Raw genomic sequence first — 144179 nt, forward strand, 5'->3', positions numbered from 1 at the left:
TCCATTGGGAACCTTCCCACCTGGTTTCAGGGACTGTAGCCTCACTGACAAGAGGGCCCCAAGGCTGGAGCTGAGCGAGGAGGCCTTGGGAAAGCAGGCCACTGAGAAGATAAAACCTGTCCCCCTCCCTCACATCACCCTGCTTGGCCCTGGAGGATGGATGGCTGTTTAGTCAATGACAGGTAAAATCCCTCAATGTCAGGGGCAGCCCAAGACCGGTACAGTCACATAGGGGCCATTAGGAAAGGATTTGGGGGACATGGAGAAAGGGCAAAAGGCCCTCACCCCTCGGCTTTCTTATGGCCAGAGTCCTCATTCCATCTGAAAGAAGTTCCCTCATCTCTTGGCTGTTCTGCTTCCCCTGCCTGACTCAGGCTTAAGACAATGCTAGAGGTAGGTACAGACCTAAACTGGATCAGATGGTTTGGGGTTGGGGCGGGGGGCAATTAGGCCTGGAAAAGGAATGCATTTAATTCTATGAAACCTGCTTTACTAAGAATGCCCTTGAATTAATGAGTAGCGATGTTTGGGGTCCAAGCATAGGATAAGACTATTTTCCCAGGCTTCAGGGCCAGATGAGCATCACTCTGTTTACCTGACCCTGACTCAGTAAGACTCTTATAATCCCTTTACTGTTATCTTTTACTGTTAAAACGTATCTCCTTCCTTTAATTGTTACTGTTTAACATTGACTGATGAGCTTTATGTGCCTACTATGTATCCCTGTATGAGCTAAATTCAATAAAAGCCACTTCAAGAGAATGGTTCGGGGCATTTTCCACTGGAGGGAATCACCACCCCCTCTCCTGACAGGCAAATCGTGTTTGGTACAATTTATTTCTTCATCCACAGCGGCTGGGGGCACTCTGCGCAACAGAGCCTCCCCTCAACTCTGCCTGCTTCCAGTCACTTCACACATTTCCCATATGCTAATGGTGCGCCTCTAGCTATTGCCCTGGTGATAATTCCCAGAGTGGGTGGGTTTGCCTACCTTCAAGGACCATGCAGACCTTTTAAATGGACTCTCCTGAGAGACAGGTAGTTTATTCTGCTGCCCCAGCACCCACTTGTTTTTACAGCAAGAAGTTATGAGGCTTTATTTTCCCAGCATTGGATCCCGGGGCTGCGTGGTCTGCCCTCAGGCTGGGATTGCTTGCTCCTAAGTTTTATCCACGACATGTTTATCCACCCATTTCACCAGCTGCCACTTCCAACACCTCTCCAGTGCTACATTGCATCCTCCCTGCCCCAGTTCCTTGTCTCCACCCCAGCTCCTTGTCTCTACCTCTTCTACCCATCTGGATTAATGTGTCTTCTTTAAACCTTTAGTTGTCAGACTGCCAGATTTTCTGGCAGTTCTGGGTGTTTCTTGTTTTGAGGTTAGTTGTGAACCTTCTTGTGGTTGTGTAAGGGGGCAAAGTGTGTCTACCTATGCCTCTACCTTGACCAGAAGTCAGTATCCAGTTGTTTGAATTTGAATTTCCATGAATTAACAGAATGCACATCTTTTCACACTTATAACAGATTTGTAAAATGATTTTTTAATAAAATGTGTCCATTTTTCTGTTCCATATTTTTCCTTTTCTCATTGACTTACAATAGTTCTTCATATATTCTGGAAACGAATCTTTTGTCTTCACTATACTAAAGCTTCCATCTATAAACATGTAATATCTTTATTAGGTTTTTTATATCCCCTAATAACATTGTTATAGCTTTTATGCACACTTGATTTTTGGTTCATTATCAAGCACTCCTGAAGTCTCTTAATAGTTCTCATAACTTGTCAGTTGATTCTCTTGCAATCATGTTTTCAGCAAATAAATGTTTGTCTCCTCCTGTCCAATATGTGTGGTTTTTCTGACTTTCTTTTCTTATTGTGTCCACTACAATCAGACCTGCAGGAAAATTCAGAAAAGTCCTGGTGATAGTAGTCATCCTTGTCTTAGTCATATCTAATAGGTTTGCTTAAATGTCTTTTTATTAAGTAGTTTTCTGCAGGTAACATTTGTCAAATTGAGGGCATTCTGTTCTGTTTTTACTCATTTATAGGGTTGCATATCACCAAATGCATCTATTCAGATAAGCATAATTTCTTCTTTAATCTATATATTTTGTGAATTATATCAATAGGTTTTATATAGTTTTGTACCAATCTTTCATTCCTGGTAAAAACCCTTTATAGTTATATTTCAATTACTGATGTTTACATCTGTGTTTATAAGTGAAAAAAGCTTATATGTAACTTTCTAATAAGGAAAATAAATACACCAAAATAAAATATTATATGTACATACTTTTTCATTGTTCATTACAAAGAAAGTGTACTGGTAAAAATATGCTTAATTTTTCTTTAAAAATTTGTGCGTAAATTGTATATTTACACATAATTGATCTGCATACCAAAGGGTTGGTGGTTCAATTCGCAGTAAGGGCACATGCCCAGGTTGCTGACAAGTCCCCCAGTTGGGGGCATGTGAGAGACATGAATAGATGTATCTCTCACATATTGATGATTCTCTCCCTCTCTTTCTCCCTCCCTTCCCCTCTCTCTAAAAGTAAATAAATACAATCTTTAAAAAAATAAAAATCGCCACCCATAATTTTTTAAAAAATGAACAAATGAATTTGCTTTATCTTGTTCTGCTACCTTGTCTTCCAAATTGCTGATTTGATCTTCTGCTTCATCTAACCTACTGTTTATTCCTTCCACTGTATTCTTTTATTGAATCCTCACTCAAGGACATGCTTACTGATTTTAGAGAGAGGGGAAGGGAGGAAGAGAGGAAACATTAATTTCCTGCATTTTGTTGACTGGGGACTGAGCCCACAACACAGGCTTATGCCCTGACCAGGAAATGAACCCATGACCTTTTGGTTTGCGGGACGAAGCCCAACCAAGTAAGCCACACTGGCCAGGGCTGTGGCATATTTGTCTCCCCATTTTGGCTGCCTCTGTTTGTTTTTATGTATTAGATTTGCTATGATTCCAGTCTTCATGGGGTAGCCTTATGTAGTAAGTGTCCTGTGGAACCCCATGGCACTGTCTCCTTGACCTTCTGTAATGGGTACTCCAGGGATGTCTCTGGTGTAGGTTATATGGACGATCCTGTTATAACTGAGATTTGATTGCTATTGGCCCATTTGTGTGTGGTGTCAACCTTCAGGCTGGCTAACTGTGAAAATCAACTCTGACCAAAGTGTACGAGCTGCTGTGCAGATGCTGACCACTCAGTAGGGAATTTGCTTCAGCAGGGTCTAGTGTCCACCAAGATCTCTTTGGATATGCTCCTTGTGAAGCTAATTGGACCCTGCTCTGATGTTGTCTGGAGCTGACCATTGGGTGTACTCGTTCTGGGGCCTCTAGAATGGAACTCTTGTTCAGATCAGTATCAGACACTGCATTTTACTGGCCCTGGGCAATGTTTGGAGCTACAGAGTGAACCACATTTTGTGGGTGCCTCTCCTGGCCCTGGGTGTGTGCGGGAATGACCAAGCTGAGCACCAAGGCTCACTTTTACCAGTACTGGACCCAGGGGCAGGTCTGCAAAAGTCCCTAGAAACCCTGCGGTCTACCTCCACCTGCCTGCTGCCTGTTAGGCTCAGTCACTGAAAGGGCCTCCGGTAATGCTCTAAGTTGCATAAGGTAGGTTCTCAGCAAGAGAGGTATTCTCCAGATCTGCATGGGTTCAATGTGCCAGTGCTGGGTCTGAGGACACTAAGCAAATGTCCCAGGGTATACAAAGTTTAGCTGCCACCTCCTGCGTGCTTGCACACCTTTGTGGTGGGGTGGAGTCTCAGGTATTCGTCAGGGTGAGACCAGCAGTTTATCAAGCCTAGTTATCGAGCAAGACTTGGCTGTGTGAAGGGAAGGCTCTGCATTGGTCAGGTGTATAAGGGAAAAATTTCCTATTCTAGGGCCATGCAATTCAGTCTGTCCCAGATTCTGCCAGAAGCCCGATCTCAGTAGGGAGGGGCCAGTGGGAGTCAAGAAGGGAGGCAGTGATGGTCAGGTTTGGGGAAAGTGGCCCCTGCCCAAGAGCCACACAACTCAGACTATCCCAGATTCTGCCCAGGCCACTGCAGGGTGGAGCCACCAAGAGTCAAGGGGGTGGGGCTGCTGGGAGCTTAGAGTGGAGTTAGCGAATGAGGGGGAGGTGTCAGTCAGGATCACAAGAAAGGGAGGGGAGTTGCCCTGGTTCCTAAGCCACTAACTCAGTCACTAATAACCCTTGAGTCTGCTCAGAATGCTACACCCTGGCACAGGACTTTGAGGACTTTGACTCCTTAGCAGGGCAGAAGCTCCGCAAGATGGGTCGACAGGAAGACTAGAGGGTTGGGCAATTGTTTTCCCCTAGGCTGAGGTTGCACAAAGGGGCATGCTCTCCCCAAGAAAGATGGCATCTGTGGCGCATTAGAGCGACTCAGCACAGGGGATTCCAGGGGTTTTCCCCTCAGCTCTCTCCCCACAGCCACAAAACCCAGTCCCTCCTCACAGGACTCTAGTCTGCCCTACCCTCCCTCCACCAGAGCCCAGGGTGAATGGCTGGAAAAGAAATTCTGTGTGTTGGCCCTTTAAGAGGGTGCCTGGGTCTCTAGCAGATGCCTGTCTCTCCCTGGTGGACAGAAACCCCACTGCTTTTCACAGCCAGACCTTATGTGGGTGCTTCTTCCAGGTTCTGGCGCTCTGTGCTAGGGAGGCTGGCTTGGGCTTGAAACCCCACACTTCTCAAGGGGAATCTCCCTCAGCTGAGATACCCCTCTGGAACCTCAGCCACTGCCTGTGGGAGCGAGGCCAGACCTTTTCACATCTCCTCACTTCCTACCAGTCTTGATGTGGCTTCTTCTGTAAGTCCTTCATTATAAGACATCTCTTCAGCTAATCTTCAGTTGGTTATTCAGGTTGATTGTTCTATATTTTAGTTCTAATTCCAGTTTGGTTCTGGGAAGCATGAATGTTGCTGACATCTTGTATCTCTCTTTCTTTATTCTATATTAGCTCCCTAGAAGCCTAGATCATTTGTGCATTCAGTAGTCTGTTTAATGAATGAAACAAATAAAGAAAATTTCTTTTAAAAATAGGCTGTATTAAATTTTTCAACAAAGAAAGCATCTTCTGATTATGTTAACCAGATTTTCAAAATTGAGTTTTTAAAAAAAATGGTTTTTTTCAAGGTAACCTCTACCACCATGAAACCAGTTTACCCTAATGACAATTTTAAGGGTTCATGAGTAATTCTGGAGCCAACTAACCTCTCTAGGAGTTCTGATTAGATACATGCTGCTTAGAGGCCTCTTTTAGATTACTACTCTTCAGGTGCTGGTAGTCAGTCATTATTAAAAACTGAAAGTATTATTTTGTAAGAATGTGTCTTCCATGACAGACTTGTTCTCAATAAAGTCCAAATATCCTGTTGCTTTCTTTCTCCAAACAAATTAGTTTGGGTCTATTATAGTTTGCTTCTCAAGTCAGAAAACAGAGCTCAGAGTAAAAAAAAAAAAAATTTAGCAATGTTATTTGTGTAGGCTGAAATACTAAAAGAAGAGACCCTCTTGCATCAGAAAACCTTCCTAACACATACACAGTTCAATTTCATGTACGGTGGTGTGTATGATCGTGAGGGTAAAGATGGCATTGATAAGCATAAGAGACTTATAATCTCTCTTAGCCCAAGACAGTAACAGTAGTTCTAATTAGAAACTATGGAAAAAATACAAAATAAACAGAATCATTTTAGTCTTATAATATTTTAAAAAGAATCTAACATGCAAGTCACCAAAATAACCCCTAATTTCAGAGAAACAAATTATGACTAAAGAACTAATGTTTCATGATGATTTTTTGAAAAACTATTTCATTACTATAAAAATAATATATAAATATATTATTTTACAACAAAGAAAGAAAGAAAAATGAAACCTGCAGAGAGAAAAAACAGCCCAGATTTTTTTACCAAAAAGGCAGAGCCTGGGATTAATTTTTAAAGTTTATTTGTCAATTTCAAAACTCACTAGTGGAATAAAGAGCTTAATATAGGTATGCAAAAAGGAAGCCCCCATGAGGTTTTCACCAGGATGAAAGGGGATTAGCTTTGTAGTTCTTATAATCTTCTTCACAGAAGAATGCAATTTCAGTTTCATTGGCTGAAAAAAAGAAAAACAGAAAATGGAAAATAACTGTAACAAAAAATTGGATTTTAAACAAGTATGGAAACACACATTACTTTGACTTAGTACTTTAGATGTATAAAGTGAGAAAGATGAGTTATTTCTTTGGTTTTACATTTCACCAAATCAACAAGAAATATAAATTGGAGTTGTAAGAATCTAGAATTCAAATAATTTAACATAAAAAGAAAAATACACAAAAAATTAAAAACAAGAATTAACACAAGAATCTGGCTTTCAGGAAACCATAAATTTGTTCATTTATAGTCCTCTTAAAAGTCCTAGAAAATAACAAACCTTTATTTTTTTTTCAAATTTGCTCCTCAATTACTGAAGGAGGAGGAAAACTCTTTTTTCCTCTGAAATTAGCCTGTAGGTATAATAATTTAATACTCAGAGGATCAGTAGAATATTTTACAGATCACTTTACATTCTCCCTCATGACCCATCAAAATATGTGTCTGAAGAAGTTAATTTTTTGCCTGCTTATGATTAATTCATGAGGCTTCAACAATATGCAAAGTGAAAGACACAAATTGGCTTCTACCGCAATACCTTCAAATACCTCTAATTATTCACAGGGGATATGGCACAGCTAAAGGACCCACAAAGGTTCAGAGCAGTCACAATTCTTTCAACCTAGCGGGTCAAGGACTCTGTCTTCTAAAACAATAAGTCAGCAACATTATTAATTCAGACTGGAGACAAATCTGATGGAAAGCCTTCCAATTATTAAACATGCAATTCTTTAAGGTGTTGCGCCAACAAGTTCCACATTCGTTTTTTAAATTAAATCAGAAGTTAATACAGTCTGCTTAGCTTTTACAAAAAGAGCAAAAGGGCCTTCAGAATGTATAAAACAGACAAGATTATCTGTAATGAATACTGATCACTCAATTAACATACCCTCTAAAATCAGACAAGTAAAACTCTTCAAGACAAATAAATAAGATAATAAGAAGGGACGCCAAGGATTAACACTTCGTTTACAACTCTCATTTCATTATTAGAATTTGCCACAAGAGAAGGAAATGAAAGACTTAGCATGACATTTCATTAAAAATGTTTTTGCTGGTTTTAAGAATATCAAATTTAATGTCTCTCAATTGTAAGTTACTCATGCTCATTACAGAAATGTTGAAAGAAGAAAATAAAGTCACCCAGAGTCTCAGATCCTTATTCCAGTCCACTACATGAAGATTAATCTTGATGAAAATCAGATCTCAAACTCTCATCACAATAAGCCTTGGGGAGCATGGGAGAGGGTACAGCAGAGAGATACTGGAAATCAATAGGGAGGGGTACATTTAGTTAAACTGTACCTCCTCTAAAAAGTATTTTAAAAGAATGAGTAAGAAGCTCCACAGCTTGAATTAGTAAAATGCTGAAAACAGGCTTCAAAAAATCCAATATTCAAAGAGAAAATTTTGAGATCTATCCTTTATATACAAAGATCCCGAGGTTTCCTTTTTGAAGGGGAGCAAACCCAAAAATAGATTTATATAATTTGCAAGTGATTCTAATCATACTTTTAATGGAGAATGAGCAAAAGCACCCAGTTCTTAATAATCACAATGCAAGGTTTTATCTACAACATGCTATTTACATTCAGAACTTTACAGAGTGCTTTGCTCACACAGCACTTCACTCAACACATAACTGTAATTACAGCATTCACTTACTGCAGTTCACATTTATCTGTACCCCTTTTAAGAAACTAATACATTATACAGCTCTTCAGTACAGTTCTAATAGGTTCAGAATAAGCTATGTAAAGAAGGGCAGACAAAGCATTTTTGTTTTGACAGTAGGTTCTCTTGGGTCTAATTACCTTATAGATCAATCCATTATTCATATAAAGTATTTATGCCACCTCTCATAATACAAGCTCAAAATAAGATATCTAAGATAAAGATTTTATTTTCAGACGAATGCATTTTTTTCAGGAAAGCCAGATTGACAAGTGAATTAAATTCCAATACTTCAGGCTGATAAAAAATTGTATCCTTAATAAGTTGGAAAACAACACAAATTAAAAGTTACTCTTAACATTCAAAAGTAGACAGAAAAAGGATTTTAAACTTTAAAAAATGTGGTCCTCAAACAGATATATAATGTTTTTAAAAAATCTGTAAAACTCAGTTGAAAATGTTTGAGAGAATAATTTCATGTACTTATACTGCAAATTTAGTTGCCCATTAAAGTAAAAATGAATTATGAGAGACTTTGAAGATTCTACATAATCACCCTTTCCACCATTTTCCCTTAAATTCTTGCTTCCCAAATTCTATTTAAAATGGCTGGGAAAGAACCCTGGGAAGTCTGCTGTGTGCTGGTCCCCCAGGGCACCTGACTTTAAATTAAAAGTGCTGCAGGCGGCAGCACGCTTGGGTGCATGGTGCCTCAGCCTGTGAATCTGAAATGAACATACAATCTAAAATCCAATAAATACACTGCCAGTTCGTCCCTTTGTCTTACTATCAAATGAAATGAAGAGCCCTCCAAATACATTTGTGGGTCATTTTAACTCTGACTTTCAAGTTTAATGACATGAACACAAGGCAGAACATTCAAACATCGGCTATGAAATCAATAATTTTATGTTTCCAAACAGGTCAGACACAAACACATACACCTTTACCAAGAAATGATAATGGCTTTAAAAAAAGTAATATATAAAAAAAAATATTAAATATAAAATCTCAAGAAAAATTACATGCAATATACTTAAAACTCAAATAGCACCTCAATAAACTGGCCGGCTGATGAGGGTTCACTGCCTAATTTCTAAGACTGAGCCTCATATTAGTCAGACCAAGAGTAGCGTGAGGCACAGCCACTGTTGTCTGAGAAGAGATGGACACATGGCTACTGACTTTTTGGCATTGATAATTAATGATCAGGGCAGGCTGTAATGCGATAATAATTGCAGATTATTGGCAAAAAACAAAAAAAATACAGGAAGAGCGAGGCGTGGTTTTTGCAGCAATTTGAGACCCAAAGGACAAAGTTCACTGTCTCTCCTGCTCCAGGAATATATCCTATCCTTCTACGGTTCATAAAATCCTAATCTACAAATCATTCAAGACTGTGCTGGCAGCTGAGTTAACGTTTGTAAATTGTCACCAAATGAGGTCAACAATCCAGCAATGAGGTTCCCAACTACCTAGGCTTTTGTTTCATATTTGCTTCAAGTGCCCATTTCAGATTAGCTGACAGAAAGGACTTCAAACTCAAGTTTGCAGCAAACAAGTAGTGAAATAAATCTGACCTTTGACAGACAAAAACCCATGCCTGTGGTTTCCAAGGCGAGGGTTAAAAAAAGGCGAGGTGAGGCGAGGGTTAAAAAAAAAAGAATAATCTATGGGAGGCTCACAAAGGCCTCTGCTCTGCAAATCCCCAAATCCCGGAGTCCACTGTCTCCTTTAAGAGTACCAGACAATGGCTGTTATGATGTGAACGTGCAGAACAGCCACCTTAAACGCTGGAAACACAAATCAAACACAGTATTGTAGGGGGGCAAGGTACCCTACAATATTAGCTGTATGCAGGTGCCAGGCACAAAGCGGGCCTCTGGCTGTGGGCAGACGACAGAAGTGACAGACAAAAGGAAACCAAAGCACAAAGGAGTTTTGGATGTATTACAGGATCTGGCTTGACGTGAACTCTCCCCCCAGATCAGCACTGCGGTATGGCCCACTGTATCTTGTTTCAAAATTTTTCCAATAAAACACAACTGTCTTTAGAAGAGTTTTCCCAACACAATTTTTCTAAACTAGAGAGAATTCAAAAGGTATAATAGTTGTAGAATGTAGCAAAATGAAAGGTAAAATGTCACCAGAAAAACCTTACAGGCAAATTTATTGCTTAGGGGAACTAGTCCATAAAATTACAATTGTTAAAAAACAAGGTAAAATTCTTTAAATTCTAAGTAACAATTCTAGGTAAAGCCTTCTTCTTCCTTCCACAGAGCAAATCTTTTTACTCATGTATTTTAGCACTAAGTCCACAAACAAAAACTTCCTCTGTTGTCAGCCAGAATATACAATTGGGATCTGCAATGCAGATAAAAAGGCCAGAGTAGGAACTGGAGAATTTCTCTGTGAGAAAAGAAATCTTCAAACAAGTTTGTTCCCCTAATTTCCCCCCCTCACAGTCTTTCTTTTTCCTTTCATGAATTCTGCAGAAAAGTCATAATGATAAATTTGTTACATTGGCATTATTCCCATGGCAACTGACTATGATAGCAGACTGACAGCTCCACAGCAAGATCAACTGGTAGAAAGGGAGGGAGTGATGACTTGGAATTTTTCTCTCAAACCTCTTAAAAACCTAACCAGACACGGCACCAAGGGAGGTCCCTAGAAAAATCACACACTTCAAGGATCATCTTTATCACTCTACTCCCACTTAGAATTTCTTGTAGCTCTCCAGGGACCATTACCTCCTTTCCCTGCTTAAATGTGGCTTGTTCTCCAGAGTACACCAACCCTGCTCTGTGCAACAGCGACAAACGTGCAGAAGAGAGAAATGTACGGGCACTGAAGTTACCCCCGACCAGGGCTGTGGGCTTGGCAGGGCAGGAGGGCAGCAGAAGCTCTTGTACCACCCTGAAACTAGCAGAGAACTCATGAAAAGGATCTGTTTCTGATCAAAGGCCTATGGCCTGAAAACAAGAAAGACAAAAAAGATGGATTTGATTCTGACCTTTATAGATGATCAAGTATGTAAATCTGAAACTAACGACAATTAAAACAGTAACTCAATATTCTAATATATTCAAAACATTTGTCACTTTTTTTCTCCAAAATAGTTTTTAAATAAAGTATTTTTGAGGGCTTTTACATGCATTCCTCCAGATGCTTTCATTCTTCTACTCATCCTTTATGGACCCCCTCAAGTGGGTTTAATTATTTCTGTTTTGTCTCACAGAAGTTTAAATAGAAGTTCAGAGAGGCAGAATGGCTCACATAGAAGGTCACAAAGCAAGTAAAATGCAGAGCCTTCATTCAAATCAATTTTATCCAATTTTAGAACTTTATTCTTTACCAGTAATATATCTAACTTATATGTAAACTATAGACAAATGTTAAGTTACAAGAACAATTATATAGTATGGAGAAGAAAGAAAAAATTCATTTTTAGCAATGCCACCTCCCAGAGAAACCATTTCATAATGTTGGCAAAAGATCTTTTTTCCAGATACACATTCAGACCTGTAAATATATACATTTTTAAACAGTAAAGGTATCACACAATATATTCTATTTCCAGTCAATAAATAAAGTTCTACATCAGTGATGCACACATAGGGAAGGTGAGAGAGGACACTGCCACCTCTCTGAAGATATATCTCCACCTTGCAGGAGTCACAGAGCTTGAGGAAGAAGCATGCTTCTGTTGGCTTGGTAATAGACATGACAGCACATTAAGTTTGAGACAGTTTTATTGGTCAAACTGACCAACAGAAAATTATAGGTAATGCACACTCCCAACAGTAGTTTGGAAGAGTATCCATTTCCCAACATTATCACATTTTTCATGTCTGTGAGTCTTATAATTACTGCTGGTCCAAGGTCACCCAGACAGTAAGTGGCAAATCAGGTGGTGAACACAAACACTCTGGCTCCAGGCTCTAATTCTAAACCACTAAACCAGTATACTACACTATACTACATACAACAGAATCATTATGGTGCAAAAGCTTTTTCATAGTTTATTGCTTCTCCTTTGACTCTGTTTATATTGTTTTTAAATGTGGTCAGATCTTTTACTCCTCACTTCATGGCTCTGACTTCACGGTCGTAGAGAGCTTTTCTCCACCCCAAGATTATAAAATTATTGAGCTACATTTTTTTAAACTTTACATTATAACACTTAATCCATCTAAAGTTTATTTTGGAATAAAGACTGATATAAACATTTTTTATATTATTTTCCCAAATGCTTTGGCAATAAGCCCAACATGATATTCTGGCTAATTTATTCTTTCCCCACTTATGTGAGTTGCCAAAAATTGATCAAACTGTAAAATCTTACTTTTTTTAGTTTATTTTTGGATTTTCTGGTCTCCTCCATAGATCTGTCAATTCCTACATCAATACTAGTCTGCTATATTCTTTATAGCTTTATGCAGGTCTAGCTCTTAGGGGCCATGTGCCTCAATACACAGGTGCCACCTGCTATAACATAATAGCATTTGAAGAAATAAATGCTAAAATAAAAATTGTTTTTTCAAATAATAGCAATCAATCTTATGTATAATAATATGGTCATTCTCATGTATTCATAACATGGAAAGACACTAATATAACAAATAGTGTAAACACAGAAAACAAGTCTAAGATTTCATAACATGCTATTTAAAAATACTGTTTAAGTTGGAAGATGTATCAGGAACTCACTTTGGCCTCATGAACCACTCAAAAGTGAATTCCTGACATCTGTGACTAAAATAACTGAACATCTGTCAAAAAAATGTAAGCCTTCCTCACATGGACCTCACTTAGAGTGTTCCTTAACCAGTACATGTAAATAACTATGAAGTGTGACTCTTGCTGTTTCCTTAAAGTAACTGACCACAAAGCTCTGTCAGAGGCACAGTGCCTTCACTGGCTCACACCTCTCTTAAAATCTTCACTCCTATGGCTGATGATCTTTAGGTGAATATATCAGTAGAATTAGAGTGACCTCTAATGGCCACAAACTATGTAACAGAGCATTTCTTTAAACTAGAACTACATGCCTTTTCCAGGTTGAAATGCTAAATTGGGCAATTTTTCAACCACCCACGCTAGGCTCCTATTTGAAATTCCATGACTTGGTCAGCCCTGAGTGGCTTGGACAACTATCAGAAACCATGCTGCATGTTCTACAAACATCTCACTTCATTATTCCACATCAGTTCTACCGGGTCCATTTCTCTCAAACCATCAGTTCAAATGATGCTGATAAAGAGTAAGCAGGTTATTGAGTAATAACCTGTCAGTCACTTAAAATAACCCTCAGCATAATTCTGAGCATAGCTTCTGAAAAGAACTATTTGCATTTGGAACACTTAGAGAGCAGATAACCACTGCCCTTAGTCAAATGATCTGAATGTACATCATCCTCAACCTCCTCCTCTGAATAATTATCAGCAAGTGTAAAGAGCACCAAGGGTAGCATTTGTATTGTCGTGAGTTATTCAAATCTAATCAGCCAGCCTTCCTCACGCAGCCCAGCACCTTGCAGGCATTGCACATCAGGTTCTCACCAATTCCAGCTGCTTTCAGAGTGCTGTCTTCTTCCAACAGGAGTCTGTCGTCATCTTCCAAACTCATCACAAGTTCATTTGTCTAGAAAGAAAGAAAATCTACATTTTATCAGCACTTATATGTGTTTCATATTTGGTAAGATTTGTCAAAGACATGGAATTGTTCCTTTAGGTCATAGCAATATCCAAGCCATATTCTACTCCCATCATTGTAAGGAGAGAAGTGAACGGATAGTGAGTACCTACTAAGTACACACATTATGGAAAGCATTAGGAAGACAATGCTATAGCACAGAACTTTGGAGCTCAATCGGGGTTAAAATTCAGGCTTCAGCAATATCCAGCTGTATGTTCTCAGCAAACTACAAAGCCTCTCTTAAGACTCAGTTTCCCCATCTCTACAAAAGGGGTGAAAAGAATACATCTTCTCTATTGCTTTGTGCTGAGGATGAAATGAGATGAAGTGTCAGTCACATAACAAGAACTCTGTTAGCTGTTAAGTGTTCTCTTGTTGCCGCCCCACTGCACCACCACCACCACCACCAGCAGCAGCAGCAGCATCTCGTTCTCACAATATTCCAGAACAAATCAGATAGGTTAAGAAACAGACCCAGAGTATATGGCTCATCAGCCATGGAACCAAAGTCTGAGCTCAGACAAGTCTCACTTCTGAGAGAAACAAGTTTACTTTGATGGCCAAAGTCCATATATCTAAAAACCTTGCCCTAGCTAATAAACACTTGATCCCATGTCATATTAACTGTCACATTTCTCTGTGTGATTTGGGGTGGAAGTGGATGAGTGTGTTCTCCAATAGTTACAAATCCAGTTTACAATTATAAATATAGGAGAAAAATTTCAGTTGCTATCTGCCCCTAAAAAGCATACAGAGCTGACCACTGGTTGCACACACAGTACCACCTGTCAGCCAGAATGCATCTGTGTAGCAACGTATTCTACTTCTAGAATGTGGCTGAGAGGCAGCATCGACAGAAAGGCCTCTCAGCAGCCAAAAGAGAAAGCCCAGGAGCTACGCTCCATGGGTCACATCCTTACTCATGAGAGAACATAGAGGCCTGACCTCCAGAACACACAGAGGGAAAAACACTTTAATATTAAAAAATCATTTTAGAATAGGTGATATATATTCATGATACAAAATTCTCTAAGTACTTATGGACCAAGAGTGAAAGGAAGTCTCCTCTCAACCCCTATCCGCCAGCTCCGTAGTTCTCCACAGAACTAGTACTAATTCCTATGTGCCTCGCAGAAACTGTCTGTACATAGACAGGCAGGCAGAGATGTGCATGTAAACTTTCTTATGCAAACACTAGCATACCACATGCTGTGTTCTCACACTTTACTTTTTTCTCCTAAAATACAGCTTAAAACCTTTCAAAATCAGTATAAGAGTTGCCTCATAACTTATCAAGACTGCAGCACATTCCATTGAAGGGACACACAGACACGCACACACCAAGTCCCTATTGATGGCATTTAGGTTGTTTCCAATCTCTTGTTACCATAAACAAACCTGCAACAAATACCCCTGTACATGTATCAATTTGCATATGTACAAATTTTATCTGTAAAATAAACCCTGGAAGTAGAATTGTTGGGTCAGAGAGTAATGGCAACTTTACTTTGAAAAATTTTATTTTGACAATCTTTATTAAGTTTCTCTCCAGAGAACTGGTACCAATTTACATTAACATTACCATACCCTTGCTGACACAATACATTATCAAAACCTTTCTGATCTTTGCCAACTTAATAGATATAGATTAAGTGTAGTCTTAATTTGTATTTATTTTATTATAGAATTATAATTTATTATAGGTAAAGTTTAAATATTTTCTGCTTTTAAATTAACTTGTAGGGTAATATTTAGGATAGAATTGTAGAGTATCATTATATATTAGCACAATTATATACTAAAAAAATTATGCTTTTTCTATAATTTATAAAATTTCCCCCCCAGTTTTCATTTGTTCTTTGATTTTTCTAATAGTAGTTTTAAATAGAAGTACTGTTTTTTGAATAAATAATTAATGAAGTAAAATTACTCTTTTATTGTTTTTGGGTTTCCTATCATACTTAGAAAGACCTTCACTCAAAGACTAGTTTTAAAATGTCATGTTTTCTTAAAGTATTTTAATTAATTTCATTATTTAACTTTTCAATTGTAAGGAATTTCGAACATACAACATAGAGCCTGAACATGCACAATGAACCCTCCACGTACCCATCACCCAGCCTGAATAAATTAGCTACTCATGCTCAGTCTTTTTCACCTCTATTCCCATGTATGGGTTTCATTTTCAATTTAAGTCATTAATCCAATGGGTATTTATTTTCGTATAAAGAAAAGCGTTTGGATTAAACTTAACTGTTTTCTAGATGTCTACACAGTTGTCCCAATAACATTTACTAAATGTTAATAAAATAACAGTTATTAAATTCATATTTATTTTAGAATAAATATGAAGAGCCATATTTATTCTAAACTAAATTCCGATATATATTTGGGTCCATTTTTGGACTTTCAATTCTACGCTATTGAACTAACAGTTCATGTGACAATACCACATTGTTTTAATTACTATAGTTTTATAATATGTCTAATTTATGCTATAGCCAGTCACTCATTTCTCTCATTTTCTTGACTATTCTTCATTATTTATGTTTTGCATATTAGTTTTATAATCAGCTTCATATTATATGAACATACACACACACACACCCCCACACGAAACTTTTGTTAGGATTTTGTTGGGGTGGCATTAAATTGGTGAATTAATAAAGAAAGACCTAGTATCTTCATGTTGCATCTTCTCCTCCAAAATATCCTAAGCATTTCTATTTAAGTCTTACTTTGGATCCCTCTTCACATGTTGTACTTTTTTTAAAAAATTAAATTGAGGTAGAATTTCACATAAATAAAATGTACATATCTTCAGGAGTTCAGTTCAATGAGTCTGGACAACTGAATACCCTCATTTCTAACTTTCTTCTTAAAGATCTCATGCATTTCACATAAAGTTTATTCCAAGGTGTGACTTCCTTTCATAAATTTTTAACACATATAGCTATCTGGTTTTCAAACTCACAGAATATAAGATAGAAATTAGAGTTTTTATTTTAAATCTTTTTACAAGGAATTATTCTGACTTTACAAATAGCCTACTGATTACAATCCATAATACACATACAAATACATTTTCCTGAAAACCATAAATGATATTATGATAGTTATTTGTACTGTATTGATTTATTCATTCAATGAACATTGAGCTCATATTCCAAATAGGAGGTTCTGGTAGGACAGTATCCAAACAACCTTTTTTATTATGGTGATGGGAAGAAATTTCTGTAGACTCCTGCTAATTGTAATTAAGAAAGTTACTCTAAAACTAGAAAGTTCGGAGAATGGGGAAAATCATCTTTGTAAACAAATTCATTAAGATATAGGAGTTATTTGGAAGCCCCTTCCTTTGGCTGAGGAAGGAGACTAAAATTACAGCTGGGTTGGAAAACTGACAGGCTGGATTCAGAGATGGTTACAGGCCCTGCAGGTGAGGAATAAAAGCTGGGTAATGGGAAAAAGGTCTGGGAACTGGATAAGGCACAAATGAGGACACATGGGAGAATTTATTCTAAAGTTTTAAAATTGTTTCTGTAAAAATATATTCCTCTTTCTTCATGGAATCTGAAGAGAAAACTTGAAGAATCATCCCCAGGTGCCTACTGAACTAAATTTGTTATAGTTTAGATAAAATTTATAAATTCTGATTCCAGAAACAATTAAGTAACTTAGTTTGTTTTGGGAATCCCTCTGTAAATAAGTACATTGTTCAACTGGAAAAACAAACCCTAAATGTGCAACTCTAACCTGCTAGCATAAAATATGTTTAAATATAAGAAACAACTCTTAATATATTTCCAACTATAGGAAGAAAATTTCCTGGTTTTTAAAAAATGTCATAATATCAATTATTTGAATATATTGAAGTAGGTCTTCATTAGGATAAAGGAATTAATTTTATTAATGATCATTTTTAAGAAACATGAGCAAATGAACAAGCTTAACAAAGTAACAATGGAGAATGGCGTGACACACTCTACAACCACTTCTTTGTTTTCTCTTCTTTCTTTTCTTCCCTTCTTTCCTTCTTTCTTCTTTCTTTCCTTTCTTTCTTTTAATGATACTTAACTGGGTTTTGTTAGCTTATGTTGGTATGTTTGTTATGGTATAGTTAACATCTTCTTTTATTTTTCAAAACTCTAGATTACTTGCAGGGCACATTTTAGATGAGATCATGGTCATGAGGTACCCTGCTTTAACCTAGACATCCTTAAGTGACTTTTCAAATAGCATATTGTTTAATTTTACTTTTCTTTTATATTTACATATATATACAACCCTGTACAATAAAAGCAAGCTTCCTATTCTCCACAGTTTAGAGACAAGGCTGTAAACATCCCAGGCCTGGAGAAGAGAAATTGTATGGAGTCTGTGGTCAGGTACAATGCAAAGTTCTAGCACCCATACAAAGTGCAGAAACACAGCTCCAGACAAACATGAGCACTACATTTTAAAGCATCTGATAATGGACGCTGTTAAAACATGCAATCCCAGGGCAGGGCGGGGGGCGGGGGCAGGGTGTGTGTGTGTGTAAACATAAAGTTATTGGAAAGGACCAACCCTGCCAATACCTTGATTTTAGCTCACTGAAACTGATTTCAGACTTCTGGCCTCCATAACTATAAGAAAATAAATATGTTATTTTAAACTACAGGGAAAAAATTTTTTTAAGTTACTAATTCATAGTCAAGATACATACCCTCATGCTATTTTCTTTACAATCTCTGGTATACATTTATTTGAAAGTTGATTGACCTTACGGAAGGCATCTATGTCCAGAAAAGGGAAAGACATTAAGTGAATTCATAAATAAATACTTCTTTCAAAAGTTGTTATAGAAACATTCCTGTGAATGAGGCACAGTGCTAGGTGTTGGCGCTGTGAAGAAAAAGATCTCCTCCCTCGTCATTGAGTAGTGTATAATAGTAAAATTACTACTATAATTAGGAGTCAATGTAAGGGTCATTGAGATTCAAGAAAAAAAAGATCACTTTAGCCTATGTAAGACATAAATCTTTTATTGTGACTTCATAAAAAAATCACTCTGAAACAGTAATGAAACAGAAATGTAAACATACAATATACACATAAATAAACAGTTCTCTTTGGGGCAGGTAAGAAAACGTTAGGATTGCAGGCCATGAGCTCTGCAGAACTAGAAGGTATGCTCCCCAGAGCCACAGCCTTCTCTTACAAAATGGGAAAGTCCAGTCAGAAAAATCAGATTATTTTTATTTGTTTTTGACTCCTTTCTTTCTGTATAGGATTAAGAAAATGAAAGAGACTGGTTTGTGAGAAAAGTGGCTTGCTTTAGATGTCACCTGAATTTTAGGCTCACTTATGTTACAAAGTTTTAGGCTCATTTTATGTTAATATTTGCTTGATATTTAGGATAATATGTATCCTTTTTTAAAAAATTAACACTTTTTAAAGAATCTACTAAACAAGGATATGACTTAGAATTTTTTTCTTTAATGAAAAGGTAAAGCTGCAAAAGGGGTATTTACGAAATAAAAAACTGTTATGAAAATGAAGATATTTTAGAACTACATGTATGCATTCATTTATTCACTAAGTTAACCAATATTTTCTATGTGCCAGATACTATACATATAAAACATACCTTTGATTTATGTGCTTGATGAATAATCTTTAATTTATCTGAAAGAAAAAAAACAAGTCATCTTTTTATAAAGACTATTCTAAAACTTCATTTCAAATTATTAAAGTGAGATGAGAGAAAAGTGTCTATGGTATTGAGAAATGAAGTCCTTACCTTATGACCAGGTTCTTTTAAAAATCAAGTATATAGTAAAAGAAAAGTTAATTGCATACCATTAAAATTAAAAATCACTGTATAAAAATATTTTAAAGCCTTGTTTTTGGACACACACAACTCTGTCAAACTATGTACATGCCATAACCTGAAGTCAACTCAGTACATTTCCCTTAAAATAGAAGACAACCAAATCACATTATTCTAGCCTGGTTTTTGAAGTAGCTAAATGCTAAGAAAAGCAAACTATGTAAAAATATTGTCTTAAATTAAAACAGACATTAACAAAAACACTTCCAAAGTATCTGCTAATCTCTCAGAATAGATACAGTGACAGGGGGTCAAATGATCACTCTGACAAGTCATTACCATTCCAAGAATTCAAACACTATCAAAGATCACTGGTAAACTGAAAAGAATAAAAATGGCAGAGGAGTGAGTGGAAGTCACAATGACCTCCTCCCAGGAGGCTCCCAATTTGAAATTACAACTAAATTGTGGAGAAATCACCTGGAATAAAAAACTGAACAACAGCAAGAGAGGAGCCTTATAACCTCGGACAGAGTAATCAACTTTAGTACAACCTAACTGGTAAGGAATGCGATAGAGACTCGAGAAGGTGGGCAGGAGACACACAGGTGGCTACACAAGGATATTGAAACAACCGGTTGGATCCCCCTGAGAATAGCAGGATCTAACCATAAGCGGGGATCTCCAGCCTACAGCACCAGAGCCCAAAAAGTACACAGAAGAGCCAGCTGCAAAAGCAGCAGGGTTGCTCTCTGTCAGAGACAGGCGGCTGGAGATGCAAAGAGCCATTTAAATGGTCAATGCATACATTTTTATTTGCAGCCACTTACCCTGGGCTTCAGCAAAGCTGGGGGTACAGTGGGCTAGAGATGCCTGAGGACAGACTGGGAAAAAGGCTTTGGGGAGAGAACTAAGGCAACAGAGGGAAGGATCCCAGTGCTGACTCATCCCCCACGCAGCAGCAGCCATCTTGCTCAGGCAACCACTGCCCTGAGCAGCAACAGTGTGAGAGGACACAACAGTCCCATCCCCATAAGAGATTAGACCCTGCCCCGGTAGTACTAAAGCCTGACTGCTGAGTGGCAACCACAGATAGTAGATCTGTGGCTAACGGGGGCGCAGAATGGTCCAGAGACACTTGAGGAAAGACTGGACATGGAGGCATTGGGGAGAGAGCGGAGAAGGCAGCTGGTGGGATCCCAGTGCTGACTCATCCCACATATGGCAGCAGCCATCTGACTCAGGCAGACTATTCCTCTGAGTAGCAGCAGCATGAAAGGACACAACAGTACTGCCCACTTGAGGGACTCTACCCCACCCTGTGCTGTCTGAGCCAGCCTGCTGAGTGCAGAGTAACTAGATTAACAGCTGGAGGAGACAGCCACGGACAGTAGATTCCTGGAACTCTCAAACAGACTGCCTAAGGTCAGACAGGGTCAAATCTGACATCATCAGAGGCAGATCCAGAAAGAAAAAACAGCTGTCTCCTACCACAGAAGTTCACACCGCAAAGTCAGGAAATCAAGCAGATCAATTTAAGAAACAGAAGCAAAAAAGAAGAGTCTCACAAATAATGGGAAGACAAAGAAATACGCCCCACTCGAAGGGAAAGGAGGAATCCCCAGAAAGAGAACTAAATGAAACACAAGCAAATAAACTACTAGATATTGAGTTCAAAACAACTGTTCTAAGGAGGCTCAATGAACTCAATGAGCTCAGAGAGAATTACAAAAACTACAGGGAAACTACAAGGAACTTACTGCAAAATATATCAGCATGAAAAAGGACATAGAAACTATAAGAGGAAATGAAGAATACAATTTCTGAACTGAAGAACACAGTAGAATAAATAAAAAACAGGTTAGATGAAGCAGAGGAAAGAATCAGCAAGCTGCAGAATAAGGTAGAAAAAAGCTCCCAGAAAGAGCAAGAAAATCAAAAAAGACTAAAAAAGAATGAAGAGGCATTTAGGGAAATGCAGGACAACCTGAAACATAATAATATCCGTATAATAGGGATATCAGACAGAGAAGAGGAGCAAGAGATAGAGAACATGTTTGAACAAGTAATGATGGAAAACTTCCCTAATTGGAGGAGAGGAAAAGTCACACAAGTCCAGGAAGCACAGAGGGTCCCATTTAAGAGGAACTCAAGGAGGCCCACTCCAAGACATATCATCATTAAAATGGCAAATGTCAAACACAAACCAAATCTTAAAGGCAGCAACAGAGAAAGAGGTAGTAACACACAAGGGAGCCCCAATATGGCTAGCATCTGACTTCTCAACAGAAACACTACAAGCCAGAAAGGAATGGCAAGAAAAAATCCAAGTCATGAAAGGCAAAGTCCTGCAACTAAGACTGCTCTACCCAGCAAGGCTCTCAATTAAAATGGAAGGAGAAATAAGGAGTTTCCCAGACAAAAGAAGGCTAAAAAAATACATCTCCACCAAACCAGCATTGCAACATATGCTAAAGGGACTGCTTAAAGATGAAGAAAAAGAGTCCATGAATACCCAGTTTCTTTCATAGTCACCAATACTTGATATTACCAACATTTTTAATATGTATTAATCTGATTGTGACGATGATATCTTATTTTAATTGTTCCTTCATTATTTGTTGAAACTAAACCTGTTTTTGTATATTTCTTGCCTACTTCTATTATTTTTAAAAAGCTTTAAATGACTTTTAGGTATTCTTCGTCCATTTTTTGACTAAATGTTTGCAAAATTTTTCCTCTAAAAAAAAACAAATCATAACTACTAACACCCTTTTACAGATGTGCTGCAAATACTTTTCTATTCTGTTCCTTGTCCTTTAACTTTTTTTATATGTATATTACTATATAGACTTAAATGTTTAATATAGTCATATTGTCAATATTTTACTTTATAGCTTCTGGGCTTGAATATTTTACTTCAGGGTGAGAAAAATATTAGTTTGTATTTTCTTCAAAAACTCCTTAGATTCTACATACTGATTTTTAACTCACCTGAATATTTTTTGTAGAATGTGTGAAATAGGGTTCTATATTTGTTTTATTTCAAGTAATAGTGGCCCATGCATCTTATCTGTTGATTAAGCCTTATTTTCCCCACTGATTTTAAATATCAATTTAATCATATATTAAATTGTTAGACAGATATATCCATGTGTTTCTAGAATGTTCATTTTATTGCAATGATCTGCTTCATTATTTCTGTGCTGGTATCATGTTGTTTGAATTGCTGAGACTTCATAATGGATTTAAATGTTTTAATATTTTATAATGGATTTTGACATTATAAATAAATAAATAAATAAAATCTGCATTAAAACAAAAAAGAAAGAAGGAAATCCCACCTTTTGCGACAACATGAATGGAACTGGAGAATATTATGCTAAGTGAAATAAACCAGCTGATGAAAGACAAATACCATATGACCTCACCAATAAGTGAAATCTATTCAACAAAATAAACTAACAAACAAAATAAACCACAGGCAAAGAAACATGGAGCAGGCTGAAAGTGACCAGAGGGGATGGGGAAGGAGGACAATGGTGGAAAGGAGAAGGGACTAGACAAAGAGCATGTATGAATGACCCATGGACATGGAGAAGAGAGTGGGAATTGACTGTGGGAGCGGGGATTGGGGGTGGGACGGGTGAAGGAAGGCAAAGGGGGAAAAATGGAGACAACTATAACAGAATAAACATGATTTTAAAAATATTTTTAAAAAAGATCACTGATAATCTAAAAATCTACTAATGCACAAAAAATACCAATATCAGCTTCCTGGTTTTCTACTATTTCACAGGCTTACACCATCTAACCTGCTGTATTCAATCTTTCCATCTCTCCTTAATCTTTGTCTTTTTTAAAAAATGAATATATCGGGGTGACATTTGTTGACAAATCTTATAGGTTTCAAGTGTACAATGCAACAAAAAATATCATCTGCAAACTGTCTCATGTGTCCCCCCGCCCCAAAGGAACTCTCCTTTTATCCCCACCCTTTATCTACCTCCTCCTACTCCTCCATCCTTTTCTTCTGGCTATCACCACATTGTTGTCTGTGCCTATGTTATATCTCTATGTGTAAATGTACCACTGCTTTTTTTACCAAATGTACCACTTATGTACTGACGGACACTTGGGCTCTTCATAGACCTTGGCTATTGTGAATAACGCTACTAAGAACATAGGGGTGCACATATTCTTTTGAATTCATGTTTCAGGTCTCTTCAAATATATTCCCAGAAGTGTGATTGCTGGGTCAAAAGGCAGTTCCATTTTTAATTTTCTGAGGAAATTCCATAGTGTTTTGATTACTATGGCCTTGTAGTATAGTTTGATATCAGGTATTTATTGTGGTACCTCCAACTTTTTTGTTCTTTCTCAAGATTTCTGAGGCTATCCAGGGTCTTTTGTGGCTCCACCTAAATTTTTGGAATAGTTGTTCTAGATCTCTGGGATATGCCATTGGTATTTTAATAGGAATTGTGTTGAATCTGTAGATTGTTTTGGATAGTATGGATATTTTAATGATGCTAATTTTTCCTCTCCATAAACACGGTATATGCTTCCACTTATTTGTATCTTCAATTTTTTTCTTCAGTGTCTTATAATTTTCCTAGTACAGGATTTTAACTCCTTGGTTAAATGTATTCCTGGGTACCATATTTGTTTTTTGTTACAATAATAAATGGGATTATTTTCTTAGTTCTCTTTCCATTCATTATTGGCCTATGGAAATAGCACTGATTTCTGAATATTAATTTTGTATCCTGAAACTTTAGGGTTTCTGTATACAGTATATCATCTGCAAGTAATAAGAGTTTTACTTCCTCCTTTCCAATTTGGATGCCTTTTATTTCCTCTTGTTTCAATGCCAAGGCTAGAATTTCCAGTACTATGTTAAATAAGAGTGGTAAAAGCAGACATCTCTGTCTTGTTCCTGTTCTTAAGGAGAATGTTTAGTTATTGCCTATCGAGTATGATGTTGACTGTGGGTTTGTCATATATGGCCTTTATTATGATGAGGAATGATCCTTCTATTCCCATGTTACTGAGAGTTTTCATTATAAATGAGCATTGGATTTTATCAATGTCAAATGCTTTTTGTGCATATGATCATGTGATTTTTATCCTTCATTTGGTTTATGCAGTGCTTCACACATATTGATTTCTAATATTGTACTAACCTTGAATCCCATGAATAAATCCCACTTGATCATGGTGTATGATCATTTTAATGTACTGCTGGATCCAGTTTGCTAATATTTTGTTGAAGATTTTAGCATCTAGGTTCACCAGGGATATTGGTCTATAATTTTCCTTCTTTGTAGTGTCTTTATCTGGTTATGAAATGAGGATAATGCTGGCCTTGTAAAATCAGTTTGGAGTTTTTTTCTCCTCTTCAATTTTTTGGAATAGTTTGAGATGGTTGGGGGTTAGTTTTTCCTCGAATGTTTGACAGCCATTCACTCAGGGACTTTTGTTTGTTGGGAGTTCCAATTACTGCTTCAATTTCATTATTTGTAATTTGTCTATTCAAGTTTTCTGATTCTTCCTGATTTGGTTTTGGAAGATTGCATGTTTCTAGGAATTTACCCATTTCACCCAGGTTGCCCAATTTATTGGCATATAATTGTTCATAGTATTTTCTTACAACCCTTTATATTTCCGTAATGCCAGCTTTTAGTTCTTTCTTTTTAAAAAATATTTTATTGATGGTGCTATTAGTTATCCCAATTTTCCCCCTTTGCAACCTCCACCCAGCAGCCCCCACTCCCTCAAGCAATCCCTGCACCATTGTTTATGTCCATGGGTCATGAGTATATGTTCTTTGGCCACTCCATTTCCTATACCGTACTTGACATCCCTATGTTTTGTCTCCGTTCTTGTTTAATTTGTTTTATAGATTCAATTGTTGACAAGTGTGTTTTTATTGGTCATAGTTTTGATATTCTTTTTCTTAAATAAGTCTCTTTAACATTTCATATAATAATGGTTTGGTGATGAAGAACTCCTTTAGCTTTTTTTTGTCTGGGAAGCTCTTTATTTGCCCTTCGATTCCAAATGGTATCTTTGCTGGGTGGGGCAATCTTGGCTGTAGGTCCCTGCTTTTTATGACATTGAATACTTCTTGCCAATCCCTTCTAGACCACAAAGTTTCTTTTGGGAAATCAGCTGAGTCTTGTAACTAACTTCTTTTCTCTTGCTGCTTTTAAGATTCTCTCTTTATCTTTAACCTTTAGCATTTTAATTATGATGTGTCTTGGAGTGGGCCTCTCTACATCCATCCTGTTTGGGATTCTCTCTGCTTCCTGGATGTGTTGCGACCTTGCAAGACCAGACAGATTCATGGAATTCGTACATACTGAAGAATATTCACAGAGCCATTGGGATGTCTGACATGCCTTTATTCAAGGATGGACAATCCATGCATGCTGCAAGTTACATGTCACAATGCATGTCACCTGTCTCCCTGGGTGGAGTCCAGTGTGGCCCTTGCATTTCCTTTGTGTTGTCTATATCTGCGCACACACTGAGAAGCCCCTACCTTCTTCAGTATTAGAACAAACAAAGCCAGCAACAGGCCAAACTGTTAGGCAACATAGCATGATTCTGTGCACACGAGCCCACTTCATCTTATGGGAACCATTTATCAGACCCAATCTCAAGGTTATGAGACTCAGACTCAAGGCTATGAGAACACTGCTTTATCAGACCCCTTCAAGGTTGTGAGAAACAACCTTGGTTACTCAAACTGGGTGAGGAAGCCAGACCGCCCCCATTTATCCTACACTGGACTTGCATGTCTATTTCCTTCACCAAATTAGGGAAGTTTTCTTTCATTATTTTTTTAAAAAATAGATTTCCAGTTTCTTGCTCTTTCTCTTCTGCTTCTGGCACCCCAATGATGTGAATGTGGATGGTTTGAAGTTGTTCTACAGGCTGCTTATACTATCCTTGATTTTTTTGGATTTTTTCTTCTTGTTGTTCTGATTGGTTATTTTCTGCTTACTTATGTTCCAAATCCTTGATCTGATTCTCGGCTTCATCCACTCTACTGTTGTTTCCCTGTAAATTGTTCTTTATTTCAATCTGTGTATCCTTTATTTCTCACTTGATCTTTTTCATGCTATTAAGGACCTCACTAAGTTCCTTGAGCATCTTTATACCCAGCGTTTTAACTCTGCAACTTATACATTGCTTATCTCCATTTTGTTTAGTTCCTTATCTGGAGTTTTGATCTGTTCTTTCATTTGGGCCATGTTTCTTTCCTCATTTTAGCAGCATCCTTGTGTTTGTTTCTATGTATTAGGTAGAGCTGCTATGACTCCCTGTCTTGGTAGCATGGCCTCATATAGTAGGTGTCCTATAGTGTTCGGTAACACAACCTCCCCTATCTCCCAAGCTGGGTGCACAAAGTGCAGCCTTTGTGTGGGTTGAGTATATCCTCCTCTTGTAGTTGAGCCTTGATTGCTATTGGCAGGCCAATGGGAGGGATTTACCAAGCCCAGTCAGGGAAGGGCTGGCTGTGACCACTGACACCAACCTCTGCCCTCTGTAGAGGATCAGCTGTGCAGGGGCAGAGTCGTATTGCTCTGATGTGATCTGTAGCTGTCCACTGTGTGTGCAAGCTCTGGGGATTCCCAGGTGGTGCAGGCCAAGGTCAACCTCTCCTGTGTTTTGCCCAGGGTAACCCTGCCTGAGCTATGAAGCAATGGGAGATTGCTGTTAACTGTGCTAGGCTTGGCGATTCCCAGGTGAAGCCAAGCTGTGAATCCCAGCAGATGCTGACAGTTCTGGACCTGAGTTCAATAAGCAAGAGGTACCAGGGCTAGGGGCTCACTGGTGCTGGCTGTTGCTTGTTTGAAAATATTTAGGAAATTGTGAAGCATGAGCCAAAACCAGACATTAATATGGAAAAGCAGCTTGGGTTGGACTGTAAGTTGAGTGGTACAGAGTCTCTGGGGATGTCCAGGGTGGGGCAAACAGTGTTAGACAGTTTGATGGGAGTCTCAAATATGGCACTCACCTCCCAGCTCTGTGGTTCTGTGGGGTGAGGGTTCAGAAAAGGGACAATGGCCTTTGTCCACCTTTCTGTCTTGGAGAAAGCTGCCCCCCAGGTCTTGCCTTGATGCCAGACACTCCGGTTTCTCCCTGAATGCCACTGGTGCCTTTCAAAGGCTACCTCAGTGCTGGAGCTCAGAGGGAGTGAGTCTCAGTAAGTCCATCTGTGGGTTCTTGAAGAAGAACTGCTTGGGACTCCAGAAGTTTCGTTCACTGATTCAATCCCTGATGGTTTTTGCAGCCAAAAATTATGGGGACTTATCTTCCTGTCACTGGAACCATGGGCTGGGGAATTTGATGTGGAGCTGTAACTCCTCACTCTCAAATATCCCTCCTGAATTTTTATCCATCAAATGTGGATGTGAGACCAGCCTGTTTCACATCTCCATCCCTCCTACCAGTCTGGACAGAGGTGGTTTCTGTAATTCCACAGTTGTCAGACTTCTATTCATCTCGATTTCTGATGGTTCTGAGTGATAGCTATTCTATGTTTTAGTTATAATTTTGATGTGGTTGCACAAAAAGGAGAGAGCCATGTTTACCTATGCCCCATCTTGACCAGAAGTTCAGTTCAACTCTTTCATTTCTGATTTTATTTATTTGGGTCTTCTCTCTTTTTTTCTTGATGAGTCTGCTTAAAGGCTCATCAGTCTTGTTTATCTTTTCAAAGAACCAGCTCTTGGTTTCACTGATCTTTTGTATTGTCTTTTTAGCCTCTGTGTCATTTATTTCCACTCTAATCTTTATTATTTTTTTCCTTCTACTCACCCTGGGCTTTTTTTGTTGTCCTTTTTCTGGTTCTTTATTTTTTTTAAGTATGTTTTATTGATTATTCTATTACAGCTGTCTCATTTTTTTCTCCCGTTTATTCTCCTATGCCCTGCACCCCCCCTCCCACCAACATTCCCCCTCTTAGTTCATGCCCATGAGTCATACATATAAGTTCTTTGGTTTCTCCATTTCCTATACTATTCTTAACCAACCTCGCACCGTCTATTTTGTATGCTTCTTGTTCTCTGTATCTTTTCCCCCATTCTCCCCCTCCCCCTCCCCACTGATAACCCTCCATGTGATCTCCATTTCTGTGATTCTGTTCCTGTTCTACTTGTTTGCTTAGTTTTGTTTTAGGTTCAGTTGTTGATAGTTGTGAGTTTGTTGTCATTTATTGTTCACAGTTTTGATCTTCTTTTTCTTAAATAAGTCCCTTTAACATTTCATATAATAAGGGCTTGGTGATGATTAACTCCTTAAACTTCACCTCATCTGGGAAGCACTTTATCTGCCCTTCCATTCTAAATGATAGCTTTGCTGGATAGAGTAATCTTGGATGTAGGTCCTTGACTTTCATGACTTTGAAAACTTCTTTCCAGCCCCTTCTTGCTTGTAAAGTTTCTTCTGAGAAATCAGCTGATTGCTTATGGGAACTCCTTTGTAGGTAACTGTCTCTTTTTCTCTTACTGCTTTTAAGATTCTCTCCTTATCTTTAATCGTGGGTAATGTAATTATGATGTGCCTTGGTGTGTGCTTCCTTGGGTCCAATTTCTTTATGTAGTTGGACTCAGCACTGTATGTAGGGGAGGGGTCAGAGAGGGAACAACGCTGCTTGCTCAGCTGTTGGTTGGCTTTCAGTCATATCCCTGGCTCTGATATGCAAGCAAGTTGGGCCCTTCTGGTTCTGATCCCAGGTGGGTGGGTTTCTGTACATTCTTGGGCCCTGTGGGTCTCTCCAACGCACACGCCTGTGAGGTTTTGAGTTTCTCCTGCCACCTCAACCCCCACGGATTTTTACAGCCAGAAGTTTTGAGGCTTTCTTCTCCGACACTGGAACCCTGGGCTACGTGGTCTGTCTCACTCCCCAGTTGTTCCTCTCACTGCACACAATGTGGGACTACTTGCTGCCCACCCAGTCCTCCAGCCACCACCTTGCTGCATCCTCTCCCTGCCCCCCACCCCAGCTGCTTGTCTCTGCCCCTCCTACCAGTCTGGATGAATGTTTCTTCTTTAGTTCCTTGGTTGTCATACTTCCATACAGTTTGATTTTCTGGCAGTCCTCATTTTTTGTTTTAAAATTTGTTGTTGTCCTTCTTTTGGTTGTGCGAGGAGGCAAAGTGTATACACCTACACTTCCATCTTGGCAGAAAGTCCCTTTTTCTAGTTTTTTTAGGTATAGGATTAGATTATTTATTTGAGATTGTTCTGTCTCCTTGAGGTATGGCTGTAATGCATAAACGTTGCTCTCAGGACTGCTTCTGCTCTATCTCATAGAATCTGGGTTGTGTGTTCACTTTAATTTGTTTCCAGGTAACTTTTGATTTCTTCCTTGTTCTCACTGTTAACCAATTCATTGTTTAATAACATGTTATTTAGCGTCCATGTGTTTGAGTGTTTTTCAGTATTTTTTGTAGTTGATTTCTAGTTTCATATCATTGTGATCAGAGGAGATGTCTGATATAATTTCAATCTTCTTGAATTTATTAAGACTTACTTTGTGTCCTAACATGTGGTCTATCTTTGAGAATGTTCCACGTACATTTGAGAAGAATGTATATTTTGCTGTTTTGGGATGAAATGTGCTGTAAACATCAATTAAATCCATCCAATCCAGTACTTGTTGATTTTTTTGTCTGGAAGATCTCTCCACTGATATCAATGGGGTGTTAAAATCCTGAACTATGACTATACTCCTGTGAATCTCTCCTCTAATGTCCACCAAGATTTTCTTTATATATTTAGGAGCTCCTCGTTCAGTGCATATGTGTTTACCAGAATTACATCCTCTTGGATTGATCCCATTAATATGTTGTGACCTTCTTGGTCTCCTGTTGCAGTCTTTGTTTTGAAATCTATTTTGTCTGATACAAGTATTGTTACTCTAACTTTGTTTTTGTTTTCATTTGCATGGAATCTTTTTTTTCCATCCCTTCACTATCAGTCTGTGTGTAGCTTTTGTTGTGAGGTTGTCTCTTGTACACAATATAAATATGGGCCATGTTTTCTTATCCATTCAGCTATCCTATGTCTTTTGATTGGAGCATTTACTCCACTTACATTTAAATTTATCAGTGATAGGTACTTATTTGTTCCTCTCTCTTTTTGTTCTCTCTTCTTCTTCAAGAAGGCCTTTTAATATTTGTTGCATTACCAGTTTGGTGGTAATAAATTACTTTAACTTTTTTTGTCTGGAAAGTTCTTTATTTCTCCTTCAAATTTAAATGTGATAGCATTGCTGGGTAAAGTAAGTCTTAGTTGTAGATCCTTGCTTTTCATCACTTTGAATATTCTATGCCCATTCCCTCTGCCTTGAAGTATTTATGTTGAGAAATCAGCTGACAGCCTTATGGGAGCTCCATTGTAGGTAACTAACCAGCCTAGAGCTGGGGGTAGATCTATAAAAGGTCTGAGGCTCCCTGAGGTCCGCCTACACTTGTCGGCTACACTGCCTCCCCCAGGAACTGTCTGGTCTTCCTCCAGAACCTTCTGAAGAAAGACCTTCCCCAGGTCATGAGCTTGGCAGAACAAGGTAAATGGGGTCAGGAGGATGGGTCTAGTGGGTTCCCTACTTGTAGACTACATGGTCAGGCACTCAATGAGGGGAAAGTGACCCTGCACTCCAGAGCCACAAGACTCAGTTTCTGCCAGAGTCCAACTATAGCTCCCCAGGAGGAGCATACTGCAGGTTCAAGTTGGGTGCAGCCAGCTGTTGCCTCTGCAGGAGCCAGCTGAACAAGGCAGAGTCACCAGGTCTCAGGAGGATAGATCAAGAATCTCCCATTTGTGGTGGTGCCAGCCGAGTCTGCAGGAGGGAGCCAACCACTTTGTTCTGGATTCAAACAGTAGCCACCAAGAGAGGCACATTCCAAATGTTCCAGCTCAGAGTAGCACAGCCTTCCCCCTGAAGAACTGAGCTCAGTTGGGCGGGGCACCAAGACTTGAGAGGGCTGATCCAAACAATCTCCCACCGGAGATGCTTGCAGCAAGCCTGTAGGAGGAGGTCAGGCACTTCTCTTCCTTCCTGAGAAAGTGTAAACTGAGCTTGTGGAGGAAATAAGAGTGCTACCCGCCATGATGTAGCCACAAAACCCAGCACCCGTCTGTCTAACTTCCAGACAAAATTCACCCTAGGAGATGCTCTGAAAGTACCAGCTTTGTGCACCACTCTGATTCCCCTGCACAACTGAACTCAGCAGGTGGGGCCATGGAGTGGCACGGCAGGCCCAATGATTCCACAGGTTGTGGGGTGGGGGGGCACTGGCTGTGCACACGAGGTGGGAAAGATTGGTCCCTTTCCAAAGCTATACAGTTCAATCAGGAATACCAGTCTCTGCCAAAAGCTTCTCCAGAAAAAGAGCACCCCAAAAGTCTCTGCTGGGTTCAGACAGCAGATCTCTCTGGAGGACCTCAGCACAGCACAGTCAAGTCACCAGTAGCTGGAGGACCAAGCAGTGCACTCCCCAGGCTGGTGCCTTAACAACAGGAGTGCTTGACCCTGAGGAGGTCATGTCTGGGTCTCTAGCTGGACACCCTTCTCTCCCAGTCAGACTGAGTCCCCACTGATTTTTACCACCAGATGCTATGAGGACTCCTCTTCCTGTCCCTGTTGCTCTAGTCTGGGGATTCCTGAATAGCACTGAGACCACTTGCTCCAGGGAAGAAGAGTTTTATAGCCAAAATATCCCTCCAGCTTCTCAACCACTGCACATGGGTATGGGGACCAGCTTTTTCCATGTCTCCGCCCTTCTTACCAGTCTCTATGTGGCATCTTCTGTAAATCCTTAGTTATAATATTTCAGTTCAGCTAGCCTAAAGTTGATGGTCTATAAGTTAGCTATAAGTCCAGTTGGGGACCAGGAGCAGCTTAATGTAACTTCTACCTATTCTGCAGCCATCTTAGAAACTTCCGTCTGTTTATCTTAAAGCCAGGCTACTCAGTGCTTTTCCAATAAGTAATTTCTCCACATTGGGTAAAATTCTAACTCCATCAACAATCAACTCTTAATTATATAACAGACATGGCATTCCACAGGTTTAAACTGAAAAATTTTCCAATTTTTCACTGTTTTATTTAACCATTTAATTAATGCATTATGATTACATATGTGTATTACTATGCCTGAATAAACTTTTAACCTTAAACTGGAATTCATTTCTATCCATCATGTTATTTGATTCAATGAGGAATTCCAACAGTGAAATGAAAGGATCTATTTAAAACACAGACTTTGATTTAACTATGTTCTAATACTACAATAGAATAGGAGTATATATCCAGTTAAGAACTAGCACTCTGAAGTATCCGTTATTTTAAATAGTCAAAGTTCAATGATCTATTGCAATACTTAATGCAAGGTCAGCCTAATCCTATGTATTGTTAAGATATAAAGAAAAATCTAAGTAAAATATGCACATTAGTAATGTAAATATGCCACAGGTGCTAAAAATTAGCTTACAATGTATACAAGAAAATCAACACATGTGGCTTTTGGATTATCTATTATTCTGAGTTACCTATTATACTCTTTTTCTCAATAGAGATAGATAACAGATTATTACTGGAGACAAGTTAGAGGACTGAATAGTAGTTTGTTGTTGTTGCTATTTAAAAAAAGGATCTTGCTTAAAGTCTGTCACAATCAACCTTCAAAACTGAAGTCAGACCTTACCAAGTATTTATCATGTTCTATATATTTTGCTAATAAGCCTTTAAATCAGAAATATTTTTTGCTCTAATAAGTTCTGCAACCCCAATAAGAAGACCACATTTTTTAGCAGAAAGTAAGTGCTTTTAACATAAATTTTCACCAGGTTTTTCTCTCCAACAGAAATTGGTAAGACTTGGGATGAGAGTAAGAAAGGAGAAATGACAAGCTGGCAAAAGGTGTTGCATTAATGTCCCTTTCTTTGTTAAATATTCTTTCATTTGTTTTTACTTCTTTAAAAAAATCTTCATTATTAACAGAAACAATTATCTGAGGGTATTGTTTCCTTAATGCAAATTCCTTAAGGAAAGTAACTTCATGAAAATAAAAATAGTACTTTATATTTGTGGAGTATTTAACATGTTTGCATGTGCATTGTTTAATCTAATACAGCCTTATAAAACAGGGTTATCAGCCCCATATGCACAACTAATATGTCTAGGCAATAAGGATTTAAAAATAAGACACTATCCCCTGTCTGTAGGAACATACAATCTGGTCAAGATAAATCAATAATAGATGAAGATGCCAATTAAATGGGAGGGATACATTTATAAATAAATGAAGGACTCTGAGAAATCTCAGACTCTCTGTAACCAGCCCTTTGTCCAAGGGCATGGAGAGAGCAACTAACAAAGATGAAATTCACCTCTGTGCCCTTTCCACTTCCCAACACCCAAAGTATTCTATTCCCACTGGGCATGTAGCAGTACTGGAGGATAATGACAGGTGAGAAAGTAACACTTCAGCCTTTCTTGCTGAACACAAAGCAGCAGATTGTTGAAGAGACAAACTCAGAATCACTTGAAGTCTATCTAAACCCTAGTACTTCTCTAATTTCTTCACAGATAAATGAATTTACTTTTTCTGCCAATTCCTCTGAATAGTATAGGAATACCAGGACAAAAGGATGTTAATAAGGTAAAATAATGTAAAAGGTACTATCTACCATGATCAGCAGTCAAATGTTCTGATACTTTCATTATCTAAAACATAGTTTTCAAAAGAACTTACATGAAACACAATTTGAATATACATACAGACCATACAAAAAAGGGAAGCCATATACAATTATTCTAATGAAATGGCATCTGTAGATTGATTCAAGCTTAAGGCATTATGCTTTGAAAGCAATGAAAGCCAAAACTGAGAAGTTTCATATTTACTTAATCATGCTTTTTATTCCTTTCTCTTATTCAATATTTAGTATGTAAATTCTTTAAGTCCAATAAATCAAAGTACTTTCCACTCAGTGCCTTCCACTTCTGCTTGACTACCCCTTATGACCTCACAATTAGTCTCTGGATATTAAGATGCATGCACACGGGGAAGATTGTGATTTCAAAGAATTTTAGGTCATAAGTTGCTCTACCAAAAGGGAACAGAATTAAAATCTACTTCAAAAAAGTGATCTAAGGTAATAAAATATTTATACTTTAAAATGTTCTGTACCAATTAACAGAAATATGTATTCAGTATATCATAATTTCTAGAAAAGTCTCAAGTTTGGTATCACTATGCTCAAAGTTAATAAATAACTACAATCTTTATAACAAATAGTAAAAGACCCAGCTTACTGCCTTATTACTACATTTTAAAATCAACAATTGCAACATAAAAATTATGACATAACATTCTCAAGTTACTGGAATTTAAAATCTTAAATCTCTTCTTTTAATTCCTAGTCTTTAATCATTTCTCCCTTTTTGATTACCCAGCAAAGAAATTCATTTTTGACATAGTTTTCCAAACATGCTATTCCTCACAAATAGGCCACTTACCTACACAATTACAATTTAACAACATACTACTACAATTCCTGCAGTTCTAAATAAACCTCCATATTGGTTTTTATTTACATATAATAAACTCATTTTTGAAAACCAAATTTAAACTCAAATCAACACAAACCTAATGTGACTTTACATTAATATATATTTTAAAAGAATAACAAAAATTTGTTACCATATTTGTAATTTCTGAATGGCGGTGGCAGGCTGGTCCTTAAAGGAACATCTATAAGAAAAAGATTACTTTTATTGTGAAATATTCAAATAGACACTCATAGTACATGCACAGTCTTTTGGTTCTGTTCTCCTATACCTCTAGTCTAAGCTACTCTGAAAACACTGATAGGGCACAAAATGAACCTGACATGCCAGCAAAGTCCAAGGTTATTTAAAACAATGTAACCACTGATTTAGATGCTGAGCTGTAACTAGCTGAACTTCTAGTTCAGTAACAGTATTAAATGAATTGGCATTTTATTAAATACAATCTCATCTACGTACATTTGAAATATGCAGTACACACGTATGAGACATTATTTTCTATGTAGTTGATGTTCATTTAGCATATAAATCTGGGAACCCCTTGAGAGTCTTTGGCCAGTAGTGAAAACCAAAGATCTAAAAACAACCTATTACTCTTATCAAAATTCAGATAACCCAACTCAGCAAGAAAACAAAACCAAAGTAAATATTCTTTTTAAAACAGTGTTCCAAAAATCAAGATTAGGTTTAACAACACCTGATGCTATAATCCCTACAGAGGGCAATTTGGTAATATACATTAAAATAACATGTGCATCAATTCCACTTGGAGAATTTATCATATAGATTGCATATTCTTCTCTGTGTGTGTACGTGTTCGTGTGTGTGCAGGTAAAATGACATACATACAAATGTACTAGTTTTAGCATTGTTTAAAATAACAAATGCTTAGGAAAATCCAAATGTCCTTCAATGGGGATATTTGTTAAATAAACTATAATATGCCCAAACAATGAAACATTTTTTAACTGTAAAAGAACCAAAAAAAAAAGGAGGAAGAAGCTCTCTACTAATGTGATTAAGGTCTTCAAGATATGTTGAGAGCAAAGAAGGCAAAAAGCTGAGCATTATATTTAGTAAGACACCTTTTGAGTAAAAAGGCGGGAAAATAAAAATCTATGTTTGCCCTTCTTATACTTTCATGGGAGGGAGCATGCCATACTGGTCACATAGAGAACAGAAGTGGGAAGGAGACTTTTCACTCTATTCCCTTTTATATTTTGATCTTGAAACTACATGAATGAGTTATCTATTAAAGAAAACTCTAAAAACCCACACATCTGAATTAGGAAATATGTTTTTTAAGTACATTTGCTTTTTGAGGTCAAACACATATTGGAATTAAAATACCATATATTCATTTATGTTACAAGCATTTAAAATACCTACTACGAGATATTTCAGTGTCAGGGTCAATAAGAAGTTACCAAAACAAGTCCTCACTCTTGAGAGCACATACTCCTGTGTAAATCCTGTAACAAAGGTACATTCACAGCCAGCATTATGTCTTAAGAGTGTGATTCTAACCTGATGCACGTTAGAATAATTCATCCCGGCACTAGTAGACTAGACTTGCAGCAGGCTGGTTCCAAGCATAAATGTTTAAATATAAACCAGAAATTTCCTGAGATGATTCTTAGACAAATGAATTTATACAAGGCCAGCCAGATGACATAAGCGAGTGAAGGAGGTCAAACGGGGTGGCTCTGAGACCTGAGAGCATGTACATGCAGACCCTTAAAAAAAGAAAATATCCACCACGAAGGGCTGCTGATGGCTAACTGGTCTCAAATTTAAAAGCAGAGCCTAGCAGCCATTTCTATACAGGGCCTCTCACACAAACTGCACTTCAGGGAGAAACCTGCATTGAACTGCCTGCCTCCCACACTGACCTACCTGCCTGCACTGTGTTCCTGCCATCTGAGCCAGCCCTTACAAAGTTCTTGGAATTGTATCTTAACCAGTAAGACTGAGGTTTTCCCCATCCAATCAGAGATGCAGAGCATCTTCACCAATCAATCAGAGCAGCTCCATTTTGACCAGTCATGGCAGTGCCTTTTGAACCAAACTGTGAGAATTTGGAGTCCTTATTTGCATGAAGATGAACCAATCAGGGACCAGGGATGGGAACTTCCAGCTATGTAAACCAGCTCTCCTCTGGCTCAAGGAGTACATTTTCCCTTTCCACTGAAGACTAAATACTGCATTTCCCTAGCTGGAGCTAAAACACTGGAGATGAAACATCAAAGATGTCTCGCCAGACCACAACAGAGCAAAGCAGGCAGAGTGATGTAGATGAGCACAGAGCTGGGCAGAGTACAGTGAACAGGAGCAGATGGAGCACACCAGAGCAGAGAAGGGCTGCATCTCCTGAGCGCCACCTCACAGCTGCGCTGTTCCACAGCCATGCTGCTTCATAATGGAGCTACACACTATTGAGCTGTTCCACAGTCATGCTATTCTCACAGCCCTGCTGAATCACAATGGAGCTGCCTGCACTGAATAATTTCCTTCTTCACCGCACCCCCAAATTGAGGATTCCTATTAGTGCTGAATTGGTGCCAATGAACATTGGTGGAGATATGCTATTAAAGAGGGCTGCTTCCATTCAGTTCTAATTGGTTGCCTAAAGATTTAAATGGAAATGCTAAAAGGCTGGGGGTTTAGGTGAAATTTTTCTGACTTTTAAAACAGGCCAAGAATCTTCCAAGTCCAATTCTCCTGCTCAAGCCCCATTTGGCCTACTATAGCACAGATGCTTCATTTTATCTTTTTTGTTTCCCATTCACTTATGAAGTATGGGCCAAAGAAGTATTAATTAAACTTCAAAAAGGAGAATTAAATCTGTTTAATTTACTGCCATTTATATTTGCTGAACAAGACAACGAAAGCCCCTGAAGGGGTGAAGTAAATAGCTGCTCCATAAAACCATTATCATTTAGAGATGTCTAAAATTGAAGAAATCAGATCATTGTGTTATGTTCAATCTAGACTTCTGGGAGAAGAGATATGACACTGAGCCCCTTTTCTCTTTCTCTCTCTAAATCTCTGCCTGGGTGTCACCTCCACCAAGGCCTCCCCCGATGGGCTGGCTAAAAGGTGCGTTCTCTTTCATATTGTTTCCCTCAGAACAACTTTTACAATTATAGTTTTGCCTGTTTACTTATTTTGGTCTTTTTTCCCTACAAATTCATAAACTCCTTGAGATTAAGACAATAAAATTGGTCTTCCCCAAACCTAGGACAGTGGCTGGCATGTAATAGGTTAATAAATACTGGTTACATGAGGGCAGGGACCACAGCCTACTTTCTTCATTGTGTTGCTAATACCTAAAAGAGTTCCTGGGACATGATAGGTGCTCAAAAATATTCATGAATGAATACATGTAATTTAATCCCTTCAATCAGTAATTAAGAACACGGACACCCCAATAAGGCAACTGGTCAGCCCACATGTCAAGGGCTAAGACAAAGATCCGGCCCTCTCAGCACCCATTCTGCTGCACTGAGAAGGGCAGGACTAAAGCAGTCTGACTTGTGCAACAGCCGAAGAAAATAAAGATAAGACATTATAGTAAGATATGAGCTTTAATGGAAATACAAATAAAAGTGCTTGAGGAGGAAGAGAAAAGACCAAACACCTCCTTATGGAAAAAGTCGTTTCCCATTTTGTGCTACTACAAATAAGGCTGAGTATTCATACGTGGACACACACTTCCACTCCACCTAGAAGTCGGATGGCTGAATTGTATGGGAGATCCATGTTTAACTTTAAGATAATGTCAAATCATCTCCCAAAGTGGTACCTTTTTAACATTCCTACTATGAGGATATGAGCTTCAGTTCTTTCTAGGATATAGTCAAAAACTTAGTGTTTAATTAATAAAACTCCTTAATTTTAGCCATTTTAGAGGTTGTATTGTGTGCTCATTGTCATTTTAATTTGGATTTCACTCAAGATTAATAATGAGTATCACTGAATGTGCATATTTGCCATCTATATATCTTTTCTGGTAAAGTGTCTGCTCACATGTTTTGCACATTTTTAAATTGGGTTATAAGTCTTATTTAAGTTGCAAAAGTTCAGTTTAATTATTATTAGTCTAGAAACAAGTCCCTTGTATATATGTTTCGCAAATATTTTCTCCAAGTTTGTGGTTTGCCTTTTCACTTTCTTAATAGTGTACTTTGAAAAGCAAAAGTTTTTTATTTTAATAAAGCCCAACTAATTTTTTTTTTCACTTTGTGATCATCCTTCTGTATTTAAGAAATTTTGACCAAAATCAAAGTCTGTAAGATTTTCTCCTGTTTTCTTTCTGAATTTTTATAGTTCCAGCTTCTACATTTAGGTCTTGACCAATTCCAAGTTGTTTTTGTATATGATTGGAGGTAAGAGTTGGGGTTCACTTATTTGCATATAGATATCTAATTGTTCCAGAACATTTTTTTGTAAAGATCACCTCTTCCCCAAGGAACGTCTGCTAAAAAATCAGTTGAACATATATGTGTAGCTCTATTTTTGGACTATTTTTTCAATGATACATATGTCATCTATGTATAAATACTACATGCACTACTATCTTAATACAGCCTTATATTAGTAAGTCATGAAATCAGTGTAATTCCTTTAATTTCTTTTCTTTTTGTTGTGAGTTATTTTGACTACAGGTCGTTTTTATTTTCCTTATAAGTTTCTGAATAAGTTAGAATAACTTATTTCTAGACTTTAGAATATGTTTGACATTATTTGAAGGGGGGAAAAAAACCTGCTGAGATTCTGACTGAGATTGGAATTAGACATTATTTTGAGGAGACATGATATCTTAACCATATTGATTTTTCTGATCCATAAACATAGTATATGTCTCCATTTACTTAGGTCTTTTTAATTTTCTCTAAGTGAGGTTTTAGAGTTTTCAGTGTAAAAGTTTCACACTTCTATCAAACGTATCTCAGTTTTTCATATTTTTGATGCTTTAATTTTTTTGTTTCCAACTGTATATTAACCAGTAACACCATTGATTTTTGCATGTTGACTTTGTATCCTACAACCTTGCTAAGCTTTTATTAGTTCTAGTACTGTTCTTTATAGAATCCGTACGATTTTCTACATAGATAATCACGTCAACAGTGAATAATAACAATTTTACTTCTTCCTTTCTAATATGAATGCCTTTATTTTTTTTCTTGCCCAAATGAACTGGTTAGAACCTCCAGTGCAACGCTGAATAGAGTGGTTACTAGCAGACACTCCTGCTTGATTCCTAACATTAGGAGGAAAGCACTCAGTCTTTCAATCATTAAGTATGATGTTGGGTGTCAGTCTTTCCTAAAAATCCTTAATCAGGTAGAAAAAGTTCCTTTCTATTCCTACTTTGCTGAAAGTTTCTAACAGGAATGGAGGGCTGGATTTTTGTCTTTATCCACTGAAATAATCATATGGTTATTCTTTCTTAATCTATTAGTATAATGAATTATATTGATTTTTGAATCATAAACCACCTTTGCATTTCTAGAATAAACCCCACATGGTCATGATGTATTATTCCTTTTTAAGCATTGTTGTAGTTGATTTGTATAAATTTGGTTAATAATTTTTACATTTCTATACATGAAATGTATTGGTCAGTAGCTTCCCACTCCCACCGCCCTTCTAATTACTTTCTCTGGTTTTCATATCAGAGTAAGTGTGGCCTCAGAGAATGTGTTGAGAAATATTCCCTCCTCCTTAATTTTCTGGAATAGTTTCTAGAGAATTAGGATTATTTCTTTAAATGTATGAGAGAATTTACCAGTGAAGCTATAGGGACTGGAGTTTGTAGGAATGTATTTAAACTACTGCTCATTTTAAAATACTACAGGGAGATTCAGGTTGTCTGGTTCTTCTTTAGTGAGCTTTGGTAGTCTGGGTCTTTCAGTGAATGTGTCCACTTACCTAGGACAACATATTTATGACATAAAGGTGTTCAAAATATTCCTTTACTATTCTTTTATCTGTAGAGAATCTGTAGTGATATAACAGCTTTCATTTCTGATACTGATAACTTGTTTCTTCTCTTACTTGAAACTCTGTTATTAGGTGCCTAAATATTGGGATCATTAAGTCCTCTTAACTGATGCTTTAATCATCATAAACTGATAGTAATTATCCCTAGTAATATTCTTTACTTCGAAATCTACTTTATCTGATTTTAACATAGTCACTCCAGTTTTCTTTAGGTAAGTAATTAGCATGGTATAACTTTTTCACATCTTAACCTTTAACTAATTTTTATCTTTATACTTAAAGTACAGACTTTTGGCCAAGATGGAGGAGTAGGTAGATATGCTTTGCTTCCTTGCACAATCAAAAGAAGAACAACAAATTTTTTTTAAAAAAGTATAACTGCCAGAAAATCAAACTGTACAAAACTCCAACAACCAAGGAGTTAAAGAAGTAACAATCATCCAGACCGGTAGAAGGGGCAGAGACGGGCACTCAGGGTAGAGAGGACCCACAGCAAGGAGACAGACTGGGCATATGAGGTGGTGGCTGGCAGCCAGGGTGGCCCCACATTTGCAGGTGAAAAGCCAGGAGGAACAACTGGGGAGCAAGACAGACTGCACAACACAGGGTTCCAGCACAGAAACCTAAAGCATGAAAACCTCTAGCTGTAAAAATCTGTGGGGATTGCGGTGCCAGGAGAAACTCCTAGCCTCACATGAGAGTTCACTGGAGAGACCTAAAGAGTCCCAGAATGTACACAAACCAACCCACCTGGGAATCAGCACCAGAAGGGCCCAATTTGCTTGTGGGTAGCCAGGGAAGTGACTGAAAGCCAGCTGAGGGCTGAGCAAGCAGCACTGTTCCCTCTCTGACCCCAACCCTACATACAGCACCACAATGCAGCAACCTGGGTTGCCCCACCCTAGTGAATACATAAGGCTGGGCCCCTTACAACATAACAGGCATGCCGAGACAAAGAAATATAGCCCAAATGAAAGAGCAGATCAAAACTCAAAAAAAAAAAAAAAAAAAAAAAGAACTAGGTGATAGGGAGATAATCACCCTATGAGATGCAGAGTTCAAAACACTGGCAATCAGGATACTCACAAAAATGGTTGAGTATCGTCACAAAATAAAGGAAAACGTGAAGGCTATGCAAAGTGAAATAAAGAAAAATTTACAGGGAACCAACGGTGAAGGGTAGGAAACTGGGACTCAAATCAACGATTTGGAACAGAAGGAGAAATAAACATTCAACCAGAACAGAATGAAGAAACAAGAACTCAAAAAAATGAGGAGAGGCTTAGGAATCTCAGGGACAACTTTAAACGTTCCAACATCTGAACCATAGGGGTGCCAGAAGGAAAAGAAGAAAAGCAAGAAATTGAAAACTTGTTTGAAAAAATAATGAAGGAGAACTTCCCCAATCTGGCAAAGGAAATAGAATTCCAGGAAATCTAGGTAGCTCACAGAGTCACAAAGAAGTTGGACCCAGGGAAGCACACACCAAGGCACATCATAATTACATTACCCACGATTAAAGATAAGGAGAGAATCTTAAAAGCAGTAAGAGAAAAAGAGACAGTTACTTACAAACGAGTTCCCATAAGACTATCAAAAGATTTCTGATTTTTTCAGAAGCTGATTTCTCAAAAGAAACCTTTGCAGGCAAGAAGGGGCTGACAAGAAGTATTCAAAGTCATGAAAGACAAGGACCTACATCCAAGACTACTCTATCCAGCAAAGCTATCATTTAGAATGGAAGGGCAAATAAAAGGCTTCCCAGATAAGATCAAGTTAAAGGAGTTCATCATCACCAAGCCCTTCTTACATGAAATGCTAAAGGCACTTATCTAAGAAAAAGAAGATCAAAACTGTGAACAGCAAAATGACAACAAACTCACAACTATCAACAACTGAACCTAAAAATCAACAAAAACAGAAACAAACTAAGCAAACAACTAGAACAGGAACAGAATCCCAGAAATGGGCATCACATAGAGGGCTATCAGTGAGGAGGGGGAAAGGGGAGAATGGGGGAAAAGATACAGGGAAAAAGAAGCATAAATGGTAGGTACAAAATAGACAGGGGGAGGTTAAGAATAGTATAGGAAATGGAGAAGCCAAAGAACTTATATGTATGACACATGGACATGAACTACGGGAGGTGAGTGCTGATTGGGGGGCAGAGTCCAGGGTGGAGGGGTATAAAAGGGAGAAAAAAATGAGACAGCTGTAATCGCATAATCAATAAAATATACTTAAAAAATAAAGTGCATTTCTTGTAGGCAACATATAATTAGGACTTCCTGTTATTATCTGCCATTTAATTGTGGTGTTTATACCATTTAAATTTAATGTAATTATTGATATGATTATGTTAAGACTATTACTTTGCTATTTGTTCTTCAAAACTACCGTTTTATTTCCTCTTCCACCTTCTTTTGAATTGACTATTTGACAGGTTTTTATTATTCTATTTTTTCCCTTTTGTTGGCTTATAAGCTCCTTTAAGACTTGTAATGAACATCTTTAATTTACCAGTCTACCTCCAAGTGACACTATAATACTTCATATTACAGTATTAGAACTGTATACTTCCATTTCTCCCCTCCCCACCATTTGTGCGATTGCTGTCATACATTTTCCATAAACCCCACAACACACTGTTTTCCTTTAAATGACCACATATATTTTTAAAACAAGAAAAAACATTTTATATTTACCCATGTTTACCATTTTTAGTACTCTGTGTGCATATAGATTTCCATCTGGTATCCTTTTCCTTCTGTTGGAAGAAGGTCCTTTAGCATTTCTTATAGTTCAGATCTCCTGAAGATGGGCTCTTTCTGCTTTTGTATATCTAAAAAGTTTTTATTATGCCTTCATTTATGAAAGATGGGAATAGAATCCTGGGTTGACTTTTTTTTCAGTTCCTTAAAGATGTTGCTCAACTATCTTCTGTCATGCATTGATTCCAATGATCAGTCTATCATTTTCATCTTTGTTCCTCTTTATGGAATGTGTTCGTTTTCCTCTGGCTTTTTAAGATTTTTCTCTCATTACCAGCTGTAAGCTTTCTTCATACCTCTTTTGCTTGGGATTTGTTAAACTGCTTGGATATGTGGGTTTAGAGTTTTCACCATACTGTACAATTTTCAACCATTATTTCTTCAAATAGGTCTTCTGTTTCCTTTCCCCAGCTCCTCTCCTCAAAGCCTCCAATTACATGTATATTTGGCTACTGGAAATTGCCCCACTTCCCTACTGCTTGTTACTTGTTTCAGTCTTTTTCCTTTCTGTGCTTTATTTCAGCTATTTTGTGGCTATGTTTTCAAGTTTACTAATCTCCCTTCTGTCCATATTATCTATATACTAAGGCTATCCAGTATATATCCATATCAGATATTCTACTTTTCATCTCTACTTCAATCTGGGTCATTGTTTTTCTTTTTAATATATTCTATGTTTAACATGCTCAGTCTTTCTGCTACATTCTTGACCATTTGCAATGTAGTTATAAAACTTTTTTTTTTTATTTTTATTGTTGAATCTATTACAGATGTCCTCATTTTCTCCACCTTTGCCTGCCTCCACACAGCTCCCACCCACCTCCCTTCCCTCTGGCCATCACTGCTCTGTTGTCTGTGTCAATGGGTTATGATATATGTTCTTTGGCTAATCCCCCTCTCCCCGCCGACCCCGACAGCTGTTAGTCTGTTCCATGTGTCTGTGCCTCTATTTCTATTCTGTTCATCAGTTTTTGTTCATTATGTTCCACATGTAAGTGAGATCATATGCCATCTGTCTTTCTCTGACTGGCTTTTCACCTAGCATAATACTCTCCAGGTGTATCCATACTGTTGCAAAAGGTAAAGTTTTCTTTTTATGGCCACATGGTATTCCATTGTGTAAATGTACCACCGATTTTTTTATTCATTCATCTACTGATGGGCACACTTTGGCTCTTTCCAGATTCTGGCTATTGTAAATAACACTGCTCTGAACATAGGGGTGCATATATTCTTTTGAGGTGGTGTTTTGGAATTCTTAGTATACATTCCCAGAAGTAGGATGCTGGGTCAAAGGCAGTTCCATTTTTAATTTTTTGAGGAAACTCTACTATTTTCCACAGTGGCTGCACCAGTCTACATTCCCACCAACAAACAATGCACTAGCATTGCCTTTTCTCCACAACCTCGCCATCAGTTATTGTTTGTTGACTTATTGATGGTAACCATTCTGGCAGATGTGAGGTAATATCTCAATGTGGTTTAAATTTGCATCTCTCTGGTGATTAGTAATGTTGAGCAGTTTTTCATATGTCTATTAGTCATCTGGAAGGAAAACTCTCAAGCTCATTTTAAGAGGCCAGCTTTATCCTAATTCCAAAATGATAAAAAAAATGCTACAAGGAAACAAAATTATATATAGACCAATACTCATGATGAACATAGATGCTAAAATCCTCAACAAAATATTAGCAAACTGGATCCAGCAATACATTAAAAATATCATACAGCACGATTAAATGGGATTTATTCCAGGGACATTGCAAGGTTGGTACAATATCCACAAATCAATGTGATACACAACATAAACAAAATGAAGAATAAAAACCGTATGATCACATCAATAGATGTAGAATATGCATTTCTCATTTTTGCAGAAGACATGATATTGTATATAGGAAACTTTAATAAAGACTCCACCAAAGAGCTACTGGAGCCAATAAATGAATTCAGCAAAGTAGCAGGATACAAAATTAATATTCAGAAACTAGTGGCATTTCTATACACCAATAATTAACAATCAGAAAGAGAAACTAAGAAAACAAACCCACTTACTATTGCAACAAAAACAAATAAGGTACCTAGGAATATATTTCACAACACAGGCATGTGCCCTGACCAGGTATCGAACCACAGATCTTTCAGTTCACAGACCAGCGCTCAATCCACTGAGCCACACCATCTAGGACCCCCAGGAGTAAGTTTAACCAAGGAGGTAAAAGACCTATACTTGGAAAACTATAGGCAATTGAAGAAAGAAATTGAGGAAGATACAAATAAATGGAAGCATATTCCATGTTCATGGATTGGAAGAATTAACATTAAAATTTCAGTACTTTCCAAATGGAATTATTTTTGTGATTTCTGTTTGGGGTATTTCATTGATAATGTACAAAAATGCCTTCAATTTCTGAATATTTACTTTGTATCTGGCTGTTCTGCCAAATTCACTTATTAGGTCAAGTAGTTTTTTGGTGGAGTCTGTGGGGTTTTCTATGTACACTATCATGTCATCTGCAAACAGACAGTTTTACTTCCTCCATTTCAATTAGAATGCCTTTTATTTCTTTTCCTTGTCAGATTGCTGTGGCTAGGACTTCCAATACTATGTTGAATACAAGTGGTGAAAGCAGACATTCTTGTCTTCTTCCTGAGCTTACTGGGAAAGCTTTTAGTTTTTGCCCTTTGAGTATGTTGGCTGTAGGTTTTTCACACATGGCCTTTATTATGTTGAGGTATGCTCCTTCTACTCCCACTTTGCTGAGTGTTTTTATCATAAATGGATGCCGTACCTCATCAAATGCTTTTTCTACATCTACTGATATGATCATGTGATTTTTGTATTTCCTTTTGTTTATGTGATGTATTATGTTTATTGATTTGCAAATATTGAATCATCCTTGCATCTGTGGGTTGAATCCCACATGATCATGGTGTATGATCTTTTTAATGTATTGCTAGATACAGTTTGCCAATATTCTGTTGAGGATTTTAGCATCTATTTTCAGCGATACAACACTGGCCTGTAGTTTTCTTTCCTTTTTGTGGAGAATGGAGAGAGTAGCTGGTGGGATCTCAGTGCTGACTCCTCCCCCATATGGCTGCAGCAAGAGAGGACCCAAAAACCCCGCCCCCAGAAGGGACTCTGCCCAGCCCTGAGCTGTTTAAAGCACCCCGCTCAGTGCAGAGTGAATAGATTAACAGCTGAAGGAGAAAGCCACAAACAGTAGATTACTGGAAATCTTGAACAGACTGCCTAAGGTCAGACAGGGAGGACATCTGACATCATCAGAGGCAGATCCAGAAAGTAAAAACAGTGGTCTCCAACCATAGAAGTTCACACCACAAAGTCAGGAAATCAAGACAGATAAACTTAAGAATCAGAAGCAAAAGAGAAGAATCTCACAAATAATGGGAAGACAAAGAAATATGCCCCACTCAAAGGGAAAGGAGGAATCCCCAGAAAGAGAACTAAATGAAATAGGGGCAAGTAAACTATCAGATACTGAGTTCCAAACAACGGCTCTAAGGAAGCTCAATGAGCTCAGTCAGCTCAGAGAGAATTACCAGAAACTACAGGGAAACTACGAGGAACTTACTGCAAACTATATCAGCATGAGAAAGGACATCGAAACTATCAGTAAGAGACAAGAGGAAATGAAGAATACAATTTCAGAATTGAAGAACACAGTAGAAGGAAACAAAGGCAGGCTCGATGAAGCGGAGGACCGAATCAGCAAGCTGGAGGACAAGGTAGGAAAAAAGCTCCCAGAAAGAGTAAGAAAATCAAAAAAGACTCAAAAAGAATGAAGAGGCGTTTAGGGAAACGCAGGACAACCTGAAATGTAATATATCTGTAAGAAGAGGATGAGGAAGGGATAGAGAACCTGTTTTCAAAAGTCATGATGGAAAACTTCCCTAATTGGAGGAGAGAAAAAGTCATACAAGTCCAGGAAGCACAGAGGGTCGCATTCAAGAGGAACCCAATGAGGCCCACTCCAAGACACATCATCATTAAAATGGCAAATAACAAAGACAAACAGAGAATCCTAAAGCAAGCACGGGAGAAAGAGGTAGTAACATATAAGGGAGCCCCGATGTGGCTAGCATCTGACTTCTCAACAGAAACACTGCAAGCCAGAAAGGAATGGCAAGAAATATTCCAAGTCATGAAAAGCAAAGGCCTGCAACTAAGACTGCTCTACCCAGCAAGGCTTTCAATTAAAATGGAAGGTGAAATAAGGAGATCCCCAGACAAAAGAAGGCTAAAAGAATACACCTCCACCAAACCAGCACTGCAAAATATGCTAAAGGGACTGCTTTAAGATGAAGAAAAAGTTTCTATGAATACCCAGTTCCTTCCAGAGTTGCCAGTACTTGATATTACCAATATTTTTAATACTCATTACTCTGATTGTGACAATGATGTTATATTAATTGTTCCTTTACTATTCGTTGAAACTAAACCTGTTTTAGTATATTTCTTGCTTATTTCTACTTTTTTAAAAAAAAAAAAAAGCTTTAAATGACTTTTTGGTATTCTTTACCCATTTATTGATTAAAGGTTTGTAGAACTTTTTTCCCTGCAAAAACAAACAAGAAACAAAAAACCTATTAACCATGTGTTAGATGTGTTGCAATACTTTTCTATTCTATTCCTTGTCCTTTAACTTTTTTATATGTATATTACTATATAGTTAAATGTTTAATATAGTCATATTGTCAATATTTACTCTATAGTTTCTGGGGTTCAGTATTTTACTTCAGGTCATGAAAAATATTAGTTCTATTTTTGCCTAAAACTCCTTAGATTCTACATATTGATTTTTAACTCACCTGAATATTTCTTGTATAATGTGTGAAATAGGGTTCTATATTTGTTTTATTTCAAGTAATAGTGGTCCATGCACCTTATTTGTGGAATAAGCCTTATTTTACCTATTGATTTGAAATATCAACTTAATCATACATATATTAATCAGATATATATGTTTGTCTCTAGAATGTTCATTATATTTCCTTGATCTGCTTGATTATTTCTGTGCAGACGTCATGTTGGTTTAATTGCTGAGATTTTATAATGGTTTTAAATATTTTTAATATTTTATAATTAACTTTGACATTTAAAAAAAAATAAAATCAATCTGCATTTAAGAAAGAAAGAAAGAAAGAAAGAAAGAAAGAAAGAAAGAAAGAAAAAAAAAAAAGAAAGAAAGAAAGAAAGAGAGATGGAACTCCTACCTTTTGTGACAACATGGATGGAAGTGGAGAATATTAAGCTAAGTGAAATAAGCCAGTTGATGAAAGACAATTACCATATGATCTCACCTATAAATGGACTCCATTCAACAAAATAAACTAATGAACAAAATAAACTACAGGCGCGGAAACATGGAGCAGACTGAAAGTGACCAGAGGGGAGGAGGAAAGAGGACTATGGTGGAAAGAAGGGAAAGGGACTAGACAAAGAACATGTATGAATGACCCAAGGACATGGACAACAGAGTGGGAATTGACTGTGGGAGCGGGGGATGGGGGTGGGATGGGTAGAGGGGGGCAAGGGTAAAAACTGAGACAACTGTAATAGAATTAACATGATTTATAAATTAAAAAATAATTAAAATATAATAAAAATAAATAAATAATTTTTTAAAAATCTTAAAAAAAGAAATGGGTAATGGACCTGAACAGACACTTCTCCAAGGAGGACATACACAGGGCACAGAGACATATGAAAGGATGCTCAGCATCACTAGCCATCAGAGAAATGCAAATTAAAACCACAATGAGATTCCACTTCACAGCAGTCAGAATGGCCATCATAAACAAATCAACAAACAACAAGTGCTGGTGAGGTTGTGGAGAAAAGGGAACCCTAGCACTCTGTTGGTGGGAATGCAGCCACTGTGGAAAACAGTTTGAATTTCCTCAAAATGCTAAATTGGAACCTTTTTTACCCATAAAAATTTAACCTTTTGTCCCAGCGATTCCACTGCTCGAATTGTACCGTAAGAATCTTGAAACACCAATTGAAAAGCACCCCAATGTTCATAGCAGCACAATTTACAACATCCAAGTGCTAGAAGCAACCTAAGTGTCCGTCAGTAAATGAATGGAACAAAAAACTATGGTACATTTACACAATGGCATACTACACACCAGAAGAAAGAAGGACCTCCTACCCTTCATCACAGCATGGATGGAACTCAAGAGCATTATATTAAGTGAAATTAGCCAGGCAGTGAAAGACAAATACCATATGATCTCACCTATTAAGTGGAACCTAATCAACAAATAAACAAGTGAGCCAAATAGAACCAGAGACATGGAAATAAAGAACAAACTGACAGCAACCAGAGGGGAGAAGGGAGAGGGATAATGGGGGAAAGAAGAGGAAGGGTCATCAAGGAACATGTATAAAGGACCCTTGGGCAAAGCCAAAGTGGGGAAAGATTGAGGGTAGGAGATGGGGTTGGGCAGGATGGAGAAGAATGGTAGGGGCGAAATGGAGACAACTGTACTTGAATAACAATTTAAAAAATGTCTATACTATCCAAACCAATCTATAGATTCAACACAATTCCTATTAAAATGCCACAGGCATATTTCAAAGATTTAAAACAAATATTTCAAAAATTTATATGGAACCAAAAATGACCCCCAAATAGCCTAAGCAATCTTCAGAATGAAAAACAAAATTGGAGGTTTCACAATAACTGCTATCAAACGATACTGCAAAGCCATTGTAATCAACACAGCCTGAGGCTGGCGTAAGAACAGGCTATGGAGCAATGGAACAGAACAGAGAGCCCAGAAATCAACCCACACCTACGCGGTCAATCAATATTTGACAAAAGAAGCAAGTACAATGGAGTAAACACAACCTTTTCAGTAACTGGTGCTGGGAAAATTGGACAAGTACATGCAAAAAAATAAAACTAGACCACCAATTTACACCATACACAAGAATAAACTCAAAATGGATAAAAGACTTAAATATAAGTTGTGAAACCATAAAAATTCTAGAAGAAAACATAGCCAATAAAATTTCAGACATCTCTCAAAGCAATATTTTTTGCTGACATGTCTCTGAGGGCAAGGGAAATAAAGGAAATGGTACAATTTGTAACTTATTATTTGATGGTGGATCTACATGGAAAGCATGAACACCTAATAGAAAAAAATTTGCTAATCCAATAGCTAATCTGTATGGGCAAGAATAACAAAGACCTAACATTAATCAGAATAGTGCGGCAAAATACTAACCTAATAAGGGGTTCTATCAGATATTATGGTAAGATTCTAAGCTTAAGCATATGATGATGCTTTTTACTTTAATTATGAAATAACATAAACATTAAAATATATGAAGAATAGCCCTGACCAGTGTGGCTCAGTGGGTTGGGCATCCTTCCATAAACCAAAAGGTTGCTGGTTCATTTTCTGGTCACGGTACATGCCTGGGTTGTGGGCCAGGTCTCAGGTTAGGGGCATGCAAGAGGCAACAGATCGATGTTTCTATTCCTCTATTTTTCCCTTCCTTCCCCTCTAAAAAAAATCAATAAAATCTTTTAAAATAACAAGTATGAAGGATAGAACAAAAGTTCATTTAACCCATCAACCAAATTTAACAAATATTAACACTGTCATAACTGCCTCAGATCCTTTACTTTTTTTGTTAAATATGGTATGAATACAGTTGAAACCTTCTATGGTTCCCTAATCCCATTACTCTTCCCTTCCTAGAATTAACCACTAACTATTATTAAGGTAGTACATTCTTTTTGTTGCTATACTTTCATTACATAAGTCACAACAACCGAAACCAGAGTATTATTTTGTTTTTAAATCTGTAAAGTATTTAAACTAAAAAATCTACAGTACAGTGTGTAGTACAAACAAGAGCATCACTTCCACACTGTTAGAAGGAATAGTCCCTCTGTGATAAATTGATAATATGCTATGAATTTGCTATTGCAAAATTAACCCATTCATTTCTAAAAAAGAGAGGCATAAAGGAAGTGGAGAAGGAGTTATGAATTGGAAAGTTGGAAAAAATCTTCACAGCTTGTTTCTTTTTTATAGGTGAAATGATTTAACATTCAGAAGCAAGACCTGAAGTATGACAAAATATTAAAATGTTTCCAAATCAAAGAATTGAAATGTTTTATATTATCTACATAATTAGTTTGTAGACTATTCTGAATCTAGAAAATTACTGTAACGAGGTAATATCTGTTACCTCTGTGATCAGAATATCTAATTAACATCCATTCCCTATATTTTAATGGCACATTAAACATAGTTGTGGTACAGTAATTCTCAATGGAGAATGAATCAACTTTAACCAAAGTTTCCTGAGGGAAAAATACAATTATGACAAGTAACAAGGTTAAGCTACAAACAGCAAAAAGTGACTATAAGACAACAGAAAGACAAGAAGGATTTATGTCTGTGGGAAAAATTCACTATGCCACAACGTCAAACCATCCTTCTAGCTTTCAGTGTTCAAAATACTAGAGCAAGATGAACTGTATCAAAGATGCTTTTGACACTGAGTGAACCCATTTATTTCAAGGATTGTACTTAAGCAAGTGAGGCAGTAGAGAAGATTAAAGAGTATAGTGTCCGCGAGCACATGGGTAGTTAAACTGCCTGGGTTGAACTACATGCAGCTTTGCCTTTGATTAGTCATATGGGCAAAACAGTTCCTAATTTAGAGGGATGCTATGAGGTACAAATTAGATAATCTAGTTAAAGTCCTTAGCACAGTGCCTGATACATAGTAATGTCACAATTATTTTTCTTCAAAATTTCCTCAGTACAAAATTACTTGGTCTTTGTATTACATCTTTTTTTGTATATATATCTTTTATGTATGTACAATTCATAAAAGATATACAGGGTCCAGCAGAAGTAAAATCTGCTTGAGTGTGGTTGGTTGGGTAGTAATATGGGTGTAATAATTTACTTTTAATTTGAACATTTCACTTAAAATTTCATACGGTGTGCTTGAATGTGACATAGAGTCACATTGAATGTTACAGAATTACATGTTTATGATTTTGTAATAAAAGATTTTGTAATAAAAAAAAGGAGCGTAATTTGTGCCAGACCCTAAATATATGGCCCTGGTCGGGTGGTTCAGTTGATTGGAGCATCATCCCATACACCAAAAACAGTTGTGGGTTTGATCCCCGGTTAGGGCACGTGTGGGAGGCAACAGATTGATGTTTCTCTCACATAGATGTTTCTCTTTCTCTCTCTCTCTCTCTTCTTTCTTCTCTTTCTAACATCAATAAATGTATCTCTGGGTGACGATTAAAAAAAGATAAATATATGGTCCACCAACTTTTCAGAGCTCCACAGTACCACAATCAGATGGATAGGCTTGAGCACAGATTCCACAATTCAAAAACATCTGTACCCCAAAATTCACTGTATTTTGTTAGTGAAACAGGTTTCTCACATGTCCAGTCAAAACAAATAGTGGTTAAATTATTACACAGGTGAAAGATGTGAGTAGGCAGAGCTGAGCCTCTAGCTGTGATCTGTATCATTGCTCTAATGGGTAGGCCTTCTACCATACCTGGGAAGAAAAGAACACAGTAACCCTGGGAAGAACACATCTTCCCCTGCCACTGTAACAGCTTGAAGATTACATTTAATGCTTGAGGAGCTCAACAGGAACCTATTTTTCCCTGTACCAAGGACATCATAGATTTTAAAATAAAAAAGTGTAAGAATTTTATTTATTTCAAAACCTGAACATGCTTTTGGTGATACCCTTTCAAAAGCGGACACTCTGTAGTTGGCAATATCTTAGTACCAAGTCTCAATCTTCCTCTAACAATTAGGAACACAGCAGTAAAAAATACACTCTAATAAGCCTAGAGTTACTCTAAGGAATAAGTATGTTCTTATGAAGTCTTTTATACTCACCACCAAGTCTATGGAACTCACCTACTCCTTACTAGGTAATACTGATCAGGAAAACTACCCAAAATTAGACAGGAAAAAAAATTGAGGGAGAAGACTTTAGAAAATTTACAAAGTCAGTTTAGAAGTAAAACATGAAGAATTCATAACATTTTAAAAAGTTAGCTATGTTACATACACTTACATTGCACATATATAAGTCAAAATCTTAGTTTCCCAATACCATTCTCTAATAATGGGATCAGAGTCCCTCAGAGACATGGCCAGTACCAGGTGTGGGGCACAGAAAGAACAGGGCAAGTCTGGAATGTCTTATTGTACTGCAAAGTAAGGAAGTGCTCAAAGAATGATGGGGTCATGTTAAAAGGACATAGAGCCAGATTTAAGGGACTACAACACATCAAAATGGGAATAATTAGAGCATCAAAATAAATAAATAATAATGAATTATAATCCTTTTAATAAAATTAAGAATCCACGAGTCCACAGGGATATAAATAATTGATTAGGTAAATGAAGTGGGGTGGTGTAGAAAGCTCTTCCTTACTGTACAAGAACAACTAATATAGGTGAGTTGCAACCTTTCAAAGCCTGACAGGTTCATGAGATTTAGGCAGATGGAAGAATATTTATGGAGCCATTGGGATGTCTGACATGCCTTTATTCAATGGTGGGTGATCCATGAATGTTGCAAGCTGCGTGTCACACTGCATGTCACCTGTCCCCATGCGTGGCCCTCAGCATGGCCCTTGCATGCCCCTGGGAATGATGAGGCTGACACTCTAGCCAAGATATGGTGGCCAGAAACGGTAACTGCCAGTCCTTCAGGAAGGGAAGTAGCTCAATGGCTAGACCATCGCCTCTTACATGCTGGACAAAATACTATGTGGTCCACTATCAAGACTTGGGGGTTGCCTGTCACCTTAGCAAAGGTACAAGAAGCTTGCGAGACCTGTGTTGTCTGCTCGCCAGAGCAGCCCCGGAAGCCTGTGGGAACTACTGGGAAGGTGGTGCAGGGATGGGTGCTGCTGACCTGGTGGAAGGTGGATATAATCAGGCCCCTTCCTGGGTCAGACTGACCCTGCACAGCACGGCTGCCATCCCCATGCTGAGAGGCTGGATGAAATGCTTAAGGACTGTCCTCCGGACTCTAAATGAGAGTAGCTGGGGAGGCAGCCCTATTCAGCTGCAGGTACAAGACTAAGGAAGCTCTGCATGGGAAAACAGAGAAAAATTCTCTTGCCTACTCTGGAGGGCCTGGAGCGAGGGCAAACAGCCATTTGGACCTGGCCTCGGAAAGCAAAAGGCCCTCAATGTGTTGGGTGTCTCTTGTTGCCCCTTGGGAACAAGGGGCAGAGAGAAACTTGCAAATAGTGCCCTGGGTGATGGGGACATGGCCCCCAATCTTAAGGTGTCATATCCAGGGCAAGCAGACCGCGAAATGCTTCTTCATGGCACCTTTGTGATTTCCCTATGACCCACTATGAGTTCTCCACTGTTGTTGCACATATATGCTGAATCTCCAGCTAAGGCACAAAAGGTGTGGTATACATACCCAGGAAGACCTTCTCCGCCAGCCACCATTTTGTCAATGGACCAGAAATGTGACTGTATATTGCCTGAGGGAAGTGACTTGCCCTTACTGGTGCCTATAACCGTTCTGTCTTTCCAGCCCCTAGGGTGTAGTGGACTGGGTACGTGCCTGTGCCCCAGAGGCTAACCAGTCAGCATGCTGGGTCTGCACTGAAATCACCCTAAGCATGGCTTCTGGCTTCCCATGGTGCATCTCTCCAGCTTCTGTCTATAGATAGAAAAACGCACATTCCTTGTGGGATACAACCTGAACTGGCATCTGTACTGGGATGAAGCAGCAGTGTGACCGGCCCCGGCTGTTTGTTGGCTGCTCCGTGTTGGGTGGCTCAGGTTTGGCTCAGAGCTGGGACTGTGGGGTTGGCTGGGCCAGCCCCCACTCTGCATTAAAAGCCTCAAGGACAAGCCCAAGTGGACTGAACTCCTGTGTCAGACACACATTCTTGGACATTGCTGGGAGGCACAGAATGGTGCATGGGCTACTGTCCCCACTAGAGCCCTCTAGGCATGTGGTTCCCATGGGTGGCCTTATCTGCCTGGAAACTGGACCAGCCCATGGACCTAAGGGTGGCCTTATTGCCTGTGTTTTGGCTGTGTGCTGCTATAGTCTGTACTGCTGTTGTGGTTTATTGGTGCAGGGCTCTGCCTTCCTCACCAAGGGACCTTTGCAGAAGATATCCTCACACAGATTGTACAGTGAGGAACCCATAAGGGGTGGATTGTAGGGTAAATGGAGGCAGTCTGGCTTCCTCACTCAGGTGTCTGGTTAACTAAGGGAAGCAGTTTCCCATAACCTTGAGAATGGGCCTGGTAAAGTAGTGTTCTCATAGCCTTGAGACCGGTCCAATAAACTGTTCTCATAGCCTCGAGTGGGCTCGCATGTGCAGAATCTCACTGTATTATACAATAATCTTGGCTCCTTGCCGGCTTCGTCTGTTTCCAGTATATTAAGGGGTAGGGGCTTCCTGCTGGGGGAATGTAAGGGCCATGCTGGGGGCCACATTGGAGGACAAGTCACATGCAGAGACATGCAGGGGGACACACAGCTTGCAAAGTATGTGGCTTGCCCACCCCTGAATAAAGGCACGTCAAGCATCCTAAAGGCTCCGTGAATATCCTTCCATACACACGAATCTCATGAACCTGTCAGCCCTTAAAAGGTCGCAACGCAAAAGAGGAATGATGGTTTAAGGAAAATCACTATTTACTACGTATCATAATAATAATTGATTCAGGCAAGAATCATCAAAGAATCCTAAACTAGAGTATGCAATTTTGAAAAATATCAGGATATTCACATATATAATCTCAGAAGACATCCCTACAACTTACTTTTCAATTATAATTAAAATTTACAGAGGGGAAACCTGGCAGACACTCCACTAGCCACTAACGAGGCTAGTGGACAGCAGGGCCTCCTGGTGAAGTCAGCATCACTCCCATGATGTTTCTGCAAAAAGGCACAATCTAAATCTATAGAATAATTGCCTTGTACTATTCAAAACTGCCAATGTAATGAAATACAATATAAGACTCCACATTGAAGAAATTAGTTTCAGGTTAAAGAGATTGAATGCAACATGACCTTAGAAAGACTTTACTGGGACAATTAAATTCTCATTAAGATCTGTAAATTATATAATAGCATTTTTTCAATGTTACGTTCCTGGTTTTCATCACTGTACTGTAATTATGCAAGAGAAGTCCTTGTTTTCAGGAAATACACACTGATATACTTAGAGGTAAAGGAGACTGTGCCAGCAACATGCTTGTAAGTGGTTCAGAATGAGCAAATGTTGGGGCAGCCTTACAGAGAGTAAGAGATGAAAAGGGGGAAGAAAACAAATGTAACCAAGTGTTGACATTTGGAAATCTGTGTGATGGGCATCTAGGAATTCTCTGTCCTCTTTTTACAACATTTCTGTGTCTGAAACTATGCCAAAGTAGAAAAAGAAAAAAAAGCTACGTTGGGCATAAAGTGATACATTTGTCAAAACTCATGAAACAATACACTAAGATCTGTACATGTATAACACTTGAATTAAAATAATGAAAGCTTATTCTAGATGTTTTATCAAATGTTGATGATTGGAACACTTCAACAATTAAAAACATTAGTTAGAAACCCATCAAGAACTGATCCAAATGAAGACTAACTTCGTGTTTACTGTTTTGGAGCTTGCAACAGTAAACTGGCACCAATCAGCCCAGCCATCATTTCTGTGGCCACAGTGACCAACAGCTCTCACAATTTCCTGGCGGTGGAAACAGGACTGGCACCTTCCTGCCACGCTCCCCAGGACACATTCTGTGTGCTCAGCCAGGTAACCCGATTAGCTCTGCTACTCCCCCTTATTAATCAACCTCCAAGTGTACAAGCCTGTTACAAGCAAACCTAGACCTTAATGTTTGTTTGTTTTTTAAATTTAAAACAAGAGAAGGAAAAAAGCCAACTCTGGCGGTAATAAGCCCTGATGAGGGCGCACATGGCTGAAGGAGCCCTGAGGTGACGCCTCTGCTCCTGTTCAAAGGCCAGAACAGGAGCCAGCTGAGGCAGCACCTGGCCTACAACCTAAACTAATGCCCTTTAAAGTATTTTTTAAAAGGCTACTATCAGTGTAATACTAACAAAACACTAACAAAACAAAATGACCAAGATGTTTCATACCTTGCTTTAGAAATACTATAAATTCCTTTACAGTTTGATCCAAATTAACTCCATGATATACCACAGGTTTGAAATTTCGATGCTCAAATGAACGAATGAGGCGAACTGTGATGGTCACTTCTCTGGAAGCCATGTGAAGAAATTCCTGTGCCAAGGAACATGAGAATAGTCTAAATAACACCAACTCACAGTTTGGGGCTGCATTTCAGCTTTCTGACACCAAGCCCATCTTTCTCATAATGTCTGGCAGAGTCCTCAAACCCAAACCAGATTCTGGGACACCCAAAAGAGTCCCCAGGTTACTCCTACCTGTGACGTGGACAGTTTTGTCAGTCACTGATATTCTGTTTGGCAGAAAGCGGATAGGGCACAGAAGATGAACACTAGTGACATGTGTGGGGAGAAGTTCATGTATGGGGGCCAGCGGGGGTTGCCAAAGAAAGAGACGTGGCATATACACAGCTGCTTTGGATTTGCTGTGTGAGTGGTCTCCACACTTGGTCCTGAGATGAAGTATGTTTCTATCAGAGTCAGTTATCAACAGATCACATTTAATCTCACAAATTGCCAGATTTCAGGGTTGATTTAATTATATGACATATCGTTAACAATCTTTTATACAATTGTTTAATGTATGTTTATTTCATCCTAAAACTATGTACTAGGGCTATGTGCCAGGTGTTAATATTCATCTCATTTGATTCTATCACCAAACCATAAATTATTGTACTCATTTTAAGGATGAGGAAACAGACTCAGACAGGTACAAATTTCCCAAAGTCATAAAGCTGATAAACAAACAAACAAAAAAAACAGGACTCGAGAATTTTTTTTCTTTTTATATTTTATTTTTTTAAAATTTATAAATCATGTTTATTCCATTACAGTTGTCTCAGTTTTACCCTTTTATCCCCCTCCACCCATCCCACCCCCACCCACCACTCTCACAGTGAATTCCCACTCTGTTGTCCATGTCCATGAGTCATTCATACATATTCTTTGTCTAGTCCCTTCTCCTTCTTTTCACCATAGTCCTCTTTCCCCATCCCCTCTGGTCACTTTCAGTCTGCTCCATGTCTCCGTGCCTGTGGTTTATTTTGTTCATTAGTTTATTTTGTTGAATAGAGTCCATTTATAGGTGAGATCATATGGTATTTGTCTTTCATCAGCTGGCTTATTTCACTTAGCTTAATATTCTCCACTTCCATCCATGTTGTTGCAAAAGGTAGGAGTTCCATCTCTCTCTCTTTTTTTCTTTCTTAAATGCAGCTTGATTTTATTTATTTTTTTAAATGTCAAAGTTAATTATAAAATATTTTTAAAAACTTAAAACCATTATAAAGTCTCAGCAATTAAACCAACATGACACCGGCACAGAAATAATCAAACAGATCAATGAAATATAATGAACATTATAGAGACAAATGTATATATCTATCAATATAATATATGATTAAGTTGATATTTCAAATTAATGGGTAAAATAAGGCTTATTCCACAAATAAAGTGCATGGACCACTATTGATATAAAACAAATATAGAACCCTATTTCACACATTATACAAGAAATATTCAGGTGAGTTAAAAATCAATATGTAGAATCTAAGAAGTTTTAGGCGAAAATAGAACTATTATTTTTCATGACCTGAAGTAAAATATTCAAACCCAGAAGCTATAGAGTAAATATTGACAATATGACTATATTAAACATTTAACTATATAGTAATATACATATAAAAACAGTTAAAAGACAAGGAACAGAATAGAAAAGTATTTGCAAGACATCTAACACATGGTTAATAGGTTGTTTTTGTTTCTTGCAGGGAAAAATGTTCTACAAACCTCTAATCAATAAATTGGTAAAGAATACCAATTTAAACTTTTTCTTTTTTAAAAAAATCATTTAAAACTTTTTTTTAAAAAATAATAGAAGTAGGCAAGAAATATACTAAAACAGGTTTAGTTTCAACGAATAGTAAAGGAACAATTAATATAACATCATTGTCACAATCAGAGTAATGAGTATTAAAAATATTGGTAATATCAAGTACTGGCAACTCTGGAAGGAACTGGGTATTCATAGAAACTTTTTCTTCATCTTAAAGCAGTCCCTTTAGCATATTTTGCAGTGCTGGTTTGGTGGAGGTGTATTCTTTTAGCCTTCTTTTGTCTGGGGATCTCCTTATTTCACCTTCCATTTTAATTGAAAGCCTTGCTGGGTAGAGCAGTCTTAGTTGCAGGCCTTTGCTTTTCATGACTTGGAATATTTCTTGCCATTCCTTTCTGGCTTGCAGTGTTTCTGTTGAGAAGTCAGATGCTAGCCACATCGGGGCTCCCTTATATGTTACTACCTCTTTCTCCCGTGCTTGCTTTAGGATTCTCTGTTTGTCTTTGTTATTTGCCATTTTAATGATGATGTGTCTTGGAGTGGGCCTCATTGGGTTCCTCTTGAATGCGACCCTCTGTGCTTCCTGGACTTGTATGACTTTTTCTCTCCTCCAATTAGGGAAGTTTTCCATCATGACTTTTGAAAACAGGTTCTCTATCCCTTCCTCATCCTCTTCTTACAGATATATTACATTTCAGGTTGTCCTGCGTTTCCCTAAACGCCTCTTCATTCTTTTTGAGTCTTTTTTGATTTTCTTACTCTTTCTGGGAGCTTTTTTCCTACCTTGTCCTCCAGCTTGCTGATTCGGTCCTCCGCTTCATCGAGCCTGCCTTTGTTTCCTTCTACTGTGTTCTTCAATTCTGAAATTGTATTCTTCATTTCCTCTTGTCTCTTACTGATAGTTTCGATGTCCTTTCTCATGCTGATATAGTTTGCAGTAAGTTCCTCGTAGTTTCCCTGTAGTTTCTGGTAATTCTCTCTGAGCTGACTGAGCTCATTGAGCTTCCTTAGAGCCGTTGTTTGGAACTCAGTATCTGATAGTTTACTTGCCCCTATTTCATTTAGTTCTCTTTCTGGGGATTCCTCCTTTCCCTTTGAGTGGGGCATATTTCTTTGTCTTCCCATTATTTGTGAGATTCTTCTCTTTTGCTTCTGATTCTTAAGTTTATCTGTCTTGATTTCCTGACTTTGTGGTGTGAACTTCTATGGTTGGAGACCACTGTTTTTACTTTCTGGATCTGCCTCTGATGATGTCAGATGTCCTCCCTGTCTGACCTTAGGCAGTCTGTTCAAGATTTCCAGTAATCTACTGTTTGTGGCTTTCTCCTTCAGCTGTTAATCTATTCACTCTGCACTGAGCGGGGTGCTTTAAACAGCTCAGGGCTGGGCAGAGTCCCTTCTGGGGGCGGGGTTTTTGGGTCCTCCCTTGCTGCAGCCATATGGGGGAGGAGTCAGCACCAGCTGAGATCCCACCAGCTACTCTCTCCATTCTCTCCTCAAAGTCTCTTTCCCCAGTCTCTCCTCAGGCATCTCAAGCCCACACTGTCCCCGCATTTGTTGGAGACCAGGGTAAATGGCTGCAGATAACAATTTATGCGTTGGTCCTTTAAACAGTTCTTTGTGTCTCCAGTCACCTGTCTCTGGCAGAGAGCAGCCCTGCCGCTTTTCGCAGCTGGCTGTTTTCTGTGTACTTTTTGGGCTGTGGTGCTGTGGGCTAGAGATCCCGGCTTTTGGTTTAGACCTCGCTCTTCTCAGGGGGATCCAACTGGCCGTTTCAGTGTCCTTCTGGTGCTGCTGCCCGTGAGCACCCCACCTGCCTTCTCGAGTCTCTACCGCACTCCTTCCTGGGTAGATTGCACTAAAGCCAATTCTTCTGTCTCCGAAGTTACTAGGCTCCTCTCTCACTATTGTTCAGTTGTTTGTTCCAGGTGATTTCTCCACAATTTAGTTGTAATTCCAGGTTGGTCCTGGGAGGAGGTCAGTGTGACTTCTACTCACTCCTCCGCCATCTTGATTCCTATCAGTTCAGTTCTGAAGTCCCTGTTCTCTCTAATATATTGCCAGAAAATCACCCTGAATTATTTCCTCCAAAAAAAAAACACAAAAAACAAACAAAAAAAACAAACAAAAAAAAAACCCTGCGAAGTTGCCAGTGCTTTAAGGTTATAATTATAGTATATTTCTATCTAGTAGTAACTGCTTCATGTCACTTTCAACTTTACATACAATTTTCAGCCATAATATACAAGTGCTAAGAAAAAAATACCTATAATACTAATAAACATAAGATGTCCAATCTTACTAGTAATCAGAGGAATTCAAAATAACAATGAGATATGTCACTCATCAAACTGACAAGTGTCTGACAATACCTAGTTTTGGCCAGGGTACAGAACAATAAGAATTTAAGTAGTGAAGGGCATCCAAATGGGTACAACTTTAGGAAGCAATACTTAGTAAAGCTGAAGATATACATACCTTTTTGGTCTTGCAATTTCATTCATAGGTAGTTACCCCACAGAATCTCTCACCTACATGCACCAGGAGAACTGTAAAAGATATTCATAGTAACATTATTTGTTAATTGCAAAAACTGGAAACAAATGTCCACCAAGAGGAGAACACATAAGTGAATTATGGATAGTAAAAGCAGTAAAAATGAATGGACTAGGACTATATACAGCAACATAGGTGATCTTAAAAATATGGTGAATGAAAAAATACTAGTCAAAGAATCAGAGTATACTACCATTTACACAAGGTTCAAAAACACAGCTTTTATCATGTTTAAAAGCAGATAATTTGTTGCTATCCCTGAGGCAAAGGAGAGATTATACAATTAGAGAGAGATCACATGCACTTTGATTATGTTGGTAGCATTTTACGTTTTGAATAGGACATTAGTTACATGGATAGTATGTTATATTTCATGCTTTTTAATGTATTTGGGATATTTTATAATAGATAGCAACAAGCCACACTTATTTGGCCTAGAAAATCTCTCTGAATCATAGAATGCTTATACAAATATTTTACTAGGTTTGAGAGAATATATAGCATAATGGAAATCAAAGTTCAAACTGTTTTAATACATAAAATAATTTGTAATTATAATTAGCATACTGTTTATAATTAAATGAATGTTTCCTAGGAAACTGGAAATAATATTCTCCCTCTAAAATAAGGTAAGGATTTACCTTATAATCTTGTTTAGTGGTAGAGTTTAAATTAACAAGTCTTTTGAAAATCCCAATATTAGCTACAATGCTGTTTGTTATTAAATCGGGTTTGAAATGCTCCCCAAAACTCTAATCCTAGGGTGTACCACATAATAGCAGTTCACCAAACATCTACAAAATTACAATTTAAAATAGAGTAAAGTACTTAATAAAGAATACCTCTTGAGAAAGGGACATTATAGAGGACTTCTGTATTTCAGAAGCAGTATTAACAAGTTTGTTAAAATTATGACCACTTATTCCCCCTCTCACCTAGCCCCCGAAAGAATAAAGATGCCCTCCAAAGCACCCACACAGGTTGAGGAAGCCCAGAACACAGTCCCAGTCCCCAGAAGTTGAAGCTAGACAGAAGTAGCTTAAATATCAACTCCACCTCTTAGCCGTGACACACACTTGGATCTCACATAGTAGGATCTCAATAAAAAGTAGCTGCTTTTATTGTTTCTCTACTTGGGATACAAAAGGTTTGTGCATAAAGACAGCTCATTGAGGCAGCAGGTAAAGATACTAGATTCCCAGGTACATTGAAACAAATTATGTAAACGGTCTAACCAAGGAAGCCAGGCATTATGAAACTATTTTAAAACTGTAGGTTTGGCTTTTTCACTTAATAAAAAGCTATCCTAATGTCATATTCAAATAGCTGAGGCTTTCCACTTAAAACTCTAAATTTGCATTAATATTTAATTTTGGTGAACACTGTACTGTCATCTTCATCAGAAATTTGTTGTAATATGGGATGCAAAGATGGTGGCTGAGTAGGTGGAAGCTGAGTCTGCTTGTTTCTGTCCCCAGCCCAGATTTTCAGCTGATCTTCCAACAACCAACCTGAACAATCAGCAGAATCTTAGCAAATATGAAGTTTTTAAGCCAAGGAATACAGAAGATGCTTCATACCATCAGGTAATGGGATTTTATAAGTGGAAGGGAAAATACCCAGTGCATGGCTCCTGCTGCAGCTAAGAGTCCAGACAGAAATCACAGCTCTAAAGCTCCCTCCCCTCTTGGAACAAGGGCCTTAGCTCCATGTAGGGATCACCAACCCTAATCAGAGGTAACCTGGGGGGTATCCACGGAGTCTGCGAGACTGCAAGACCCAGGTTACTCTCTCTCTCTCTTTCTCTCTCTCTCTCTCACTCTCACATACACACACACACACACACACACACACACACACACACACACACACGCCACCTAGCACTCCCATAGCCGAGGTGCTAACCTGGAGAGCTCCAGATAGGGGCACAGACCACTAAAGCAACCAGGTTGCCACACCTGGGTATGTCAGAGGTACCTGCAGTCTGCAGCGAGCCATGACTTGGAGAGACATTGCACCCCTTGGGGAGGTTGTATGTGCAGAGATTCAGACATTGACTCAGTACTGCAGTGCAGGTACAGCATAGAGACTTTTTAAAAGGAAATGTAAAGTGGCCAGGCAAGGACCCCAGTGCAGCTGCCCTGCCAGTACAGACCAGATTGAAATCACAGCAGTGGAGCTCCCTCCTCTTGGAACTGCAGGGCTCTAAGGATACTTGCAGCAATAGAGAGGGAAGTGGTGGCTGTGGGTTCTAACAGAAGGATGTAATGAGGTTCCACCCACACCTGCGAAAATCAGAGATTGCAATTCAGCATGAAATGCTCCTATGGTTTGGGCACCAAGCTGAAGAGATCACTATACAAGTTCAGGCTACAAGAGAAACCTAATGAAATGGGAAAATGGGTTTTTTTGACCATTCTGAACTTTTCTCAGCTGCTCCAAGTCACACTAGATCTCCAGATCCTTTCCCACTGAACCCAGCAAGACAGGGAGAAATCTGTGCAAAGAGGGGTTTGCTGGCCTCACCAAGCTTGGCTTGCAAAGAAGCTGGGGGTTCTGCAGAACAGAGAGTTCTGGACTCTGTAAAGGCTGTGAACTGGGAGTTAGATTGGCAGTATTTTTGCTTGTGTGGGTTTTGTTTACTGTGCTGTTTTGTTTTGTTCTATCAGCACATGTACAACAGCATACAAGATGTGACGGGGGTTGAGACTCTCAGTAAGCCAGACAGAGTGCAGAACCTACCGATGAATGGGCCAACAACAGTCAAAATCCAAATACAACAGGAGAGCCCATATAAACTGCGTAAAGGACTATCCAGCTCAGGAGATCAAGAAGACGGCACCACTGAGTGCCACAGGACTCCTACCACATAAGGCCACCCCATGAAGAAAGGGAGTCAAAGCAGATCAATCTCATATGCAGAAACAAACAAAGAGAATCAGCTAAAATAAGGAGACAAAGAAACAACTCCCAACCTGAAAGAAAGGAGGAATCCCTAGAAAAATAGCTAAATGAAATTGATGCAAGCAATTTACCAGACTTAGAGTTCAGAGTAATGGTTACAAGCAGTGCCAAAGAAACTTAGTGAGAACTACAAGGAACTTCATGGGAACCACAAGAAACTTAGTGGGAACTAAATCCGCATGAAAAAGAACATAGAAACTATGAATAAGAACCAGGTGGAAATGAAGAATACAATATCTGAAATGAGGACTACCCTAGAAGGAATTAAAACCAGGCTGGATAAAGCAAAGGATCGAATCAGCAACTTGGAAGACAAGGTAGGAAAAAACACCCAGTCAGAGCCACAAAACAAAACATAACTTAAAAAGAACAAAGATAGTTTAAGGAGCTTTGGGACAACATGAAACGTGACAATATTCACATCATGGGGATACCAGAAGGAAAAGAAAGGAAGCCCTGTAAGTCCTAGATGCAGCAATCAAACAAGAAGAAGAAATAAAAGGCATCCAAATTGGAAAAGAGCAAGTAAAACTGTATAATTCACAGATGACATGATAGTGTACATAAAAAAAAACCTCTATAGGCTCCTCCGCAAAAACTACTCAACCTATTAAGTGAATTTGGCAAAGTAGCAGGATACAATACTCAGAAATCGATGGCATTTTTGTACACCAACAATGAACTATCAGGAAGAGAGACTAAGAAAACAATCTCATTTACTATTGCCACAAAAAAATAAATAAATAAAGTACCTAGGAATAAATTTAACCAAGGATGTAAAAGAACTGTACTTGAAAACTATAGAACACTAAAGAAAAAAATTGAGGAAGATACAAATAAATGGAAGCATATACCCTGTTCATGGATTGGAGGAATTAACATCATTAAAATGTCCATGCTAACCAAAGCAAGCTATAGATTCAACTCAATTCCTATTATAATACCAATGGCATATTTCACAGATATATGAAATATACATATATATGAAATATATATATATATTTAGAACAAATACTCCAAAACTTTATGTGGAACCAAAAAAGACCCCAAATAACCTCAGCAGTCTTGAGAAAGATGAACCAAGTTGGAGGGAATAAAAATACATAATATCAAACTATACCACAAGGCCACTGTAATCAAAAAAGTCTGGTACTGGCATAAGAACAGACACGTAGATCAATGGAACAGAATAGAGAGCTCAGAAATAAACCCATGTCTTTATGGTCAATTAATATTTGACAAAGAGGCACGTGCATACAATGGAGTAAAGATAGTCTCTTCAATAAATGGTGTTGGGAGAACTGAATTGGTACATGCAAAAAAAAAAAAAAAAGAATCTAAACCATCAACTTACACCATACACTAAAATAAACTCAAAATGGATAAAAAACAAATATAAGTCATGACACCATAAAAATCCTAATGCAAAACAGGCAGTAAAATTTCAGATATCTCATGTACCAATATTTTTGCTGATATATCTTCTAGGCCAAGAGAAATAAAGGAAAAAATAAACAACTGGGACTACATCAAAATAAAAAGCTTCCGCACAGCTAAAAGAAAATCAACAGAATGAAACGGGAACCCACTATACGGGACAACATATTTGCCAATGATACACTGGATAAGAGTTTAATCTCCAAAATATATAAAGAACTCATACGACTCAACACCAGGAAGACAAACTATTTAATTTTAAAAAAATGGAAAAAGGACCTGAAGACACTTCTCCAAAGAGGAAATACAGATGGTCAACAGACATATGAAAAAATGCTCAACATCACTTAGCATCGGAGAGATGCAAATTAAAACCACAATAAAATATCACCTCACACCTGCCCAAATGGCTATCGTTAATAAATCAATAAAAAACAAGTGCTGGCAAAGATGTAGAGAAAAGGGAACCCTAGTGCACTGTTAATGAGAATGCAGACTGGTGTAGCTACTATGGAAAACAGCATGGAACTTCCTCAAAAAATTAAAAATGGGCCTGCCTTTGACCCAGTGATTTCACTGCTGGGAATATACCCTAAGAAACCTGAAATATCAATTCAGAAAAATTTATGCACCTCCATGTTCATGGCAGCACTATTTACAATAGCCAAGATTTGGAAACAGCCTAAGTGCCCAACATTCAATGAGTGAATTCAAAAACTGTGGTACATTTACATAATGGTATATACTATGCAGCAGGAAGAAAAAAAAGAAGGAATTCCTACCTTCTGTGACAGCATGGATGGAACTAGAGACTATTATGCGAAGTGAAATAAGCCAGCTGGTGAAAGACAAATACCATATGCTCTCACTTATAAGAGGAATCTAATGAACAAAATAAACTAATGAGCAAAATAGAACCAGATGCACAGAATCATTGAATAGAATGGCAGCTGTAAGAGGGGAGGAGGGAAGTGAAAACTGAATGAAAGAATGGCAGGGAGAGTGGGCGGGAGTGAATGGGGAAAAATTGGGACAACTCTAACAGCATAAACATAAAACATTAAAAACATAAAAATTTTAAAAAGAAATTTGTTGTAATATATGCTCAGTAACTAAATTATAGTAGATGTTACCAGAAGGAAAGAAAGCATTATTTAATTTGCCTTAAGGATTGTGGGGAGTGCACTTATTTGTTTTACTGACATTGGCTTTCCAAGACGAGAAATGAGAAAAATAATAAAATACTTTATGCCTTTCTTATAGACTGTTTCAAGGTTACCAAATAGCTGATGAAGAAAAGTTCTTCGTCATAGAACTGCAGCTAAAAAGCACTGAAAGAACAACAGAATTTAAAAATCATGATTTCCATACCTATCAGAATGGCTAAAATTAAGCTGTTTCTCTATATTCTTCTATTTGTACTTTTCTGATGTGTTATGCATCAACAAAAAGTTATTTCTAAAACTAAGCTCTTTCTGTTTCTTTTAAAAAAGTAACTGAACAAAAGAAAACAATACAGAACTTATCAAATACTGTAAAGGACAGGGAAGGTCAGAAACTTATTTATACAACTGATATTCACTGAAGGATACCAAAAAGTGCTCAGCAATCAGAGGTACCAGAAGCAGGTCACCTGCCCAGAACAAGCCTAAACTTGTCTAAGATGGCACAAAGGCCTGCATACGCAGCCCCTCGGCTTCTCTGATGGTTTGTCACCACCACAACCCACCTTTCGAATATCACTCCAGCAGCAATGATAGCCTGCAGTTTCCCACATACACCATGCTATTTCCAGACCTCTGCCACATCTTTCTACCCCCAGCTTTTCTCCTAACTCCCTTTGCCTTTTTTCTCTTCACTTGACCACACAGGCATCCTTCAAAACTCAGCCTGGGACCATCTGCTCCAGGACACCTTTGCAGTAGCTCCTTCTTGCCCTCCCCCTCCCCAGCCCCACCCCAAACAGCTTGAAGGCCCCTCTCTGCCCACAGCACCTGATCATGCCATAGTAAAGCTATCGGTTTAAGGAAGACAGCTTGAAAGTTCCTTGAGGGAAAGAACGTTGTGTGGTTTATTTTTGTACACCCAGCAACATGTTTGGCATGAGGCCCAGCCAAGGCCCTGTCAAGGCCTGGAGAACTGAAGGGCAGCTGATGGGCAGAGGAAAACCCAAATTCCTCCCTTTCCTAAAGACATACTGACATATCTGTCTTGCACTACAGGGTCTACAAGCTTTTCCAGGGCCCATGAAATGTTTGGGAGAGGGGCTACCTTATTGCTCCAGAATATAAAAATTTAAAAAACTAATATTTAATTAAATACCTACACAAGCAACATTTCAAAAGGAGCTCAATTCTCATCATAATTATGTATATATTAGATTTAATATAGGATATGGGTTCATTTTACGTGATTTAGGTTGGGGATTTGAAAAAGGAACATTGCCTCGGACTTAGAAAGGTCTTTAAACCTCCCTGCCTAAGAAATGTGTTCTGGCTGGTACCTTACCCAGCTGGTTTGGGGTGACGAAGGAAAAGTCATATCCAAAGCAAAGCAAAACTTAAAAAAAAAGAAACAAACAAAACCGTGAAGGAACCCCCTTACATGGAGTTCCTAGGTCCCTAAAAGGTAACTACTACATCATCAGAGACAAGAATGGCCATGGCCTAGCATCCTCTGCTCCTGGACCAGAATCCCCTAGTGGTTACAGGCTAGCAGGAGCTGGTGTTTACGGCCTAAGTGCCAATAGCATGAAGAGGGAAGGTGGAGATTCAGCATGGGACGGTCAGGGAAAGCCAAGACAAGTGGTATGCCAGAATCCCCCAGCAGCCCAGCTGCTCCCATTCCCAAGCTGACTCTTCTCCCCATGTCAAAGTTTGAGCTGAGGAGCTGGCTGTAAACCAGCTGAGGTGGGCTCCGGAAGTGAAAAACAGGTACAGTGCATAAAAGCTCAGAGCGCAGCACAAAACATGCATACTCACAAAATACTTGATTGCTGACTTTAGATTGATCTGCATCAACTAAAAAAATAAAAAGTCCCACCAATTCTGGTTATCTGTAGTGGATATGCTTTATATAAATTGGTCCCCAACACTGAATTAATGAATACTGACTAATGCTCCTGGGGAAATACAGGTGTAGGGTCTCACCACATTGTCTAAATAACCTCATTTTATGTGTGTTTCTGATTAAAGGCATCTTAATTAACACGTATTGTTGGCTCATTAACACTGAACTCACAGCCAAGAGTAATATTAAGTCAAGTCTTAACAAGGTTATCTAATACACATTTTCTTCGTAAGGTACACACAGCCTTCTTGCACTTAAAAACATTGGACAGCACATCAGCATTTTAGCACAATGCTCAGAGGCTGTTTTAATATAGCCAAATCACAAAAAAAAAAAAAAAAAAAAAAAAAAAGCACAAAAACATGGAAAGCATAGCACTAAACAGAGCACAATCCAGACATTTGTTTACAGTGTGAAAGCTGGAAGAAGACAGCAAGTAACCCTGTTTGACCTCAGCTAGAAATGTGAACTTTATTGATTCACATTTTTCATCCCTCTGAACATGTCCAGGAATGACTGAGAAAGTGCCTTAAGCATTACTTTTGAGGTTACAAATATATTTTAGTGAGTAAGCAAATTCAGAAATACAGAATCTGCAAATGAGGATTGACTATATTACCAAAAAAAAAAAAAAAAAGGGTACGTGTATCTTCTAACACTTTTTAAGAGAGTACGCTCTTGACTTTTTATAAGAGAATGGAATCCAAAGTGAGCCAAACATTAGCAGCTTTAAGTATAGAAAAGTACTCAACAGTTGGGCAGTTAGCATGGAGATTTTATACCCCACCACCCAGCAGAAGACTGCAAGGGCTGACGTTCCTTCCTGCAAGAGGCAGGTTTCCAAGAAGTGGTGTATATGACTTGAATTTTAAGACTCCTAGAGTGAAAGATTTCAACTAAAATAGTTTGTAAAGTTGTATATCTACTTCCTAAATTTAAGGATAACAAGTTTGCTTTAAAGCTTGTCTTATCCACATGAAAAAAAGTACAACTTTACAAAAAGTAATGTTCTAACCACATAGAAAAAATATATATGTATATTACTCACACTAAATGCTTAATATTCCTCTAGGTTTAGAAACTAATTACAGGACAGATTCCATTTGCCTTTCTTTTAAAACACTTCAAGAAAAGAAGCTAAAATATATAGTTCATTGTTCTTTTATGTGAGGAAACTAAACAGGTATAAATGATCAATATAAAAGTAGGAAAAAGAAGAGTTCTGTTGAGATGAAAATCATTGAATATGCAAATGATTCTGAAATTGCACCTTAATGATTTTTAGTAAATGATCCTATGTACTGCAAAATAACAGCCAAATATGTCATTTTACCAGAAATAAAAAATAATAAAAAGATGTTTAAGGCCAGAGGAAGAGGGGAAAAAAACCTACATTCTATTCATTACTCTTCTTAAAAATAACAAGCACCTAGCATATTGCTAACTAAGTCAATGATAAATGCCCCACCTTTAAAGAGACCTTAACCTCATCAATTAAATAACTTTTTAATATAAAATACCAATCTAACTGAAGTTCTAAGAATGACAAATTATAAGCAAGTCACATTTAAAACTACAAATAACTAAAAGTGCAATGTTTATTCCATTTTAATCTGTTCTGGCCTACTTCAAAGGTGTAATTTTTTTAAACACTTAGGTGGAAATTTAAAAATATTTTAAAAATCTATCTCAGTAACAATAAAATACCAAAGCTGGTCATTATCAAAAACTGAAAAGTTAACAGGAACTTGCTTTAAGTTTTTTCAAAAGCATAATTTTTAAAATGTAAAATTAAGTATATATTTGTAGCCTAGAACCATGTGAGGATAAAATAAACATTTCAAAACCTCTTGACCTTTCCCCCCCAAATGTTTAGTTGTATCATTCAAATCAAAGCATTATTATATTAGAAAAGTCCAGCTTAGGGCCAAGATGGAGGTATTGGTAGATCTGGTTTGTTTCCTCACACAACCAAAAGAAAGATAACAGCCAATTTAAAAGCAAAAAACAACCAGAACTGCAAGAAAATCAAACTGTATGGAAGTCCAAAAACCAAGGAGTCAAAAAAGAAACATTCATCCGGACTGGTAGGAGGGGCGGAGTTGGGCAGCTGGAACAGAGAGGACACAGCAAAGCAGCGAACAGGATATCGCACATTCGCATGCGGGTAAGCTGGGAGGAACAACTGGGGAGACAGACTATGCAACCTAGGGTTCCAGTGTGGGAAACTAAAGCCTCAAAACCTCTGGCTGTAAAAACCTGTGTGGGTTGTAGCGGCGAGAGAAACTCCCAGCCTCACAGGAGAGTTTACTGGAGAGAGCCACAAGGTCCTAGAACATACACAAACCCACCAACCCAGAAACCAGCACCAAATGGTCCCAATTTGCTTGTGAGTAGCGAGGGAAATAATGAGAGTGGGGCAAGAGTGAAGCAAGCAATATTGTTCCCTCTCTAAACCCTCCCCCACATACAGCACCACCAGACAGCGAGGTGGCTTGCTCCACCCTGGAAAATATTTAAGACTGGGACCTTACAAAATGACAGGTGCACCAAGACAAAGAAATATGGCCCAAATGAAAGAACAGATCAAAACTCCAGAAAAAGGCCCTGGCTGGTGTGGCTCAGTGGATTGAGCACCAGCCTGAGAACCAAAGGGTCATTGGTTCAATTCCTAGTCAGGGCTCATGCTTAGGTTCTGGGCCAGGTCCCCAGTAGGGGGCATGTGAGAGGCAACCACACATTGATATTTCTCTCCCTCTCTTTTTCCCTCCCTTCCCCTCTGTCTAAAAATAAATAAATACAATCTTAAAAAAAAAAAAAAAAAAACTCCAGAAAAAGAACTAGGCAACGAGGAGATAGCCAACCTAAGATGTGCAGAGTTCAAAACACTGGTAATCGGGATGCTCATGGGAATTATTGAGTATGGCCACAAAATAGAGGAAAAAGTGAAGGATATGCAAAGTGAAATAAAGAAATATACAGGGAACCAACAGTAAAAGGAAGAAAACCGGGACTCATATCAACAATTTGGAGCAAGAAATAAACACTCAACCAGAACAGAATGAAGAAAGAAGAATTCAAAAAAATTAAGAGAGGCTTAGGAACCTCTGGGACAACATTAAAAGTTCCAACATCTGAGTCATAAGGGTACCAGAGGGGAAGAGGAAGAGCAAGAAATTGAAAACTTATCTGAAAAAATAATGAAGGAAAACTTCCCCAATCTGGTGAAGGAAACAGACTTCCAGGAGATCCAGGAAGCTCAGAGTCCCAATGAAATTGGACCCAAGGAGGAACACACCAAGATACATCATGATTATATTACCCAAGATTAAGGATAAGGAGAGAATCTTAAAAGCAGGAAGAGAAAAGGAGACAAGTTACCTACAAAGAAGTTCTCATAAGACTATAGCTGATTTCTCAAAAGAAACCTTGCTGACAAGAAGTATTCAAAGTCATGAAAGACAAGGACCTACATCCAAGATTACTCTATCCAGCAAAGCTATCATTTAGAATGGAAGGGCAGATAAAGGGCTTCCCAGATAAGGTCAAGTTAAAGGAGTTCATCATCACCAAGCCCTTCTTACATGAAATGTTAAAGGGACTTATCTAAGAAAAAGAAGAAAATCAAAAACTATGAGTAGTAAAACGATAACAAACTGACAACTATCTACAACTGAACCTAAAAAAGAAAAACAAAAACAAACTAATCAAAAAACTAGAACAGGAACAGAATCCCAGAAATGGAGATCACATGGAGTGTTATCAGCAGGGAGGGGGCTGCGGGAGAATGGTGGAAAAGGTACAGGGAATAAGAAGCATAAATGGTAGATACAAAATAGACAGGGGGAGGTTAAGAATAGTATAGGAAATGGAGAAGCCAAAGAACTTATATGTACGACCCATGGACATGAACTAAGGGGGGCAGAGGGGAAAAAAAGGAGGAAAAAAATGGGACAACTGTAATAGCATAATCAATAAAATGTGCTTTAAAAAGAGAAAATTCCATTTATTCTTCTTTCACTAACATAAACTTCTTGAGAAGACACTTTCAATGTATTAACTTATAAATGATTTTAAAGTCTTTAATCTCAACCATTTCTGAGATAGGTTAAAGAATAAAGCCTTCCCTGTCAGCTGATCTCTCAAAAGAAACATTGCAGCCTAGAAAAGACTGGCAAGAAATATTCAAAGTCATGAATAGTAGGGACCTACAGCCAAGATTGCTGTACCCAGCAAAGCTATCATTAGAATTGAAGGGCAAAGAGCTCCCCAGCCAAGAAAAAACTAAAGGAGTTCATCATCACCCCACCAGTATTATATGAAATGTTAAAGGGCCTTATTTAAGAAAAAGAAGAAGATCAAAACTATGAAGAATAAAATGGCAATAAATACATATTTACCAACAAATGAATCTAGAAAACTAAGCAAACAAGAAGAACAGAGACAGAATCATAGATACAGAGAGCATTCTGATGGTTGCCAGATGGGAGGGTATGTGCAGGAATGGGTGAATAGGTGAGGGGATTAAGAAGTACAAATAGGTAGTTACAGAATAGCCATGGGGATGTAAAGTACAATATAGAAGTGGAGTAGCCAAAGAGCTTATACATATGACCCATGGATATGAACAATGGTGAGGGGACTGCCGGAGGGAATGGGGGGTGCTGGGTAGAGGGAGGCAAATGGGGAAAAATCAGGACAACTATAACAACATAATCAACAAAATATAATTTAAAAAAATAAAGTGTTCCACTTTAGGTGTTTAGATAGCAGAGACACAAAATAAATAGCTAAATTTGACAAGTCACAAATGCTTCTCTATGCTGTAATTATTGATAATGACATTAGCAGTGGCATTTCCTGAAGCAGAATCATAAACAATTGTAATAAACCATTGACTGCTGTTTACCTTGATTATCACCCACTGACAAATCAACACCTACAATTCCACAGACCTTTCTTTTTGGCCTTCAATTTGGGGCAAACACACAAAATCATAATTTGTTTTCTCTGCTCAAGGGAGGTAACATCTCAGAGAACTAACTGTTTTGGACAGTTGAATATTCCAAAGTCATAGAAACTTAACCATTTAAAAAGAATACTTCACACACTTTTCTTCTTAAACAAGGTATATTGAATATAAATTGTATTTTTCTTGATTCACAATCATCAATGGGAATGTTAATCCTTGTCCAGCATGTTGGGAAACAATCCATGGGTCTCTCACACTTCTGCATGTCTCATAAGCAGAGGTGCCAGCTGCTTTAGTTCTGAACTATCTTTTGAAGGATGTGTGTATAGAAAATAGATAGGAAGATGGAGATAGTATCTCCCTCCAGAGTAGAGGGCAGACTTGTTTACTGTCCAGTGTAATAAAAAAAAAGTCTCTCTAGGCTAAGGTTGAGCAGGTTTTCTTGGATTATCTAAACTCAGGGTTCTGCAGCTGAGGACTTAGTGGGCAAGAGGAATTGACATAAACACGAAGCTCCTGCTGTTGGCTGCACTGTAATACAGTCCTTTGTCTCTCACCCAGGAGTCCCACATCTTCTATAGTACCCAGGACACTCACTGACAGGCTGCTCTGTCAGCTTACACTTAAGTAAAATAAAATCTGTCTCTTTTCACAGTTCTTGTTGACAAGGCAGAATGCCAACAGAGACATGGCTTTCTGGAACAGAAAAGACAAAGGTCCCATGGGCTTAGGGGGATAAGAAGATTCCCTGGAACCTGGCAGTAAAAGTTCTTGTCCAAGTGGTGGCTATGGCGGAGTAAGAGTTAGTTAATCTTTAGAGGATGCACAGCAAAAGGGAGGATTGAAACAAGCTTCCCAGTGGTGCTTGGGTTGTTGTTTACCGTCCTCAATGAGGCAGCAAGCTCCACAGCCCCAGATGTCAGGCACTGTGTCTGTAGCTGTTGAGTAAAGGAGTTCCAGAGCTGAAACAAATGATGTCAGCAATAAGGTTCTAGTAGAGCTTTGGGTAAGTGAAAAGTTAATTAAGTTGAGCTATGAATAGCCATGAGGGAGTAAGTGTGTCTTGCTTACTGGTACAGAGCTGACCTCCCCCTCCACGCCTCCTGATACCTCTACTCACCCTCTAAGAAAGCTTTAAGGAAATAATTAGGAGTAGGAAGCCAAGGTCTCCCTGTTCCCAAGAAAGGTTGAAGGCCTTACGTACTCAAGTATGTTGGGGAATTTCAGAGAAAGAAAAGATTCAAACTTTTATGGTTCTGTGGGTACAGACACCCACCCTACCTGGCCCACTGTGAGGAGAGGGTACTCAGATTCTGCTAATGGGTTTTGGACAGGATTCACAGTGGGGAAAGGAAACTAACATGACCTAGTGGATGGGGACTTTCAGGCCAATTCAAAATATTGTTGTTTCTACATCTGAATGTATAAATGACATGTTATATATACTTGTACTTCTCTGTCCACAGTGCCAGAGGAAATTCTTCCCCATTGGGAAGAGTTACAGGTCCAGTGGATGGGTCAGGATTTCATGGAATTGTCCCTACTGTCCATAGTTTTCAATATGAAGGTCTGTCCAGAAAAAGTCCAGCCATTGTTAATATAACAAAAACTGCATGACATCGATGTAACCTAGCAGCCAAGGAGAGTGGACTGGAATGTGCATATGTGAACAATGATAACTCCATTGTACTAGTCAGCGGGAGCAGAAGATACTGTTGAGTGAGCATGTGTACAGTGTGGCCATTGCACTCAAAATGACTGAGCAAGTAGAGCAACAAATCTGCATCAAATGTTCCATTAGGCTTGAACATTCCTTTGCGGAAACTATTCAGATGATTCAGAAGGCTTTAGGGAACGATGCAATGAGATTGGCAGCTTTACTACAACACCACGCCCGTTCATGCATCACACCTCACGCAGTTTTTTGGCAAAACATCAAATCATCCAGGAGATTCAGCCCTTGTACAGACCAGATTTGGCACCCGGTGACTTCTGGCTTTTCCCAAAACTAAAATCACCTTTGAAAGGGAAGAGATATCAGACCATCGATCAGATCCAGGAAAATACGACAGGGCAGCTGATCGCGAGTCCAACAAAGGATTTTACAGAGTGTTTTGAACAGTGGAAGAGATGCTGGGAGAACTAAGGTCCCAATGTGCCTACGTTGAATGGGACTGAGGTATCACTGGCCTATGTACAATGATTCTTGTATTATATATCTTTTTCATTAAATGTCTCTATTTTTCATAGTATATGGCTGGATACTTTCTGGGCAGACCTCATATATAAAAGACATTCTGTTCATTGGCAAGTCAGAAACCTCCATCTCTAAGGTCCCTGGCTGTGTTGTTACCACACCTCCACCAACAGAATCCAGAGGTCTAAGTAGCCAAGTAAAGTTTCTTAGGATTGTGTGGGTGAATTCACAATGTCCAATCTCTTTAACAGCTAACTGGCTCCTCAGATCCCATCACCAAAAAGGCAACCTAGCACATAGTTGGATTTTGGGTATTGGAGGCAGTATGGCTCTGTGACGTGTCAGTGTGGCCAAGCTGATTGCAGCATACACTTTGTGAATATAATTAAAGTTCAAAATTAGCTGACCCTGAATTACTCAAAAGGGAGATTTTCCTGGGTGTGTCTGACTTCATCAGTGAGAAGCCCTTTGGGGGGACTTAGGCCTTCCCTGTGCCCAGAGACTCCAAACTGCAGTGGGGGCTACAGTTGCTCTCCCTTCCCCTGGTGCCCCCTCCTGACCGGTACCTGGGACCACAGGTTTGAGCTGGCGCCTGTTGGATGCAGCGGCTCCTCATCAGCCCTTCTAGTCTGTCTGCCTCTGGGTTGCTTAGCCAGCCCCTGTGATGGAATAAACCAACAACTTGTATGCTATATGTGTTGTGTTTTATATTTTGTCCCTACTGGTCCTGCTTCTCCAGTTGAACCCCAGTTAATACAGTCCCTCCTTGGACATTCTACTTGGTCCTTTATACTGGCTACACCACAAAGCAGTACCCTGAGTTGTGCCAAAATTAATCGCCTGCATGGAGAAATGTCCAGCAAACTATGGCACATTCTCTACCTTTGGCCTCACAAACTTAAAGACCCCTTTGAGGTACAAGTCTCTGTGGCTGATGATTTTGCCAAATGAAGCCTCTGGCAAAGGGAGGCAGCCTCTACCTGGAGGCACCCCTTGAGATCTTGGAGTCTTCGCGTCCGTGGATTCTCTTATTGGATTGGCGAGGTCCTAGATCACAAGGATAATGACCACTCAAGTACACTGTGGGCCAAGGCGGGGGGACATAATGGCTCTCTGTAAGTTTTATAAAAACTCTCTTCAGAGAATAGGAATTGATTTGAAAAAAAGGTGAAATTACTGCTACTGGAATGGGGCACACAGATTTTTCTGGAGGTGGAGGGAAAAAAATAACCTCAGCATCTAGGCAGAGAACAACTTACACCTGGGAGATAGGGGTAGGGAGGATCACTCACTCAGGATCTCCGTCTTTCAGAACTGCCCCTGGAGCAGTCCTCATGAAGCAAAACACCACGGAGAGGTTCCCTCAAACTGTTGTAAGCACCTTAAATTTAACTGACTCCTGAATCTGCCAACCTCTGACAGATACTAAATACAGTATGATCATCATTTCCAACAAGTCTATAAGAAACATGTGCTCCAGCTCCCACACCTCTTATGCAAAACACCTGTCAATACCCCCAGGTGTCTTGTCTACCCCATTTCTATAGCCATTGTACAGACATTCTGTGGGACAAATATCACTCAGCTAGTAGCAAAGACAAACAAGACAGAGTGGACTGACTGCCCTCAGGCAATCCCTCCAAAACCAAGTTCTAAATACATGATGTGTATTTAAGTAATAACACTAACGCCTACCAGCTGACCAAAGGTCATACTGGAGGCTCTTGACAACCTTTGTTCTCTGAACCACACAGGTCCCAGATGTAAACTGTAAAAAAAAATACCTTTCCAGGGACCACACGCGCACCCCTAGGCCTGTAATTATTTTTTGTGGAAGCCAGTGTTAACGTCTCTCCCCTCAAAATACTGTTATTTGTATCTTAGACCTGCAAGTATTTCATAAACACCATAAGCAAGCTGTCAGGTGACCAATTACCAGACCAATGGTGACAATCTCTCCAAAACTGCCCTTGGTTACCCATGGAAGCTTCCTGGAGGGTTAATTGATTCATTATCTTAAGTGTGTCCCAAGGGTAGTTTTACCTTGGAGTCACCCAATTACAAAAGGTGGTATAAAAATCAGTCCCCAACTTTAACTAAATGAGTAGTAAGTAACCCCATCTTGCCCTTCAGGGCATTCAGGTTAGCAGTCACCTCACTAGCCAGGGTTGTTAGCAAAGACAGAATTGCTCCAAACTTCCTCATTGTGCCCCAAAGCAGAGTCTAGCGCAATGGCTAGTACTGTTTTTATCCCTGGATTGATGCCTCAAGCCAAGTGGGAAGGTCAACAGAGAAACTAAGAGAAGAGCACCTGGTTTTCTAAGGCCCATGATGGTTTCTGAGATTTGTTCAGCGAGCTAGGATCAAAACCTAGGGGCATGGTTCAGGTCGATACCGCAGCTTAGCCTGGTACTGCTGTTTGCAGTCTTGAGAGTCTGGACTAACAAAATAAATTTAGCCCCAGTCCCTTTCAGTCATATTAACTAGAGTGTCTGACAGAGATGCACACTCACAAGAATAATCACCAGAATATGGTGTGGACACAAGGACTGTCTCTTAGTGGTAATTTTTCTTGAGTCTGAGTTTCTACACATCTTATGGGCAGAGGCCCTGGCAGCCTTTGCTCTAGACTGCTTTTTCTAGTATGTCTGTCTAGCCTACAGCCTTGGAGGACAGTGCCTCTCCCCAGCAGAGGGCCACTGTGCTTACCTTCGAGAATAATAAAGACAGAGCTGTCTACACATACTTGATCCACTTCCTCACCTCCTGTTGTTCTCTCTTCAATCCATTTTAAATGAAACTTTGCCCCCAGTCCTCAGTTGAAACAACATGAGGTCAAATCAACTGAACAAGTTTCTGTCCACATCTTCATACACTTTGATGTCAATGAAAGATGATCTCACTCAACTTCTCAGAAGCACTAGACATGGCTGAAGAACTTGCTTGTGCCTCCCTGGCTCTATGACACCACATTCTCCAGCTGTCTCTTGCTGCCCTGCTCCTTTTCTAGACTTCAAAAAGTTAGTGCCCCTCCAATTCAGTACTATGCCTATCCTCTTCTCTCCCTACACTGTCCCCACAGAGGAGCACTTCTATCTCCTCTCTACCCATGGTTTTCATTGCCATCTGTATGCACTGCTGACCAATCTCTAAAGTACATTTCCAGCACTCGGTTCAAAACTCATTCATTAAGTTAGCTACTTGCTTCTCTACTTAAATATCACCAGGTATTTAACATATCCCAAACTGAACAGGGCAGTATAAATCTGATCTCAAACCCCAACCCAGATTTCCCAATCTCAGTAATTATACAACCATCTACTGAGTTACTCAAGCAATGAGCAAAGGATTCGCCTTTCCCTTACTCTCTAGCTAATCCATCAGCAAATCTTAGCAGGTTTCTCCAAAATGTATCTTGAATTTCCCATTTTGCCCTATCTTTATTACTGCCACTCTATTCTCTATCACTTTCTTGGAATAACGGAAAAGGTTCCCAATTAATTGGTCTTACTATTACCAGTCTGGCCCATTCAATCCATGTGACACATAGCAGCAAGAGGGATCTTCTAAAAATATAAATCCAAGTATCTCTCCCCTGCTTAAAATTCTTAAAAGGCTCCCCACAGCCCCCAAAGTAAAGTGCAATCTCCTTATCATGGCCAGTAAGTCCCTGCATGATTTGGTCCCACACCCTGTCTTCCCCTAAGTCACCACCCAACAGTTACACTGGCCCTCTTCCCGTTCTTTCAATGCTGGAAACAGCTTCAATTTTTCTAAAGTTGGATCCTCCCATTCTCCATATACATGTCACCTCCTCAGGAGGATCTTTCCTGACTGGCTCAGCCCCATTTGCTACTCCCTTGCAGTAATGCATGAGGGGAAGGACTGTGTTTTTAATAACAATTTGCTTACTTCTGGTTTTTAAAAGAATGCTGCTATGGGCTGAAAGTCACCCCCCACCCCCCACCAAAGATATGTTGGAGTCCTAATCTCCAACCAGTACCTGACAACGGAACCTCATTTAGAAGTATGGTTGTTGAAGGTGTAATCAGTTAAGGTGAGGTCATACGGGGTTAGCATAGGCCCCAAATCAAGTATGACTGGTGTTCTTATAAGATGGCCATGTGAAGACACCCAGGGAGAATAACACGTGAAGATGGAAGACTGAAGTGAATGCATCCACAAGCCAAGGATTCCTTGGCCACCAGAAGCTAGGAGAAAGGCTGGAAACAAACAGTCCCCCTTACAGCTCTCAGAAGTAATCAACTCTGCTGACACCCTGATTTTGGACTTCTAGCTTCTGGAACTGTAAGACAATAAATTTCTCTTTGTTTAAGCGACTCAGTTTGTGATACTTTACTGCAGCAACCCTAGGAAACTAACACAAATGCCAAATTGGAATGACATATATGAAGTGAGAGGCATTCTTACAGGGGGAGGGAAGGGCATGGGGACATGGATGGCAGTTTTAATATATTTCTTGATAAGTAAACTAAAACCCCTAAACATTCTATATTTAAAAAAAAAAAAACCATAAGAGGATCTGAAAGGTAGAGAGAAAGTATCAGACTGGCTAAGGACCTCAAAACCCAAGGAAAGGCACAATGGTGAGGTCCCTGGGTTTTCATATATCTCAGACACAGAGCTGAAGAAGCAAGCAACCAGTAAACATCAACAGGTGAAAAAAAAGCCCTGAACAAAAGCCTGCTCTTCACAGCCACAAAACCAAGAAAGGGGCAGCATAGCAAGACAGAAAACTTTCAGACAATAAGCACTCTATTTCAGTGAGAAATCAAAGAAAAAATTGCAGCCCTACCCAATCTAAAGCCTAGATTCCTTCCCTGACTTTAATAAGGAGATCCCCAACTCACCCACCCTCAGGATGATGTTATAGAAGGCAGAGTAGGGAGCTGGGCAATAATGATCCTGACTCTTGAATCCCATTGTCAGTGGAGGCCACCCGGGGTGCTCAGACTTCCACCTCCAAAGAAAGTAAAGGCAAGACTCCTCCTCTTCCACAGTGGTATCAAGAGTTTAGCTAAGTTACTCCACTGTATTGCTACCTGGACATCCATTTGGCTTGGCCGAGCAACCTACAGTGACCTTAAACTGACACTTGCCCTCCTCATGCAAGTACCTACCCCTGATGGCAGCCCAGAATCACCAGTAGTAAAAGTTCCTAAATGACTTCCCCAACAGCCCTTCTCATCAACAGTTTCCCCTCCCAGGGCCTTCCCTTGTGCACACCTTAGAGAAGACCCCCATGACCCTGAACTTTTGGTTTGAATTGACCTATCAAGCCTTAGACTGAGAACCCCAAAGCAAACCACAGACCCTAATAAATGCATGCACCCCAGGCCCTGCCTGCCATTCTCTCTGCCTGCACCCTGCCTTGACCTTCCCATGTGGCCCCACAAGGAGTGAAAGGTATCTCTTCCAGGATCCATGAATAATAAACTTCTCTATTTCAATTTCTCTTGGAATTTTTGGTTGAGCTCCAGTAGTATCAGAGGAGGACTGGCAGTGAGTCAGAACTTTCACAATCACCCATCTGTAACGGGGCTGTGCCCATTTCTACCCCAATGTCTGTGAAAGGCATGTGTGGAGCAGTAATGAGGTACTCTTACCCCTCCCAAATAGAAGTTTATCCTGTGGAGGCCTAGTGTGAAGTGAAAACCCCCACCCCACCTCAGGTGTCAATAGGACCAAATCAAGAACCTGAACTTCTAGTCTCACCTGTAGTAACAAGTCAGCAGCACCCCTTCTCTGTCAGAGAGGTGTCAGAAAAAAGTCACTAAAACAGAGGTGAGAGATAAGATCTGGAGTCTCAGAACATAACACCAAAAATGTCCACATTAACTGAAAATCACTCAGCATATCAAGAACCAGAAAGATCTCAACATGAATGAAAAAAGGTAATCAAGTGATGCTGACACCAAGACACAGAATGTTAGAACAATATGATGAAGGTTTTTACTCTGACATCATATGCTTCAATGAGCAATTATAAATATGCCTGAAACAAATGAAAAATTAAAAGGCCTCATAAAAGAAATGGAAGTTATAAAGAAGAATCAAATAGAAATTTTAGAACTGAAACACATAATATCTTAAATTTAAAAACTCAATGAATGGAGGGAAGACAGGGAAAAATTGGTGAACTGGAAGATAAAACAACAGAAATTACCTAACCTGAACAGCAGGAAAAAAAAAAAAAAAAAGACAAAAAAAAAAAAAATGAACAGAGCTTTAGAGCCTATGGAACCATAATAGCCCAAAAAGGCAGGGTTAAAAAAGTAATGGCTAAAAATTTTCCAAATTTGGCAAAGGATATAATCCTACAGACTAAAAAAGTGAACCCCAAACAGAAAAAAACTAAAGAAATCTACTCCAAAACACATCATAATCAAACTTTTGAACACTAAAAGAAAAAATCTTGGAAGCAGAGAGAAAACAAACATTACCTAGAGGAAAAAACAAATCCAAATAACAGTGGGTTTATCACAATCAATTATGGAAGCCAAGTGGCAGAACATTTTTCAAGTGTTGAAAGAAAAGACCCATCAACCCATATACTATACCCAAAGAAAAATGTTCCTCAAAAAGGAAGAGGTAATCAAAGCATTTTCAGATAAAGAAAAATTAAGAGAATTTGTTAACTGCACACCTACCCTAAAAGCATGGATGAAGGATGTCTAAACAGCAATAAAATAAAAAAAGAAATAGTGGACCAACAGGGTCAATCCACCAACAAGATACAGCAATCCTAATGTGTATAAAAACAACAAAGCTTTTAATATGTAACGAAAAAAATTAATAGACCAGAAAGAGGAAATAGATAAATCCATAATTGTGATTAGAGATTTTAGCATCCCTTTCTCAGCAATTGATAGAATAACTAGAGAGAAAAGCGACAGGGATATAAAACTCAACCATCAATCAACAGAATGTAATGGACATTTGTAGAACATTCCATTAACAGCAGAATGCACATTCTTTTCAAGTGCCCACAAACTATATACCAATAAGACCATATCCTGGGCCATAGAAAAACACATAACGAATTTACAGAAGTGAAATCATACACATCCTTTGACCTCAATGGAATCAAAATTGAAATCAAAAACAGAAAGATATTAGGAAAATTTCTAAACACTTGGAAACTAGGCAAAAAAATTTTTATATAATCCTGAATGAAAATAAAAATATACCATAAAATTTGGGGGACACAAAAGAGGACTAAAAGGGAAACATAACATTAATGCATACATTAAATAAGAAAAAAGTCTCAAGTCAGTAACTTAAGCTCCCACCTCAAGAACCTAGAAAAAGAACAGCCACACAAACCCAAAGCATGCAAAAGAAAAAATAATAATAAAAAACAGAAATCAATAAAATTGAAAAGAAAGACAACAGAGAGAAATATTGATGAAAAGAAAGCTGGTTCTTTAGAGAGATTTTTAAAAATTGACAATCTTGCGCAAACCTGGCAAAGTACAAAAGAGAGAAAACACAAATGACCAATATAGAAATAAAACAGAAGTTGTCATTACAGACTCTGCACACATCATGAGGATAAAAGGGAATGCTATGAACAAAATTATGTATGCAATTTCACAACTTAGATAAAATGAACCAATTTCTTGAAAAACACAAACTACCACCAATTACCCAATATGAGATAGAAAATTTAAATGGCCCTATAACTATTAAGACTATTGAATTCATAATTTTAAATCTCCCAGGAAAAGAAACCTCCAGGCCCAGAAGGCTTCAATGGAGGATTCCACAAAAACATTTAAAGAATTAACATCAGTTCTAAACAATCTATTCCAAAAAAACAGAAGAGGAGAGAACATTTCCTATTTCATTTTATCTAAGTTGTGAAGTTGTTAAGTATGAAGCTGGTATTTATATAACAAAATAGACAGTATGAAAAAATAATAATAACTATAATCCTGAATGGCATGGCTCAGGTGGTTGGGTATCATCCTGCAAAGCAAAAGGTCACCAGTTCTATTCCTGGTCAGGGCACATGCCTGGGTTGCAAGCCTGGTCCCTAGTTGAGACACATGTGAGAGGCAACCAACTGATGTTTCTTCCTCACATCAACGTTTCCCTCCCTCTATCTCCCTCCCTTCTCCTCTCTCTAAAGTCAATAAATAAAAAAAATTGAAATTAAATAAGAAAGCTATGAACATCCCTTATGAATACAGACATAAGCATCCTTAAGTTATTAGCAAATATAATTGAGCAATATGTACAAAGAATGATATACCATGACTAAGTGGGGTTTCCTCCAGGGAAGCAAGGCTAGTTCAATACATGTATTTGAAAAGAAATCCATGTAACCTACCATTTTAATAAGCTAAAAAAGAAAAAGAAATCACATAATCAATTGATACAAAAAAAGCATGTGATAAATTTCAACATCCATTCATGATAAGAACTCTTAGAAAATAGGAATAGAGGAGAACTTCCTCAACTTGATAAAGGACATCTACAAAAAAAACCCTTAGACTAGATGGCTCAGTTGGTTGGAGAGTCATCCCACACACCAAAAAGACTGTGGGTTTGACTCCCAGTCAGGGCACATACGTAGGCTGCAGGTTCAATCCCAAGTCGGGGCACGTACAGAACACAACCATTTGATGTTTCTCTCTCACATCAGTGTTTTTTTTTTTCTCTCTCTCTCTCTCTGAAATCAATAAAAACATATCCTCAGGTGAGAATTTAAAAAAAACTATAGCTACCATTATATTTAATGGTGAAAGACTCAATGCCTTCTTTTTAGGATCAGGACAAGGCAGGTAGAGCCACTCTCATCACTTCTACTAAACATAGTGATGGAAGGTCTAACCAGTGCAATAAGGCAAGAAAAGGAAATAAAAGGCACACAGATCAGAAATAATACTGTATTATTTGCAGATGATATGATTCTCTACACAGAAAATCCCAAAGAATCTACCAAAAAAAAAAAGATCTTCTGGAACAGGTGAGTTCAGCAGTCGCAGAATATACAAGTACATACAAAAACCAATGCATTTCTATATCCAAGCAATGAACATGTAGACACAATTAAAAATACAATACCATTTGCAATCACTTAAATATTCATTTAGGTGTAAATCAAACAAAATGTGCACAGGAATTATATGCTGAAAACTACAAAGAGAAGAAAAAAATCAAAGATTAAAATAAATGGAGAAATATACTGGGTACACAAACTGGAAGACAACATAGTAAAAAAAATATCAATTTTCCCTATATCGATACGAATTTACCATGATTCCTATTAAAATCACAGCAAGATCTTTTGTAGACATATACGAGATTATTCTAAAATTTATATGGAAAGGTAAAGAAACCAGAATAACTAATATAATTGTGAAAAAGAAGAATAAACTAGGAGAAATCCACTTATCCAATTTCAAGACATTATATAACTACAGTAATCAGACTATGTGGTATCAGTGGAGGAATACATGCACAGACCAATAGAAGAGAAGAGAGAACCCAGAGAAAGACCACATAAATATGCTCAACAGATACCTTTTCAACAAATGGGTGCTGAATAATTTGACATCCAGCACCAAAATAAAGAACCTCAATCTAAATCTTACACCTTATACAAAAATTAACTCAAAATATATTGTCAATTATAAACCACAAAACCATAAAACTTTCACCAAAAGAAAAAAAGAGAGAGAAAAAAAGAAGAAAATCATTATGATTTTCATGATCGAGGCAAGGCAAAGTGTTATTCATTTGACTCCAAAAGTACAATCCATAAACGAAAAATTGATAAGCAGAATTTCATCAAAACTAAAAACATGTTCTGTGAAAGGCTGTTAAGCGGGTGAAAAGACAAGCTAAAAACTGGGAGAAAATATATGCAAACCACATATCCAACAAAGGACTAGTGTCTAGACTATAAAGAAATCTTAAAACTCAACATTAAAAAACATCTGCAGAAGAGCAAAAGACACAGAGAGACATTGCACAGAATATATATACAGATGGCAAATAAGCACATGAGAGGATGTTTGACATTATTAGCCATTAGGAAATGGAAATTAAAACCATGACATACTACCTCACATCTATCAGAATGCTTAAAATAAAAAACCATGATAACATAATGCTGGTGAGGATGTGGAGAAACTGGAACTCTCATTCACTGCTGGAAAGAATATAAAATGGTACAGCCACAATGACTGTTTCTTACAAAGCCAAACAATGGACAACCATATGGACCAGAACTGCATTCCTGGTCATTTATCACAGAAAAATGAAAATGTATGTTCATATGAGATCCAAGATGGCAAAGGACTAAGTGGAAGCTACACTAACCTCCTCCCGTGACCAACCTGGAATTACAATCAGATTGTAGAGAAAGCATCCTGAATAACCAACTGAACACTAGCTGGAGAGAAGCCTTATAACCAAGGACAGACAGAAGAAACCATTTACCACAACAAGATTGGTTGGGAGTGTGAAGGAGGTGCAACGGGGCTAGCTGAGCTTTCATGGTCAACAGCTGAAGGCCCAGAGGGATATTTCACCAGCAGGGGTGTTCCCCCTGAAAAGTGTGGGGTCTAAACCCCAAGTTGGGCTCCGCAGCCTATAGCACCAGAGCCAGAAAGGAACCCAGATAACACCCAGCTGAAAAAAGTAGCAGTGTTTCTATCTGCCAGAAAAAGACAGCTGAGAACACAGAGAGCCTCTTAAAGAGTCAATGCACAAAATTTAATTTGCAGCCACTTACCCTGGGCTCCAGCAGAAGGAGGGTAGATTGGACTAGAGATGCTTGAGGAGAGCCTGGGGTTGGTGGTTCTGGGGAGAGAACTGATGGAACAGCCTAAAGGATCCCTGTGCTGAGTAACATTCCCCATTCTGTAGAAGCCATCTTACTCAGGCAGAGCACTCGCCTCCAAGTGGCATCAGTTTGAGGAGAGGCAATAGCCCCACCCACAGGAATTACTCTGTCCCACCCTGTCGTGCTTAAACTGGGCTGCTGATTACAGCTTAAGGCTATATCATTTATTAGTTTAACAACTAAGGCAGAAAATACAAAGAGGCCAAAATGGGAAGACACAGAAAAAAACACCAAATGAAAGAACAAGAACAAGAGAATTCTCCACCAAAAGAACTAGATGAAATGGAGGCAAGCAATTTATCAGAGAACGTTTACAGTAATGATTATAAAGATAATTAACAGCATGAAAAAAGACATAGGAACCATAAAAAAGGACCAGTAAAAAATAAAGCAATATCTGAAGTAAATAATAAACTGAAAGGAATAAACAGTACGTTAGATGAAGCAGAGGAATGAATCAGTGATTTGGAAGACAAAGTAGGAAAAAAACACCCAGGCAGAATAGCAAAAAGAAAAAGAGAATTTTTAAAAATGAGGAGAGCTTAAGAAACATTTTGGACAACATGAAGAATAACAACATCCGCATCATGGGAATACCAGAAGAAGAAGAGAGTGAGCAAGGAATCAAGAACCTATTTGAAGGAACAATGACCAAAAACTTCCCTATTCCGGTGAAAGAAAAAGATATACAAGTCCAGGAAATGCAGACGGTCCCAAACAAGTTGAACCCAAAGAGGGTTACTCAGAGACATGCCATAATTAAAATGACAAGGCTTAAAGACAAGGAGAATCCTAAAACTGCAAGGGAAAATCAGGTAGTCCCTAGAATCCAAAACTGGTGCGGCTCAGTGGATTGAGCGCTGGCCTGCGAACCAAAGGGTCGCCAGTCCAATTCCCAGTGTAGGGCACATGCCTGGGTTGTGGGCCAGGTCCCCATTAGGGGGTGTACTAGAGGCAACCACACATTGATGTTTCTCTCCCTCATTCTCCCTCCCTTTCCCTCTCTCTAAAAATAAGTATATAAAATCTTTAAAAAAAGAAAAAACAGGTAGTCACCTACAAGGTAGCACCAGTTAGACTGTCATATAATTTCACCACAGATATTTCAGGCCAGAAGGGAGTGGCATGAAATATTCAAGGTGATGAAAAGCAAGGCCCTACAACCAAGGCTACCTTACCCAACAAGACTATCATTTAAAATTGAAGGAAAAATAAAGAGCTCCCAGACAAGAAAAAGCTAATGGAGTTTGTTAACACCAAACCACTACTGCAACAAGTATTAAAGGGCTTGCTTGAAGAAGAAGAAAGGGGAAGGTAGAGGAGAGGGAGGAGGAGGAGGAGGACAGGGAGAAGGAGGAGAAGAGAAAGAAAGTAGCCTAACAATAAAATGGCACTCCGTATATTTCTATCAATAATCACTTTAAATGTAAATGGCTTAAATGCTCCAACCAAAATACACAGGGTAGCTGAATGGATAAGAAAACAAGACCCATATATGTGCTGCCTCCAAGAGACCCATTTCAGATTGAAAGATACACACAGACTGAAAGTAAAGGTATGAAAAAAGATATTTCATGCAAATGGAAAGGACAAAAAACCTGGGGTAGCAGTACTTATATCCAACAAAACAGACTTTAAAACCAAGGATATAGTAAGAGACAAGGAAGGACACTACATAATTATAAAGGGAACAATCCAGCAAGAGGATGTAACCCTAGTAAACTTTTATGTACCCAACATAGCAGCACCTAAATATCTGAAGCAAATCTTGGTGGATGTAAAGGGAGGGATCAACAGAAATACAGTCATAGTTGGGGATTTTAACACCCCATTGACTTCAATGGATAGATCTTCCAGACAGAAATCAACAAAGAGACAGCAGCCTTAAACAAAACACTAAATCAAATAGATGTAATTGCTATTGTCAGGGCATTTCACCCCAATGCAGCAGAATATACATACTTTTCAAATACACATGGAACATTTTCTAGATAGACTACATGTTAGGACACAAAACAAGTCTCAATTTAAGAAGATTGAAATCATATCAAGCATCTTCTCTGACAACAGTGATATGAACCTAGAATTCAATCACAAGAACACTGAAAAACACACAAAGACATGCATGCTAAATAACACATTATTGAACAATGAAGGGGTCAACAAGATCAAGGAAGAAATAAAAAGATACCTTAATGAAAATGAGAACACAATCCAAACTCTGTAGGATGCTGGGAAAGCAATCCTAAGAGGGAAACTCATAGAATTACAGGCCTATCTTAAAACAAAGAAAGAAAATTTAAAAAAGAGAAAAAGCTCAAATAAACAATCTAACTTCACACTTAAAGGAACTTGAAAAAGAATAACAAAGCCCAAAATGAATAGAAGGAAAGAAATAATAATGATCAGAGAAAAAATAAACGAAATACAGTCTGACAAAATTATATAGAAGTTCAAGGAATCCAAGAGCTGGTTCTTTGAAAAGATTAACAAGATTGGCAAACCTTTAACTAGATTCATCAAAAAAGAAAAAAGGGAAAGGACCCACATAAATAAAATCAGAAATGAAAGAGGAGAAATAACAACCAACATCAAAGAAATACAAAGCATTGTAAGAAAATATTATGAACAACTATATGACAACAAACTAAACAACCTGGATGAAATGGATAAATTCCTAGAAACATACAATCTTCCAAAACTAAATCAAGAAGAAATTATAGAATCTGAGTAGACATATTATACCTAGTGAGATTAAAGGAGAAATCAAAAAACTCCCAAAAAACAAAAGCCCTGAATCAGAACACCTCACAGGTGAATTTCACCAACTTTCTGAGAAAAACTAACATTTCTCCTTCTCAAACTATTTCATAAAATTCAAGAAGAGAGAAGCCTCCCAAACTCATTTTACAAGTCCAGCATTATCCTAATTCTAAAACCAGATAAAGACACTACAAAGAAAGAAAATTTAGGCCAATATCCCTGATGATCATAGATACTAAAATCCTCAACAAAATATTGCCAAATCAAATTCAGCAATACATCAAAAAGACTGTACACCATGATCAAGTGGGATTTATTCCAGGAATGCAAGCAAGGTTGGTACACATGCACAAAACAATAAATATACCTCACCATATAAACAAACTGAAGGATAAAAACCACATGATCATATCAATAGATGCAGAAAAGGCATTTGATGAAATCTAGCAACAATTTATCATAAAAACTCTCAGCAAAGTAGGATTAGAGGGAACATACCTAAACATAATAAAAGCCATCTATGACAAGCCCACTGCTAGCATCCTACCCAGCAGGCAAAAACTGCTACATTCCCCGGAAGATTAGAAACAATACAGTGTGTCCACTGTCACCTCTCTTACTCAACATAGTACTGGAAGTCCTAGCTACAGCAATCAGGCAGGAATAAGTAATAAAAGCATCCAAATTGGAAGGAAGTAAAATTGTCATTATTTGCAGATGGCATGATACTGTACATGGAAAACCCCCAAAGACTCCACTAAGAAGCTATTAGGCTGATAAATGAATTCAATAAAGTAGCAGGAAACAAAATTAATATCCAGAAATCAGTTGCATTTTTATATGTCAAAATTAAACAAAAAGGGAAAGTAAGAAAACAATCCAATTCACAATTGCTACAAAAAGAATAAAATACCTAGGAATAAACCTAACCAAAGATGTAAAAGACCTGTACTTGTAAAATTGTAAGACACTGAAAAAAGAAATAGGAAAAGATACAAAGAAGTGGAAGCACATACCATGCTCATGGATAGCAAGAATTATCATTAAAATATTCATTCTACTGAAAGCAATCTATAGATTCAACACAATTCCTATCAAGATTCCAATGATTATTTCACAGAGCTAGAACAAATACTTCAAAAATGTATATAAAACCAGAAAAGGCCCCACATAACAATGGCATTCCTGAGAAAGTAGAACGAAGTTGGAGGCATCATGCTGCTTAATAATCAAAACAGCATGTTACTGGCATGAAAACAGGCACACAGATCAATTGAACAGAATAGAGAACCCAGAAATAAACCCACACCTTAAGAGTCGATTAATATTCAACAGGGGAAGCAAGCACATACAATGTGCTAAAGATAATCTATTCAATAAATGGTGATGGGAAATTGGAGAGGTAGGTGCAGAAAAATGAAACTAGACCACCTCCTAACACCACACACAAGAATAAATTCAAAAAGGATCAAGACTTAAATGTTAGACCCGATGAGGAAAATAAAGATGGCAGAGAAGTGAATGGAAGTCACACTGACCTCTTCCCAGGACCAATCTGGAATTATAACTAAATTGTGGAGAAATCACCTGGAACAAACAACTGAATAATAGCAAGAGAGAACCCTTATAACCTTGTACAGACAGAAGAATCAGCTTTAGCACAACGTAACTGGTAAGGAGTGCGGTAGAGATTCAAGAAGGCGGGTGGGGTGCCCACGGGCAGCAACACCAGAAGAATATTGAAACGGCTAGTTGGATCCCGATGAGGAGAGGGGAGTCTAAACCATAAGTGAAGATCTCCAGCCTACAGCACCAGAGCCCAATAAATACAGAGATAACAGCCAGCTGTGCAAAGCAGCAGGATTGCTCTCTGCCAGAGACAGGTGGCAGGAGATGCGAAGAACTTTTAAAGGGCCAACACATGAATTTTTATTTGCAGCTACTTACCCTGGTCTCCAGCAAATGGCGGGGGCAAAATGGGCTAAAGATGCCAGAGAAGACTGGGGAAGGAGGCTTTGGGGAGAGAAATGAGAGAGTTGCCAGCAGGATCCTGGTGTTGACTCCTCCCCCATATGGCAGCAGCCACCTTGCTCAGGCATAAAACTCCCCTGAGCAATAACAGCATGAGAAGACACAATAGCCCTGCCCCTAGGAGGGACTAGGCCCTGGCCCAGTAGTCCTAAAGCCTGACTGATGAGTACAGAGTGGCAGCCACAGATAGTAGATCCCTGGCTAAAGAGGGCACAGAGTGGTCTAGAGACACTTGAGGAAAGACTGGAGATGGAGGCTTCGGGGAGAGAATGGAGAGAGTAGCTGGCAGGATCCGAGTGCTGACTCCTCCTCGATATGGCAGCAGCCATCTGGCTCAGGCAGACTACTCCCCTGAGTGTCAGCAGCGTGAGAGGACCCAATAACCCCGCCCCAGGAGGGACTCTGCCCTGCCCTGTGATGTCTAAGCCCGACTGCTGAGTGCAGAGTGACTAGATTAACAACTGAAGGAGACAGTTGCAGACATTAGATTCCTGGAAGTCTTGAACAGACTGCCTAAGGTCAGACGGGGTAAACATTTGACACTATCAGAGGCAGATCCACAAAGAAAAAACAGCAGTCTGCTACCATAGATGTTCACACCACAAAGTCAGGAAATCAAGACAGGTCAATTTAAGAAGCAGAAGCAAAAAAGAAGAGTCTCACAAAGAATGAGAATACAGAGAAACACTCCCCAGTCAAAGGGAAAGGAGGACTCCCCAGAAAGAGAACTAAATGAAAAAGGGGCTAGTAAACTATCAGATACTGAACGGTCCTAAAGAAGCTCAATGAGCTCAGTGAGCTAGCTTAGAGAGAACTACAAAAAACTACAGGGAAACTACGAGGAACTTAAGTATATTAGCATGAAAAAGAACATAGAAACTATCAATAAGAGACTAGAGGAAATGAAGAATACAATTTCTCAATTGAAGAACACAGAAGAAGGAATCAAAAGCAGGCTAGATAAAGCTGAAGAATGAATCAGCGAGCTGGAAGGTAAGGTAGAAAAGAGCCCCTAGAAAGAGCAAGAAAATGAAAAAAGACTCAAAAAGAATGAAAAGGTGTTTAGGGAAATGCAGGACAACATGAAACATGATAATATCCGCATAATAGGGATATCAGAAGGAGAAGAGGAGGAAGAGAGAGAGAACCTGTTTGAAAAAGTAATGATGGAAAACTTCCCTAATTGGAGGAGAGAAAAAGTCACACAAGTCCAGGAAGCACAGAGGGTCCCATTCAAGAGGAACCCATGGAGGCTCACTCCAAGACACATCATCATTAAAATGGCAAATATCAAAGACAAACAGAGAATCCTAAAGACAGCAAGGAAGAAACAGGTAGTTACATATAAGGGCGCCCTGGTACAGCTAGCATCTGACCTCTCAATAGAAACACTACAAGCTAGAGGGGAATGGCAAGAAAATATCCAAGTCATGAAAAGCAAAGTCCTGCAACCAAGGCTGCTCTACCCAGCAAGGCTCTCAGTTAAAATGGAAGGCGAAATAAGGAGTTTCTCAGACAAAAGAAGGCTAAAAGAATATACCTCCACCAAACCAGCATTGCAACATATGCTAAAGGGACTGCTTTAAGAAGATAAAGAAAAATAATTTATGAATACCCAGTTCCTTTCACAGTCACCAATACTTGATATTACCAATATTTTCAATACTTATTACTCTGTGACAATGATGTGTTACTTTATTATTTGTTGAAACTAAACTTGTTTTTGTATATTTCTTGCTATTTCTATTATTTTTAAAAAGCTTTAAATGGTATTTTGGTATTCTTTACCCATTTTTTTGACTAAATGCTTGTAGAATTGTTTCCCTATAAAAAAGCCAAAAACTATTAACCCTTTTTTAGATGTGTTACAAATATTTTCCTATTCTATTACTTGTCCTTTAACTTTTTTTATATGTATATTACTATATAATCTTAAATGTCTAATATAATCATATTGTCAATATTTTACTTTATAGCTTCTGGGCTTGAATATTTTACTTCAGGGTAAGAAAAACATTATTTTGTATTTTTTCTTAAAACTCCTTAGATTTTACATATTGATTTTTAACTCACCTGAATATTTTTTGTAGAATGTGTGAAATAGGTCTATTTGTTTTATTTCAATACTGGTTGAATAAGCCTTATCTTCCCCACTGATTTTAAATATCAATTTAACCATATATTACACTGTTAGACAGATATATCCATTTGTTTCTAGAATGCTCATTTTATTTCACTGATCTACTTGATTGTTTCTGTGCTGGTGTCATGATGTTTGAATTGCTAAGACTTTATAATGGATTTAAATTTTTAAATATTTTATAATGGGTCTTGATATTGAAAGAAAAAACAGAAAGAAAGAAAGAAAGTCTACATTAAAAGAAAGAAAGAAGGAACTCTTACCTTTTGCAACATGAACGGAACTGGAGAATATTATGCTAAGCGAAATAAGCCAGTCGGTGAAAGACGAATACCATATGATCTCACCTACAAGTGGAATCTATTCATCAAAATAAACTAATGAACAAAATAAACCACAGGCAAGGAAACATGGAGCAGACTAAAAGTGACCAGAGGGGATGGGGAAAGAGGACAATGGTGGAAAGAAAGAGAAGGGACTAGACAAAGAACATGTATGAATGACCCATGGACATGGACCACAGAGTGGAAATTGACTGTGGGAGTGGAGGATGGGGTGGGATGGGTGGAGGAGGGCAAAGGGGTAAAAATTGAGACAACAGTTATATAATAAACATGATTTAAAACTAAAAATTAAAAAAAAAAAGTTAGACCCCAAACCATAAAAACATAGAAAAACATCAGGCAAGAAAATCTCGGACATTGCTCATAGCACTATTTTATTGCCTATATCTCTCCAGGCATGGGAAACAAAAGAAAAAATTAACAAATGGGACTCAATCAAACTAAAATGTTTTTGCACAGCAAAGGAAATCATTGACAAAATAAAAAGACAACCCACAGAATGGGAGAACATATCCGCCGATACATTTAATAAAGGGTTAATATCCAAAATTTGTAAAGAATTTACAAAACTCAACACCAAAACAAAGAATCCAATTTTAAAAAGGGCCAAGGACCTGAACAGACACTTCTCCAAAGAGGACATACAGAAAAGATGGCCAATAGACATATGAAAATATGTTCAATATCACTAATCAGAGAAATGCAAATTAAAACCACAATGAGATATCATTCCATACGTATCAGAATGGCCATCATCAATAAATCAACCAACAGGTGCTGGCAAGGATGTGAAGAAAGGGGAACCCTTTTGCACTGCTGGTGGGAATGCAGACTGGTGCAGCCACTGTGGAAAGCAGTATGGAGATACCTCAAAAAATTAAAAATGGATCTGCCTTTTGACTCAGCAATCCCACTTTTGGAATATATCTGAAGAAACCCAAAACACTAATTTGAAAGAACATAAGCACCTCTATGTTCACTGCAGCATTATTTACAGTCACCAAGATACAGAAGCAGCCCAAGTATCTTCCCTTAACATTTCAGGTGTTCTGTTTCCAAGGCTGGGAAATCTCCACAGAGAGATAACATGGTCCTTGCACCAGAGTTCTTGGACATGTATTGGGTTAGCCAAAAAGTCCTTTTAGCTTTTTTGGTAAAACAGAAGACAGTTTTCATTTTCACCAATAACTTTATTGATTTGGATATTTTTAGTATGTCAGCTATTTCCTGCTATCAGTCAGTTGATAAGTGGATAAAGCATATATGGGACATTTACACAACGGAATACTACTTGGCCATTTAAAAGAATATTTCACCCATTGTGACAATATGGATGGACCTGGAGATGTTATGCTAAGTGAAATAAGCCAGTGAGAGAAAGACAAATACCATATGATTTCACTCATATGTGGAATCTAATGAACACACTGAACTAACGAGGGAAATGGGGACAGATGGAAACAGAAGCTTTCCATTGATGGAAAGCAGGATGACAGCTACGGGCAGGGGGAGTTTAGGGGGTGGAGGGATCAAGCAAAAAGGAAAAAGTACTCGTGAACATGGACAACAGTGTGGTGATTGCTGGGGGGAGTGGGGTATAAGGGGACTAATTGGTAATGGAAAAAAATATAATGAATATTAAATTTTTTAAAATGTATGTTCACATTAAAATCTTTACATAAGCGAATAGCAGTAGCTTTATTGGTAACAGCCAAAAAGTGAAGCAATGCAGATGTCCTTCAACAGATAAATGATTAAACAAACTAGTTTGTAATATGATGGTATACTACTACTCAGCGATAAAAATGAACAAACTACTGGTACACACAACAACCTGGACAAATTATCAGAGAATTATGCTGAGTGAAAAAGTGAATCCCCAAGGTTGCAAATGACATAAATTTCACTTAGATAACACTGTTGAAACTACAAAATTATAGAAATAGAGAACAAATTTCTGGTTGCCAAGAGCTAAGGAGGGCCCTGGCCAGATGGCTAAGTGGGTTGGAGCTTTGTCCCTCACAAAAAGAGGCTGCAGGTTTGATCCCCTGTCAGGGCACATACGTAGGTTGCAGTTTTGATCCTCTGTCGGGGTGCATGTAGAAGGCAACTGACTGATGTTTTTCTCTCTCTCCTTACCTCACTTGTGAAAATCAATAAATTAATGAACATATCTGCAGCTGAGGATTAAGAAAAAAGCTAAGGAGGGGTAAAGGCAGGAGGGAAGTGGTTGTGAAAATCACACGGTAACAACATGCGGGATCCTTCATGAAAATGTTCTGTATCCTCAATATACCAAAATCAATGTACTGATGGTGGTATGCATTATAGTTTTTCAAAATGTTACCACTGGGAGAAAGCAGGTAAAGGATACAAGGGATCTCTGCTATTTAACAAATGCATGCGAGTCTATAGTTATCTCAAAATAAAAATTAGCGTATTTTTATGGCATAACCTCAAAATATTTTTTTAAATGGCATTTGTCTCCATGGGAAATGTCAGCCAAAGCATTTGTCGACAATTTTAATATTTCTAATTTTCTTGTTGACAAGTGCTATGAAATTCACCTCTAAACACTAATTCCAAAGCATTTACTAAGTGTTTGTCATGTGTAACTAGGAACTAAGGAAACAAGCAAAGAAGACAATGTAGATTCAGAAGAGAGTTTACACTTTCTAATGAAGATAAATAAGAACTGCAGTACTGAACTCAAGATAACATAAAGTGCTTCATTATTCCTGCCCATAATCCTAAGTATTTCTAAACAGAAAACAGGCAGCACCTGACCAATGTATGACAAGCTTATGTTTAAGTAATTCTAAAGAAAGGCTTCTTCCATACTCCTAGCCAGTATAAAACTCTTCCCCAACAGAAGCCCCTGCTTCAGAGCCTTGGTTTCTACATCTCACCTCAGCCCAAACCACCACCCTACCATGTTGTCTGGGCAGAAAAAGGTTAGGGGAACAGAGACCACACATGTGCATGTCTCTCTCTCTCTCTCTCTCTCTCTCTCTCTCTCTCTCTCTCTCTCTCTCTCTCTCTCTCTCTCTCTCTCTCTCTCTCTTTTCTTACACCCAACTTGCTGCATGCCTCTGAATATGAACACCTAAAGAGAATGGCAAAGCAGAGGGACTAGTTGAAACCTCCTCTCACTGCAGTTATACTATCAGAAAAGGAAGACACAAAAGAGAAGAGAAGGGAGGGAGGGAGGGACAAAGGAAAGAAAAGTTATGCTGCATTTTTATCCTACCCTAAGAGCTGAGGGGTCAGCTCTTACCTCCCTCAGGTTTCATAAAACCAAGACCTCCAAATCTGCCCACCCCTCCCCACTCCTTTCCCAGAAGCATTTCCCAAGCGCCTCCCTCCTTTTATAACAACACACTAGTCCCCTCCCAGCTTTCCTGGGAGTCACATTCCAAGAAACTGGAAAATAAATACCAAAAGAATATAATTCATCATTTGTTAATACTGTAACCCTTGCCTTCTAGTAAAGCTTTACTATAACTGTAGTCCATTTTTAAATGATAGTTTAGTTTCAGAAATTAGAGGTTTAGTTTATAACAAGAAACCTATTACTAAACTACTATTCACACCCACTGGGCAAGAACTGCTTTCACTGTTAACGTATCTTGCCTGACTGACTCTGACAAGAGTCAAAACTGGTATCCCAAGAACTTGGGGACAAGCTGTTACTGTGACAGTAGCCTCTCTACTAATCAGGAGAGGTTGATTAGGGCTGACTGGCTCATCAGGTTCCGTATCTTCCCTTAACATTTCAGGTGTTCTGTTTCCAAGGCTGGGAAATCTCCACAGAGAGATAACATGGTCCTTGCACCAGAGTTCTTGGACATGTATTGGGTTAGCCAAAAAGTCCTTTTAGTTTTTTTGGTAAAACAGAAGACAGTTTTCATTTTCACCAATAACTTTATTGATTTGGATATTTTTAGTATGTCAGCTATTTCCTGCTATTGGCTTCTAGTGGGTAGAGGCGAGGGGTGCAGCTAAACATCTTCCAATGCATTAAGACAGCCCCACAGCAAAGAAATCTTTTGGCTAAAATATCAATATACCACAAAACTTTGCAAACCACTTTTGACACATTCAATCAGTCACAGCACCTTCTCCATACACTGCACAAATCTTTCTTTTGCACTTCAGTTGCTTTTTTACCTTTCTTGAACTAATAAAGCACAATGTGCCCAAAATGTTGCGTATCTTCTTCCATCTTCAATATTAAAATGGCTGCACAAAAATTCACCAATTTTGATAAGGTTTTTTTTTTTAATGCACACTGATATGATAGCTGTCACAATACAATCTAACAAAATTGTTTCAAATGAAGTTAAAGACAAGGAAGCACTACCAGAGTCACAGTAGGGGGAAAAAAGTAACAAACTTTTTAGCCAACTTAACACTTTAGCCCAGTTTCATGTTCAGTTCTAATCAACTTAATTGGTTTTCAAGTTCACGGCTAATCAGAAGGAATACGTTTCACACATAGAAAAACACTTCTTTCATTCAATTACCATTAGTTGAGTGCCTATGAAGTGCCAGTCACTTGGAGACTGGTATTGACCAATACATCATGATCCCTACCCTCCCTGGCTTATGTAGAGGGGGCTCAGACAGATGAATAAACTAAAATAAAAGTAACTGGAAACAAAATAATGACAAAGTGTGACAGTTGCTAACAAGGGTATAAACAGAACTGAGGAACTTACACTTTTTCCAGATACAAATAGCAGTTTTCTAACACGGTCGAAGTATATTACTAAAAATTCATATAGTTTATTGGTCCCAAATATACTCTGAAATTTATTTTTAAACATTAAATCCCAGCCCTGGCCAGGAGGCTCAGCTGGCTGAAGCATCATGCCATACACCAAAAGGCTATGGGTTCAATTCCCACTCATGGCACAGACCTGGGTTGCGGGTTTGATCCCCAATAGGGGTTCATACAGGTGGCAACTGATCAATGTTTCTCTCTCCCTCTCCCTTCCTCTCTCTCAAAAATAATAAATATATCCTTGGATAAGGATTTTAAAAAATTAAATCCCATTTAATTTTTTGCATCTGGGATTTAACATAGATATTTCTATGTTAAAAGCTAAGTGTCATTCCAATCCCTAGAATAGAAGTTGTAAGGGAAGGGCTTCAGGCAGCACTTCCATAGGTGGAGTCACTTCTTACTGACCCAGTTCCAAATATGAGTCACTGAGAAGTGAGGGATGGAAGCAAGAAGTAGGCCAAGAGCACACCTTTGGGTACATCAACACTTGGCCTACAGTGGGCCCCATAAAAAGGAAAAGACATTCCTCCTCCCTGTCAAGGTCACTTAGCATCTTGATCCCTAGGATCCTCAATCCTTATATAGTTCCATGTCTCAGTTGCTTTAAGCAACTTTTGTAGACTCACCTGGGCACAAAACCACCTTGGGGAAAGTTGTGGGGTTTTTTTTAAGAAAGACAGATTCCAAACAAGTAACCAACAAATCAACCCCACTTAAATTGGAGACTGCCAAGATAAAACATTAATCTTGCTTTCTACAATTTTTAACTCAAGTCAAAACTCAATCACAACCACCAATCTTTAAGGAACACTTCTATTTTATTTTAAATATTTTATTTATTTATTTTTAGAGGGAGGGAAGAGAGGGAGAAAGAAAAGTAGAAAAACACCAATGTTTGAGAGAAACATCAATTGGCTGCCTCTAGCACGCCCCCAAATGGGGACCTGGCCTGCAACCCAGGCATATGCCCTAACCAGGAATAGAACCGGACACCTTTCTCGTTTGCAGGAGGATGCAACCCACCAAGCCACACCAGTAAGGGCTCTAAGGAACATCTTTAAAATTACATTATTATAAGTACCTAATCTTTTCAAATATACCAAACACAATAACCTAATGTTAACTAATTAAATTCCCCTGCCCCCTAATGTGACTAGTAGATACAGTTTACTGCAAATCTGACCCACACAGGCAATACTCTGAATTTCCATCGAGGAAGCCGCAAGCACCATTGATGGAGCAAAAGTGAATCTAGGCTTTATCTGGGCCTCAGAGGGAAAAAACAGCTCTGAATTGTCATTTTGGAAGAAAACTACATTTCCTACAATTCACATGTAATTTCTCCAAATTTAACTCCAAGACTTTTCTTAATTTGTTTGACTTTGTGTTCTCAAACAAAATTATTGATAGACTGAAGACTCTAGATTTGTTCCTTGCTATTATACGTCTATTTCTTCCCATTTTATAAAGCCTGACCCACATTAAGTTAGTAAGTTACTTCTGAAAGCCTTCGCCTGGTCTTTCTTTCTAAACACCTACAGCTGTAAACAAGGAAAGATTTGTCGTCCAGTCCTTTTATCACAAATTAGGAATTAGAAAGGAATGATCTCTCTGATGATCTCCAGAGAATTTTCCATCAATTCCCTCTCTTCACCTACTCCCTTAAAACCACCAGGAAATTCTCCCTTTACGTTCTTAGCCATCACCCTCAAACTCTCCCACCCATCTGTGCTGCTCCTTTCTGTTCCCATGGAAAACATCAGTCTCCGTAACAACCTAGCAAAGACCTGCCCCCCTCAGTCTCATCATCTTCTGCTCAAAAGCCTATGACTTCCCATCTCACACAGAATAAGTCTTAGTCTCTATAAAGGTCAGGCTCTCCATCATCTAATCAGCCTGCTATCTCCCTAACTTTTCAGCCTCATTTCTTTTCACTCCTTCTCTCGCTCCCCGCTCTCATCTTTACACCAAATTTTCTGCCTGGAATGCTCCCTCTAGTCCTAGAGGGTTCCTCTCAAATGTTGCCTTCCGTTAACCCTTCACTCACGCCTCCCATGTAAAACTGTAAACTTCCAACTCCCTATCCTCTAACAAACTTTCTATTTAACTTATTAACTATTATTCCCAATACAAGTTCTAGGAATGCAAGAATTTACCTGTTTTGTTCACTGCTGTATCCCCAAGGCCGAGAACTGTGCGAGTTACCTGACAAGAGTGGAGTAAATATTTGTGAATGAATCAAAGTGTTATTCACAAAGCGATGTTTGCTGGGCACGAGGCCCGGGTCAAGTGTTAAAGTCAAGATACATAAGACACTGACCCTGTCTTTAAAGCACCAGATGGAAAACAAGGCTACAAATTAAGGCCACGGGCAAACGTGCCGAAAGCTCAGAAGACAAGGCCTTGGCTTCGCCTTTCTAGGGACCAGTTCAGCTTCGCGTCATCGCGCAATTCTCTAGGAAGCTCCTCTAGATTCCTGAAATAACCGGGGACCCTCTCGCACTCCCCAAACCTGAGAGGCTCCTCATCCAGTGGTGCAACTTCTGGCCTCTTTGCGCCCGCCGGGCACAGGATTTAATATAACAAATTTAAAGGTCTCTGCTCTTCAGCCTTCACCCCCTCTACTTTGCCCTGGGGGGCCACTCCCTACAACTGGATAGGACTGAATGCAGTTCCGGCCACAGCGCTTTCTCCACCACATGCGCCCTACTTCCGCAGTCCACACCTGCTCCCGGAGTTCCCTTCGTTTCTTGTCTGCGCGTGCGCGAGCCCACCCACAAGGGTTCGGGCGAGGCTGGCCGGTCCCTAGAAGGTGGCCACGCCCTAACGTAAAACTGGCTTCTGATTGGCTGTCCGTCGCTCGCTGAGCCAAGTTGGGGTGGCCTGCGGCTGCGCTTCTAAAGGCGCCGCCGGTGGATTTTTGGGCTGCTTCTTCCAGCTCCTCGCCACCTCCGCCAGCTTCCTGTAATCCCGCCGGCATGTCTCAGGTATAACGCGTACCCAGCCTGGCTACGAAAGTGTGACGGGGCGGGAAGCCCGTGTCGGGGCTCACCCGCAGCAGGACCCTAAAAGGTCTCTTTCTTCCCGGCTCCTCTCTTCTTCCTGGACCCATGCCCAGTTCTTTGGACAGAGCCTTGTGAGCGAAACTTTCTGGTTTGGGGCTCCCAGCACTGCTCTCCACACTGTAACTACTGGGAAGTTGCCCATCGAGTAGACTTCGCGGTGAAGCAGGCGAGGGTCCGAGGTAGAAAGATTAAACGTAGAGAGTTGCATAGATTGAAGGAATAAGGGTACCGAGTTCCCCACGAAGAAGGACTGGACGGAAGTAAGGGCGCCATGCAGAGTGGGGAAGCAAGGAGGCCGTTCCTTAGAGCCTGGAGGTCAGAAGAAGTAGGGGCCCAGTGTCCGGCGTGCGGGAAGGGGAGGGTGCGCCGAGGGAGAGGTGACCCAGAGGCCTTTAGCTCCTTTGCATGTAGACGCTTTTCCGAGACCGAGCTGTGTGGGGCGACCTTTGTCTCCTCTCTTTCTCTCTCCAGTCCTGCACTAGGGCAGAGGTTGGCACTGGATGCCCCGACCTCAGGGGAAAGTCCCAACAGCCTCAGGCCGCTGACCCTCCTGCACTCATACCCCCTACCCCCTTCTCAGCTGTTTCAAGCACCCGTGCCACCCCTGTCCACAGATCAGGGCTTCACTGGGACCCCAGCCATTCCAGAGTGTGACCTGGTAGTGGCCAGGCAGTAGGCCACGGTGCTTTTCCTGCCCACTACACTCCCAGTACAGGCAGCCTTAGCCTGTGTCTTTTACCACTGTATTTCCAGTACCTGACATCTGGTATAGTGAGACCTCTCTTTACATAGTTGTTGATCAAATAAGTGAAGCTGTGTGCTTCCCGTCTTTGTTTTGCTGAATCTTTCAGGTGCCCTGTTGTGTAGAAAAGGGAGACATTTGAGGGGGTGCTGCTTTTCCTCCCCTGTGTTACAGGAGTGTAACTCCTTTGCAACTTCTGCATCCCCATTACTGAGCTCTATTCAGGCCTCTCCTCTCCCTCACACTTAGGCTGACTTTGACAAAGCTGCTGAGGAGGTCAAGCACCTCAAGACCAAGCCAGCAGATGATGAGATGCTGTTCATCTACAGCCGCTACAAACAAGCAACTGTGGGTGACATAAATACAGGTATGCTGAGATGAGTTTGGGAGGGCCCCTCTTCATCGAAGGTAACTCAGCAGCCTTGATTGGTACTGAAACTCTTAATCTGTGGGAACCTCACTCTAAACCACCAAGGTCCTACTCTTTGGGTGAGGCATGGTAATTTTTCATGATGTTCCAGCAATTTAAACTGGGAGAGGTTCCCCAGAGACATGTTCCTGGTTTACAGACCCTGTACTGTTCTTGGTAGCTCAGGTAGCAGAATTCAAATCCTAGTTTTGGAAGGACTTTATGACTATCAAGAGCATTTCTCACCTACTTGGGAGGAAGCAAAGGGCCCCAGCTCTAAAGACCACCCCTGGCACTCTCAGCTTAGTAGTAGCTTTGTTGAAACATACTGCTTCCACCCTAGGTAGGCAAGGACAAAATCTCAGAGCACTTGGCAGTGGGACCAAGCCTAACTCAGGAGCAGTGAAGCAGCTGGCTTCCTGGGGGCAAGTCAGAGTATTTTGGCTGAAACAGTTCCTGATGACCATTCCCTGTTGAAAAACCTTGCTGCAGATTTTGAGGCCATATTTTGAATATACCATATTCTATAATACTGCCATTTCTGCCTTGGCCAATTTTCACTCTGCTCTCAAAGTCCCTGAAACTCGAGTATATACTGAGGTAACAGCACAGTTCAGTCCATGCAAGGACTCGGAGGTGGTGGCCATGGCACCACAAAAAGAGGTCACCCCTACCCCTCTCTGTTCAGGAAGGTGTGCATGGCCTCCAATTCCACTGCAGTTGCGGTGGAGCAGGTAGGCTGGCTACCAGCCAGCTAGGTAAAGGAGAGGGTGCCCAGAAGTAAGGATCTGGAGCAAAGTCAAATCAAACTTGGGTTCACAGGAAGCACTGAGTTGAGAAAGTTCTTATGGCAAAGGCACGTTTTACTATGGGTTTATAAGCTTTGTATCCTGGGAAGGGAAAGGAGAGGTGAAGTCGGCGTGCTCACAGGGGAGCTGAGATCCTATTCAACCAAGCAGTATTTTTCACAGAGACTGCCCCTGACCTGCTTTTACAGGATAGGTAGACTATCTTGGGAATCTATCACTTCCTGATCAGGGAGGTACCTGCACACTCTAGGACTTCACAGGCCAGTACAGTAGCCACTAGCTACATGTGGTTATCTAAATTTAAACTAAAATAGTTAAAATTAAATAAAATCAAAAGTTAAGTCTTCACTCACAGAAACCACCATTCTAGGAACTCAGTTGCACAAGTGACAAATGCCCCTGATTGGATAGTGCAAGTGTACAACATTCCCGTCACTGCAGAGGGCTGTTGAGATGTGCTGCTCAAGGACTTGGTTGATGACTGCCGGTGCGGTTTCTCCCTGGTAATGCTTCCCTAAAAGCACTTAGGAAGATATGATGTTCCTCTGATACAGGCTGTGAGCACTGTGATTGTTCCTCTAGTCTTTGTTCTCAGCATGGCTGTAAACTAGGTCAACAGGGAAGTAGTGCATGTGTTTCCCAAGTACAACTGATAACAATTCTATACGCATAAAATCATGGTATAACTTAAAACTTGCCCTCAGGAGAAAACTCCCACACATCAACAAGATATAGACTAACAATTGGTAGAAAAATGGGGCAAAGATATGAACATACAGTTCACCTAAAAGGACACCCAGAAAACTGAAAACAACAATGCATGAGACAGAGAAATGAGGTGGGAGGGAAACTTTATACTACTCCCCTTTGTAGCGTTTGGATTTTAAGCCACATGCATGGATGTAGTATTTGTGTTTTTGTCTGTTTTGCTTTGTTTTAATTAAAGTATAATACAGTTTTTTTTAACAGAGAAGTTTTGGAGTTATTTAACTTAGAAGGCAAGGACACTCTAGTAACAAAAACAGTCTTCTCTTTCTCTAGATTTTAAGTTTGGATTTCTGTACACGCTCTGGACCTGTTTAACTTCATAACAGAGTATAGAAGGGAAAGGTGTAATAAAAGATGGCTTTAATGACAAGGAAGTTGAAAAAGTTTTCCATTAAAACTTGAAGGAGATCTAATGGCTTTCCTTTTTTTGTTGAAGAACGTCCTGGGATGTTGGACCTCAAAGGCAAGGCCAAGTGGGATGCCTGGAATGAGCTGAAAGGTAATTATTCTAATCAGTTTCCCTCATTTGTGAAGCCCAGTAATGAAATACTCTTGATTATGGGGTGCAGGGGGTGAGGATTTGAGAAAACAAAGTGAATGAGGCACATGCTAGAAACCAGCTTAACCTGTATCAGAATGGAAAAAAACTGGGCCACCTACTTTTTCTCCTTATATCATTAATGCCTTTTCCAAAAGCACCATCTCCAAACACTTATATCATCTGGAGAGAGGGACAGAGACCAGGCCACTGAGAAAGAGATTGGAAGGTGATATAGTTGGCGAAGACTTTATATATATTCAGAACAAGAAGTGGATTTCTGCCCACACCTTCCTCTCTCCCACAAGGCCAGGCAATGACCCCATAGCCCAAGCAACCCTCCCCAGTTCCCATCCAGCCAGAAAGGCACAAAAAAGAAAGGAATGAGCTAATGCATGGCAAGCTTCTGGCACTCATAGGCTCAGTGAATGGAGCTATTATATGCTAAGCAACAGCAGCCAAGAAGTGTCTCAGCTCCAACTTAATCACGTGCTACCTGCGGCAGCAAGACCTAAAAGTTGGCACTAAAGTGCCTGCCAGCTTTTGTGTTCTTTCTCGCTAGTTTCTGAATAAGCTCTCTGTCTTCCTGCAAATGAGAAACCCTTGAATTCAGAAAGAACCAGAATACAATAAAACACACTCCTAGGATTTGCAAGTAACTGGAACAGGAATGCCTATTTGACTCTCAATTTTCGTTGGACATTTCCATATCATCCTCAGACCCCATGCACTTTCTAGTGCTTCAGATGTGCTCTGATTCCCAGCAGCTATCTCCCTTCACTGTGGAATCCAGGAAACTGGGTGTTACTATCTCTGAGGGGTATAGTCAGTGTCTCTTATGCAGCAGCAGGAAGGCAAAAATTTGCCTTATTCCTCTCCAAGAGCCAGCTGCTTTTGCTCAGAGTTCTCAAAATATTTCTTTTACCTATTCTCTGGGGAGAAGAGGGTTCCTAGCTTTGCTGTCTCACTGCCAGCTCAAGAACCCAACAGAAATATTTGGTAGGTCAAAGCCAACCATGAGAGTCGGCAGGACCAGTAAAGCCACCGTGCCTCCCCACATTAGGCTTTCTTGCCTGTCTGGAGGGCCCAGCCTTTCTCCAGGGGCTCAGGTTCACCACTCACAAGGGGGGGAACTCACAGCCAGAAGGCCATAGGCAGGTCTCAGGATGGCCACACACATTGGTTTGGTGCTTTATGGAACATTCGCTGTCGGCCAGGCTTCTTGAGTCCTTTAAGTCAAATCCTGGCCAGGTCTCTGAGGTATAGGTAGTAGGACCCCCTACTCTACCAATGAGAAACTGAGCCTCAGAGTGTTAAAACGGGGCTGTCTGGGGCTCTAAAGCTGCTGCTTTTCTGCCATGCCGCCTCTCTGACAGTCTGTTGGTTCCTTACAGGGACTTCCAAGGAAGACGCCATGAAAGCTTACATCAGCAAAGTAGAGGAACTGAAGAAGAAGTATGGGATCTAGGGACAGGGTCTGGCTGCCAGCCATGCATTTCACCTAAACTGGTCATCTTCCCTTGTTCTTCTAATGCTGTGGATGGAGTAAGATACGGAATCGACCCTCTTCCTTAACACTGTCCAGGATACAGCTTTAACAGATTAAGGAGCTGAAATGGTTACTGACCTGGCTGAGTAGTTTTTGTCTCCAGGTCAATTAAAACTGAATTTGTTACTTTAAGTCTTTGGTAATCTGGTTTCTTGAAATAATTTATTCTGCTCTAGTGTCACTTGTTCACTTCCTTTTTCTAAAGAATTTGTCTGGAAGCCTTTGAGCTCTTCTCTGCCAGGAGTGTGAGGCTGGCGATCCCATCTGTTCCAGGCCTGGAGTATGCTTACCTCCTGTGGGGAGGAAAAGGGTTATAGGAGTGACCTTTCCCATTCCCTTCCCCCTCCCAGTTCTAGCTGCACCCATCAGGCGGGCGGGCAGACACTTCAGTCTGCCACTGCGTAAGCCCTCTATCAGAAACATTGCTGGCCTCATGCTCCAAGGAAGGCAGGGCTGACAAGTGTTTGAGGTTTGTCTCAGATCCAACCAGTCCACAGTTCCAGAGCAAAGGAACAAGGAATGAAGTCTGCATCTGCCATGGGGCTGTCTCAAAGGACCAGGGGAAGTGTGGCCACAGATATTTGGGCAGGCAAAAATGAGCAGAGTAAGGGAGATGAGGACCCGGGGGAGGACAAGGGGTTAGGCTGCAGAGAAGACTGGAGCTTGACCCTGGAGGATGGAGGTTGTTGAAAAGTGAAAAAGAAGAAAAAAATAGCTGTCAGACCCTCCTTGCCGGATGTTCCCCTTCAGTCACTTCCATAGTCCTGCAAGGGACAAAATAGTTTTCCCACTCTGCAGCTGAGGATATTGAACCTGAAAGCAATTAGGGAGAAACTCTGTGAAGCCAGACAGCTTTCAGTTCCCTCCAAAGCCTGTGCCCTGTCCTAGACATAGTTCAACCTCACCTCAGAACAGTGAGGTCTGAGCTTTAGAGTGACTTGCCCAAGATGAGCCAGCTAGTGAATACTCGTAAACTAAGAGTATTCACTTGCCAATCTCCCTGGTTCAGGAATCTGTTCCTTCCAAGGTGGTCTCTCAGTCATGACCAAAGCTGAATGGAAGAAACAGACAACCAGGAGAGCAACTGATCTGGCTGTGATATGGCTTACCTTCCATGTAAAATGGGCCTAGGTAGTGCAAAGTCCTGGTAACAAAGTTGCAATGTACAGAATTTGACCATAGGTGATGGGTAGCCACTTGGAAGTACATGGTCAACAGCTATTGAGAACAGTGATTCTTCCAGCCCAGCCCAGCAGGCCCATGGAAAACTAGGCCTGGCAGCCCAGGTGTAGACAGGAAGGTTGCCCCAGCGAAACAAAGGGGTCAAGGTCTAAAAGCCCAACATGTGGCCCAAGTGAGGTGACTTTCTGAGTAGCAGTGTCATTATGTGGTAGACTGTCTCCTGGGTGTTGACGTGACTGATGGCTTAGGAGGCAGGAAGTCTGCAATCCTCTCCTCCCACCTCAGCTTCCTCCGAGCACCAACAGAAGCTGAAGGGAGCCACAGCTACTCACCTGTACCTATGTCTGGATCATCTTTGCTCAGTTATTGGCTGTTTTAGGAGTGAACCAAAGGGGAAACAACCTTAAATGAAGTCCAAACAGAATTGGCTCTAGGTGGCCAGCACCCCTCCCCAGACGGTGGAAGTGAGCATTAAGTGAGATTATGTGAGAAGCTTCTGGCATAGGGTGGCATTTTATCAGGAGTTTTTCTTCCACCAACTTTCAAACCATCTCTTGTCCCCGACAACATCCCTTGCAATATCAGAATTAAAGACCAAGTCCAGGAGCAAATTATCACTCCTTTGGTAACACAAGACAGTGTGGATAGGACAAGCACCTGCCCAGCATTCTGCCCTATTTCTAGCTTGTGAAAGACAGCCAGGGTCTTGCAGATGTGGACTCTGGCACTGTGTCCCTTCCTCACTGTAGGACAAAATCAGAGAAGAATGGGCCTCCATCTAAGGAAGCCCTGATAAAGACAGTGCTGTCTGGTGCTCAGCAGTGACTCTATGCTAAGATTGTATTATGATGATCCAACAGTCCTCTTATGGATGCAGATGGGAGAGAACCACTGTGGGAGTGAAACGGCTTAGCTCCAAGGCCCATCTGTCCACCTCTGGTGTGGCCTCTAATTAATGGCTATCATTTGCTAAGAACCTGAAAGGTCTGATTCCCACTCAGGTTCTTTGCTTTGGTTCTCAAATTTGATCCTGCAGTGCCTTGAAGTGGCGCTACCCCCCATTGCTCTGTAATGGGGATTGCTGTGCTCATCGTTCAAATGAGGAAATTATGGTTCCTGCGATGTGAGTGGACCCAAACTCAGGGTTCTCTGGTTAGAAGGCCCTGCTCACCAGCCTCCATCATGTTCCCTCTAGAGACCACTGGCTGCCACTCATCTCTACCTCCCCTGGAAGTCAGATGATGTGGGTGACCTCTATTTCTCTGGGCTAGCATAAGATGCTATGAGATCCCTCACCTGCTGTGCAGCTACTTCCTGAAGAGTGGCTCAGACAAGCAGGTCACATCTCCATGGCCAGAGTGGGGCCAAGATGAGCCATACCTTCCTAAGTGATTGTGAGGCTCTGCCAGGTTTGGGAGGGGCCCTCCCCACTCACATTAAAGTAGTAGTACCAGCTTCTCAGGAAGTAATGCCAGTGTGGTGTTCTGAGATTACACCCCCAGCAGCCTCAGGGGCTGGGCCTGCTCCTATGGCTTTTGCAGATGCCCAGGTAGCCCAGGGGTGTTTCACACGGTGTTATTTGGGAACAAATGAGGCACTAGGGAACAGGGTAGGGCACAGTCTTAATCCTCTCTTCTATGAGATGTCCCCAACAGCCCTCTAGTAATCTTTATGGCCAATCTGGCATTGGTGACAGACTTACCTTTGATTCCCACTTCAGCCTCTCAGGTGCTAAATCACATATCTTCTTAGAGCCACACTTCATATGGAAAATGAGCTAATAAGGTGAGTACAGCACTTAGCACAATACCTAGCAAATAGCAACTAGCTAGCAACCTGGAGGACTTTCTTAGCGTGCATCCTCACCCTCAGTACTTCTCTCCCCACCGTCTGCACAGGTCCTGCCTTGGGGTCACAAAGTGCTTCTCCCCACCTTGGCAGTGCTCCAATAAGTTGGGGGTCATCCACGCAAGTAAGCATGGGTTTTCCTAGGCTAGTCTCCCCATACTAACCAGTGCTGTAGATCAGAAATCAGACAGCTTGTGGGACATGGAAAGGCCACTGATTACAAGCCAGAGGCCCTGGCCACTGCCCAAGTTACAGAGACATGGGGCAACTTATGTCACCCCTGTAAGACTTAAATGGAGTTGAACAGAAGGACATGTGCCCAGTGCAGACAGGAAGAAAAGCCACAGAAGAGAAGGTCCTAGAGGTGGTTGGCTTGGTGGAAGTCAGGCTGGGAAGAGGTGGTTTAAGCAGCCAGATGATTAAAGATATTTAAAATTAAATTACAGGTGTTTGGAGTTGAGAATGAGTCAAGAGACTACCCAGCAGAGGCAGGCTGTAGTAAAGCTCTGCCTTTGCGACCTGGGCCAGAGCAAGACCACGCCTCTGCCCGTGGCAGCTCCCAGGGAAGAGAAGCTCAGAACTTTCTCCCCTTCTTTATTTGCATGGTTGCACATGCCCCCATCTTTTGGAAGGACTTGAGGTAACTAAGAACAGACCAAAAAGCAAGCAAAGCCACTTCAGGATAGATAATTTGGGTGCCATCCTTGCCCTGAAAGGGCTGTAAACCACAAACTACAGTGCAGCAGAAGTGCCCTGGAATGCCCCCTCCACATTAGCCCCTGCTTTGTAACAGCCCGCCTGCCCTAGATACAGCTTAATCCTTGGAAGACCAGGAATCAGTAGACCTACAGCTTCTTCTTATGTTTTATGATTTTTGATAAGTACCTTAGCTAAGTAATGAGTGAACGTGAGTCTCCACTACAAAGATAGCCCCCATAAAGTCTTTCCAGGGAATTTGGTAAGATATCAACCATAGCAAGGACTCTATACTCGGTGAGGAAGAATAATCTCAACCCAAGGGTGTGACTTGTAGGGCCCCAAAATACCCTTCTATAATAGGCTAAATGTGTCCCCCAAAAAGATTGTCCAAGTCCTAAGGCCCCACACACCATATCTGTGGATGCAAACTTATTTGGAAATAGAATCTTTGCAGATGTAATTAACATAACTATTTCAGAATAACATCATTCTGAATTTAGGATGTACCCCAATCCAATGACCGGTGTCTTAAAAGAGAAAGGAGGCATAGCTTTGAGACACAGACACACAGAGAAAAAGGCCAGGTGACGATAAGGGCAGACTTTAGACTTAAGCAGCTACAGGCCAAGAAAAGCCAAGTTCTATCAGCAATAGCAAAAGTTAAACAGAGGCATGGAATGGATCCTCCCTCAGAGCCCCCAGAAGGAACCAAACCTGCTGATACCTTGAATCTGGACTTCTGGGACCCACAATTGTAAGAGAATAAACCTTGTTGTTTCAAGTTATCCAGTTAATATGATTTGCTGTGGCAGCCCTAGGAAATGAATATGCCTGCTGACCCCTGTGTGCCTGACCCTGGGCTAGTCTCTTCCACCAGTAGCCTGTCATTAAAAGTAAAACACTGAAAGTCTCTGTCAAGTACAAATGTGACACCATTGCCTGGAGGGCTCTGTTGAGAATACTTGATTAGGTTCATCTCTGTTAGAGACCAGGGACCTTAAAGGTATAGGAGTTGGCACCGTTTAGGCTGAAATCATAAACAAGCTAAAGCTTGGTTCGCTGCCATGCATCCACACTGAAAAATCAGCCATAGGCCCCAGGGCATCAGCATCCATTAAAAGACGTGAAGAAGGAAGGAAGGAAGGAAGGAAGGAAGGAAGGAAGGAAGGAAGGAAGGAAGGAAGGAAGGAAGGAAGGAAGGAAGGAAGGAAGGAAGGAAGGAAGGAAGGAAGAGGGAGGGAGGGAGGAGGGAGAGAGGGAGGGAAGAGGGGCTGCAAATTGGAAGGGGGAGAGAGGGACAAGTTACCTGGGCCCTTAACATAACTTTGTCTAAGTGTGGCCAGGAGGGACACTGTCAATTTATCAAGCAATATGCTAAGGTGGAAAGAATATGGGCTTTGCAGATAAATTTGAATTTGAATCAGTGTGGCCACTTTTGTTCTTTGTGACCTTGAGCAAGTTTCTTATTTTCTCTGAGCCTCAGTTATTTTTGTCTATAAAATAGGGATAATCTCTATGTTGTACAATTGAGTGAGGATTTAATAAATGTTGAATATATAATAGCTATTATTAATCAACAAAAGAATTTAAATGAATAAAGAATAGATTAATCTTTTTAGGGCTTTAAGATTTAAAAGGTTGTGGTGAGGTATCCCAAACTTCCCCAACCTTAAGTTATATATCTTTTGTTCCTGTGTGCCTGGACTAGCATCCCTTCTTTTGAAGAATAATTTCCCTTCTACTCTTGAGGAATTAGCTCATCAGAACCAAGTGTTTAGGAGAGATTATTTTTCCTAAGGATCCCAGCATGAAAATTTGGGGGAAGGATTCAAGATGGTGGTATAGGTAAACACAGTACTTGAATCCTCCCAGAATCACATCAAAATTACACCTAAACTACAGAAGAACCATCATTCATAATTGCCTGAAATCAAACTAAAGTCCTACAACTAAGAGTTTAAAGGAGAAGCCACATCAAGACTGGTAGGAGGGGTGGAAATGTGGAACAAGCTGGTCCCGCACCTATGTGTGACAAAAATTAGGGTGGATATCTCCATTTTGGAGATCCTCCCTTAGGAGTAAGGAGTTTCAGCCCCAAAATAGGCTCACCAGCTGAGAGTTTCAGTGTCAGGAAGAGAATTCCCCATAACTTCTGGTTGGAAAAACCAGCAAAGATTTTGGTTCAGTGTGACAAAGGGGTTCTGGAATCCCAGGCAGCTCCTCTTAAAGGGCCCATGCAGAGACTTACTCTGACTCACTCCCTCTGAGTTCCAGCTTGGGGACAGCAGCTCAAAGGCACCAGGGACAAATAATGAGAAATTGAAGTATTTGGCATCAGGGTAAGAGCTGGAAGGGGCAGCTTTTTTCCAGAGAGAAATCTGGCAGAGGCCATTGTTCTCTTTCTCAGTCCTTCTCCACAGACCTGGAAGATAGGTGCCATATCTGAGCCTCCATCAGTCGGGCTCATACTATTCCCCCTGCCCTGGTGATTCCCTGAGACTCTGCCCCACAGTTGGTCTCAGCCCTCCCAAGCTGTTTCAAGTGGCTTTTCCATACAAACAGCCTGTCTTGGCTCATGCTTCAGTTTCCTAAAATCTCTCAAAAAAGCAGATTTGACCCTCGGCCTGATGTATACATCTTGCTAAGCTGTCAAATGCCCAGCAATAGGAGAACTCAAGAGTTGGAAAATTTTAGTTTTAGGTAACAGTCAATAAGCCTAGTAGTTAACCCATGTAAAAAGCTAATGTTTCAGGAACTGAAGATGTGGCCAATCCCAATTCCAGGAGACTGCAAGCAATTCCACTTTTGTGCTCCAGAGGACACCAAAAGCAATCAAGATGGTATCTGAGCCATTGTGTTCCAGGGAGAGACATCATGCCACCCAGGACACAGATAAAGAAAATCACCCAGGACACAGGAAACAGGACCCAGGACCCAGGTAGAAAATTACCAGTCAGTGGATGAAAGGATGTTAGGGAAATTGCTAGGCTGCAGCTTTTATCTGATTAACCTCTTTCCTGAATTCCAAATCCCTTACCTACACTTTTTCCTTCTTATGAAAAAGGCTAGCTTGAAAGGAAATGTAAGATGGTGAGGTAGGGTACATAACCTACCACCTTCTCAGATCACTTGCCATCTGAAAAAGCACCCATAAAGATTCACTCCCTGTCTCTGCTTATTCTAATAGTGACAAGGACCACAAATACCTGCTTTTCCAGTTTTACTGGCACTAGTGGCAGTACGTCTTATTTCACAGCTTGGGTTCTCATAGGCACCAACAAGCCCAGCACAAGTAGCAGCCATCCGCAGACTACCTTATAGCTTAAGTGAGTGGCCCTGGAAAAAACACAGGAAGTGGCTGATCTTGCCTACTCTTTTTGGGAGGCTCCAGAGCCAGGGCACCCAGTACACAGCACCATCCAACCACCTCCACAAAGACAGATTCAGTGGGCACCAGAACTCCACTGAAGTAAGTCTTATTGCATGGGGTTGGCTCCTGCATGGCTGATCCTCCATGGTGGTTGCAGATAGTCCTGGCAGCCGATCAGCCTAGGGGTAAATCCTACCCACCGATGTGCAAAAGCAATCAAAGTTCAACTACAACAGGATGGTGTACACAGGCTACATGGAGTGGGAAAGTACCTGCAATGCCCAGCTCAGGGTGAACAGTGAGGCTGTGCCACCGGACCCTACCTGACACCTACTATATTAGGTCACTTTACCAAAACTGGAAGATGTAGCAGCTCTACCTAATACATGGAAATAAACATAGAGAGACTGCCAAAGTGAGAAGACAAACAAAACATGTCCCAAATGAAAGAACAGAACAAAACTTTATAAAAAGAACTAAGCAAAATTGAGACAAGCAATCTACTAGATGCAGATTTTAAAACACTGTTTATAAGGATGCTCAATGAATGTAGGGGAAGAGAAGATGAACTTAGAAAGAACATCAACAGCATAAAAAAGGACATGGAAATCATAAAAAGAACCAGTAAGAAATGAAAGATACACTAACTGAAATGAAAAATAATTTACAGGGAATAAACAGTAGAGTAGATAAAGCTGAGAATCAAAACAGCAATTTGAAATACAAGGAAGCAAAAAATACTCAATCAGAAGAACAAACAGATCCAAAAAAATAAGAACAGTGTAAGGGGCCTCCAAAACAACTTCAAGTGAACAACACTTGCAACATTTGCATTATTTGCAGAAGGTGAAGAGAAAAAGCAAGAAATCGAAAATTTATTTTAAAAGAAATTATGGAAAACTTCCCTAACCTGGGGAAGGCAATAGACATACAAGTCCAGGAAGTGCAGACAATCCCAAACAAGATGAACCTGAAGAGACCCACACCAAGACACATCATAAGTAAAATGCCGAAGGTTAAAAGCAAAGAGAGAACCTTAAAAGCAGCAAGAGAAAAACAGTTAATTACCTACAAGTGAGCTCCCATAAGATTGTCACCAATTTCTCAACAGAAAATTTGCAGGTCAGAAGGGATGGGCAAAAAATATTCAAAGTGATGAAAAGCAAGGACCTACAACCAAGATTACTCTACCCAGCAAAGCTATCATTTAGAATTGAGGAAAATCTAAAGAGCTTCCCAAACACTCTGATCAGTGTGGCTCAGTTGGTTGGGTGTCATCCCACAAAGCAAAAGGTGGCTGGTTCGATTCTCAGTCAAAGCACATGCCCGAATTGTGGATACGGTCCCCAGATGGGATACAAATGAGAGGCAACTGAATGATGTTTCATCTCACATCCATGTTTCTCTCCGTCTCTTTCTCTCTCCCTTCTCCTCTGTCTAAAAATAATTAAATAAAATGTTATAAAAAAGAGAGATCTTCCCAGACAAGAAAAAGCTAAAGGAGTTCATTCTACCAAATCAGTATTACATGGTATGTTAAAAGGCCTTCTTCAAAAAAAAGATGAAGAAAAAAATAAAAATAGGAACAATAAAATGGAATAAATGCATATTTATCAACAATTGAATCTAAAATAAACAAACAAACAAACAAGCAGAACAGAAACAGACTCAGATACAGAGAACATTTGATCATTGCAAGATGGGAGGGGGGTTGGAAGTTAGGTGAAAAAGGTAAAGGGATTAAGAAGTACAAATTGGTAGTAACAGAATAGTACAGCATAGTGGGTATAGTCAGTAATATTCTGATAACTATGTATGGTGTCAGACGGGTATGAGATTTATCAGGATGATCACTTAGTATGTTATAAAATGTCTAATCACTAGGATAAGACATATATTTATATCCATATTATATTTATATGGATATAAAGTTCTGCTATAGGGAGGAAGAGAAAAATTGAGAACAATAACCTAGAAAAGAGAATAGGCTTGGGAGTTGAAAAGTTCTAGGTCACAAATGTAGCTCTACCACTCATGCCCTTTACCAAAGGACATTCTCCTTGGTTCATGGAAGTCATCTTTTCTGATAAAACCACTAATTTTAGAAGAATATACATGGAGTAATGAGGGAGAAAAAAGACATTCTAAGCAGACATAATAGAAGGAGCTCTAACAGTTATATTGAATCATGAGGAGAGCTTGAGTATGGAAATTTAAGGTAGAAGGATCCTGATTCCTGATGACTCTGAAAAAGTATTGACATCCCTGGGCTACTTACCTTTAGATTTCTTTTTGTAAGCAAATAGTCCCTTGTTTGTTTAATACACCTTTTTTCAGGGTTTCACTTGCAGCCAAATGTAATTCTTAAGTGATACAGGTACTGTGATTAGTCTAGACTGTGTCCAATAAGATAAAAATGGTAAAATTCTAGTTTATGAGATCCAAATTCTGTAACAGAAACTACTGCATTTATAGTTAACTGAGGGCCTCAGAAAGCTTATGTTCCAGGAGTAGAAAAAGAAGAGGATACAAATCTAGGGGATTCTTTTGAGTAAGAAAAATTTCTTAAATTGGGATTGTGACTACATATTTCAAAATGTGTTATGTTAGTCTCTGCATTTTTCTATATGTTTAAGTATATTTTAAAAGAGTGGGAAGAAAAGAAAATCTTTTAGTATTTATTCTGATCATGTGGACATAAAGAAGAATCCAAGAAAACTTCTCCACTGGTAAGAGGAGTTGTTTGGTTTATGCCACTGTGGTCAATTGGATGATTGATCCCAACCCTTTATACTCTCTTTGTAATGAAATTTTATATCCATGCCCTTTGCTGTGTCCCTTTGAAGACCCTCCCAGTAGAATTGGCAGAGTGCTCATCCCTACCCCATTGACCATAGGCTTGGTCATGTGGCTTGCTTTGGCCAATGAAATGTGATAAGACATAATGTAAGCAAGAGCTATAAATGTACTGACTTGGCTTGATTTGCCCTCTTGTATTTCTGCCACCTGCCATGTAGAGAATATTCCCAAGAAGCAGCTGACTCTAGGTGAATGAGAACCAGAGAGAGCATAAATGAACCTAATTTACAGCCTAAAACCAATCAATCCCAGACAAGCCTGGTAGAACCACCATCAACTGAAGACCTGTGAGCTAGACATAGAGAAATAAATGAAGCTCCTGAGTCAGTTGGCTGTTGGTCATGAAGCATTGTTATAGCAGGCATTTGTAAGGGGACATTTGTTGCTTTTGTCTGTCCAGTATCCCTTCTCCCATTCTGCTGATAACATCTCCTCTTTCATTTGATCAGCTGCCAAAGGATGATTCTGGTAGGCTGCTAACACAGTACCTTGTCCAAAGGTGAATATATCACAAGTCTATTCAAGGCAGCAGGAGGGAGGAGGAAAGGACAAAAGGGTACTTCTTCCCTTCTAAGACTCTGTTGTAGACTAACTAATGGCACCTCAAAGATGCCCATGTCCTGATCCCCAGAACCTGTGAATATCTTAGTTTACATGGCCAAGGAGAATTAAAGTTGTTAATCACCTGACCTTAAGAAAGGGAGACAAGTCTAGATTATCTAGGTAGGCCCGATGTAAACACAAGTGTCTTTAAATGTGGAAGAAGCAAGGAGAACACTCCATGTCAGAGTGATGCAATGTAAGAAATACTCAACTGGTCATTGCTGGCTTTGAAGATGGAAGAGGCCATGAACCAAGGCAGGCAGCAGGCTCTAGAAACTGGATAAGGCAAAGAAACAGATTCTTTCCTGGAGCCTCTGGGAAAATGCAGTCTTCCTGACACCTTAGCTTTAGCCTAGTGAGATCTCTGTGAGCCTTCTAACTTCCAGAACTGTAAGACAATAAATTTGTGTTGTTTTCAGCTACTAAATTTAACTTGTTGCAGCAACAGGAGATGATGTGGATTTATAGGAAACAAATACATGATCTTTCCTTAAAAAACTACACACACCTCAGCTTACATCTCAATGGCCAGAATTTAACCACTTATCCATGCTTACCTACAAGAGATACTGGGTACATTGTCAGCCCCAATAACATTGAGATGTTTTTAACATGGAAATGGAAGAGTGGATATTGGAATGGGCAGATGGCAACCTAAATCGCCAAACTCCATTCCTTGAGCCACAGTGATTATCCAAGGGTGGGCATGTGACTAAAGAGATTTGCTCTGATCTGCAATTGTATTAGGACTCCGGAAGGAAAAAAAAAAAAAGTCATCTGTAGTTGTATAGCAAGTCACCCCCAAAATTAATGACTTCAAATAAGAATAATTTCTTTATCATTCTGGTGGTCTGGGCTTGACTAGGTACAGCAGGGTGGTTCTTGCTCAGGATAGCGCATGTGGTTGTAGCTAGATGAGGGCGGAATGGAGTCATCTCAGAGCTTCCTTAGTCATGTGCCTGTTGTTTAATGCTGGCTGTTGGCCAGAACACCTACACTTGGCTCTTCATGTGACTTGGGCTTCCTCACAGCATAGTGTCTGGGTTCCCAGAGTCTCTCACAAGAACCTAGCCTCGCAACTCATAGCATCACTTCTGCCATAGTGATAAGCCCACCCAAATTTAAAGAGAGAGAGAACACAGACCTCATTTCTTGATGGGACAAATATCAAAGTCACATTGTAGGAAAGACCTGTGGGATGGGATACACTGCTGTAGCCAATTTGGGGAAATATAACTTGCCAGAGATTCATGTCTTATCACATAAGGCCTCTATCAAGCTGTCCTTTCTGGATAACCGAACTATTATGTCCCTTTTTACTTAACCTAGTTTGACATGGATTTCTGTCACTTCCTGGCTACAACATTATAATGTGTAAGTGCTGTAAGGATTAGTGCTTGCAAAATTCACATTGCAGTGCAAACTGTTAGAGCTCCCTTCCAGTGACCCTTCCCTTCCCTTGTGGATGGTGGGAATTTTCAGCTAATGTCATAGATGTTGCAAGATAGCGGTAGCAGCAACCTTTACTACTATAGACATTTTATACCCTTGGCTTGCAATTATACTCCCAGGAATTTTCTAATACATTTGTTCCAGCCCAATGCAGACAGAACTCTGCTCTTTAGCAGTAATCTTTGTTCTTTCTACCCATTGAGTTAATATTTCAATCACTAAGATCCAAAACTGGGGTCTCACTGTCTTCATATTATAAGGAAAAAAGTTTTCAAACTGATTTTTAAGGATTTTTAAATAAGTGTCAGGAGGAAGAAACTTTCCTCAAGTTCTTTTGGCTGGTCTAATAATCAAGTAGACATGAAACAGATAAAGAAGAGAAAACAACCAAATTTTACATATATATATATATATATATATATATATATATATATATACATATACACACACACACACATGCATGGGAACCCCATATACATGACAGAGTCAGAGACCCCACATACATATGAGGTTCAAAGACCAGAGGGTACATTTAACATTCTGAGGTAAGGCTTCAAAGGGCCATTGCAGGATAAGTACAGATATTTGGTGATTAGAAGTTTGCCCTACCACATAGATAGATAGAGAAAAGTTTGTCACTAGCAATCTCTTACTAGCACAAAAATTCTTGTAGGTCGTTAAATGGGGTAGAGTTTCTCTTGAGCTCACAGGTTTTTAGTTGCTTCTAGCTCAAAACATTGTGCTATCACAGAGGCACATCTTGGGGTGGCTTGTTCTGAACTCCCACACAAAATTTTTAAGATACAGTTTCCTTAAATACATCATATACCAAATTCCCAGGTAGAAATCTCCATATCTCAGTTCCAAAGTGCTGCATTCAAAAGGAGCCAGTGCCAGTGTAGCTCAGTTGGTTGGGCATCATGCTGCAAACTGAAAGTTTGCAGATTCAATTCCCAGTCAAGGCAGATTCAGTCAAAAGTCTACTGAAAAAAAATGTCCGCATAACATTTTCATCACATTGTTGAACTGTTACATAGGATAGATAGCAAAATCAAGGCAGGGAGGAGGGAGACACGTCTCACCCACTAACTCAGCAGTCCTGAGCCTGGTCCAGTAACATTGCCAGGTGTTCCAACAGCACAAGAAACACTGTGTTAGCAAGGAGGAGGGAAGCCCTTGAAATTCTATGTATCATTTCCACTATTTGGGAAAGAAAGCCTTTGAAACTGTGTATTCATCGCAAGGCCTGGAAAGGGGAAGAGGAGAGGGTCCACAGTGCTCAAAGAAGAAGCCCATGCAACAAATTTGGGTAATTGCTTACCTCTGGTCACTATCTGTCTTAAGAAGGAGTCCCTAGTGCTTACAGAAAAAGCCCATCAATAACTTTGGGTAACTGCTCCAACTTTAGTTAAACTGCCTCCTGTCACATATCTGTTTTACAACAAGATGAACAAATGGAGTCTGGAGCAAGATAAGCATTAGGGGAGCTAACAGACCCCCACACATACCTAAGTTTGGGTAGCCAAGTCACCCCTGGAAAGCTGGCACCACCTTTACCCATCAGTCAATACACTTAACTTCTTCACTCCCACATAAGCCCTCAGAACAAAGGACTCTCTCATGGCTCTCTGGCCTCCCTGCCCTTCGCCACCCGAGCACTTGCCACCCCTTACTTTCCCAGCCCTTACCCTGCTTAGCCCCAAACCTATACCTTTAAGCCCCCACCCCCTTAGCTAGGCCATTCTCTTCTGTGAGAAGAGATCACTAATAAGCCCTGCTTGCATGCTAATAGATTTGCTGATCTGTAATTTTTTACTGCATCAATGAGAAAAAATGAGTTTCTCCCATAACAGAACTATAATTTAATTAGTACCCCATAGGCAAGATCCAATTTTTGCTGTTATTATAACTGTTAAACATCTTTATAACTAGATCTTTGAAAATATTTTGATTTTTCACCCTCAGAATACATATATTCTTGGATATAACTTATTGATTCAAAATGTATGATCTTTCATACATATTGTTAAGTCATTTCCATAAAAGACTCTTTCTGGTAATTTATAACAGTGCTCTTTCATCATCACATCCTTGCCAGCATTGAATATTATCATTTAAAATTTTGTATTGTTTTTATAATTTGACAGGAAAAAAATTGCATCCTGCAGTTTCAGCTTCCCTTAAAGTGAAAAGGATTTGAGAGTTGCCCTCTCTGAGATCATTTTTAGTGACCTCTGCTCCTTCACAGGCACTCTCTTGCGCTCTCTCTTTGTCATCTTGCACAACCTTGCATAATTTATAATTTCTGATCATTTTTTTTCCTTCCTGTTAGACTTCGGAGCTCTTCTCACAGACTTTTTTCTCACTTCCTGCTCTGCTCTCCAAAGTATAATTCTGCCAGGAAGCAGCAGGCAAGATGTTTTCCATTAACTAAGGTCGTGCGTTAAATGGTTAACAAGGAAACAAACCCCAGGAGACAGCATGGGTGCTGAGTGGGGCTGCCAAACCCATACGGGAAAAATACCCAGCCTTTTCCAGTTTCAGTGCAGATAGTGTATGAAGAAATAGCCCTTCTGAACCACACCCACTATCAAGATTTAAATGCCTAAGCAGGAACCTGACCTCTTGCATAAGCAAAGGGAGTGGTATTCTGGGCCCTGAGGGAGGAAGCTGCTTTGCAACACAGACAGCTCCAGGACACAGCAGTTAGACCCAGAGAGGAGCAAGGATTTGGAGAAACAGGTGACTGGGAAGAGAGAAAAGCTCGCCTGGATCAGAACAGACTATTCCTTTAGCCATACCGCACTTTGAAGGACTTTAAGGCCTTTTGACTCACTTATTTTTGTCCATTTTGTTATGAAACTCTTCAAACATACATGAAAATGGTAAGACTTTTACAGTGAACACCCACGTATCCACTACATAGATTTTACTACAGCATTTTACTCTAGTTGCTTTATCATATAGCAGTTTATCCATTTACCCCTCTGTCTATCCAGCAAACAATTATTTTTTAAAATTTTTATTGTTCAAATACATTTGTCTCCATTTACCTGCCCTAAATTATTTTTTATGCATTTCAAAGTAAGTTGCAAATATCAGTAAGCTTCCCCCTGAACAGTTAAGCATGTATATATATTATCAAGTTCAACATTTGTTTACAATTTTATTATTTCTTTGGGGAAAAAGTTATATATAATAAAATGCAAATATCTCCAATGAGTTTTAACAAATGCATACGAGTTCTATCCAGAAGGTATCTAGCCATATAATATGAAATATAGACATTAATTGAAGAAGATCCAATATGCAAAAAACACTGTATATAGGATAATGACACCTCAGTCCTCTTCAAAGTAGGCACCTTGGGGCTTCACACAGTTCTCCCAGTCACAATCAGCTGCCCCAATGTACTTTCCTGAATCTTATCGGAGGTCTGAAATCTCTTCCTTTTCAGAGGTGCTTTTAGTCTGGGGAAAAGCCAGAAGTCTCAGGGTGACAAATTTGGTCTGTAGAGGGGCTGAGTCACCTGGGTGATTTGATGTTTCACCAAAAAACTCTGCATGAGCAAGTGCTTTGTCATGATGAAGCTGCCCATCACCAGTTGCCCACAGCTGTGGACTTCTGAATCATCAGAATAATTTCTGAGGAGGAATGTCCAAGCTTCACACAAAATTTGATGCAGATTCATTGCTCTACTTGCTCAGTCATTTTGAATGTGACAGCCACACAGTACACATGTTCATTCAACAGCATGAAATTGTCATTGTTCATACATGTGCTTTCCAGTCCACTCTCCTTTGCTGTCAGGTTACCTCAATATCATGAAAACTGTTCTTATTATATTAACAATGGCTAGACTTTTTTCCAGATAGACCTTGCAATCCAGATCCCCATCAAAATATACATTACTATCAGTCCAGAAAGTTCCTTCATGCCCCTTCCCTGTCAGTTTCTGTCACCACACTCCCAGAGGGAAATACTGCTCTCATTTTCCTCCACCATAGATTAGTTTTGCCTGTCCTACAGCTTTATAGAGACAGAATCAGACATTTGTGTTCTTTGTGTGAAGCTTCTTTCATTCCACCTAAGGACATTTTATTAAGTAAGAGGAAACTGGCAAATTATAAGGCCTACTAGAAACCCAGTTTTCATTCAGGGACAAGGAAACAACTTTTTCCATTAAACAAAATTGAAAATGACAGTGGGAAACACCATTAAGAAAGTACAAAGGCAAACCACAGAATGGGAAAATATATTGTAATCCATCTATCCTATAAAATAATCCAGAATGTATAAATAACTCCTACAAATCAATAATAAAAAAACAGATGACCCAAAGAGAAAAAAAGAGCAAAAGACTTGAAACTATCCAAATAGAAACTATCAAAAGAAACTATCCAAATGGCAAGTAAACACATGAAAATGTGCTCAACCTCATTAATCCATATCTCAGTTCCAAAGTGCTGCATTCAAAGGAGCCGGCGCCAGTGTGGCTCAGTTGGTTGGGCATCATGCTGCAAACTGAAAGTTTGCAGATTCAATTCCCAGTCAAGGCAGGTTCAGTCAAAAGTCTACTGAAAAAAATGTCCACATAACATTTTCATCACATTGTTGAACTGTTGCATAGGATAGATAGCAAAATCAAGGCAGGGAGGAGGAGGGAGACATGTCATTAATCACCAGGGAAACTTGAAATCAACAATACAATACAAGTACACACCAGAACAGTGAAAATGAAAAAGAAAAAAGTGTCAAGAATTGCAAGGATATAGAGACACCGGAACTTAATACACTGATGATATTTCATCAGCGCAGATATTCCAGTTCAAATATTTTGTACAACTATGTTGGTGTCTACTAAAGCTAAACATATGTATACCTTATGGTCCAGCAGTTAAATTCCTGGTTATATACCCAGCTGAAATACATACCTGCGCTTAGGAAAAAATTTGCACAAAAATGTTCATAATAGCCAAAAACTGGAAACAATCGAAACATCCATCAACAGAACAGATAAATAATATGGGATAGATAAATAATATGGTATATAGTCCAAAGACTATAAAGAACCATCTTCAACTTGATGAAGGATCCCACAAAACTGTAGCTAACATACTAAATGATGGAGGACTGCTTTCCCTACAAGATTAGGAATAAGGTTCAGCTGTCCACTCACACCACTTCTGTTCAGCAGTATACCGGAGGTTCCTGCAAGGCAATGTGGCAAGAAAAGAGATAAAGGCATCTAGATTGGGAGGAAACAAAAATAAAACTGTCTTTATTCACATATGATATAATTATGCCCAGAGAAAAACCTAAGGAATCTACAAAAAAACTACAAGAACTAATAGTTGAGTTTAGCAATAACATGATACAAGTCAATATTTAAAAATTAGTTATATTTCTACACATTAGCTATGAACAACTGAAAATTAAAATTAAAAAAAAGTTTCCAGTAGCATTAGAAAACATGAAATACTTAGGGATAAATTTAACAAAACATTTGCAAGACTTTTACAATGAAAATATCAAAATATTGCTGAGAGAAATTAAAGAAAACTTGCATAAAGAGACATATAATATTAATGAATTAGAAAATCAATGTTGTGAAGATATCAATTCTCCCAAAACTGATCTGTAGAATCAGCACAATCCCAATCAAAATCCAATCAGGCTTTGACAGCTGATTCTAAATATATGGAAATTCAAATCTTGAAAACAAAAACATTAGAGGACTTCTACTACTTAAAGATTTACTGTAAAGCTACAGTAATCAAGGTAGTATGCATGGTACTAGCATAAGGGTAGATATATAGAACAATTGAACAGAATAGAGAGTCTAGAAAAGGGCCTAAACTTATACGGTCAATTTTTATTACACCATTTTTAGAGAATTTTTAGGTGTATAGAAAAATTACATATTGATACAAAGTACAAAGAACTCCCTTACATTTCCTTCACTTCCCATACCTGGCCCCAGTTTTCCTCACTGTTGCTTATTTTTATTAACTAAAATACATAGTTTTTTAAAATCACTTTTATTCTATTACCTTTGTCTCAATTTTTCTCCCTTTGCCCTCCTCCACCCATCCCACCCCACCCCCCACTCCCACAGTCAATTCCCATTCCCTTGTTCCTGTCCATGGGTCATTCATACATGTTCTTTGTTTAGTCCCTTCTCCTTCTTTCAACCATTGTCCTCCTTCCCCATCCCTTCTCGTCACTTCCAGTCTGCTCCATGTTTCCTCGCCTGTGGTTTATTTTGTTTGTTAGTTTATTTTGTTGAATAGATTCTACTTATAGGTGAGATCATATGATATTTGTCTTTCACTGACTAGCTTATTTGACTTAGCATAATATTCTCCAGTTCCATCCATGTTGTGGCAAAAGGTAGGGGTTCCTTCCTTCTTTCTTTCTTTTAAATACAGATTTTATTTATTTAGTTAGTTAGTTATTTAAATATCAAGATCCATTATAAAATATTAAAATATTTAAATCCATTATAAAGTCTCAGCAATTCAAATAACATGACACCAGCACAGAAACAATCAAGTAGATCAAGGAAATAAAATGAGCATTCTAGAAACAAATGGATATATCTGTCTAACAATGTAATATATGATTAAATTGATATTTCAAATCAATAGGGATAATAAAGCTTATTTAAAAAATAAGGTGCATGGACCACTATTACTTGAAATAAAACAAATATAGAATTCTATTTCACACATTCTACAAAAAAATCTTCAGGTGAGTTAAAAATCAATATGTAAAATCTAAGGGTTTTTTGGAGAAAATACAAAATAATATTTTTCTTACCCTGAAGTAAAATTTTCAAACCCAGAAGCTATAAAGTAAAATATTGACAATATGATTATATTAGACATTTAAGATTATATAGTAATATACATATAAAAAAAGTTAAAGGACAAGTAATAGAATAGGAAAGTATTTACAATGCATCTAAAAAAGGGTTAATAGTTTTTCTTATTTTTTAGGGGAAAAATTCTACAAACATTTAATCAAAAAATGGATAAAGAATACCAAAAAGTCATTTAAAGTTTTTTAAAAATAATAGAAATAGGTAAGAAATATACAAAAAACAGGTTTAGTTTCAATAAATAATAAAGTAACAATTAAAATAACACTTCATTGTCACAATCAGATTACTACATATTAAAAAATTGGTAATATCAAGTATTGGTGACTGTGAAAGGAACTGAGTATTCATAGACTTTTTTTTTTAATCTTCTTAAAGCAGCCATTTAGCATATGTTGCAATGCTGGTTTGGTGGAGGTGTAATCTTTTAGCCTTCTTTTGTCTTGGAACCCCTTATTTCACCTTCCATTTTAATTGAGAGCCTTGCTGGGTAGAGCAGTCTTGGTTGCAGGTCTTTGCTTTTCATGACTTGGATTATTTCTTGCCATTCCCTTCTGGCTTGTAGTGTTTTTGATGAGAAGTCAGCTGCTAGCTGTACTGGGGCTCCCTTATATGTTACTACCTCTTTCTCCCTTGCTTCCTTTAGGATTCTCTGTTTGTCTTTGATATTTGCCATTTTAATGATGATGTGTCTTGGAGTGGGCCTCATTGGGTTCCTCTTGAATGGGACCCTCTGCGCTTCCTGGACTTGTGAGACTTTTTCTCTCCTCCAATTAGGGAAGTTTTCCATCATGACTTTTGAAAATAGATTCTCTATCTCTTGCTCCTCTTTTTCTCCTTCTGATATCCCTATTACATGAACATTATCACGTTTCATGTTGTCCTGCATTTCCCTAAACACCTCTTCATTCTTTTTGAGTCTTTTTTCATTTTCTCACTCTTTCTGGGAGCTTTTTTCTACCTTATTCTCCAGCTTGCTGATTCAGTCCTCTGCTTCATCTAGCCTGATTTTGATTCCTTCTACTGTGTTCTTCAATTCAGAAATGGTATTCTTCATTTCCTCTTGTCTCTTACTGATAGTTTCGATGTCCTTTCTCATGCTGATATAGTTTGCAGTAAATTCCTCGTAGTTTCCCTGTGGTTTTTTGTAACTCTCTCTGAGCTCACTGAGTTCATTGAGCTTCCTTAGAACTGTTGTTTTGAACTCAATATCTGGTAGCTTTCTTGCCTCTATTTCATTTAGTTCTCTTTCTGGGGATTCCTCCTTTCCCTTTGACTGGACAGTGTTTCTTTGTCTTCCCATTATTTCTGAGACTCTTCTTTTGTTTCTGCTTCTTAAATTGATCTGTTTTGACTTCCTGACTTTGTGGTGTGAACTTCTATAGTAGGAGACCACTGTTTTTCTTTCTGGGTCTGTCTCTGATGATGTCAGACGTTGTTCCTGTCTGACCTTAGGTAGTCTCTTTGAGACTTCTGGGAATCTACTGTCCATGGCTGTTTCCTTCAGCTGTTAATCTAGTCACTCTGCACTCAGCAGACCCGCTTAGACAGCACAGGGTAGGGCCGAGGCCATCCTGGCAGCGGGGCTATTGTGTTCTCTCACACTGCTGCCACTCAGGGTCTGCCTGAGCAAGATGGCTGCTGCCCTATGGGAAAGGAATCAGCACTGGGATCCTGTCAGCTACTCTCTCAGTTCTTTCCCCAAAGCCTCCCTCCTCAGTCTCCCCTCAGGTGTCTCTAGCCCACTCTGCCCTGCCTTTGCAGTGTCGTACTGCACGGCAGCTAGACAGGGCACACCATCGCTGGGGAGTGCTGCTGGGGTCGCAGCTCGCCCCAGCCCAGTCAGCAAATGCCACACCGGGTGGAAGAAACATGCAGCAGGGAGCGCGGCATTCCCCGAACCTGAGGGAAACCGGCTGGGGCCAGCTGAGATGGGAGTTGGGCCCTGAATCCCTCAGAGCCCGTCCAGGGATGTCACGGATGAGGAGAATAAACACAAAGTGTCGCAAACACTTCTCTGTTTGCTGGGAGAGCAGACGGGGGCACTTCCCTCTGACTGGAGAAGGTTGTGGCACATCGTTTTAGTGGAGAAGGCCCCATTGCCCTTTGTTCCAAGGCTTTTATTGAAAATCGTATCAATGGGGCTAGGTAACAGGAATGCATACGTAATCTCATTACATTAGTAAATTAAGTTTCAACAGAGAATATATGCTTTTAAGAAAACAAGTGAGAGGAATTCGCTGATTTACATGGGTCCTAGAGGAAACCAGTATAAAAAGAGATAAGGGCAGGCACCTAAAAATATAGGGTAAGGGGTATAAATAATGTAAATGTCCTTCACAGAATCAGCTGGCCAGAGATCTGAGGGAAGAACATAGCACACTTTAAAGAATTTACTTTTAGGCCTGATTTCCCTGGCAACTGCCAGACCTGATTTAGAGCTGACTCCTGCACTGCTTCAAGCCCGAGCTAGGTGTGGGGAGGGAAACACCAAGAGATAAGGAGACTGCTTTTTGGCTGCAGTGAGGACTCCAGCCCTGTCCAAGCCAAGCTGAGAGGTATGGGGGCCTTTTTGCCCCTTCTCCATGTCTCCCAATTTCTTGTCTGCTGCCTATAATCAGTCAATGCCTGGCTTAGGTTGCCCCTCCCCTGAGGGGTCTTACCTGTCATTGACAAAGGCCATCACAAGGCAAAGCAGAGAGGCTGGAGCTACGCCCCTGCTGTGGGTGGGGGGACACATTATGTCTCCTCAGGAGCCTGTTTCTCCAAAGCCTCCTGATTATTTCCAGCCTTGGGGCCCTCCAGGCTGTCGACAGGTTTACAGCTCCTGAAAGCAGGCAGGGCATTTCCCAACATCGCAGAATCCCAGGGTAAGTGGCCACAAATAAAAATTTATGCATGGGCCCTTTAAACAGCTCTTTGTGTCTTCAACAGCCTGTCTCTGGCAGAGAGTAACCCTGCCACCTTTTGCCGCTGGCTGTTATCTGTGTACTTTTTGGGCTCTGGTGCTGTGGGCTGGAGATCCCCACTTACGGTTTAGACCCTGCTCTTCTCAGGGGGATCCAGCTGGCCATTTCAATATCCTTCTGGTGCTGCTGCCTGTGGGTGCCCCCCCACCCCGCCTTCTTGAGTCTCCCACATTCCTTACCAGTTAGATTGAATCAGCTAAAGCTGATTCTTCTGTCTGACCAAGGTTATAAGGCTCCTTTCTTGCTATTGTTCAGTTGTTTGTTCCAGGTGATTTCTCCACAATTTAGTTGTAATTCCAGATTGGTCCTGGGAGGAGGTCAGTGTGACTTCTGCTCATTCCTCCACCATTTTGATTCTCTCTAAAGTCTATAGTTTACATTGGGGTTCACTCTTGGTGTTAAATGGTTGTGTGGTTCTATGAGTTTTGCCAAATGCCTAATGCCATGTAATTATCACTGCAGTGTCATGCAGTGTGGTTTTGCAGGCCTAAAAATACATGTGTTTCAACTGCTCATCTCTCTCCCCAGCCCCAGTCCCCTGACAACCACTCTTCTTTTTACTTTCCCTATAGTCTTGCCCCTTCCAGAATGTCATATAGTTGGAATCGTTAAGTATAAAGCTTCTTCAGACTGGCTTCTTTCACTAAGCAACATGCTTTTGAGGTTCTTTGATGTCTTCCCAGGTTGATAACTCATTTCTTTTATCACTGAATAATATCCTATTATATAACTGTATTATGGTTTGTTTATCTATTCACTTACTGAAGGACATCTTGTTGCTTCCAGGTTTTGGCATTTATGAATAAAGGTGCCATAAACATCCATGTGCAGATTTTTTGTGGACCTAACTTTTCACTTCATTGGGGTAAATACTAAAGAGAACAATTTCTGGATTGTATGATAAGAGTAGCTTTAGCTTTGTAAGGAACTGCCCAACAGTCTTCTAAAGTGGCTATACTATTTGCATTCCCACCAGTGATGACACTAAGATAATAGAGAGAATTCCTGTTTCTCCACACTCCTGTCAATATTTGAGGTTGTTGGTGTTTTGTATTTTAGCCATTCTAATATATGTATATGACCGTCTCATATTAATTTGCATTTCTCTAGGAAGATACTATGTTGAACATCTTTTTATGTACATATTTGCCATCTGCTTATTTTCTTTGGTAAGGTGTCTCTCCAAATCTTTTGTCCCCTTTTTTTTTAATTCAGCAAAATAGTGTGTGTGGTATTGGCATCAGCATGTTTGTTTTCTTATTGTTGGGTTATGAGTTCTTTGTGTAGTTTGGACACAAACCCTTTATCAAATGTGTGTTTTGTAAATACTTCCTGCCAACCCATGGCTTGTCTTTTTATTATCTTTACAGTGCCTTTCACAAAGCAGAGGTTTTAAATTTTCTTTCATGGGTTGTGCGTTTGATATTGTATCTAAAAAGTCATCCACAAATCCAAGATCTAGATTTCACCCTGTTATTTTCTAGGAGTTTTATAATTTCACATTTTACATTTATGTCTATGATACACTTTGAGTTAATTTTTGTTAAAGGTGAAAGATGATTGTCTAGAATAATTTTGGGGCATGTACATGTGTAGTAATTCCAGCACCATTTGTTGAAACAATCACACTTTCTCCATTGAATTGCCTTTGCTCCTTTGTCAAAAATCAACTGACTATATTTGTGCTGGCCTATTTCTGGGCTCTATTCTTTTTCATTGTTCTATTTGCCTATTCTTTGCCTAATACTACACTGTCTTTATTATTATAGCTTTATTGATCAATTGATTTTTTGACAATAGTTCTAAATAATTCAACAGGAAGAAAATAGACTTTTTAACAAAGGGAGCTGAAAAATTGTGACCTATATGGGAAAAAAATAAGTATGTCCTTTATTTTACACCATAAACAAAAATTAATTCAAAATGGATCATAGACTCAAATGTCAAAGGTAAAAGTATGAAACTACTAGAGGAAAACATAATAAAAAATACTTGAAACCTTGGTTTAAGCAAAGATATCTTAGCTAGGAAACAAAAAACACGAGCCTTAAAAAAAAAAGAACAAACAAGTCCTGGCTGAGTGGCTCAGTTGGTTGGAGCATTGTCCTATACATCAAAACATTGTGGGTTTGAACCCCAGTTGGACACATACCAGAGGCAACCAATCAATGTCTCTCTCTCTCTCTCTCTCTCTCTCTCTCTCAAAGCAATAAACATATCCACAGGTGAGGATTTTTTTTAAAAGAGAAAAACTTGATAAATTTTATTTCATCAGAATTAAAACCTTTACTCTTAAAGATGTAATTAGAAAATAAAAGGGCAAACCTAGATTGGGAAAAGAATATTAGTTATAGATTTATCTGACAAAGAACTTGTATATAGACTATAAAGAATTCTTACAACTCAATAAAAAGAAGATAAAAAACTCAGTTTCTAAAAATGGGCAAAAAAATTAAGTAGTCACTTCACAAAAGAAGATATACAAAAGGCCAATAGGAAAAACAAAAAAAAAGATGATTAACATTATCAGTTGTCAATTGTCAGGGAGATATAGCTAAAAACCACAGTGAGATATCATTACATATCTACTAAAATGGCTCAGATTACAAAGACTAACACTAATTTTGGAGTAGATGTGCAACTGAATTCTCATGTATTGCTCAAGAAAATGTAATAATTTGACAGTTTCCTATATACAAACCTTCACCACATGACCAAGCAATTTCTTTCTTTAGGTATAATCTAAAGTCAAATGAAAACCTCATACACAAAGCTTCCTGGCAACTTCCTTCTCAAAAGCCAGAAAACAACTCCAGTGTCCATAACAGGAGAATGGAAAAGCAAACTATAGTGTACTAATACAATAAAACTACAATTTAGCACCAAGTGGGCACTACTGCTACACAAATGAATATTTAAAACATGTTGAATAAGAGAAGTCAGACTTGAGACTACCTACTTGATATTTCACTTATATGAAACTCTAGGAAAGACAGATCTAATCTATTCTGTCAGAAACCAGATCAGTGATTGTCTGGCACTAGGATGAAGGTAGGCAGTGGGTTGAGAAGGGAGGGACACAAGGGAATTCTTTTGGGTGATATAAATGTCCTATATTTGATTGTGATGGTCTAACATGTTAAAAACTCATCAAATGTACATTCAAAAATAGGTGTATTTTAATGTTATTAAATTACGCCTCAATAAAGTTAATATTTTTAAAGTAATAAAAACAAAAAAGCACTAATTGAAACAAAAATAAAGTTAAACTTTAATTACATTTTAGCATTTTAAGCCTACTAAAATTTGGATAAACTTCTGGTCTCGCTAAAGTAAGAAAACATATACTAGAAATAAGTTACAGAAAATAGATGTCTTGGTGTTACTGGACAAAGTGGGATTTGGCCGTCTGCTGCCATACATAAGTATAACATAAGCACAATAATTGGTGGGGAAGGAAAAAGATTTTTTATTAATAGGTTGCCCAATCTGGGAGGGTAGGAGCTCTCCAGTTCCAAGTCATTCTCTTCTTCAAATGACAGAAACCCTCTTGTTCCCCGAAGGACTGAAATCCAAATCCATGCCCAGGGACACCCCGCCATGCTTATCTGTGCCCAAGGCTGTGATGCAATAGAATCTCATCTCTCCAGCTCCAGGCTCTCTCTCCCTGGAGTGCTCACCTGTGGGGCTGGCATCTCCATTGCCCCACTGCAGCTTCCTCCCTCTCACAGAGCTGGGGTGTGCTCCGTCCATGGGGCCTCAGTGCCCAAGGCTGCTTGAGTCCCTAGGGCCCGCAAACTTTCCCAGCCTGTGTGTCTGCGATGCTCTCAGTGAGAGAAAGGGAGCAGTCCAGTGCTTGTGCTGTGCAGTGCCCCCTAACTGGGCAGGGCAAAGGGAATGCAAAAAAGGGGGCTGAGTTTCTGCATACTTTCCGTTTTAAATCTTTTGCCCCAAAATCTCATGCAAGGCATAAGTGTCCAAATTCCCAGCCAATCTCAGCTGGTGTCCACTATGCATCATCAGCCCACATGGCATCTCTGCCTCTCCTCTAGCCACCATGATCCCGAAGTGGATAAGAGGGTTTTGTAGCTGTGCACCTCTGCCCCAGGTGGGGGTCACCTTGTTACAAGTGTGTTGTGACCATTTCAGCCTGCAGCAAGCTCTCTGCAAGCTGTGTCCTGCAGCTGCATTAGTCGTTTGCCCTTCTCCAGGGTATAAAGTGATGAGCCGGCTGCTGCTTCAATCCACTGCCTTGGGGTTTCCTCTGACCCCTTCCTTCCCTGGGGAGTGCAGCCTCTTACACCAGATCAGGGTTCCCCAGCTCCCCAGTGAAATGGCTAAACCCTCCCCCTCAATACATTGTAGCAACATATGTAATTCAATTAATTAGTGTTCTAATAATGGCAATAATAGGTAATTCAAAGGCAGAGGTCTCTGTGGGCCAGGAAGTTATTATTCAAGAAAAGGCAGAATTGAGGCAGACAGTATATTGAGTAGAATTTGTGTGAGAGCCAGAAGAAGGAATTAGAGGTAGAAGAAACTCTAAGCCTAAAGCTGTACAGGTTACAGTGATCATGAAATCTCTTCCAGGAGACCTGACTGCCCAGTGCCACAGGGAAGGGGACAGACAATTCTACTGACTATTGCTTAGGAAGGCAGAATAAGATTGGAGATAGTCCAGATGGAGCCAGTTACAGTTCTCAGAGACATGCACAGAGAGAGGGTGTGATAGCTCCTGGTGTGGAGTGGACCCAGGTCTGGAGGCAGGAAGGCCTAGTGGTCTGTCGCCAGGGTGCAGCCCTGGCTGGAAGGAGCCCTGAGATAGAGAGCTTAAGGCATGGGATTTACTTCAGTGCCAGAAGGCCTAGATTCAAAAGTTGCCTCTGCCACTTGCTAACTGACCCCTCGGAGATTCCTTTTATTCATCTGGGAAGAGCGTTGTTATGAGGATGAATGAAATTGATTGTGTTCAGATGTATTAAGTGCCTGGCACTCAGCATCTGCTCCATAAGTGGGGAAATTTTTATTGTGTGGATGGAACAAACACTTGGTGTTCAAATTCCAGAAGGTGGAGACAAGGATTCCTTACCTATTTTGGACATATAGCCAATCCCTCCTTTGAGTTCCTATGAAATCTTACATGTATGCCTCTCAGTGAAATGATGACATGCATGGAATTTACATGATCTGTTTCTGCATCTGTCACCCCTACTACCTACTGGACAGTGGGATTGGAGCTGTACCTGGCACACCGTAGGCATTCGGTGCATATAGAATGAGTGAACCTTTATAGGAAGCATTGGGGCTCCCTCTGGAGGCCAAGGGAAGAACTATGATGATGCCAACCATCATTGCAGGGGGTCCCCACATGCTCACTCCAGTCTTGTTGCCCAGCTTCTTGTGGTGGCTGGACAAGGAACTGTGAGGGTAGATTTTTGCTCAGTCCCGAACTTTTCATGTAGAGCCCAATCCTGTACCACAACACCTGCCTCACCTGCCTGGTAGGACCTGATTGGGTGTCTGCTTCTCTGGCCACATCCTGGTACTCCTTCCCACCCCAACCTCTCCCAGCCCAACTATAGATCAAGCTGGCCCCAGACTGGCACCCTGTATGCCCTTGAAAAATAGTTACATTTTTTCTCCAACTGGTAACTGCCTCCAGTATTCCACCCACTCACATGGATATACACTAACTCTATCACAGGCCTCTAAGTGTTGCATTAGACTTAAGCCTTAGGATAACTGCCTACTCCCTTCTGGGTGAGGTCCTTGAAGGAAGGAGTTGTGTCTTTTCTATCTCTGTACCCTCAGAGCTTAGCCACATAAACGCTCAATAAATATTTGTTAAATGAATGGAGGAGTGCATGTCAAAATTTATTCTTCTTGTCTTCCTTCATCCTACCCCCTTCAAAGACATTTTAAAATAAATATTAATAAATGTTCATTGCTATCCACCATTGCTATAGTTAAGATAATGTTATTTTATATAACAGTTAAGCCAAAAACCTCAGTGGCTTATATCAGTAGAAGGCCAAAACAGATTTCCTGCTCAATGCATCCCTCTTTCCAGTTGCTGGCTCTGTCTTTTCCTATAGCCTTGGAGTCCTCTATATTCAGCCTGTGCACTGGGAAAGACAGCAAAGTTTTCATGGGCCTGGCCTGGAACTGATGAGCGTCCCTTGTGCTGATATTCCATTGGCTGGTATTGTCAAGTGGTACCTAACTGTAAGGAAGGCTGGGAAGTGTAGTCTAGCTGTGTGTGCCCAGAGAGAAGAGGAAATGGTTTGCTTACTAGCTAGCCAGTCTCTGCCACACCACCTTAATAGGAATCCTTTTTACCAGTTGAAAGATGTGGGAATTTAGAGTCAGCTTTGTCATTTACATTGGTAGACAGACTATTTTAATATCAGGAAGGCTTTTGTAAGTAGTAAGAAACGCTTCTCACCACTTGTATGGGAACTAATGCTGTCTATAGTAAACGCAAGGCATAATTTTAATAAACCACATTTAGAGAACAATTTTTCATAAACATTTGAACACTTATTACAGACTTAATTCTAAGTTTCCTGAAAAATTTAAAGTAAAATTAGCCCTGGCTCGTGTGGCTCAGTGGATTGAGTGCCAGCCTGAGAACCAAAGGGTCACCTGTTCGATTCCTAGTCTAAGGCATGTGCCTGGGTTGCAGGGCAGGTCCCCAGTTGGGGGCGTATGAGGAGCAACCACATAATGATGTTTCTTTCTCTTTCTCCTTCCCTTCCCCCTCTCTAAAAAATAAATAAATTAAAAAATTTTTTAAGTAAAATTAAACTCTTATCATGACTGATTGTTTGAAACTTCAGATGTCCTAGTCCAGGAGTCAGCAAACTCCAGCTCACTGTCTGCTTTTACAAATAAAATTTTATTAGCATACAGCCCTGCCCTTCGGGTTATCAGTGGTTGTTTTCACTCTGCAACAGCAGAGCTGAATAGTTGCAACAGAGACCATACGACCTGCAAAGCCTAAAAGTGTTTACTATCTGTCCCTTTAAGATAAAGATCTAGACTGAAATAAAATATCCATTAATACAATGACTAACTTCTACATTTACATTGAAACCTGATTTAAAATATCAATATCGTGCATTCATCTTATAATCATCACTCTCACACTTGCTCTTTTACCTTTGTAGGGTTATGGTAGGGCTTATTTTGAAACCTTATAGGAAATACAATAAGAAGACCCTGGGAAGGGCAGGGGAGGGAGAAAAAGAAAGAAGAGAGGGAGAGAAAGGAAGAAGAGGGAGGAGGAGAGAAGGAAGGAAATATGTTTGCTTTATGAGGGCTCAGTATAATTCACTAGGACAACTAAAGGTTTCATCTCCCAGAATTCAAGGAACAAAGTCTAGAGTTTGCCACCCCAAAGTATGCTTTTTGGGATATTGATTTTAAGCTGGTTATTTTTAAGAAACAAAAAAGCTCTGGGAAAACTTTTGACCTTCTCCGTAACTGCCGCAAAGAGGACCTGCTCCAGGGAACCAGTGTGTGATAGGAAAGACTCTAGCGAGGACTTTATTCAGACTTATGTGTCTCATTGTTAAAGATAGCCCAACAAACTTTTATTTACCAAATATCTGCTTTCCATCTCATTGTGAATTGCCTTCCTGCATTACGAAGTCACAAACAACACCCAGCCCCTTTCTCCTTAGCTCCAGAATGACATATAAGCCTCAACTGCCTAGTCTGTCCTTGGGTCTCATATTCTTATGGTAACCCCACAGGTACCTCTATAGTACATTTTGGGCATTTTCTTCCACTGCAGGCTCAGGAGGGACCAGGCAGAGGGAGAGGGGAGCAAGGAAGAGTGGGCACTTTGATGGTGGCTTGTGCTGTTCTTTGGGTTCCTGGACTACAAAGGGCACACCCAGCCCTCAACTCATGAAGCTATTTTTCATGATTCATTGAAACCAGGATCCCTCTCACAGCCTCAGAAACATTTCCCCATCCTTGAAAGCTTATCACACTTTCACCAGTGTCCTGTGCCAGGTTTCACTTTTTAAGGCAGCTGTGTTGCACTGCAGTAGGATTGTTTTCCTTTGCCAATCATAAGTTCTTATCATTTAAATGTGTTTTCTAAATACGGAGGCCCCATCCCGTCCTGGAGACCTTCATATCCTTACACAGGATGTGTGCACGCACACACACCCCTCTGAGAATGGCTCTGAAAGGCCTGTTTGCCACATGGCCATTCTCTGGGATATCCTGGGACAGCCCCCTCATTTAGTTCAGGAGCTAAATCTGCTCTGAGCTTCTCACCTGTAAGATGTTCCTCCCAGAATGGAAGCAAACTGGCCTTTAGAGACAACCCCTCACAAGTCTCCACTTGCTGGATTTTTTTTCTTACTTTCATTCCCTCCCCAGAAATACTTAGAATTGAATGCTGCCTAGGAATATTTGCTTTTCAAAAGGAGAAGTGAGAAGCAGGCAATGCTTACCTTTGAGAGATGACTCACTCCCAGAGCATCTGCAGACATCAGAGCTAGGGAAGGTGTGCTTGCATGATACCACCTTCTCAGGGTCGCTGCCTGCCCAGCCTGTACTGCTTGAGGGGCCTCAGCACTCACCTGTGTGTTCAGGTAGATGGAATAGCTGATGATGAGAAGGACCACATATATTTGGGAGCATTTAGGAGCTGTGTACCAGGAAGCAGATACTATTATTATCCCCAGTTCATAGATTACAAAACTGAGACACAGAAAGATTAAGTTGCATAAGATGCACAATATGGGGCAGAGCTGGCTGTGACCTAGGTGCCCAGCCCCAGAGCCCTCTCCCCACTCTCCACATTGACTCTTCCTGGGCTGTTTATCAATAGAAAGAAATGGCGACTCTACAATCCCTCCTGCCCCCACCACTGCCCATCTGGGAAACAGCTGCCCTGGAGCTGACTCAACCACATAGCATGGCATTGGGTTGGGTCCAAGGTTAGGTGTCTGCACACAGACAGAGCCCACATTGAGGGAGAGAAGGGATTTGAGTTGTCCTTACCAGAGGATAGATATGAGACAGGCCAGTAAGCCAGGACAAGAGGAATAGGGAAACTGAGACAAAGAGCTGAACAAACTGGTAGAGCAATTTATGGCCAGGTACAGAAGGTCACCTCCCTAGAGGTAACATCTAGGCCTCAGCTGTATTTCAGCTCCAGGCCCAGAAAAGCAGCAAATCCAGGTGGGCGATGCCAGGACCTCCTGCAATGACTAAAGACCCCCTACCCCCTCCCTGTCACTGACTAATCAGTGGAGATCACAACCTTGAAAGAGCACACCTGGAAAACTGGTGAATATTCTGCTGAAACCCTCCCCTGAAACCTTCCCTAAAATTCCCACCTGCAAGAGAGAGATAAAAGTCTCAAGACAAAGGACATCATTCCCTTTCCCCCTCATCTTCCCTCTCTTCTTCCTCCACAGGCACATAACTCCCAAACTTTAAGGATCCCCAAGAAACTTGCAACCAGGGGAGCAATGGACAGTGACAGCTCTCCTGGCTGTCACTCTCTGAACCTGTCCCCAAGGTCCCCTTTCCTCTAACTTCCCAGTAAGCTAAGGAAGCCCAGCCTAGGCTCTCTTGTTGCTTCTTCTATGCTGAACCCTTCCTTGTTTCACCATCCCCAGCTTTAATAAACATACCATCATAGTCACCTGGACTCATGTTGCGAAATTCTACTTGCAAAAAATCAAGAACCCACACATTTCTGGCTGGCACTAGGCAGACCTGCTCAGGGCCAGATCCGCTGTCTAGTAACAGATACAGGGGCCAAATGCAAATAGAGGCCATATTCTCACCTTCTGAGAGATAGCTGTTGAGACTCCTTATCATCTTTGGCACAAGAGTTTATGGAAGCCCTGCCAAACATAAACAAGCCTGTTCCTGCTTTCAAAACTTCTCAGTCATCTGAGAAAGATGTAAATGGAGCCATTGTTCCACCTCCGGGTCTTCTTGCAAACAATCTTATGCCAAATTGATCAATGCTCGAAATCTAACTATGAATTTATAGGAAATAAAGGAGAAAGAGGAAGAATATGTAAAACTACTCCACGTGGAGGCAGCCAGAAAATCCAGAGGGGGCAGATGCTAGAGGGCAAATATCCAGCTTTGTCAGAAAGATGCATGACTGGGGGAAATAAAGAGGGAGGAAGAACTTCTGAGAGACAAATCAACCAAGTGCAGACTGGGTCCTAAGTTAAGCAAAATAACTCTTTTTAAAAAGTGATAAGATAATTAGAAAATTTGAATACTGATAGAACATTTGATGATACTAAGGAATTTGGGGGAGTGTGGTATTGATATTGAGTAATGATTTTTTTTAAAGATTTTATTTATTTATTTTAGACAGAGGGGAAGGGAAGAAGAAAGAGAGGGAGAGAAACATCAGTGTGTGGTTGCCTCTCATATGCCCTCTATTGGGGGCCTGGCCCACAACCCAGACATGTGCCCTGGCTGGTAATCAAATCAGCGACCCTTTGTTTCACAGGCCAGTGCTCAGTCCACTGAGCAACACCAGCCAGGGTGAGTTATGATTTTTATAAAGAATTCTTATGCTTACATTTTAGAGATACACACAGAATTATTTATGGATGAAGTGTGACAAGTTTGCTTAAAAATCATTCACGGGTTAGTAGCAGTTAGTGGGAGTAGGTAGTAGATATAGAAAAAAGAAGATTGGCCATACATGGGGGTTTACTTCTGCTTTTGTATAGAAATTTTTATAATTAACATGTGAAGTAGAATTCTAAGAGCATAAGCATGTAAATAATCAGTGACCCTAATTGGAGCCCAGTCCTAAAGCTTGGCTCTCAGTATGTGGATCCAGACTTCTCCCACCATGAGGAGCTAAGCTTTCCCTTCCTTTAATTTCTATAGCTCCCAAAGAAATCCAGGAAGCTTCTGATCTCCTAATGCCCTGGGATGGCTTCCTTAATTATGCCAGTCAGAGATGATGCCTGAGCCTTGTGGAGGGCAAAGTCACACACTGTCTCTCAGTTACTCCTCAAAAGCACTTGCTGAGCATCTTTTATCTTCTGGCTCTGCACTCATTTAGCTCTCACAGCAATTCAGCAAAAGAGCATGTCAAGGGGCCTCCACAGGGTGACCTGTTTGTCCAGTTTGCTCAGGAATGTCCTGGTGTTGGCACAGAAAGGCCTGCATCCTGGAAAACCACTCAGCCTCAGGCAAACCTGGGTGGTTAGCCACCCTGAGTCTATACCTGAGGGGTTCAGATTCTTTCCACCATGCAATGTGACATTTCCAAGTTGATGAGGAGAATGTTCTCAACTTTAAGTGATTTTCCAATAAATTTTTCTTAGTAGCAAGAAATTACAAATTAAAAATAAATTAAAAAATTAATTTTAATGAAAAACTGAGAAATTTATGATTGTTAGTTTGACGGCCTATTGTTCTGTGTGGGAATCATGGGCTTGTGGTTCTCCTATATATCTATCCTTTTATTCATCTCATGGAACTAGTTTTTTTACTAGTTCGTCCTTTCTACTTCACCTAAGGCAATTCAGTGCATCAGTGTTTCACAATGCTTGGCAAAGAATGTCATGGTTCTGGGGGATTCCTTCTTGGACCAGTTTTTTGATCACTGGGGCTAACCAGTCACTCCTTTCTTCCTCCTGTGGACTCTTTGTCCACCTGCTACCTGTCATGGCAACTGGTATCCTTTCAGGGCAAAGACTGTGTGGCTCAGCTTATAACTAATTATTAGCACTAGAAGGGACTGTGGTCTCCATATTCAAGGAGAGTAAATAGGCTTCAACTTGAGTGCTGAGTCCAACTGATAGATTGGTGGTAGATTTCTGGAGTACTGTGTTGAGAAGTATTCTGAAGCCATGTCCAAGTCTTGGTAAGAAAGCACCAGTTAATTAATGATGTCTGACCTGAAAGAGATTACAGAGGTTTGAACACATTACATACATCCACTCTCCCAAGCTTATCATCCCACCCTTATTCTACAGGTAATAATTGCTAATATTTATTGAGCATTTACTCTGTGACAGCCACTTTGCCAAGTGTTTTACACAACTCTAGGGGAACTCATTCAGAGATGTAATGTTTCTCCAGCAGTAAAGTCATCTGGGCAATGTTGGACTCTCTATGTTTAACCTTCTGTGACTGTGTAACTCTCTGCAGTCCCAGGTTTGGCCAGCTACCCAGAAAGCTGGAATGCTGCCCAAAGATAAATGTCAGGCCCCAGGAAGGAGGTTAATGAATGTACAGAGTATGGATAACTACCTGATATTACCTGTTAACTTAGAAATGCATTGTTCTTTCTGGTGATCTATGTGACAAGCCACCATATGGTTTTAGTATTAACCTCCTATAAAAAAGAAACTCTGTCCTGGGAGAGGTGTGGATTTTTCCCAGCCAGCCACCACTGGTAATGAGCATCTGCTCTGTGTGTATGTATAAGTTCTGCCTGAAAAAAGTTCACCCATTGTTAATATAACAAGAATGGTTTACACAACATTGATGTAACCTGGCAGCCAGAGAGCGTGGACTGGAATGTGCATGTGTGAACAATGATGACTTCACTGTACTAGTCAGTGTGGGAGGTAGATGCTATTGAGTGAACATGTATACTCTGTGGCCATTGCATTCAAAATGACTGAGCACATAGAGCAAAGAATCTGCATCAAATTTTGTGTGAAGTGTGAACATTTCTCCATGGAAACTATGTGGATGATTCAGAAGGGCACAGCTATGGGCAAGTGGTGACTGGCAGCTTCATCACGACAATGCACCACTCCTGCATCACATCTCATGCAGAGTTTTCTGGTGAAACATCAAATCACCCAGGTGACTCAGCTCCCCTACAGACCAGATTTGGCACCATGCAACTTCTGGTTTTCCTCCAGACTAAAATCACCTTTGAAAAGGAAGAGATTTCAGACTATCAGTGAGATTCAGGAAAATACAGTGGGGGAGCTGATGGTGACTGGGAGAGCTGTGTGAAGTCCCGAGGTCCCTACTTTAAAGGGGACTGAGGCATCATTGTCCTATGTACAGTGTTTCTTGTATCTTGGATCTTCTTCAATAAATGTCTATTTTCACATTACATGGCTGGATACCTTCTGGACAGACCTCAGAAGTGTCTCCTATTAGAGCTCTTATAAATTTGAATACGGCTACATGTCAGTTCTTTGGAATCAATCCAGAATTTAGACTTTTGGGGCTTTCCCCCAACAATCAGCCAGGAGGGTTCTGAAGAACCCGTGAAAGCCAGGAGTATAATGGGGAAAAAACAGGCTTTGCTGGGGGATATTCCAGGATGGCCAAGTACTCATGCTTTGGACCAGTTGGCACAAGCATTGGAGGCTTGGAGACCAGTGCATGAGTAAAGGGATGCCCTGAAGTAGAGGGAGTCTGAAGACAGATAACGAAAAGAAAGATGTGAAGGCCACAATATCCACAGTAGCCTGGCCCCTCTTTTTTCCTTGGAGATTTTCTTGGGAAGAGTCAATAGCACTGGTCACTCAGAATCACCATTTGGAGGAGGATCTGATTAGAAAAAAAAGTCCACCTGACCCAGGCGGCTACTACTAAAGGCCCCTAGCAACATTTGCAGGATAGTGATGAGAAGATAGAAACCTCAGCCTGCAGGCTAGTGAAACCAAAAGGAAAGCAAGTGCCACACTGCTCCTTTATGGGAGGAGCCTAAGAAGCTAGACAAGGGAAATGGCCAAAGATTGTCCCTAGTTAAGGATAATCCAGGGGTACCAGAGGCCCCATGTAGAAGTAATTATCCATTGGACCCCACATAAAGAAGATCTTTGCTCTAGCAGATACTGGAGCATAATGCACACTGATCTATGGTAATATCCATAAATGTATGGGCTATGTTATTGCTATAGATGGCTGAGGTGTAGTTCTGTAAAGATGAAGCAAGTCTCACTCTGATTAGTCACCTGTCCCTAAGGCCTTAGCAGCTGTTAATTTTTGTCCCTACCTGAATATTTATTGGGCATCCTTATCTTAGTTCAGTTAGGTAAAATATCCACAACAATAGGAGAGTTCCATTTGAGGATAGGAGCAATTGAGCAATTAAGTCCACACTCAAGGAAAAGGCAAAACGGACACCTGTGAAGCTCCTAGAAGGGAGGTGGGTTATATCTGTGAGACAGTGTCGCTTTCCTGGGGGACCTGCAGAGGTCACCAATATGGTGAAAGAGCTATGTAGAGTGGGCATAATTCATCCCACCCATAGGCCCTTTAACAGCCCTGTCTGGCCAGTCTGCAAACCAGATGGGTCCTGGCAGGTGACTGTGGACTACATGGAGCTTCATAAAGTAGTTTCCCCCCATCCATGCTGCAGGTCCTAATATCGCCCGATTATTAAATGAAGTCAGTGAGTCTCTGGGAACATATCATTTTGTATTAGATCTTGCTAATTCCTTCTTCAATATTCCCAAAGACTCACAAAGCCAACA

At 39.7% G+C, this 144179-nt stretch overlaps 2 protein-coding genes across 2 annotated transcripts; one reads left to right on the top strand and one right to left on the bottom strand.

Annotated features, from left to right (window-relative positions):
• Positions 1-6020: 6020 nt before the first annotated feature.
• Positions 6021-102756, bottom strand: CUNH2orf76 (chromosome unknown C2orf76 homolog). Its single transcript, XM_054575004.1, has 8 exons — positions 102695-102756; positions 102126-102174; positions 62307-62377; positions 57941-58085; positions 35100-35150; positions 19192-19229; positions 13424-13505; positions 6021-6144 (listed from the first exon to the last, which is right to left on the bottom strand). The coding sequence occupies exons 4-8, from the start codon at positions 58071-58073 to the stop codon at positions 6068-6070; spliced, it is 381 nt and encodes a 126-aa protein (XP_054430979.1). The 5' UTR covers positions 58074-58085; positions 62307-62377; positions 102126-102174; positions 102695-102756; the 3' UTR covers positions 6021-6067.
• A 62-nt stretch (positions 102757-102818) lies between these two features.
• DBI (diazepam binding inhibitor, acyl-CoA binding protein) lies at positions 102819-107981 on the top strand. The gene is made up of 4 exons (XM_054574937.1): positions 102819-102956; positions 104026-104143; positions 106199-106261; positions 107695-107981. The coding sequence occupies exons 1-4, from the start codon at positions 102948-102950 to the stop codon at positions 107766-107768; spliced, it is 264 nt and encodes an 87-aa protein (XP_054430912.1). The 5' UTR covers positions 102819-102947; the 3' UTR covers positions 107769-107981.
• The last annotated feature ends 36198 nt before the right edge of the window (positions 107982-144179 follow it).

Source organism: Pteronotus mesoamericanus, unplaced genomic scaffold (assembly GCF_021234165.1).
Source record: "Pteronotus mesoamericanus isolate MK-2021 breed Mesoamerican mustached bat unplaced genomic scaffold, CSHL_Meso_final contig_27, whole genome shotgun sequence".
NCBI classification, from domain to species: Eukaryota; Metazoa; Chordata; class Mammalia; order Chiroptera; family Mormoopidae; genus Pteronotus; species Pteronotus mesoamericanus.

Excerpts from the sequence above, each read along its gene's own strand:
- CUNH2orf76 (XM_054575004.1), bottom strand. The coding sequence starts at position 58,073 with ATGGCTTCCAGAGAAGTGACCATCACAGTTCGCCTCATTCGTTCATTT. Across the intron at positions 35,151-57,940 it reads TATAGTATTTCTAAAGCAAG|ATGTTCCTTTAAGGACCAGC; the intron begins GTATGAAACATC and ends TTTTTCTTATAG. Across the intron at positions 19,230-35,099 it reads ATTCAGAAATTACAAATATG|ATAAATTAAAGATTATTCAT; the intron begins GTAACAAATTTT and ends TTTTTCTTTCAG.
- DBI (XM_054574937.1), top strand. Across the intron at positions 104,144-106,198 it reads TGTGGGTGACATAAATACAG|AACGTCCTGGGATGTTGGAC; the intron begins GTATGCTGAGAT and ends TTTTTGTTGAAG. Across the intron at positions 106,262-107,694 it reads TGCCTGGAATGAGCTGAAAG|GGACTTCCAAGGAAGACGCC; the intron begins GTAATTATTCTA and ends GGTTCCTTACAG.